The following is a 128493-nucleotide window of genomic DNA, read 5'->3' as shown; positions in this document are numbered from 1 at the left end:
GAGCCAAGTCCCCATTGTTTCAAAATAAAAGGCCCTGGTGTATTTTAGGTTTGTTCATATTTAAAAGTCCAGTGTTGTGCATTCTGTAAATCATTTTAAAGGAAACTATTGGCTGATTAATCGGTAATCGCCTTTTCCACCATTTTAGTTATTGGTATCTGCAAAATCCACTATCGGTTGACCTCTTAATCAAACCCATTCTCCTAAAATGTCCCCTCTCTCTTATATGAAACCCTGAAAAGTCTGATTCATTTTAGTCAATCGATTTGTTTGGAAAGTAAAAGAACCAGTTTAAGAACAATTCACCGATTAATTTGATTTGCACTTTTGCACCAAACTACGTTCATCTCTAGGAGACAGAATGTGTCTCCATCCTGAGCGGTATGATGGCTGCATGGTCCCATGGTGTTATACTTGCGTACTATTGTTTGTACAGATGAACGTTGTACCCTCAGGTGTTTGGAAATTGCTCCCAAGGATGAACCAGACTTGTGGAGATCCACAATTTTTTTTCTGAGGTCTTTGCTGATTTCTTTTGATTTTCCCATGATGTCAAGCAAAGATGCACTGAGTTTGAAGATAGGCCTTAAAATACATCCCCAGGTACACCTCCAATTCAGTACACCTCCTATCAGAAGCTAATTGGCTAATTGTCTAATGACTTGACATCAATTTCTGGAATTTTCCAAGCTGCTTAAAGGCACAGGTAACTTAGTGTAGTAAACATCTGACCCACTGGAATTGTGATTTAGACAATTAAAAGTGAAACAATCTGTCTGTAAATAATTGCTGGAAAAATGACTCATGTCATGCACAAAGTAGATGTCCTAAACAACTTGCCAAAATTATAGTTTTATAATATTAAATCTGTGCTCAAGAGAGGTTAAAAAATGAGTTTTAATGACAACCTAAGTGTATGTAAACTTCTGACTTCAACTGTATACTCTGTATATATTATGTATCAGATTATAATGTACGGATAAATCTTTTTTTTTTTCATTACATGATTTTGCTCCCTTACAGCTTCTGTTTTAGTTTACTTCCATTTTATTAGTAACTTATGTTGCCAATAATTTTTATTTTTATTTTTACTAAAATACTTTAAATTAGCATAGCAAGATACAAAGTACAGTTTCAAAGTAGCTTTCTCAACACTGGCACAAAGAGAATTAACATGCGTGTGCGTGTGTACAGATATAACCGGTCATAGTTTAGGCAGTAACAGCAGCAGTGTTTGCCACACTCGGTTCTTCACTATGTGCTGGATGGAGTTGCTATAGTAACATACTTTTGATTTAGAAATCTCAGCATCCTGAGAGAAGGAGAAGAGAAACAGCAGGTAGCTTTAATCAAAAATCCATGCAATAACCATGAGAGGGCAAATTCACAAAAAATTGAACACACTCACTCTTTTCAAAAAGAGTTTAAGAATTGAACAGCAATTACTACTAAGAGCTGAATTTAACAATTGAACACCAACCTTCTTCAGTAGTCGCTGCACGAGCTGCTCCATCACACGCTGGTGAAGCCAGTTGGATGGATTCAAACGGCACAGGAAAGCCAAGTCACACACTCGAGGAAACTGATCATCCCTGTTTCCACTGAAAATGAGATGCATATTTCACATGCTAATAATATGTGGCCAGTGATAGATATAATTTGATTAAAATATTTTTATACCAAAAACAATTAATTTTCTATTCATAAAAAGGTCTACAATTATTAGTTGAAGCAGTTGTTGAAAAACACTCACCTTTGTTACTCCAGTAACAATATATTTTCTTATTTCATCATCATAAATTACATTATCACATAATTATGTTATAATTTAAGTCTAATCTCACTCTTTATAGTGTTTAAATTGTTTTCTCCCCTTTGACCACTTTATTAACAGAAGTATTGTGGCTTACCTGCTGTGTTTGCTGCACAACTATCACCAAGTTGTAGGTTTGAACCTCTTGAATAAGCCTGAAAGCAAGAGAAAAATATTCTCATTAAAGTAAGTGAAATTTAAAAAAAAAAAAAAAAAAAAAAGAAGAAGAGAGAGATGCAAAGCAATATCACATGGGTTAATCCTTTAATACTGTGGTTTGATTTCACACATGGCCTGTAACATGAAGAACAAAACATAATAGAAGCATTTTTACCTCCTTTAAAGAGGCCCTATTATGCTTTTTTTGGATTTTACCTTTCCTTTAGTGTGTAATATAGCTGTTTGTGCATGTAAAAGGTCTGCAAAGTTACAAAACATAAAGACCATGCCAAAGGGTGTTATTCTCTCCCATAGAAAACACTGCTCCTGAACAGCCTGAAATGCCTGGTTTGCAGTCCAGCCATTACTTCCGTGACTTAGCTATGTCACTATGTAACACATTTGCATAATGCCCACCTAAGGGCTACTGTTATGGTAAAGGCTGTTACTTTTCCAACACATGCTCTAAGCGGTTGACCAATCACAACAGACTGGGCCAGCTGACCAATCAGAGCATACTGGGCTTTTCAGAAAGGGGGGCTTTAAAGAGACAGGAGCTAAAACAGAGCGTTTCAGACAGAGGGTGAAAAGAAGGACTGCAATAATGTACAATATGAGAAAAATTATGTGTTTTTTGAACATTAAAACATGTAAACCTATTCTAGTAGACCCCCAAAATAAAATTATGAACCTGTAAATTAGCATAATATGGGCTCTTTAAAAAATTAATACGTTCATTTATTTTGCCATCCTGAATAAAAAATATTAAATGGTCAGTTGCATGTATTTGCATTTAGCATTGGTTTGTGCCCTACTGTGGGTTGCAACCCACTAGCTGAGAATTACTGCTTTAATGTTAAGCATTCCGTAACAAAAAAGGACTATGGTACCAGATGTTAATACCACGGAACTAAATGATTACCATATTGACATACCATGCTATTTAAATGGAGTTCCAATGCCTTACAAAGAATATCATGTAATTACCATGGTACATATCCAAAAAACAAAAAAACATAACAAACATGGCATTACCATGGTACCATGTCCAAAACACACTAGTAGTACTGTGGTACGTTTTTGAAAGTGTTGTGGATACTGGCCTTTGGTCTCTTCTGAACACTGGTCCATAAACGCAAGCTTCTGTGAGGATGTGGAGATGTGAGAGAGCAGTGCTAAACACAGAGTCCGTCTGGACATCCTCTGCTGTCCCACAAGGGAGCCACGTTTCAGAGCAATGCTGGATCAGAACATTAAAGACCACAGACCGAACTTGTGCCAACTCCATCAGCCCATTCACAACAATACAGTGGCATCCAATGGTCTGAGAACCCACTGTATACATACACAAATATACATTTCGCACAAAGCACTACTTTACAGTACGTTAATGCTGCAAAGAAAATTGCAAAATAGTTAAGTAAGTGTTATTTGTATAGTGCTTTTCACAATAAATATTTTTATAAAGCAGCTGTACATAAAACTGTGCCTTAAAGCCCCCAGTGAGCAAGCCAAAGGCAACTGTGGCAAGAAAAAAACAACTTCCTTAAAGGGATAGTTCACCTCCTCATTTACTCGCCCTTATGCATAAGATGTGTGACATTCTTTCTTCTACAGGAAAAAAAAAAAAAGTATTTTTTGGAAGAATTACTCAGCACTGTAGGCCCATACAATGCAAGTGAATGGTGACCAAAACTTTGACGCTACAAAAAAACACAGAAATGCAGCATGAAAGTAATCCATAAGACTCCAGTGGTTTAATCCATGTCTTCTGAAGCTATCCACTTGATTTTGGGTGAGAACAGACCACAATATAACTCCCTTTTCACTGTACATCTTGCCATTGTAGTCTCTAGGCACGATCATGATTTCAAGCTTGATTACATTTTCTAGCACTTGCAAATGTGCAGAGCGCAAGATGGTGCTAGGAAGTGTAATCAAGCTTGAATTCAGAAGAAAGTCCAGCAGAAAGAAAGAAACACATTTGGGATGGCATGAGGGTGATTAAATGATGAGAGAATTTTCACATTTGGGTGAACTATCCCTTTAAGATGTTAAGTAAAGGAGGGAGAAAAACTTTGAAAGGAACCCAAATTGGCTGGGGGAGCCCATCCTCCTCTGGTATTACAGTAAATGTGCGTATTCTGCTGTTTGCACGAGGCAATGTTTAAACAAATGTATAAAAAATTTAATTGAGAGATACTGTATAATCTTGCAGTTGTGTGCATATCTGTTGTATGCAGACCAAGACATAAATAAATGAACGAAAAAGGAACATATGATTGACAGGAAGGTGAATTGTTTGTTTGTACTGTAGATCATTCTCTAATCTGTTGTATGCAGGCCGTGATTCTGGGGTTCTTCCTCTGTCAGCTGCAGAAGCCCCTGGTGAAAAGCTAACTGCACGAACCCCTGCAGCGTGGACCAGAAGTCATGAGGGTTTGTGCTCAACCACCCTCCATGATGCACATATAGCCTCAACACACATGGATTCACCACACTGCACTGCCACCTGGTGAAGGAAACAGACCCACTGAACTAAAGACATCCCACCACCTATCAACACATGTCCAATAGTCTGCTAGTTTCTTTATCATTATTACATCTCTGTGAAAAAAGGCTCCCCAAAAGGTGAAGATCCATTTTCACAATATACAAATAATAGCTGACATTGAAATACTGTTTATGCTTTTTTTTTTTTAAACACACCTGAAACATAACTTTTCCAAGAGGTTTTCATAGAACAAACTGTTTAAAAGCTAAAGCACAGCACTAAAAACAAAGGGCATATAAAAAAAATAATAATCCAAATAAACTAGTCGACCTCGACCAATTGAACCCATCCTTAATCCAATTCATAAAACATCTTGAATGAGAGCAGGTGTGACAGCAGCCCACCTGTGGTAAAACTTAAGTCAAAGTTCAGCACTGGCAGCACCTGTGTCTGTGTGTGTGTGTGTGTGTGTGTGTGTGTGTGTGTGTGTATATATATATATATATATATATATATATATATATATATATATATATATATATATATATATATATATATTTTGTCTTATTGTGTATTTCTATATATACTTATATTTTCTATTCAATTTTTATTTTTATTCAATTTTTTTATTATTACCTCTGTCTTGTTGCTGTATTGTTTGTGCACAGGAAGCTTCTGTCACCAAGACACATTCCTTGTATGTGTAAGCATACTTGGCAATAAAGCTGATTCTGATTCTGATATTACGTGACCGCCTGACGCATGCGCTGTGTGATCAATTTCCTGCCTCCAGAGGGCGCATGGAGGCTAAGAAAGGTAAATTTCTCACTGTGGCGTATACAAATCTCAAAAAGCTTTTTGTCTTATTAGAGACATTGCAGACTAAAAAGTATAATGTTTAAAGTGGTTAACTTTAAAGGATTAGTAAATGAAATTCAAATAGAAATGTGGCCCAGTAATGTCTATAAAATTATTTAAAATAATGTCTTATGAAGTAGCAGAGATTATTTAGCAGAGACGGGACACTTCTATTTAAATGAATGGGAGAAATTCGAATGCCCAACCAAGAAGCTCTAGCGCCCAACGGTCAACGGATGTAGAAAGAAAGTCCCGCCTTACAGGTAAAAGAGCCAATCACATTTTAGAAACAGATATCGCCTGTCAATCAACTCGCTAACACGCATGCGCATTAGCTAAACAAGCAGAAACATTGCGTGTTTTAGCGTAATATGAGGTAAAGAAGCACAATTTATTATTCAGATATTATAAAATTGTATCGCTGATTTGAAATATGTTCTTTTATCGTAATCTTGACCAACGTTTTTGAGATTTCGGCGTTCCCCCATTCAAGTAGATAGGAGCTGCGCTGTCATGACTGGAAATAGCCTCCCGAGAGCGTTCCAAAGATGGCCGACAGTGAACTGAGTTGCTTGAAAGTTTTGGAAGTAGTCACAAACGATGACGTTTAGCCCAAATTTACCAGCACTGAGAAAAGTCACAGGTAGCGCATGACCTAGTTGCCACCCTCCACGTATTTTTCAGCTGCTTGACAATTTCTAGACGCATAAATATTCAATCAAAGAAGTGGGTCAAAAATAATGTACAGTGTGAATTGAATGTGTAATGAGTTCCTAAAGCAGCTTAAACATTGTTATTATCAATCCTGTTGCAATATATATGGAAGCCTGTTTCCACCACATGGCAAAACACTGCTTTGGTAAGTCATCATTATGAGATATACAATGTCATCATTTTGAGATTAAAAAGTCTTAATTTAAATTAAATGTCATAATTATGAGACACCAAGTCATAATTATGAGATAAAATCATTAATATGAGATAAAAAGTCAAAATGATGGGATAAAAAGACATGAGATAAATCAGAATTATGAAATAGTACATCATAAATATGAGATTAAAAAGTTAAATTTGTGAGATAGTAAGTCTTAATTATTATATTTAATCATAATTATGAGATAAAAAATTTAAATTATTAGACTTTTTGTCTCATAACTATGCTTTAGTATCATCAGAGATTATTTAGCAGAGACGGGCCACTTCTATTAAAATTTATGGGAGAAATTGGAAGGCCCAGCGGTCAACGGATGAAAAAAGGAAATCCCGCTTTACAGGTAAAAGCCAATCACCTTTTATACATAGGCATAATCTGTAAATCAATTTTAGAACGGGCATGCGCATTAGCTATACAAAATGGGAATATACCGTTTTTTAGCATAATCTGAGGTAAATAATCATAATTTCTGAAATCATTGTTGTCGGATTTTACCGCTGATTTGAAATATGTTCTTTGATCGTAATCTTGACCAACCATTTTGGAGATTTCGTTTTTTCCCCATTCAGGTACATAGGAGCTGCACTTGTATGCCGTTTGTTTATTTAGAAGGGGGAAAAAAGCTGCACGGAGCGTTACAAAGATGGCTACCGAGTAAACTGACTTGCTAAAATGGCTTTGGTATCTCATAATTTTGACTATCTCATAATATTCACTCTATGTCATAATTATGTATTTTTTACTTTTTGAGTATAATAATTACGACTTTTAATCTCGTGATTATGGCTTAGAATCTCGTAATTATATGACTTTATCTCAAAACAATGACTTAATCTTTAATAGTTATGACTTTTTATCTCACAAAGCTGACTTACTTTTTTTTTTTTTTTTATGTGGAAAAAATGGGCTTCTATAAATTATGTGTAATATGGACACTCAGTTATAAAATGCTACCAACTGAATCCAAACATCCATTTGATTGATGTAGATTTTACTCAAAATTTTGTATGCAATCCTCATAACAGTAACATTATATTGTGATATGCACAACATGCTGCCATATGTCAAATAAACTGAAAAATGTGTCCAGTATATTGGATGGTTAGAATGTTCTAGAACTTTAAATATTGTACTGTTCAATAAAAAATAAAAACATCAGAGTGTGACAGATTTCACCTATGTTTATTAATACTTTTATTTTCTGTTGGCTTTTTTATTTTATTTTATTATTATTATTATATCTGTCTTGTTGCTGTATTGTTTGTGCACTTGAAGCTTCTGTCACCAAGAAAAATTCCTTGTATGTGTAAGCATACTTGGCAATAAAATTCATTCTGATTCTGATTTTTCATTCTGTGTGCTTTCCTTTCACTGAAAGGAATGTGTATAAGGGCATGTTTTTAATATGTGCATTTACAATACAGTGCATCCGGAAAGTATTCACGGCGCTTCACTTTTTCCACATTTTGTTATGTTACAGCCTTATTCCAAAATGGATTAAATTAATTATTTTCCTCAAAATTCTACAAACAATACCCCATAATGACAACGTTAAAGAAGTTTGTTTGAAATCTTTGCAAATTTATTAAAAATAAAAAATGAGAAAAATCACATGTACATTAGTATTCACAGCCTTTGCCATGATACTCAAAATTGAGCTCAGGTGCATCCTGTTTCCACTGATCATCCTTGAGATGTTTCTACAACTTGATTAGAGTCCACCTGTGGTAAATTCAGTTGATTGGACAAGATTTGGAAAGGCACACACCTGTCTATATAAGGTCCCACAGTTAACAGTGCATGTCAGAGCACAAACCAAGCCATGAAGTCCAAGGCATTGTCTGTAGACCTCCGAGACAGGATTGTATCGAGGCACAGATCTGGGGAAGGGTACAGAAAAATTTCTTCAGCATTGAAGGTCCCAATGAGCATGGTGACCTCCATCATCTGTAAATGGAAGAAGTTTGGAACCACCAGGACTCTTCCTAGAGCTGGCCGCCTGGCCAAACTGAGCGATCGGGGGAGAAGGTCCTTAGTCAGGGAGGTGACCAAGAACCCGATGGTCACTCTGACAGAGCTCCAGCATTTCTCTGTGGAGAGAGGAGAACCTTCCAGAAGAAAAACCATCTATGCAGCACTCCACCAATCAGGCCTGTATGGTAGAGTGGCCAGACGGAAGCCACTCCTCAGTAAAAGGCATATGACAGCCCGCCTGTGGTTTGCCAAAAGGCACCTGAAGAACTCTCAGACCATGAGAAACAAAGATTGAACTCTGAATGGCAAGCATCATGTCTGGAGCAAACCAGGCACCGCTCATCACCTGGCCAATACCATCCCTACAGTGAAGCATGGTGGTGACAGCATCATGCTGTGGGGATGTTTTTCAGCGGCAGGAACTGGGAGACTAGTCAGGATTGAGGGAAAGATGAATGCAGCAATGTACAGAGACATCCTTGATGAAAACCTGCTCCAGAGCACTCTGGACCTCAGACTGGGGCGACGGTTCATCTTCCAACAGGACAACGACCCTAAGCACACAGCCAAGATAACAAAGAGTGGCTACGGGACAACTCTGTGAATGTCCTTGAGTGGCCCAGCCAGAGACCAGACTTGAACCCGACTGAACATCTCTGGAGAGATCTGAAAATGGCTGTGCACCGACGCATATATATTCCATAAACCTGGTTGATCTTGTAGAAAACGTGTGAAAGTATCCTTTTGGCACTCTATTCATGATTGCTGATTTTTGCTTCACGCTGCAACAACCCCCCCATCATAAATGAAGATGCATGTCCAATGTCAACAAGATTATCATGTACAAAATTCAAAAGACTCTGAAAAGGTGGAATCTTATAGTATCACATTATAGATTAACAACTGAGCTACAGTAGCTCCAAAAAGTATTTGGAAAGTTAAAAACATGTGAAAATAGAAACCAAGTGTGCAACAAAATGTTCTGTCACTCACTGTGGCTAGTTAGAACAGCTGTATATAGATGTATTTACATGGAAGAGCTTTTATCGCTTGTCGATAAATGTCTTTGTCCTTGTAAGATTATCCACACAAAGTTCTGCAGGGAAGTTTGTTCACAAAATTCACAATCTAGATATTTTGAATATCTGTAAAACAACCCACAAATGTTCATGTTGTCCTGCAGTCAATAAGCATACAAACACAAAGCTGAAGTGTTATTTCTGTGCTACTAGCGCTACCAAACTGAATGGCAAAATTGATGACTGTTTTTCAGTAGGTTTCCCGAACACACCTCCAGTCTTCCATTGGTCAGAAAAAACAGATAGTCCCACCCAAACTCACACCATTGGTTGAGTCAATGTAACCGTGTTGGGCTGATTGGAATGCTCAAACAAACAGAGCAATGTTTTAAGAGTGCCAGAGTGTTTATTTTTTTTTTTTTTTTAGCAAAATCAACAAATGGCTTACTTACGGTTGTCTCTACGTATTAAGTTGGCATAGGAGAAAGTATTTAAAAAAACAAAAACAAAATTACCCTACTACAGCTTTAACTGTATGGTTCAGTCTTAATGAAATTCCTGGTGAAAATGCCCTGATAACACCTGGGTTTTGTCTTCTTTCTGCTGTCCATTTAAATTGCTTGAATACAACAGGAGGCTGCAGTCTTTTTGTTTCTTAAAGGAGAAGCTCCAGTGGCTGGTTATTCTCCAACATGTCCAGAGACAAACAGTTTGTGGAGCGCCGGCCATAGAATGAAGGTTTTTCTGAACAGGGGTTGGTCGGAGAACAACCTGGGGAGTGTGGCAGCCCGAATGTGTAGCTGTGGGAGGTGTCTGGAACTAATGCTATTCCCAATGGGAGAAGAGGGGAGAACCGCCGCACGTCATCCAGACTGAAGCTCTGGCGGTCAGCGGGGTTAAAAGCCTTCCAAATCGAAACCTGGAATGAGTGATGAGAGAAACTTGTGAGAGGATGAAGGAATGAAAGGGGGAAAGATTTGACAAAACAGAGTAGATGGCTAACCTCTTTCATGTCCTTTTGGTCATTGCCCATCTGAACTGAACTAATTTGAAGACCTGTAAAACAGATGTTACAGTAAACACACTCAGAATGAAACCTTCATCAAAGTCTTTGCTGGTAAAATTTTTACAATACATTCACAAACCTGTAGCACAAAAAGTGTAGGTGTAAGTCAGATTTTGAGAAATCTTTAACCCCAATTATGAGCAACAGTAATAGCTTAATGAGCACCATTAATTATCATTTGCTTTTGATTAATCACCTTTAGATTCAACATCTGTTTGGATGGCAGGACAGTCGATGGACACAACCTCCAGTAGTTCAGCCAATCGCAAGATATCCTCAGGGTCGTCCACAGAGACCTCCCCAGGCTCCTTCACTATTTCCTGCAAATCTAGAATTAGAATAAATCACAATGATCAAGCTGTCCACTTTGGGTTAATCTCTGCATAATCAGATCTAGTTTGTCATGACAAAATATTTGGAAATTGTCTTTCACTGTCAGATATTTGAACGTGATGCTTTTTAAGAGATTGAGGACAAGGATTTGCAAGTCAAGCGAGTCTAGCAAATAGACTAAAAAAAAAAAAACAACACTCTTCAGCTATTCCACTGCAAGACTACATATGTGAGGAATTCCAGCAATGCCCAGCTATCAGTAGATAGAGTGATTATGTGACGAGTGAAATTTTATATTGTTGGCAGTTTTTTTTTCTTTTTTTTTTTTATATGTCTGAAATGAAGCTTGGCTGATGGAATGTGGTTCTAAAATAAAAAAAAAAAAAACTGTTGTGACGCTTTTAATACCTTCATTAAAACGTCACAGTGGTGCCTAAACAAGACAAAACCCTCTCTATGTTGCCTTCTACTGTATGTAGAGCATTTAAAATCGCTCACTTATGTTTGGGTGCTGCCTTAAAAGGTAGCTGCCTATGTGGACCGTAGACAGCAAAGGAGTTCACTCGGTTTTGAAAAAAATGTACACACAATGGTGACAATGCTCTACACGTTGAAGTCAGAAGTTTACATACACCTGTATGCTCGCACATGCTTTTTCAGTTCTGCCCACAAATCAGATTGAGGTCAATGCTTTGTGATGGCCACTCCCAATACCTTGATTTTGTTGTCCTATGGTAAGGTATGCTTGGGGTCACTGTCCATTTGGAAGACCCATTTGCGACCGAGCTTTAACTTCCTGGCTGATGTCTTGAAATGTTGCTTCAATATATACACATAATTTTCCTTCCTCATGATGCCATCTATTTTGTGAAGTGCACCAGTCCCTCCTGCAGCAAAGCACCCCCACAACATGATGCTGCCACCCCCATGCTTCACGGTTGGGATGGTGTTCTGCGGCTTGCAAGCCTCACCCTTTTTCCTCCAAACATAACGATGGTCATTATGGCGAAACAGTTCAATTTTTGTTTCATTAGGCCAGAGGACATTTCTCCAAAAAGTAAAATCATTGTCCCCATGTGCACTTGCAAACTGTAGTCTGGCTTTTTTATGGCGGTTTTGGAGCAGTGGCTTCTTTGTTGCGAAGCAGCCTTTCAGGTTATGTCGATATAGGACTAATTTTTCTGTGGATATAGATACTTATCTACCCGTTTCCTCCAACATCTTCATAAGATCCTTTGCTGTTGTTCTGGGATTGATTTGCACTTTTCGCACCAAACTAGGTTCATCTCAAGGAGACAGAGTGCGTCTCCTTCCTGAGCGGTATGATGGCTGCGTGGTCCTATGGTGTTTATACTTGTGTACTATTGTTTGTACAGATGAACGTGGTACGTTAAGGCATTTGAAAATTGCTCCCAAGGATGAATCAGACTTTTGGAGGTCTGATTTCTTTTGATTTTCCCATGATGTCAAGCAAAGAGGCACTGAGTTTGAAGGTAGGCCTTAAAATACATCCACAGGTACAATTCCAATTGACTCCAATTAGCCAATTAGCCTACCATTTTCTGGAATTTTCCAAGCTGCTTAAAGGCACAGTTAACTTAGTGTATGTAAACTTCTGACCCACTGGAATTGTGATATAGTCAATTAAAAGTGAAACAATCTGTCTGTAAACAATTGTTGGAAAAATAACTTGTGTCATGCACAAAGTAGATGTCCTAAACGACGAAAATATGAAATCTGTGGAGTGGTTAAAAAATGAGTTTTAATAATTTCAACCTAAGTGTATGCTAACTTCTGACTTCAACTGTAGGTTTAGGTGGCACTGATGTTCATCCATCCTCACCTTCATCCTGCCACTCAACTTCAACATCTGTTCGGGATTTGCTGCTTGTGTCTATGCCAGAGGTGTGTGAGGAGTCATGACTGACAGCAGAGATAAAGGACTTCTCCTTCTCCTCCATGGACACCAACTCTACAGAGACGCTGCGTTGCCTAGTGTCCGCCTCGATGCCGGAGCTGCTGGTGGAGTGTCGGGACAGACGGGGACTGCCCTCACTGCAGGGCTGATCTAGATCCAGCTCATCACTGATGTATGATTCACGGTACCTCTTCTTCTCTGGATACAGACAGGGAGAAATGGAGAGATAAGAGAGGAGAAAAGAGAGGGAAAGTGTCCAGTTAGTCAAAAACTGCCTGACACGGTAATATACAGTAATTCTTTGTTGTTGATCAGGTTGAATCTCACACAACCTGTGAGATTCATTCTGGTCATATATCACCCCAACATAAAAAGAAAGAAATTGTATTTTGGCATAAATACTTCACAGATTATAGATGAAACTCAAAAGAAATATATCTAAAATATAGGTACCAGTAAATCAATCAAAAATATGTCCAGGTCACATTTCACCCCATAGTCAAATGGAAAAAATTGTACTTTGCTTAAAGAAAGTGAAGTCTATTTTTAGGACCATTAAATTTTTTTGCATTGTGACATTATTTTCATGAAAATTAAAATTAATTACCCCCACCCCCGATTCTCATTACCGAAATACAAAAAGATCTCATTCATATTACTGTAATGCAAAAAATATTGATATATTATTTAAATTGTAAAGTACTAATTTGTTATGGTAGTATTGATTTTACTAGCTTTAAAGGAATATTCCGGGTTCAATACAAGTTTAGCTCAGTCAGCAGCATTTGTGGCATAATAGTGATTACCACAAAAATTCATTTTGACTCGTCCCTCCTTTTCTTTAAAAAAACAAAAAAAACAAATGTCTGGTTTCCAGTGTGTAACAGGGCTCAGGAAAGGAGGAGGCGGGAATGGGATCAACACTCAACAAGACTTTAATTATAACATAACATCAAACTGGAACATAATAACAGACATCGACCACGAACACACACACAGCTCTCTCTCTGGCATCCCCGGCTCCTCCTCTTATCTCTCTCCCACTGACTGGGCTACTCAGCGCACCCTCACAGCCCGGCCACGCCCTCCTCCTCGTCACATACACCCACTGCCCAATTCAGGACGGGGAAAGCTCCGGACTGACTTACTTCCCCCCCGGAGGGGAGGAGTTGCCCCTTCGGCCATGTCCTTGCCGGCTGGTTTTCTCTGCCTCCTGGGTACCTGGGTAGGACTAGGTGAGGGGAGATGCCACCATTCGGTCCTCGGCCAGCTGGGCAGTGGTCCTCCATGACGCCGGGCGATGGCACTGGACCAAGCTTCCTGGCGGACAGCAGCGAGCTGCCATGCCTCCTGGCAGACGTCAGCGGCTGCTCCACCTCCCGGTGGATGGTGGCGAGCTCCCCTGCCCCCTGGTGGACGGTAGAGGCTCCTCCGCCCTCTAGCGACCGGCAGCAGGCAATTCCGCTCCCTGGTGGATGGCAGCAGGCTCCTCCGCCTTCGAGCGAACCGCTCCAGTACCACCATATCATCCTAAGTCAGCGGTGAGGGCTCTCTGCCGGCACGTCTTTCTCCATTCCCAGGGTTCGGAAAGGAGGAGGCAGGAACTGGATCAACACTCAACAAGACTTTAATTATAACATAACATCAAACTGGAACATATGAACCACGAACACACACACACAGCTTCGTGTGTGTCTCTCTCTCTCTCTGGCATCCCCGGCTCCTCCTCTTATCTCTCTCCTGCTGATTGGGCTACTCAGCGCCAGGCGTGCACCCTCACGGCCCGGCCACTCCCTCCTCCTCGTCACACAGTGAGGCATTTGCAATGGAAGTGAATGGGGCTAATCCGTAAACGTTAAAATACTCACTATTTCAAATTATAGCCACAAGACACAAACAATATGTGTGCTAACATGATTTTAGTGTGATAAAATCACTTACTAACTTTTTCCGTGTAAAGTTATAGCCAGTTTTACAACTTCGTTGTCATGACGACGTAACCCTAAAACCCTAGAGCGACTGTAAAAATTACGATTTAAGCAACTTTACAGTTCAAATAATACATGAGTTTTAACAGAATTAATGTAAGTGCTTTTATAAAATTATAAGCTTCTATAAATTTCTGCCTTTAAGCCCTCCAAAAATTGGCCACATTCACTTCCATTTTAAGTGCCTCACTGTAACCTCCATTTTTGCTTTTTACTTTTTTTTTTTTTTAAGAAAAGGTGGGACGAGTTGAATATTTTATTTTTTTGTGGTTGTCAAAATGATGCCACAAATGCTGTCGATTGAGCTTAACTTGAACCTGGAATTAGTTTAAAACAATAAATGTATATATATTTTTACTCTGTTACAGTAATGAGAATGCAATTACATTAGGGAATAATAAGGGTAATGAGAATTTGTCAAGTAAATAATGTCTATAAATAAAAGGTCTTAAAATTTCCTTTTCTTCTTTTTAAGGTGAAAAACCTGACCTGTTTTTATGACCTCCACTAAAGAGAAAAAAATACAAAATAATAGCACAAAACAGAATATGAAGGGCTTGAAGATGATGAAAACCATGTGAACACACCCTCTGATTCTTCAAGCTGGTGCAGATGTTTGAGTGCAGGTTGCAGGCTGAGGAACAGCCGGTGACAGGAACTCAGGTGCAGCAGAAGATGGCGAGAACGAAAAGCTGAACCTGTGTAATACACCAACTTCCTTGCTGAGGGCAAACCATCGGGCTGTATCTCAAACTTCTTCCCCTGAGCAGAGAGTGGATATGGTAACTTTGATTTGGTTAGGCAAAACCACTGTAACATTTCAAAGTTCAGATAAACCAACTCAAAACCTCTTCATTGAAGGACAAACAGTGAGGAAGGTTGTGATGTAGTAAAATGAGCAAGTAGTAACATGAAATATACCAGAAAGGTGAGTCGACCCACATGAAACCAAGGGAAGTCGTAGAGCAGATCACGCACATTGTTCACCTCCTGCAAATAACAGAAATATAAAAACAAGCAAAACCAATCAGTCATATGAAACTGCTTTACACTGTTCACAAACCTCACTTCAAACACACTACTTTAAAACAAAGTTGTATATATTGGATAATTTGTAATAAGCTTATTTGTCAGTATAAGAAAGGAGTAAAATATAAATACTGTTTTTTTATTTTTTTTTATTTTATCAAAGTAGAAAGGGAGCCTATTAAAGGTTGGGGTCGGGGCCACAACACACTGGCTCTTTGATCTCTTAGACACAGGGCGCTTAGTTTAATCCGGCCCCAGACGCTTTAACAGACTGATCAGAGGACTCGGTGGAAAGGCATGCACTCTAAATCCCTGTTTATGGCCTGAAGCATCTAATATATGCATTCCAGTCAGGCTTGTCTTTTGAGCTCCATCATGGTGATTGGCACAGGCTCAAAGAGAAAGCACAGGACTGCTGTGAATCACTGAATAATACATAAAAAAGGCACAATACATAGAAACACCTCATGTGTTCACCTGATACACTTGCATTCCTCTGAGAGTGAGTCCAAGAAGCGCTGATCCTTTCTCTTCTCTCTTGTCCTGCAGGAAAGACCCATGAGATAATTTAAGATGCTTTTATTGATGGTATATTTATTGCAGAAACAGTTTCTATGGAAAAAGTTGAGATCAGCTCAAAGAAAATTAATAATACTGTATCTTCTCAGTCTGAGCTTTAAAGGAACAGTTCACTCAAAAATGAAAATTAATTTACTCACCCTCATATCATTCCAAACCCATATGACTTTCTTTATGTGGAACACAAAAGGAGATGTTTTAATGGATATAACCAATACAATGGCAGTTGATAGCGACTCACTCTAAAGCTTAAAAAAACACCCAAAAGTATAATAAAAGTAGTCCATTTGGCTCGTGTTTCATATTCCAAGTCTTCTGAAGGTATACGAACATGCAAGCCACCTTGAATGAGCTTCTCTCTTAGCATAAATGAACATGCAGCGGACATCAAGATATTCACAGGAAAATTACTTAAATTTCAGGCTGTTTCTGACCAAAACCTATTGTATGCCTTAAGAAGACTTCATTTATGTTATAATATTACGCATGAGCCATATGGACTTCTTGTATGATACTTTTGGATTCTTTTTTAAACTTTAAAGTTAGTCACTATCAACTGCTATTGTATTAAAAAGACAGACCATTATATTAATTAAAAAAGAAAGTCAATGGGTTTGGAACGACATGAGGGTGAGCAAATTATGACAGAATTTTTATTTTTTGTTGAACTATCCCCTTAAAGGTGAAGTGTGACATTTCCGTTCCACTAGCAGCACCAAACAGAATTGCAAAAATAATGAGTGTCCCCTCCCGTCTTCATTGTTTGGACAAACAGGTCATCCCACCCCAAACTCACACCGTTGGTTGAACCAGTCAGGGCTGCGTTTCCCAAAAGCATCGCAAGCTTAAGTTGATCGTAGAGACCATTGGCACCAGTGGTTTCTACAATCTACTTAGGCTTACGATGCTTTTGGGAAACGCATCCATGGTCACTCAAACAAACTGTTTGCAATTCTATCTGGTGCCCAGTTGGGCAGAAATTACACAATTCACCTTTAACTTCCACTTTGATGGACATGTTTTTCCAAGTACTCCCAACATTCCACAGCTTAGAATGTCTTGACCCTCTGATAACAGTATGTGTGACCTCTGACCTTCTGTAAGCGATAAAAAGTGACTGGTACATCCTCCAGACGGCAGGATTCTCTGATGAAGAGCAGTATAGCGTCGCGAGAGGACATCCCCCACAGCTCTTTATGAACCTTGGGCCCGTGACACAGCAGGTAATCAAGGCCTCGCTTCGCAATTATCTATAAGAGAGCAGACACGGGTCAGGCATTATTGTGAAATGGGTGTGTGCACTTAAAATGCATTATTTGACTTTTAATAACTCCTACTGAAAAGACCAGCATGAATTTCCATGCTGGTCAAGGCTCGTTTGGTGATTATTCCTTAAAACCAAATAGGTTTTTGTATTCTGGGGTATACAAACATTTAAGGGAATGGAGCAATGAGTGAGCCAGTTGTAAAGGGGGTCGTTGTAAATGCTGAGAGCATTTGACTTTGTATATATATTCTGGCATCAACTCACAATCTGTATCTAAAAGTAACATGGCAGCATTTTTTGAGAAGGCAGCTGACCGAGGCAAACGTTCTTATCATTTCCATGTTATTTTCATGATTTCTACAAGTTGTAAAATTGAAAATGAAAGCAATATTGAAGGGAAAACAAACACGGAAATGAATTATGTGGGCCCTAATGTGTTGGAAAATAGCATTTAATTAATTTTCAGAGGAACCAACATATTATTGTCCTTTTTAGTGTTAAAATGTCACCTTTTGTGTTCCATGGAGCAAAGAAAGTCATACATGTTTGGAAGACATGATAGTAAGTAAACGATGACAAATTTATAATTTTGTCAACTATTTTGACATTGTCAACTATTGCTTTAGGAAAACTGGTAGGGAGATCCTTGCTGGGGACCAGCATCCAAAATATATGTTGGTGACCAGTAATACTGGTCAACTTGAACCAAAACTTCTGATTAAAAACAATGTAAGCAATGCCTGTTTAGATGCAAATGCATGTGACTATACTTTGTTCACTCTAATGAAGCTTTACCCAAGGAGGGAAGTATTCTTTGGCTTGAAAATAAACAGCGTGTCCCTGACTGTGGCCCTCTGGAGGGTAGTCAGCGTGATCGGCCTGTAGGGCGTATCCTGCCAGCTGGAAATACACTTCCTCCTTCTGTCTGCATTCGGAGCGCAGGACACGTTCTCGCAGATCATAGTAGTACAGTTTTCTTGCTTTGCGCTCACTGTACCACATCATAGAGAAAGAGGGAGAGACAAAGTGTGATATTATAACAATAACAAACAAGATTTTTACATTTTCTAAAGAAAAAAGTTAGTGTTTTTTTCCAGGTGAAAATTGTAAATGATGGCAGAATATTCGTTTTTGTCTGATATATTCATTTTGAATGATTCATTTAATATACACATCCAAGACCCAGATTAAATATGAAAAAGAAAAGTTGTGCAAGACAAGGCTAATTCTATGTCATCAATATCCTTCACCTTGTCTTTTTATTGTCCGCATGAATGAAAATCAGAAATTAAGTTTCACTATGAGCAGTTTTCAATTACACAAAACCCAGATGAGAGGGGTAAAGTTCCTCAACCTAATTAAAAAAAAGCTTTCAGAGACAGACCGGATAAAAACCAAGATCACAGGCCCACTTAAACCGGGCTCATCCACCCGGTGGATTAAAACTAATGAAGGAAAGAGGCAGAGGAGAAGGTTCCTCCCTTCAAACGTTCAGGAATCTCTGGCCTGTGTCTTACCAGATGAGCCGGCCGTTCTCCACGTAGTACTGAACCTTGAGACAGAGCAGGGGGGGGATTGACCTCTTATGCGGCCCCTGCTGAGAGAAAGAACAGGCTTGACCAGGTTACTGTGGCAACCACTTCATTATGAAGCCACTCCCAAATCCTGACCAGCCTACTAGTGTTTATCTGTCATACTGTAACCTCCTTGCTTACCACAGTGTAATGGAGCTAAGGAGCTTAAATGAATGGATCAGCGAATACTGGTTTTGTGAAATATGGGTAAATACAAGACAGTGTATCACTATATAACATTATACAGCTGTCTAACTATGTTTTACATTCTTGGTTTTAAAATCCAAATCTCAACAGCACATCTCCTATAAAAAAATTAACTGTGGTGGAACATGGTGCAGTGATGGTATCAGGTGGTAATATCATGGTACTTTGATATTTTATACAGTATATATAGTATACTAGTATATAGTATTCTATGGTACAGAATGAATATCATATTTATGCACCAAAGTATTTACACACAGTACTTCCATAGTAATTCCATGCCATGATAAAAACAAAGAACCATGGATCCCACTTTATAATAGGTGTCTTTAACTACAGTGCAATATCATTAAAATACATACAATACAATGTATTTATCGTGTAACTACATGTTGTTTTGCAAAATTCTCACAAGATTCACACTTACTGCTGCTGAGGTTGAGGTACAGGTAGGTTTTGGAAGTAGAGGTAGGGGTTAGGGTTTAGGTTAAGGGTTGGGGTAGGATTATGGTAAGGGGTAAGATTAACAGTGTATCTATAGATGTAATTAACTGCAGGTACTTGAAATGTAAGAGCACTGCAACAACATTTATGTACATAATAAGTACATTATATCAAATGCATAAGTACATAGTAGTTAAAGACACCTAATATTAAGTGGGTCTGAACCATGGTATTACCAAGCTACCATAATTCAAAGAATACCATGGTACCAACACAGTAAAAACTGTGGTATTGCCATGATATTCTTTGGTCCTTTTTTGTTAGTGATATACAGTATGGGTATAAACCCTAGAGCTTAGACAAGCATTATTACTTAAATTATTGTGAAACAAGAGACTGAATTCCAGAGAACATGGAATTCCAGAGTAAAAAAATGTCGTTTAGGAGCTGATGATGAAAGACTGTGGTGGGCTCACCTTCCCTGAGTCCTGTTTCCATTCCTTGGGGAAGTACTTGGCAAGTTTCTCTTCCAAGTCCAGAAAGATGTGCTCATTGTCTAATCAACCCCAAAAGGACACACAGGAAGCAAGCGTAAATGCTCTACATCTAGTAAATGCTCACACACAGCAAACAATGGCATCATGAAATCATGCATGAAATCTACCCAACAATGACCTCAATTAGAGAGATGGGCTGGAATGAAAAGACTCGTTCAGCCATTGGTGAACGCAGGGAGCGGTATGCAAGAGCCCCAAAGAGCAGACAAAACTTACCCCAGTAAAAACTAACGGTCTCATGCCAGAGCATTCACAATTGCAAAAGAATTCTGGCACTTTTAGTAAAGCACGTAAACACTTTCAACAATAAAAGGGAGGTTGTGCAAGAACAGAATCAAGATGGTTCAAATAAATGCCACAATGGAAAAATAAAAGGAGATTTAGCTAAGACCAATCAATCAATGTGTTATTTCCCAGAGTTTTTGGAAACAACATTACTAGCACACTCTTTTTTTGTCAAAGTGGTTTCTATCTTTTACAAATTGTATTTATACATAAAGTGTAGTTCTAGTACACATTCATTTCCACAAGTTTGGTTACACACAGAAACATACAAAATCAACATTACTGACAGCATCTAAAGTGTAAACCTTTATACATAAAATAACACGAGACGTAAAATGTTTACGAATATATGAAGGATACAGAAATATGAATTTGTGGAATTCATAATTATGTTTATTTTATTGCATCAAATTTCATGCAGTTAATGCATTTAACTAATTACACATTATAACAGTTTCATACTGTTCTTTGTGATTTTAAAAGACTGGTTGTAACAATTATGACAGCACAAACACACACGTACATAAATAAGTGAATGAATGAAACACGTTAATGTTATGGCGTAAAATTGTTGATGAGATTGATGAGAATTCAATTCTGCCATGCAAAGAGCATTACTATTATTAGTACCATATGGATTTCATAAATAAGTTTACCATTAAAAATAATTTTCATTTACTAAAAAGTTGTCTTTTACTGATAAACAAAGAGACTGGCTATAGGATTGAGTACTGAACTTGTCGTCCAGTTGTGCTCAAAAGTTTGCTTGGAGAATTGGTAATATATGTACCATTTTTAAAGAAAACATGAGTGAGCAGGCAAAACACATTTCTTTTATTTCTTATTGGATTCATATTCAACTGTAGGTTATAACAGAATGGCACAATCATAAAACAAAACATGGCATCAAAGAAAAAAATTAAATGACCCCTGTTCAAAAGTCTTCATACCCTTAGTTCTTAATACTGTGTACTGCCCCCTTTAGCATCAATGACAGCGTGCAGTCTTTTGTAATAGTTGTCTATGAGGCCCCAAATTCTTGCAGGTGGAATAGCTGCCCATTCGTCTTAGCAAAATGCCTCCAGGTCATGCAAAGTCTTTGGTCGTCTTGCATGAACCGCACGTTTGAGATCTCCCCAGAGTGACTCGATGATATTAAGGTCAGGAGACTGTGATGGCCACTCCAGAACCTTCACCTTTTTCTGCTGGAACCACTGGAGGGTCAACTTGACCTTGTGCTTAGGGTCATTGTCATGCTGGAAAGTCCAAGCGCGTCCCATGCGCAGCTTTCATGCAGAAGAATGCAAATTGTCTACCAGTGTTTTCTGATAACATGCTGCATTCACCTTGCCATCAATTTTCACAAGATTCCCCGTGCCTTTAGAGCTCACACACCCCCAAAACATCAGTGAGCCACCACCATGCTTCACAGTGGGGATGGTATTCTTTTCACTATAGGCCTTGCTGACCCCTCTCCAAACACAGCGCTTATGGTTGTGACCATAAAGCTCTATTTTGGTCTTGTCACTCCAAATTACAGTGTGCCAGAAGCTGTGAGGCGTGTCAAGGTGTTGTCAGGCATATTGTAACCGGGCTTTTTTGTGGCATTGGTGCACTAAAGGCTTCTTTCTGGCAACTCGACCATGCAACTCATTTTTGTTCAAGTATCGTCATATTGTGCTCCTTGAAACAACCACACCGTCTTTTTCCAGAGCAGCCTGTATTTCTCCTGAGGTTACCTGTGGGTTTTTCTTTGTATCCCGAACAATTCTTCTGGCAGTTGTGGCTGAAATCTTTCTAGGTCTACCTGACCTTGGCTTGGTATCAAGAGATCCCCGAATTTTCCACTTCTTAATAAGTGATTGAACAGTACTGACTGGCATTTTCAAGGCTTTGGATATCTTTTTATATCCTTTTCCATCAATATAAAGTTCCATTACCCTGTTACGCAGGTTTTTTGACAGTTCTTTTCTGCTCCCCATGGCTCAGTATCTAGCCTGCTCAGTGCATCCACGTGAGAGCTAACAAACTCATTGACTATTATACACAGGCACTAATTGCAATTTAAGAAGCCACAGGTGTGGGAAATTAACGTTTAATTGCCATTTAAACCTGTGTGTGTCACCTTGTGTGTCTGTAACAAGACCAAACATTCATGGGTATGTAAACTTTTGATCAGGGCCATTTGGGTGATTTCTGTTATCATTATGATTTAAAAAGGAGCCAAACAACTATGTGATGGTAAATGGCTTCATATAGTCACTATCCTTAAATAAAAGAAATTTTTTTGCATGATCAGTCATATTTTCAAAATCAATGCCAAAATGTCACAATTTCTGCCAGGGTGTGCAAACTTTTGAGCACATCGTATATAGGGGTTTGCATTTTAGAAGCTGTCAATATGCTGATATTGTACGTTTCACTGTCTATTCAAACATACAAGTACTTTTCTTGTACAAATACCTACAAATATAAATGAGATCACCAGTGTCAGAAATTAACTTTTTTTATTAAGGGGCAATAATTGCCCATTAAACATACACCGATCAGCCACAACATTAAAACCACCTGCCTAATATTGTGTAGGTCCCCCTTGTGCTGCCAAAACAGCACCAACCTGTATCTCAGAATATCATTCTGAGATGCTATTTTTCTCACCACAGTTGTACAGAGCGGTTATCAGAGTTACAGTAGACTCTGTTGACCACTCTCAACAACAAGGCTTTTCCGTCCACAAAACTGCTGCTCACTGGATGTTTTTTGTTTTTGGCTCCATTCTGAGTAAATTCTAGAGACTGTTGTGTGTGAAAATCCCAGGATATCAGCAGTTACAGAAATACTGAAACCAGTCCACCTGGGACCAACAAACATCCATGCAATTATCTAATCAGCCAATCATGTGGCAGCAGTGCAGTGCATAAAATCACACAGATACGGGGCAGGAGCTTCAGTTAATGTTCACATCAACCATCAGAATGGGGAAAAAATGTGATCTCAGTGATTTTGACAGTGGCATGATAGTTGGTACCAGATGAGCTGGTATGAGTATTTCTGTAACTGCTGATCTCCTGGGATTTTCACGCACAACAGTCTCTAGAATTTACTCCGAATGGTGCCAGAAACAAAAAACATCCAGTGAGCGGCAGTTCTGTGAATGAAAATGCCATGTTTATGAGAGAGGTTAACCGAGAATGGCCAGACTGGTTCGAACTGTCAAAGTCTACGGTAACTCAGATAACCCAATGTACAATTGTGGTGAGAAGAATAGCATCTCAGAATGCTATTCTGAGATGCGGGCTGGTGTTGTTTTGGCGGCACGTGTGGGACCTACACAATATTAGGCAGGTGGTTTTAATGTTGTGGCTGATCAGTGTATTAAAACGTATTGCATGTCGCCTGTTTACATAAACTACTTCAAATTAATTAATTTAAATAAATTCTAAATCTGAACAATTATGGCTGTTACTTATAAAATCAAATTAACATTGAATATAAAAAGTAGTGGTAAATAATTCACAAGATCAGGCCTAGAATAAATTATCATTAAATCCAGATTACAAATATCTGGGGCATTTTGTTGGTTTTGATGGCAATTATGCCCAGAGCCCTGGTTAATTTAAGCCCTGGAGATCACCCTGTTTTAATAAAAGCAAGTTCACACTAAGTCCATTTCTGTTGTTCAATTTATCCATTCTTTATCACAGCTGACTTCACATCACTAACTCCCTCACTAAATTACTCATACTCTCTCTCGCTCAGGTTAATCACAAGAAGGTTGTGACCCTGCTAGAGACTCAGCCAATATCCACTGCTCTCTCCCTTTGCTTCTCTACCCTGAAGTGGTGAATCATGGTAAATTCCAGGCTTAAAGATAATATAATTAAATTCCAGGCCTCAGGGGTCACTGGCCCCCAAATACACAAAAACAAAGAAGCTCTTGTCCAAGAGGCAAGTGACACAAAAAGGTAAAAGTTATTCAAGAGAAAAAATTGGAATGAGGCTGAGAGGCGTTGAAAAGCAGAGCAAAATGGACCAAATGAACACTTCTCATCTGAATGGAGTGTGGCTGATCAGAATTGCAAAAGAACTGGGCAACGTCAGTTTTAAATAATTTAATTTCTATTTCCCTGGGAATTAAAAGAAATCGAATGCTTTGAATGCTGTTGGGCCTTTGCCCTCTCTGGCCATTAACCCTTTCCTTCAGGTGTGTTATATAAACATGGCAGGAATGGGGTATGAAAGCCTTCAGTGAAAGAAAAGTAAAATGCCCCAACATGTCATTCAGCTGTGATTACAAAATCCAAGTTTTTGAGATGAACATAAATAGGAAGAATCAATCCTTACTTTTGACTAAAGTCAATCCAAAGTAGTGCAGTTCTTTAACTCCAAGAAGCTCACAAACACGTTGAAACACTTCTTGACCTGTTGCTTTCAACTTGGAAGAAAAGAAAAACAGAATAACTTGAAAATTGATCAGGTTCTAAAGGATCGTTTTAACTCTAAAATCCAACTGGATGAGCCATGTTTAAAGCTATTGTAAAATGCAGCTAATAGGACATCTGTGACCACACATTCTCTAATAAAAAACCCATAAAATCAAAACAGGAAAATTCGAAATTGCCTTTTAGTCTATGTATGCATGTCCCAACCATCTTCCTGTTTCAGTAGGAAATGTCAGCACAGGAATGAAAACTGCACTTGTTAAGGGATTTCACTGGGTCTGTTTAATGCACCAAGTTGCAACCGTAAACCGGCTAAATTTAGGCTTATGACCCACGTTACACATTACTGTTAATATTAATAAAGTAATTGTTTATTATTAATATTGATGATATTGTTGTTACAGCCAATTTATAACAGCAATAAGCCACTCAAGCCTGTGCATTACAGTGATTTTACCATGGTAAAGGGGTTTTAGGCAAAATGTCCTCACCTGTTTTACCCCAAAGGGGCCAGTCAGACTGCAGATGTTCTTGCACTAAAAAGCTAGATAGCACAACGAATAGAAAAGACCGCCGGTGTCTCGAAATGCGTTTTTAAAAGTTGACATTCTAATCTGACATGGTGTCTAAAAATGTGGCACTCCTGTGCAAGATACTGAAAGAACATCCGTCAAGCTCATGTTTACATCGAAAATTAATTGAAAAACAGCGCAGACAGACGTAACAATTCTTTCAGTGTGAACGGCCCCTTACTAGTGGGAAATCACTGTCTCACATAGCCTCCTCTGGCTTATTTCTTTACAAACATTTACAGCTCATCTTTCAATGACAGAAAGCATATTCACATTGGAATAAAAGCTTTGACATTAGCAAGATTTCAGAAGAGACAGTGCAAATCAAAATAAGACATTTTACAGGCGCTGAATATTTACCCCCACTGTGATATCCAGCATCTCCTTGGTGGGAAGGAGGACACACACTGTCCTCTCTTGTTTGGCAGGACCAGACATGGCCTATGGAATTTCATCCACACACACATGCACACATAAACACTCACACTGGCCTCTCCTCACTCCCACCTTTTCCTCAAGAAGCTTTGTTCACAGTTTTTGGCCTCTTCATTTTTAATTTTCTGCAAAAGAATACAAACAAACTAGATTTTTATATTTTTAGTGGAGCTTGCTAGACAAAATAATAATGAATTGATTCAGAAATGTAATTATTTTACTTCTATGAAGAAATATCTTTTAATGTTCTGAATCTGATCTCATATTTCAGGCAGAGAACAAGCAATCAAAAAGAAACACAGCAACAATTAAAATGTGCATAATTCAGAAATGCTGATTACGTTTGTGCTGGAATACGAGGTTTTGTCCAGCACTCATATTTCATGCATTCAGACATGCAATAAAAGCTGATTAAATTGCACAATCCTCCAAGCCCTGCCAGATTATACAAATATGCAATTATGCAATTATGTAATTAACACTAAACTTGATCATGTGGTTTAGAACATGTTTGTGGAACTTCAAGTTTCCTAGTAGTGTAGTGAGCTTCACAATGTAGAGAACCTCACCTGTGAAAACATTACGGCAGCATTCCTCACATTATTTGGCAAATTCCGCCTGCTCTGAGTTCATACTGAACAGAAACACCAGGAAAATGTTGTCCTGTTTATACAAAACTAACTCCGGCAAAAACATTTAGTTTGTATATTTTTTTCACCCATTTTCCAATGGATGTTCGTGCTATACAGTGGTAAATTACAGTGGACATTTAGGCCACACTTAAAAATGTATAAATGTCATTGCATTAGATAACAAAATATCAAACCAAGTGTCATTTGCAAACAAATTATGCTTGTGTTTTACTCAGAACTAACCTCACTTTTGCGATTCATTTGAACCAACTTTTCCCAAGGTCGTTTGTAGTGGATGTATGAAGCCAGTTCCTCTCAAGTTCGTACTGTGTTTGGTGCCCCAGCAGAGTACATTTAAAACATTATTATAAATGCCACTTAGTTCAATACATGGCCTATAACGCAATGACATTTTTAAGTATCATAATTTGGACATTTTAGGGCCACTGTATGTATCTCATTCTCAGGATCAATACAAAAACAAAAATGAAATATATGAATCCAGCAAGTGTGATTTCTTTGACCAGAACCAAGCGAGATCAATCTGACAACTTTGACTTTAACATATTGATTATCTGTTAGCTGTAATTATGCCATTTTTTGGTTTACAGTGGTGATTACATATTTCTGGGCGTGTAGACACCTCCAGGCAATTCCGAACGTGACATTCCGCACCTGTGCATGATTTCACATGATAAAGACACCTAAACTAGACTACTGTTAACTGCTGCAGCCTCAGGGAAATCCAGCTTTTTGTCCTAACTGTATAATTTAAAACTTTTATAGTTCTAATGTCATCATGATTGCTTGTTTCTTTGGTTTGGTACACATGGCACATAGAAAAAAACCTACTAAAGTTTTCCTAGCAGTAAAAGACAATGGAAGCACAGTTAAAAGACTGAACATGTTTCCTGTTGCTCAACTTATGGAATATGGTGCGAGCAACACAAAAGTTTCTGGGTTTGAACCCAGGGAAAGCATGTGCTGTGAGACAAAACATATAGAATTAATGCACTGTAAGTCAAGTCGGATAAAAGCGTCTGCAAAATGCATAAATCTACATGTAAAGGCATGAGATATTATGTTAGCTGCGTTTTGCATCACATTTGACATACCGGAAGCATCTCCAAGAACAAACAAACATTGTGGGAACTCCATACCTCTACTAAGATACAATGCAATGTAAGAGGTGTCTTGAAATTAACTGTAAATAATAAACAATAAAATAAGCTGTAGTGATAGACCATCATCGACCGATAACCTCGTCCACTTAGGAACTGAACTATTCAGCAGCAACTCAACATTAATAACTCAGTAACAATACAAACTCAGAACCCCCAGCTCTGTTATGTTCAACCTGAAATATAGGCATCGGCACATGCCATTTATTTCAAGACTGCTCAATTGCACTGGTACATCTCCTACATATCTCTATGAACCTCAAATGTCCATACTGCTAAATATTTCTTTCAGGTTTCCGCCGGGGCCCCAGTTGGTGCAACGCTCTGCTGGGTGGGATTTATGGGGGTTAATCTATAAATCGATTAATCAGATTACACCTGGCCTGTCTCGAGACCCTTGCTCTGGGCCTTGGAGTACCATGATAGTATCATGAAATATGAACGTGATCAATCATTCAGTTCCATGGCATTACCCTGGTAACGTGGTGCATGGTGCGAAGGTGCGATGAGAAAGTGCGAGCGCGAGGCAATCTGTGTTCCGCGAATGCTACAGGGACCTTGAATAACGTATAACATGCGAGTAAGGGCAGCCGCTGGAGTTTTTGGTGCCCCCCTAGGGAGTTGGTGCCCAACACAGACTGCGTAATATGCGTATAGGGAGCTGTGGTACTGTGGTAGCCTAATGGTATTTTTCTGAAAGTGATTAGTCTTAATGGCTTATTCTAAAACCATTCTGGCTTTAGCTGAACCTGACAGCTCCTTCAGTTTATGTCAATATTCTATAAAAGATTAATTTAATTTATATCACTGAAAGCGATGCGACCACAATTTTAAATGGAAAACAAGACAAAAACACTTGATAACAAAAGGATTTTTTGCAGTGAATTTCTCTAGTGAATTAAACTTAATAAAATATATTTTTTCCCCCCTTTAATTCAGTGAATGTCATTTAGAGGTATTTTTAAAAGATGATTTTGTCCTCTTTATTGTTAGTAAGCACGTTTAATACAACCTTTTAAAGAGGCCCTAATATGCTTTTTTTGGATTTTACCTTTCCTTTAGTGTGTAATATAGCTGTTTGTGCATGTAAAAGGTCTGCAAAGTTACAAAGCATAAAGTCCATGCCAAAGGGAGTTACTCTCTCCCACAGAAAACACTGCTCATGAACTGCCTGAAACGCCTGGTTTGCAGTCCAGCCATTACTTCCGTGACTTAGCTATGTCACTATGTAACACATTTGCATAATGACAGCCTCAGGAATGGGCTGCTCAGGAAGCCTCAGGAGCTGAAACTCGGTTATGGTAAGGGGCGTTACATTTCCGAGACAGTTGACTAAGCAGTTGACCAATCCCAACAGACTGGGTTAGCTGACCAATCAGAGCAGACTGGGCTTTTCAGAATGGGGGGCTTTATAGAGACAGGAGCTAAAACAGAGCGTTTCAGACAGAGGGTGAAAAGAGGTACTGCAGTAATGTACAGTATGAGAAAAATAATGTGTTTTTTGAACATTAAACAATGTAAACCTATTCTAGTAGACCCCCAAAATAAAATTATGAACCTGTAAATGAGCATAATATGGGCACTTTAAGTCAGGGCACAAGCTGAATAATCGGTTAAGAGCTAATGATTAATCGTCGCAATAATCACCGAATAGTCGAATAGTTGTTCTAATAATTGTTAGATTAATCGATTATCAAAATAATCGTTAGTTGCAGCCCTTGTGTAAACGGGGTCTTAGAGGACATTGGGTCAGATGCAAGACATCTTAACACACACAAACTTATAGGAAAAGTGTGTTTTTTGATTTTAAATACTTTCTCCTATCTCAGATTAAAATGCAGAAACAGCTATGAATAATCCATTTGTACGTTTAATCTCCGAAAAGTGTAAACACTGTAGCTTTGCGGCACAAAAATACAAAGCTCAAAATTCTTAAACCTGTGTTTGTTTGAGCATTCCGATTCCCGACCAGCCCAACACAGCAACATTGGCTCAACCAATGGCGTGACTCTGGGGTGGGACAATACAAAAAATGCAAATCGCCAAAAAAAAAATGACAAATAATGTGAAAGTGAAAGTGGAGATTGAAAAAAGGACTTAAATATTGATCCATTTCTCACCAACACTTACTTATGGATTACTTTTATGTTGCCTTTATGTGCTCTTTTAGCTTCAAAATGTTGGTACCCCTTCACTTGGATTGTAAGGAACTACAGAGCTGAGATGGTCTTTTAAAAATCTTTGTTCATGTTCACCAGAAGACAGAAAGTCATACACATCTGGGATAGCATGAGGGTGAGTCAATGAAGAGAGAATTTACATTTTTGGGTGAATAATTCCTTTAATATTAAGAGACAACTATAAGTAAGCCATTCGCAGGTTGTTTTTCCTTAAAAGTTCTTTCAAAACAAGGCTCTGTTTGTTTGAGGATGTCTACCAGCCAGACACAGCAACACTGGCTGGTGTGAATTTTGGGGCAGGACCATCTGTTTGTTCGACCAATGACAAGTTGGGGGAGTTTAGGGGAGTTTGAAAAAAGTTGTGCGATTCCTTGTGGCACAGATATCACAAACTTCACCTTTAAGAACATCCAGCAAACTGTTCAAAACTGACTGCGGCTGTGTGTTTAAGGAGTGTTCCATTCCCTTCACATTCAAACACCTCTGAAAACATTACATGCACATTGTGTCTATTCCACAACACAATTCCAGTGAAAAAATATTGATCAATTTTCATAAGCCCCAGGGTAACCGGTTAAACTGCATGATGTGCTTGTTTGCTAAATGCATAGTTGATAATTCTGTCATTTACTCACCCTCATGTTGTTCCAAACCAATGTAACTTTCTTACATGTGAGTGAGTAGCCTAAATAATTACATCATTTTCACTTTTGGTTGAACTATCCCTTTAAGACATTGAAGGATTTGGAAAATAAATGGAAACCAAGGGTGAAAGTGTATTAAAATACATTTTCAAACAATACTTGTGGCAGACGCTTCAAGAGAAATAAAGTGCTTATGGTTGTTGATAGTGGAAATGCACTTGTGGTCACTCTGTGTTAATCACATGGCTTTACCAACTACTAGAATCAGGGTACAAGTCAAAAGCAGTTTTTCCACCCAACTGTGGCTGTGAAAAGATCACTCATCATCTTGTCACGAATTGTCATACCTCGAACGTGCATTCATGTTTAGGCTTGTTAGAGGGTGAGTCTCTGTTATATCCGCAATTAAATTCAACCGCTTCCCTGCCTGTAACATTCACACAGCTAACAAATCCCTGTTGAACTCACCTCTTCAATTAAATTTTGTTTAATATCATGATATTGTCATGATGAGCTTGTACATCAAGTCCTTCTTTTAGATGAGTACATACTGTATTTAGGACAACTGGGAAGAACAATTCACACAATTATGTCAATAATTGACTTAAACATCATATTAGGACTAGACTTAGTTTAAATAAACTAATTTTTCCACCATTTGTGTCTCAAGTGTACTACTGTCTATTTATCAGCATTCTTGCACACTGCCTATAATATGAAGAAACATGAAGAGCGACTTCAAAGGTGGGAGAGCAATCGTAGACAGCAAGTTTGAGTAACAATGATGGACACAAACAAACATTAAGCTAATTTAATTTGACTTTACGGACCAGAGAATAACAATACAGAATAAACAAAAATCAATGAAAAGCTAACCAAATACAACACAAGCTGATATTCAGGATTAGTGTCACGATACTGTATAAACACAACAGTGAGGTGGACCATAGAGCTTAATTGAAAATGAGTTAAAAATAAGATTAAAAAAAAAATGCATTTACATAACTATAAAAAGGGGGGAAATTGTTATTCTGTGTGACGATGATCAGAAAATAATGATTAGTGCAGGAATATTTGACAATTTAACAATTAATGCAAACTGTGGGAAAACGTTTTCTCAAACTAATTACAGTACCATATAAAAGAGGGTCCAAAACTAATAAATAACATGCAGTTTTAAAAGAGAAAACCCCAGAGTTGTCATTAATGTTCAAATGATAGTAAATCACTCTGTCCACCTGTTGAATACAACTACTACTCCAATCCAGAACATAAAAAATAGCATTCTTACCAATGCTTTACTCTTGCGAATGAAATTAAATGCAATAAAACGAGGAAGATAAACAACACTTACCGCTTATTGAAAATCCAGAGTGACTGCTTGTTTGGTGTTAAGGTAATTTACTACAGTAGACGCCCCAGTACAGATGCGCGCTCGCTGACTGTGAGAATCGGAGCAGCAGAGTGGACTGAACCAACATGTCACTGCGAGGGAGGGGGAACGTTTTGACTATAAAACACTACCACTAACACGACAGCAGTAGGCTACTGATTTAACTACGAGGCAGTTTTCCTCAACAACCATCAATCCAAAGTAAAGCTGTAATACTAAGGAAAGCTGTAACACTCTGGTTGTACGTCGTGATAAATATAAACACGACCCCCCTCTATAAATGAAAACGTATAAACCTTCCTTTAAAATGCTCCACAACAAAGACAGGTAGCGACAAGAGTTTACAGCGCTTCGATGAATGTGTGAAACTGTACACATAAAATACGTACATTAAAGTAATCTTCAATTAAAACAACAGTGATTAATATACTAGCAAGAAATCTCCATAGTGCCTTAATTGGGACATTAAGCAGTTTAAGCTTTTTGTGTTTGTGTGCGGGATGGTTAAGGCTCTGTTAGGGGTCGTGGCAGGTCGTCAAGGATTATTCTCTCCTTCCATTGTGTGAAAGATGTCTGCTGTCCAATGGCGATTTTAACTGTTCAAAAGATTCCAGTAAAACGGGTGTGCTGTTTACAACTGCTGACCCCCTGTAGTGATCATATTCACATCCACGTGACCTTCGATCTCTCACTTATAGGACACTTCTCTGGCCAGGTCATCTCCCACCGTCCCGTTTCCAAAGAACATGACATCATCCTACTGCACCGTACAGCAATTTAGAGAAGTAGTCTGGAGAACTAGGGGTGGTGCTGCTCAACAGGCTACTTTTCATTCAGGTCTTTAGGTTTCCTTAGTGACCCGCATTCCAAAGATCAGCTGGTTTCAAGAGGCAACATGCAGATAAACACTAGGTGCGTGGTCATTACAGAAGATTATTCCATCTAAGGTTGACAAGATGATGCATCTTTCTTCTATAGTGTAGCATAGACTAAAATTCTTAAATAACAATTATTTAGAAAGCCTCTGGAACATTTTCCTGGTGCTATTTGGTACACTTTGGTTTTACATTAGAATTAAAACTACGTTTTAAACAAACAGAAGTTAAATATGATACAAAAGTATTGTGTGGTAAAGTATGGTAAACACTGCCATCTAGTGAACAACATACAGTAATTCAGTTAAGCTTATAGGAACAGTTCTCTAAAAACTGTCATTATTTACTCACTCTCACACTGTTCAAAACCCATATGCTGTTATTTATTCTGTGAAACATGAATGGAGAAATTCTGAAGAATCTTTATGCAGCTCTTTTCCAAACAACAACAGCCATTTCTGACTGTAAGCTAAAAGTAGTCCATATGACTTGTGCAATATTTACATTTACATTTAAGCATTTGGCTGACACTTTTATCCAAAGTGACTTACAGTGCCCTGATTACAGGCACAATCCCCCTGGAGCAACCTGGAGTTAAGTGCCTTGCTCAAGGACACAACGGTGGTGGCTGTGGGGATTGAACCAACAACCTTCCACTTACCAGTTCAGTGCTTTAGTCCACTACACCATAAGGTAATATATACTTCTGAAGTAATACGATAGATTTGTGTTAGGAACAGAAAGAAAACTTAATTGTTATTTACTGATAATCTTAACAGCTGTGGACAATATGAACAGTCATTGTATGGAAAAGAGCTGCGTAAAGATTCTTAAATTCTGTTTGTGTTCAAATAAAACAACAGAAACATACTGGTTCGGAACTGAAAGTAAATAATAACGGAATGTTCATTTTTTGGAGAAAAATTCATTGAAACTAAATGATAGCCTTTATGCATAAAAACGTTTTTTTTTTTTAAACAGGACACAAATGTGATTATTGCAAATACATTTAATGAAATGTGGAGTCCATGATACAAAACCATTTTAACAAAAACAAGGTTTCATTTAAAGTGTTTTCGCACACAAGCATTACCTAACTCCTCCATAGGAAACCGAACATAAATACTTTCCCAGAACCACATGATCCAATTACTAGTTTTGTGCTGTTTAAACTGACTAACCATCTAGCCCACACCCATCCCCAGTAAATTAGTTACCTGTATCCCCTTAATAAAATAAAAATGCTAACATGCCAAGCTGTGTTCGCTACCCAACACCAGGCTGGGTTAAGATTGTGCATGATAATGCAATGGGCACCTAGAAACATCATATAAAACCAACAAACAGTCCAAGGCTGCTTCGTTTCAGTTACAATCAAATGTTCGTCCATGTTCAGGAAGCCTTTGACATTGTAATAATAAAAAAAAAAGGATTGTTGTAAAAAATGTGTAGTCAAATGGCAATTTCTTGATAGAAAAATGTATGCAAGCCATCTGTAGATGCCAGAATGTTCAAGTGAACGTGCTTTTACCATGAAGAAGACCTGGATCTTCACCCCAAATAAATATGTAATTCTTTTTATAGCAGCTACATTTCCAGTTCAGCATAAGGTAGTTTACTAGAATGAATTGTTAAACAAAAATGGTAAAAATGAACATAAATAACACTGAAAAAATACCACAAGGAGGCTTGATTTTCTTAATAATGAATAAAACAGTAAAAGTAGCCTTTAAAAAAACAATGGCAGTAGAAAAATAAAAATGAGCAATTCCACATTCAAAACAGACTAAATAGAAACAATATCATCAACGAAAATAACACTGATGTATTTTTCTTCACCTCTGAGAGCATACTTAAAACCGTGAAAAAATAAATCAGAAAAACGCTCGGCATGGTCCATTTGCAGTGAGGTATTCGCTCCGGATTCGTCTGATCAAGCAGGCTACTGAAAAAACTTGAGTCCTGCCACCAGGAAGAACTTTTCCAGGAAAATCTCAGAGTCCAGGACGGCGATGTGGGCTGCCCGGCCAATCAGAGAGTTGGCGGTGTTGGGCAGCGCATGGATGACGTCATAACGCACCAAGTTACAGTCTTTGTTCTGAAGCACAGGGAGTAGAAGGTTCTCAATCATCTCGGCATACACTGGACCTGACACCACATGAGTAGATGGTGAGAGACAAACCAGCAAAAGAAGAGGAATATTAAGTTAAAAGCATCATTAAAGGTGATGTGTGTAGTTTTTTTTTTTTTTCAATGTTAAAAAGCTTCTATCGCAGCTTAATATGCAGAGACAACTAAAATTTAGCAATTTAGCTGAAAAGTGCAAACACTGAGGTTTTCTCCCAACCAGTCCGACAAAGCAACATCGGCTCAACCAATGGGTTGAGATTGGGGTGGGATTATCAGTTCTATTGCCAACCAATGGAAGAAAGAGGGGAAAATCTTATATTAAGCCAACTTAAATGGTCTAAACACAACAAGTTTGGTCTATTCCTCATACAAAGCTATTGGATGGCATCAGAAGACTTGGTAAATAGCACACAGGCCCTATGGACTATTTTAATTGAGCTTTTGAGCTATTCCTTTAAAAAATAAAAAAGCAGCCTCACCAGTCTGTTTGTCCTTTAAGGCTGTTTTGCACATCTCAATACGAGCAGAGTGATAGGGAACATATCGATCCTGCAGAGATCCGACCAGCACCACATTCTTAAAGAACTGAAGACCTGAAACAGTATGAGCATCAGAGTACAAAGTAACCCAACCAAACCTCAACTTCAGCTGAATCCGAATGACATTACACTTACCTGCTTTCTTGCTCAGCTTATAGAGGAAAGTCTGGCGTGGGTCTGAGTGGTCCCGACTGGTCAGCTGCAGCAGAGAGCCAGATTTCTTCCACTTCTGCATAAACCACAACCCTGAGACAGGAAAAATGAGTGAGTGACTGTTCATGAGTTACTGTCGTCAGAAATGTGCTGAGGTCATGAGCGGGTGTTACCAGTATTGACGAGGGCTGAGCTGTTGTACAGTGTGCCAAGATGAGGTCCAGACAGAGACAGAAACGTGTGCAGTCTGCTAAGATAACACTTAAACCTGGGTCTCGACAGCACCGAGCGCACAATCAGATTTCCCAGAGAGTGACCCACAAAACTGACAGAGACAAAACAGTGATTCTGTCATGCTAAGTGTACATCACAGATGCTTTTAAAGGAACAATTCACCCCAAAATTAAAATTCTCTCATCATTTACACACCCTCATGCCATCCAAGATGTGTACGACTTTCTTCTGCAGAACACCAATAAAGATTTGTAGAAGAATATCTCAGCTCTGTAGGTCCATACAATGCAAGTGAATGGTGACCAAAACTTTGAAGCATGAAAGTAATCCATATGACTCCAGTGATTTATTCCTTGTCTTCAGGAGTGATCTAATTGGTTTTAGGTGAGAACAAACAAAAATATAACTCCTTTTTTCACTGTAAATTCTGATATCAGCAGTCTCTTTGGCGATCATGGTTTCAAGCTTGATTACACTTCATAGTGGCATCTAGCGCTCCGCGTATTCGTCAAGCACTAGGAAGTACAGTAAGTATAATCGAGCCTGAAATCATGATCGTGCCTAGAGACTGCAATGACGAGATGTACAGTGAAAAGGGAGTTACATTTTGATCTGTTCTCACCCAAAACCAATTGGATCACTTCAGAAGACACTGATTTAACCACTGGAGTCGTATGGATTACTTTTATATTGCCTTAATGTGCTTCAATGTTTTGGTCACCATTCACTTGCATTGTATGGACCTACTGAGTTGAGATATTCTTCTCAATATCTTCTTCTTTGTGCTCTGCAAAAGACAGAAAGTCATACACATCCGAAATGGCATGAGGGTGAATAAATGAGAGAATAACATTTTTGGGTGAACTATTCCTTTAAAATATTACTTTAAAAACATAATGAGCTTGCCTAAGCTATCAATGACGTCATAATGCATTCTTTCATATGGCAAAGAATCTTGTGGCATTCGCTTGTGCATTCAAAAACCCAATAGTACATTCTTTTTGTCACTGTCTGGTGCAAAATACTGCCAAGTGCGCCCTCCATGTGGCAATAAAGTATAGTTTTGTGAAGCACGCACTGGTGTAGACCTCATTTATCTGAGCTTGAGGGAAATGTCTTGCCTTACCTTATCTTGGAAACTGTTAGATTGTAGATTTGTATGTACTGCACTATTTCATCCAAAAGTCTGTCAGTCATCGACTCAAAATCTGCAAATGTGTCATTCTTGAATAATAACAAAATACAATTTCAGGTTAATTTACTTTTTTCAATTGTTCAATTTATTTTTCAAGCTATTTCATTTGTCCCTTATTAATTGCAGTCTGCAGTGTCTTTATATACACATCTATTATTATTTTTAAAAAAATTATATTTACTCTATAAACTACCCATGTGATGGATTTACAAGGTTACCTGGTTGCGCTCTGACATTAGGAAGTCTATGCGTGCCCCAGGTAAACCGAGCTCCAGGTAAGTCTTCACCAGCCGCAGATCTGCACTGTTACCTACAGTCAGAAAGAGAGTTTTTATTAATAAAAAAAAACATGAATCTGAACATATGTTGAAATGAACCTTTTGAACAAGGTTAAATAGGAATTATAGAAACAATACAGACGTGTTTGTGTTTCTGCTCACCATCCAAGCCGTGTACACATACAATGAGGTGTATGCCCTCATCACAGCTTTCATCCTCATCCATGCTGAAATAAGGTGCAGTGGATGCCAAATCGGTCACTTCACTGTACAGGAAGCCTGGCAACTTCAGTTGCTTCAACTCCTCTTTTGCTTGCATAAACCTAAATGTTAAAACACACGAACAATGGAACAGCGATATACAAGATTGATCTGATTGATCAAGATTAACATGAAATGGCATTTGCAACCCATTCTACTACTGTATGTGTAAGGCAGGACATGATTTTATCCATGAGGAAGAGATTGGATCGAAACAAGTGGGCGTTCTATATCAGAAGGAAGCCAGACCTGAACGTGAGCTTGCAGTCGATTGTGGTGGCATGCTCCCCTACTGAAACACTACCAGTAAGGATGTGGGGGTTGAAGGTCAAGTTTGCTCTTAAGATCATCTCAACTTACTCCAATAGTAACATTTAAGAAATAGTAATACATCTTTTTTTTTTTTTTCTCAAATCAATCATTAATCATCCAAGGGGATTTTTTGCAACAAAAGGTGTAGCGCATCAAAAAGTTTCCTGATATAGCTGATTGAAACGCAAATTATCGCAAAAATTTCAAGTGTTGACATATTTTTCCGTTTAACTCTAGCGCATGAACTATGTCGATACTTCAAATGTCGCGAAAAACTGGTTTGGAAACTTTGTCGAGAAAATTGCCATTAACGCAAAAATTTAGTGTCATGACAGAATCTACCCCAATCGTTAGCCTGTGTTAATCATGATTACAAGGTATACATCCTTGAAAGCCAATTTACTGTACATGAAGCATTACTCGCACTGTTTTAGATTGGTCTTAACGGCATACCTGCACATATCCGATGCTGCAAACACATCTGTGTCATGACACTTCTAGGAGTGCCAACACAAATATCTAGTATGTATCATGCACCTGTCATCGACAAGTTCACAGAGACCAAATGAATGGCCACTCTTTCCAATTAATTTAATTGCGGTAGCCATCCGTTTATTTATTAAAGTTGCTTTTGCACACCATTCAAAATAATAGACAGCAGTCATGGAATTAGCCCACAATACAAAAAATATATGATTTCTGTGCACAAACAATGTTTTAATTAAAACATAAATACACAATACTAGGAAAAAGCATCAGTGTGCTTTTTTAGAACACTAACATATAAACCAATTCTATAAAATTATTGTTTAGCTTACTTTTGAAAAAAATGCCGGCAAAAATTCCCTGTATTAAATTAAATAAATTACCAAATGAATAAAGCATTAAATTAAAAAAATTAATTACCAAACTAAAAAAATACTATTGTTAGGCCTATATACTTGCCTTTTCTTTACACAAACTTAAATTAGCCTTACCCTGTTCTGTAAACGAAATAAGTCGGCTGAATGACAATCTCAGAATGTTCTACAATTTTTTATAGTCAAGACTATAAACTATCAGAACTATTTGTCCAATGAGTTCACTTTCAGAAAACTGGCTTTTGAACATTTTAAAACTTTAAAATATTTTAAATCTAACCCTCTTTACCTCGGATCGCATTTGCTGAGCTTCTTCAGAAAATGTCAATTGCATTATGACGCTAAAATTAATTTTAGATTACAATCAAGTACAGTTGGTCGTTAAAAGTTGCTGGACAAATATGCGGGACATAATGCAGTTGTGATGGCAATGCGTTAGATTAGATGATTGTTCAAAATAGCCTATTGAATATGAGAAATGTATCATATGTAAACCCTGATATTGCACCGCAAAAATTTTTCTTTAATAGCTGTGCACACAGCATACATACATCGATGGATGGTCCTTATAGTAAGACCTAAAATTTCCCCCACCACTTGGCGCAGGTTGCCAGCTTGAACAGGGCCATGACGATTCGCTTTCAGGTTGGAACGGGTGGCAACCTGCAATAGGCGCAACATCAGGACCAATATTACAGTCCTATCAGATAAGCTGGCTAATTTCAATGAATTGTCTCAATACTCTCCCCATTTTACCAAAACTTGGGGGGAAAAAAATTAGGGGCATCTGGGAGGCGAAAGGTACACAATTAACGATATACACATTTCTGTATGGAAATGGCTTAAGGCAGATTTATTTTTGCGATAAACCAAAACTTATACGACAAAGTGTTTTTTTAAGCATGACGTCATGCACACCATTTTTATCGTTAAAAGGCCATTTGAATGGAAACAGGCAGAAGACGGCAAATTTTGCAAACATTTTTTTACGCAATTTCACTTTGTCGATAACAGCACAAAAAGTGGATGGAAACTAGGTTATTATTTGCTATTATTGTAATAACATTTAATAATGTTAGGCAGCATTAAATTAAATACTGTGTATTGTCAATTAAATATTTAATACTCGGGCAGGGTATTGATATAGATTTCCCGATTCGATTCTGATTTTATAAACTCTCTATTTTGATTCATATGGGCATATTTCAGTTATAATGTCCATTATGCTTACATATGAAAGAACTTCTCTCCCAGCTAATGCTGTTAATTATACAGGGGACCTTCTAACTAGGTACATTATGAAAATATTCAATTTACAAGATTTTTAATTTTTATTTTCATTATTTGTCACATTTGAGCTTTTAGAAAATGAACAAATCCATGCATTCCATCAATAAATATGATACAATATTGCATATATTTTGCTACATTTTTATTGATTAATTGCATAATTTGTACTATTTACAAGTATTTACATTGATTTATTAAATACATGCTAAAAAACAGTACTGTCTCTTTAAGAAAACAGTCATCTCTGTAAAGAAGGTCTGTAAATGAGCGCATATTAACGAGAGAGGACTTGAATGGCTTCACCTCGTCCGTGCTATGCGTGAATAGAATTAAATGTTTCTTTTTTTCTTTCTTTCTTTTTTATCAACTGACTGTAAAAAACAGTAAGGGTATTAAAAGAGACATCATTCAATAACAAATGAGTGGCGTAGATCTCGTCTTTGGACACACAGAACAAGTCCAACCAGCTGCTGAATACTTCACCACTATACAACACTATCCCTGATGAGTGAAATCTGAACATCTATCACCCAGTGGCCAATCACAGACATTTTTATTCGTACGGCGAGAAATTTGGTTGCAAATGCGAGCAATTTTCTCTCATTGTAGTAGAAGGTAGCGCATAATAGTAAAAGATCATTCTTGGGATTTAAGAATCGATATTGAGATTGTTCAAATGAAGCTCGCGATGCATTTGAAAATTTATATTTTTACCCAGTCCTATTTAATACTGTGTTAAATACTGGCAAGATTTTAGAAAGGCTTGAATACCTAAAACAGTAACCTAAAGTCTGTTAACACAATGCCTAACAGCTATTTGACTGCTGGTTAACATTAACCTAGGTGGCATCTGCAAAAAGGAGTTATTTTATAGTCAGAATAAGGCATTACATTTTTCTGAAAGATTACAAAGACCACATTTTTTTCTTTTGAATAACATGTGCAATAAGTTCAGGAACGTGTATTAAGGAAGCAAATAGGGTCCATTTTGATTCCATGTTGTCCTTAAGTTATTTAGCTTTTAAAATCTTTGTTCTGTCCCTTAGGCATGACATATTTGGATGAGAGAAGAAGAGGAGGGGGAAGAAGAAGGATGAGAAAAAGAAAAAGAAGAAATAGGCCTAGAAGAAGAAGAAAAACATGATGACGAAAAAGAAGAAGAACTCACGCTTTCATCTGAAAAGTTGGGGCACACTTGTACCAGCGCACATCGTTGCTGGTCAGTGCTGGTCCAGGAGGCCGTGTCTGCAGGCCAGCAGAGGTAGCATATGTTTCCTGTAGCTGTTCCAATCCCAAGTGCTCATAAAAGAGGTTTCTCCCCTCTGCTCCCCCATCCCCACACTTCCCTTCCTCCCCTGGCAGACCATTAACATAAACAGGCCCATCTGTCTCCTCGTAGTAACCATTCTCGATCATCTCGTGTTCCTGCTCCTCCTCCTCTTCTTCTTCATCATCATTAGCATTGGGGCAAGTCTGGATCCCCAGCGTTATGGCAGCAGTCTCTAGTGGGCTGATCTCGGATATGTCAGTGCTGGAGTGCGAGTCAAAGTAGTTCTCCACAAAGCCTTTTTTCACCAGATCTGTGCTACTGGTGGCTGATGTACTGGACTGGGCAGCAGTCTGAGGCTCACTACATGGACCACCTCCGCCTGTAAGATTGCTCTCAGCAGATCTCGCCTGCTTGTCTGGAGCAAAGGTTTCATAGTGGGACTGGAGAGCAGAGTCCTCATTGTGAGACACTAGCCCGTCTCCTTGACCGAAGGAGGGTCTTTGCTGAGCCAAAACTCTAGAGCCGGATATTGGGAGGCTGTGAGATTCTCCAGAAAAGATGAGGCTCTGTTCCTGCACCAGGATGCTGGACTCCCTGCTAACGTCCTCCGTCTCCACCTCATCGTCTGAGGGGAGAGAGTTGATGGAGGTGAGGGAAGACTGGACTCCGCTGACACCACTGGTGCTCTCCAGGTTGAGAGCCTCCAATGCAGTGGTTACTCTCGAGGCAGGGCTGAGCGGAGCGGATCTCTGATGGATGTTTTTTGGAATCTGCTCTACAGGCAGTTCAAGTCCAGTAGAGGAAAAAGGAGATGGGGAAACCGGGGCTAGTTGTGTCACGGAGCTTGGCTCGCTCTCAATTCCTGAGTCTGAAAGATGGGAGGATGCTGGAGCAACAAACCTTAAAGCGGCCGCACAACCTCCAACAGGACCAACGATTGTGGCGCCGTCCCCAACTCGACTCTTGAACTCACGAAAATCAGTCTGTGTGATCTCTGGAACATCCCTCTTGGGGGTCGGATCTGTGTGGTGTGGTAGAAGAATGGTGACCTTATCGCCCTGGTAGGGGTCCTTGTCACTCGGCTTCACATCGATATGTCTAAGCCCAGCAAGCGGATGTGTTGAATCAACTCTGTGCACAGCTGCACTCTGTGTAGCTTCTGCTCCAGGACCTGCCTGGGGTCTAGCCTGAACTTGCAAACTCATAAAATTTGAAAAGCTGTCGCTCTGCATACAGACGTTGCCTTGGCTGTAGCTTATGGTACAGTCACTAGCATTGCAAGCAAAATCGGAGCTTACAGTTTCATTCAGGAGGACGCATTTGTATCCTGGTCTATCACTGAGGTCACCAGATAGGCCTGGATCATCTACCTCATCTTTCTGGTTGCATTGAGTGTCAACCTCTTTGGACTTGGTGGTTGGTTCACTTTGAGGAACCTTCAAGTTCTTGTAGCCTGTGAGAACCACAGAGTCTTTAGAGCTCTGCCTGGTCAGCTTCTTGGGATTTTCAGTCTTGGCATTCTTCTTCAGTTTGATAGATTTGGCTTTGGATTTGAGGGGAGGCTCATTTTGTTCAGGCCAAGCGGTGGCAAGAGAAGCGTGCTGCTTATTTGGGTATGGACCGAGGGCTCCTTCCACACTAGCAATGAAGTCCTTTGAGTTGGACTTATCTATTTTAGTGGAGACAGAGCCACTCCTAATGTTGTGGAGACCAAGCCATGGACCATCACGATCTTAAGGGTGAAAACCAAACAGTAAATAAGTAGTCATTTAGTAGAAATTCTTATACAAAGAAAATTACAATACACTTATGTCAGTCTTCCTGATGCAAGTTGAGACTAAGTGCCTTGCCAAGGATGCAATGGGGAAAGTTAATTGATACCAGACCAGATATTTAACTGTTACACCACATCCAGTGCAGACCAAATGAAATGGTTTGATGGGCACAATTTTCTTACCTTTGTTGACACAGAAGTTTGGGCGGGCCTTATTGAAGGGCTCTTCCCATTTTTTCTATAGCCAATAGCTTTTCGCTTATATTATAGCCAGTTAAAACCACACTTGACAGCAGAACCACACTAAGCATGGACTAAAAGTCACAAAACTCCCATTCTGATTTCACTGAATCTTGAAAAGGTTTTTAACAGGCCAAATTCATTCAAGCCTTTTGTTTTTTTAACCATGGTAAAATATCAAAGCCTTGTTTTTGATCCAACAGTTGCACTACACATACCTTCAGTAATGGACTCTAGATATCGATCCTCAAAGATGATTGGCAGGGAGTTCACATCCCCATCAAGGTCTGCACATTCAACAGGAAGAGGTGGTAAAGACAGGAAATAAGAAGAGTTTTTGATAGCTGTGGTCATCTGTTGGTGACTGTGAGCACTGTTAAACAAAGAAATTAATATGAATTGTCATCAAAGTTTTATTTTCTTCTAAAATGGTGCTATATAACCATAACAGTAATGATATTTTAAGACTTACTGAAGTTCCTGGAAGGCCAGTGCACTCTGTCTGGGGTGTTCAAGACAAAAGAAAGCTTCTGCAAATCTTCGCACCTATTAAAATTGGGAATAGGAGAAAAGTAACATGAAACAAAAATGCAGAAACATTTAAGTGCTGTTAAACAACAAAATATAGCAACCAGGGAGTAGCTATGCAGTTGCTAAGGTGTTCTGAGTGGTTTTAAGCTTTTTGTTGGGATGTTGCTAGGGTGTTCTGGGTGGTTCCTTATTGGCTCAAAAGAGCACACCCCCAAGTCTCTATAGTATATGATATTTTGGTTCTTAGATCTGGCAAAAAAAATTTAAAAAATAAAAATAAACAGTAAAAACGTCCACGCCAAACACTGAAAAGATTATATATCCTTATCGATTTGGTGCGTAGGCTCAAAAAATCAAATACAAGGGAAGAAAAAGGGAGACTGATGATGATGTAAATCAAAACCTTTTTGTTCCTGCCAGGTGAAAAATCATAAGTCAGATTTCTAAAAAAGAAGCAATACACCTCTCCTCAACAAGCAGCATGGTTTGAGGTATCATTCATGCTTATAGCAGAAATGTCATGGGACAAGTTTTGTGCTGAAGTGTAATACTTAGGGTTAGATGTTTGGAAAAGATCTCAGAACTCACCCGCAGTGTGTGGTGCTCCTGGGCCAGCAGTGCAGAGACAAGCTCATTAAGCGACACAACTTCCAGGAAATTTCCCCACAGTGCCATGAGGAGAGAGCACAGCTGTGCCAAGTTCATGTTCACCAGTTCAGCCAGCTCATCTGGGCTCTCTGCCCTCTGCTGCAAAACATCACATACACATCACACATGCACAAGAGTTTATTAGCCACCAGGGGGCACCAGCCAAGCAACAACCACCAAATCAAAACAATTTTATAGATGGAGAGCTACCACCATGACCATATCCAAATTAAACATTTATAACATACCTTGACTTGTTCACAAAGCTCATGAAGTCGTGCTTCCACATCAAGTTCTTCTAAAAAAGGGAAAAGACAGAAAAGTGAGAATGTTGTTCTTAGAGCAGCAGTATGGAGTGTATGAGAAAGAAGGGCCTGTCTCAAGAGCCTGTGATTCACAGCACATCAGAGGGAGTCAGAGGAATAGCACAGGAAGTAGGACAGAGAACCAGCAATGTTGAGTTCAAGCCACCTGACTGATTCCAAGTCAGCCTTAGATCTGAGAGACTACTAGAGGAAAGTAAGACTAAACTGAGATAAGAGTGAGAGAAGAGATCCATCAGTGGATGACATTTGCCACTGACAAACGTCCAGGTTAGGGGAAACGGAAGACAGAAAGCCTAAAGGGACAGCTCACCAAACATGAAAATGCTGTCATCTTTTACTCACCCTCATGTTGTTCCAAACCCATATTTGTTGAACACAAAAGATGCAAGGCAGATTGTTAGCCACAGTCACAATTCACTTTAATTGCATCTTTTTTCCGTATAATGAAAGTGAATGGCGACTGAGTATATCAGACCCTTTCTGCCTAACATCTTCTTTTGTGCTTCATGGAGGAAAGACAGCCATACAGGTTTGGAATGACGTGAGGTTGAGTAAATGTGGACAGAATATGAATTTGTTGGGTGAACTTTTGGAAGACACAAATGAAAGGCAAGAGGCATGTGGAGCAGAGAGTCGGTTTTGGAGGGACGTACCTATGTAGATGTGCCTCTGGCCTGGAGGGTAAGGTCTTCTGAGAACTCGTTCATAAAGGACCTGCATGCTGGGCTTGGCTAGTGGTAGGATTGCACATATAGGCACGTTTAAAACTTTCACTTTCCCTTTCTGCTGTTTGAGTTTAGAGTTTATCCTTAAATACATTATACAAGTTTAGTCACGTGATACATTTGCTCAAAAGGCAGCAAGGAGTGAGTTGTTTAGCTTCAACGAAGTGAGAGTTAACAGTGTAAGTTCTGGAGTGAAAGTTGTGTTAAATGCCAGTTTTAACGAACAAGAGATAAAGGGGCATGCTGATTCAAGGGCATACAATGAATAACTTCGAGGTACAAAGGCTATTTAGAAACATATTTAACTAATAAAAGGGTAAGTCCACCCAAAATGAAAATTCGGGGATCATTTATACACATTCATATTTTTACAAACTTTCTTCCATAGAACACAAAATGAAACAAGCAATATGTTAACACTGTTCTTTTCCATATAATGAAAGTGAATGGCGACTGGTGCCATCAAGGTCCAAAATTACAAATAAGCAATATAAAAGTAGTCCATTTGACAGTTGCACCATTTTCCAGTTCTTCTGAAGTCATACAAAAGCTTTATGAGGAACAGACTGAAATTTAAGTTGTTATTCATATTGTATGGCTTCAGAAGACTTTTTCCAGCCCTTTTCCCATACACTTCCAGAGTGAGGAAAAGGGCTGGAAAAAATCACTCTGGACCCCACTCACCCAGCCCACTACCTTTTTGAACTGTTGCCTTCTGGCCAGCACTACAGAGCACTGATCACCAGAACCTTCAGGCACAAGAACAGTTTTTTCCCTCAGGCTATCCATCTCATGAACAGTTAAAACTACCCCATTGAGCAATAATTATGTGCAATACACGGTCTATTTATATTTATCCAACATATCCTACCTCTAATGCCATTAGATTCCCTTGCACTATCTGTATATAACAGATTTGTATTTGTACATGTGTGTGAATATATATATATATTTCAGTTTGTTTCTCACAAAAGCTCATCGTATGCTTTCATAACAATCATGAGTCTTATGGAATAATTTATTAGACTTCTGAACTATATTTTTGAGTCTTTTTGAAGCTTGAACAGGTGGTCACCATAAACTGCCATTGTATGACATCACTGAACACAAAAGTTTTTCACAATTTCTCCCTTTGTGTTAAGAAAGAAAGTCATATGGGGTTATAACAACATAGGGGTGAGTAAACAATTACTGAATTTTCATTTTTGGGTGAGCTAACACTTTAAGCTTCTTTTTGAGCTCAACAGAACCTGTCCCCATTCAATTTCTTCCTATAGAAAAGAGCAGCATGAACATTCTGCAATAATTTACCATTTGTTTCACAGAAGTCAAGCAGTAGATGATCAAAGCTAGGGATGGCACCGATCCGATACCTGGATCGGTATCGGGTCCGGTACTGATGTTTTTACCCAGATCGGGTATCAGTCCGACGAGCCCGATCCAAATCCGATACCGCATGTTGGTCATTGACATTACTGTCAAGCTCAAAGAATGACATAAATAACCTTCAAATCCCCATTAAAGTAGTACATAAAACTTGTGCATTTTGTTCAGGCTCTTACAGTCATCCAAAAACTTTGTGAATTGCAAAAGGCTGTGTTTAATAATAAATATACAGTCAGCATGCACAGCTAAGGATCTGGCACCACACTTTACTGAACAAGCACTGCTATGCCGACACACACACATAAACACACGCAGAGGCTCGTGATGCAATGCGCTGCTCAGCGCAATATTTGGTCACTCCACACAAACTCCATCTCAGATGTAGATGATCAATAGTTCGGTCCGCCTATAACATGCATTGAGAATGGCACAGGATAAGCATTTTACCAGATGTTGAATGAGAAGCGTATAACACTGCTGTGAATTCACTGGCGTAGAATTGGGTGAGACGGGGGCACACATGCTGTTAAGGGGGTGATTTGATACAGTGTACAAATATTTAAGAGTATGCATTAGGGTTGACGGGATTAATATCATGGTTAATTTAACCATAAGAATTTAGAATCCATGATTAAAAAACAGTGAAATGCTTTATTTACACATAGCAAAAGTATTTTATATAATGTATAAATATATAATATAAAAGTGTTTTTCGTAAAATTTTGTAAGCCTAAATGGGAAAAGTCTGTGTGGGTACTGGAGCTATTGCTATGGTTACGGTCGGTGGACGCGTGGTGCTTTAATTGCCAGGTGTCATGAACTGAACATGAGCTTAAACACACAAATTCCAAAATATAACAGAGGAATTTGATCTACCAGATTCATATCCATCAAAAAAGCGACTTAAATCGGCTGTTTGGCAGCATTGAAATGACTGACGTAAAACAAGCAGACAGAAGTCCTAGAAAGACACACATTCTACAAATGGGACAGGATGCTCCACTAGTCGTCCAACAACAAACTAGTAAGTTTAATATTTTTAGCTGTGTTGATTTTAAAGTGATGAATTAAAGATGCCACTTTTTGTAATGTTTAAGCATGCTGACAGCGCGTGGTGCACTGCGTGTAGTTACTATCAGCGTGTAAACTTGAAGTTGCATCTTAAATTTTTCTCAATATTTAAAGCATTGCTTCTGTACAAATTCACCACATTCAACAATAAATGTACATTTTAGTCATGATCGGACTTTAAATTGCCTGCTGTAAGCAATGTTCCCATTATTATGCATAGTCCAAAGGGTTATTTGTAAGGTGTTGTGGACAGTATTTAGAGTCTGTTGCTGATTCTTTATGTTGGGGTGTCTGACAGACAACAGACTGCTTTAATAAACTGATTCAGAAGAATGCCGTGAACTACATGTTCCGCACCCACAGTAATCTTACATTTACACACTTCTGAAGCACTCTGGTTACACTGAAGTACATCACTGAGCTCAGGATGCGAATAAGCGGTGTCGTGCCCTAGATTGGAGCGTTTCTTATTACCTCCTTTGTGTGTGTGTGTCTGTATTTATCAGTTTTCTTATTATAGGGCTTCCCTTAGCATCCACATATCCCCCAGAAATACATCCACTTTGACATTTAGACAATTGTTATATGATATGCATTTTTTGCATCAGTGTGTTGCATAAGAAAATTTGCATATAATTGTAAAACCGGTTAACCGCGATTTTTTTCTCAGACGGTAATTTAACCGTCAAAATCTCACACCGTGGCATCCCTACACTGAATATACTTTTTTATTTATCTTTGCATTAATTTGAACTGTTATTATGCACTGTGTAATGTGTTGTAATGAAACATTATGACTCCCCTCCCAAACTGCTGCTGCATCCTGCAGACTAGTTAACAATAAAGTTTGCACATGCTCTTATGTAATTGTTTTTGTTTTCCTATTTTATAATGAAATAATGTATTGTTAGAGGTTTTTGTTTCTTTACACAAAGAGTACTCCCAATCAGTTCCACACAGTGAATTATAGATGTTCTAAACTCATTAAGAAAAAAACGGTATCGGATCGGTATCTGATCGTTCCAACCCTAAACAAAGCAAGTAGATGATGGCAGAATTTTCACTTCTGTGCAAACTATTGCTTAAATGTCCAAATAAGAGCAGCTAGTTAAACAATTATTCACAAGTTAGTATTTGCATTACTATAGGCCAAGTAAGTGATTCACAGTCAGTCTTCAATGGGGTTGAGATTAAACATAAATATAAAAAATATTAATATGTGAAACCAAATGACCAAATGATGCACATACCAAATAAAACATGCCACATGCTTATACAAACAGACATATACAGAAACTCTAGCTAAACTGGGTATAGAAATCAAAATCAAATATTTAACTGAGCCAAAATGGAGGCCTTCTGAAATATTAACTTTGCATTCTGTAACAATGTCAAAGTAGATGAAAACTAAACCAAAAACATGACAATTAGCCACCTAAATGCTCTTAACAGGTCAAAAATGAAGGTGCAGTGTAAAAGTAAGCTTGTAAAATAATTCCAGTTTCCCAACTCAGGTTGGAAATTAGATTTTTATTGTTTTCCAGCTCTGATGGGCTGCATACCTAGCTCCATGCGCTGGGAGGAGGGCAAGCTCTTGGTCATGGAGGTTAAGTAGCAGAACAGGCCCTGATATGCCTGCAGGAGGCTGGAACACATGTTCTGGTGCAGGCTGATGGCGTGCTGTAGGCACTGATCCGATACCAGGAAGGTTTTCCTCTGCAAAGCATAAGAAAGTCTTGATGTATCACTAAATGGTGTGTGAAAAGCAGGACCATTTCATTTTTATAGCTATAAATTTTTTTCCTTTTGCACTGTGACAAATTAAGGAAATGTTATTCCCAATTCTCACTAATGTAAAGCTAAATTAAAAAAAAAATTTTTTTGCTTTCATTTATGCTGATTTAACTTTAAAAATAAAATCAATCTATTACAATTTGTATTTAGTGTAATACATTTAAAATTGCTGTATTACAGCACTGAGAATTTCTTTATTTTGTTCTTTTTAAATTTGGGGTGACACAGACATGTTTTCATAAAATTCACCAAAAGAATAAATTATAATAGAAAACACTGATTCAAAACATTAATTATAATTTGCAACATTAGTAATGTTTGATCAATATATTTCAAAAAGTCTCGACTGATTTGCAAAAGTGGTACCGTAATGATACAATATTTTTAAGAAGGGTTTCTGTGCAATGAAAGTATAAAACTGACTTTTTAAATTATTTAAATCAGGGGTCGGCAACCTATGGCACACGTGCCAATCACTGGCACGCCAATAACGACGAGAGAGAGAGGAGTAGACTTTTTTATTTATATAAATTCCGCACCTGCATTCCAATCTACATCTCGATGTAATCCTTCCTCATGATCACACAGCGTGTTTTCATGAGCTGGATGGGAGGCTAAACAAAAAGTAAAAATGTGACGACACTGCAGTATACCAAACAGACTCGTGCAGCACGTGCAAGCCATTCGCGCATCACGAGCCGGTAGCGCTTCACTTTCGGTTAATCGCACGAGTAAACGCGCCCGCTTTGCTTCAGTCAGGCTGCGCGGATGACAGCCTACATTCCGTGTTTCATTTGTTTCTTTTTGCTTTCAGAACAACACGTCATGTAATAAGGAAAACACCACTTATTAATCCTTGAGATTTCCTACCCAGCATACAGGTACACCTTCCTTAAACCAAGGTCACATTAAAAATGTTGTGCTGTCGAAGTTAACGCATTATTAACGCAAAATTCATTTAACGGCACTAATGTTTTTAATGCCGTTAACGCGTAACATGACCCTTTGAATAAACCATGGTTCATGAGAAAAGAGTCAATTCGCGCAAACGCCGCTAATGTCACATGCATTGACCGTCGGGAAAACAGATGGTGGGAGACATTATGCTGAGACCAGCGCCAAGCATTTTATCAATGTAGCACAGCAGTAGAACATGCCCGCAAAGCACAGATAGAGCTCCTAACATTGTAACATCATTGCAGCGGCAAGACAGCTGCCATTTGAACACCAGCCTTGCACTGCAAGGTGCGGTGCGAGTGCGAGGCAAGAGTTGCGAGGCGTGGTGAGAGCGCGAAGTGAAAGTGTAAGCGTGAGGCGATTGTCTGTGTTCCACAACTGCTACCGGGTCCTTGAATAACATATAAGGTGTTAGGGCAGCCGGTGGAGTTTCTGGTGCCCCCCTAGGGAGTTGGTGCCTTACGCAGACTGTGTAATATGCGTATAGGGAGCGGCGGTACTGATTACCGGCTAACAGAAACCCTGCTGCTGTCTCCAAGGTTGTCACAGCATCTCTGTTTGATAGTGCACTGGCCAATGCAGAAGTTGGAGACATTGCTGGAACTACACTGTCATTAACCCATTTAATCCCACCAGTAACAATTGTGACCGGGGTCTAAAAGGAGTTTTTTTTTATGTATTTTGCATTCGGCACAGCCATTGACCAGGAAAATAAAAAATGTCAAAAAGGTTGCCGACCTCTGATTTAAATAATTGAACTGAACAGCTGGGTCGGCGCAGTCTTTGAATTTGACCTTCAGAAACTTTTCAGTAAAGGAAGCGCCATTGCTGTGCAAAAGAATGTCAAAAGAAGGTCCATCTGGCACCTTTAAGGTGACTTAATGTGACTGAACTCTCGTGAGAGGTACTGTAGTGCAAAACAAATCTCAGTAACAGTAATAACTCAAGCTGTTCAGTTACATAATGGTGGTCTATTTTTGGCAAGCCTTAAAGCACTCACTGATATGAGAGAAAATAAGTGGCTGCGTACCTTGCTTTGGAAAATGCAAAGTCACCAAGGTATATTTAACTTTTGGATTAAAACTGAAATAAAAGTGTCTACCCTGAACTTTGATCTCATAAGCATTTTAGAGTTTGATGTGCGTGTGTGTATTCTTACATCTGGGGACAGTTGTTTGACATAGCTGCTGCCGAACACCACAGATTCAAGTGGGGGGATGAGAGTGTCTTTGCTCTGTGCCGGAGCATTACGGTTCAGCCAGGTGCTTTTCACCGGCCGCGGGAAACTGAGGGTACAAACACTAGTGTGAAATAAACCACAAAACACTTCAACTGCTATCAAAAGTCACAGTTTTAAAGAAAATTACTTCTTATTACAAAATAATAATAATAAAAAAAAAAAAGTTGTTAAAACTTCTCCACACCAAGAAACACAAGCAACTAACAAGCTTCTTTCTTCCTTTATAACATACTACAAAATGACAATGACTGGCAGGTGTACTGCTGCTGACCTGATTAGAGGTTGATGCAGGGCCACCAGTGAGGCGTGGAGAGTGGCAGAAACGACAGACAGGTGGAAGTAGTCAAACATGACGTTGACGTGCTGGTGGATGCCTCTGTGGAGGCTAAAGTGCAAACGCAGCGTTCGACTGCTGATGCTTTGGAGAGAACTGGGGTCCTCAGGCCTGATCGTTGACAAAAACAAACACTGAGTTCAATATCAAGTGAATTCTGCAAAATGACAAACAACTACCTTAGCAAGCAACATTAAAAATAGCTATTATTGCCAAAACGCAAATGTTCAGTTATAATTCTACATACGAATAGTCGCCATCAGTGAAGTACAGATCCAAAGTCAGCTGAAAGTCCATTTCATTTAAGGACTCCTCCACCTGAAGGAAGAAAATACATCTAAAACACAAATCACCAGTGCTGCAGGCAGATTTGACTCTCTGATCTTATTCAGTGTTTGTTCTATGAACCATGAGACTTATTCTCTGACCTTCTTTGCGTCTAGCAGCATCATCACTTTAAATATGAGGACATCGTTGACCACAATCTCCTCGTTTTTGTAAAGGATCTGAAAAGTTTTGCTGCAGATCACATCATCTTGAACTGACGCTGGGAAAGCCAGATCCGAACCTGAAAGAACACACATTACTACTCAAGTTTCCATAAACATTTACTTTCAATGTGCCTCATTCATGAAATATGAGTAAATTGGGAGTAGTTTACACGTAAAATGGACTTTCCCGAAAAACTTTCCTCTGGATTCACAAATGCTGCGTACACCCCAGATTTGTTAGTTGACTGTGTGTATGATAATGAATTCAAAATATTCGAGATTTCCAACCTAGCATACAAGTACACCATCCTTAAATGGTCACATTCAAAATTAGATTAAAAGAGAAAACATAAACCCACATCGTGGTGCAATTGGAACGAATTTGCAGGTGCAATTTACAGAAAAAGGCTATAGTTGATCGGCTTGTGATGCGTGAATGTCTTGCAAGCGCAAAGCTAGTCTCATCACACTTTAATAGTGTTTAGCCTCCCATTCAGCTGATGAAAATACACTGCATGATCATGAGGAAGGATTACATCAAGATGTAGATTGGAATGCAGGTCAGGTGCGAAAAACTTAATATAAATAAAACAGACTGCTCCTCTCTCGCTGTTGCTTGCGTGCTAGTGATTACCCCTCTGTGTGAAAAATGTATGACATAATATAAGAAATATTTAAGATTCCACACAATTTCGTGATCAGTAATCAAATAAGCAAATTTGTGACCTTAACTGTGTTAACACATTTTGTACAAAAGGACAGGTTTTCTTCCATTAAAGCACTTTCAAAAGATGCTCTGTGAAAAATCACATGCAAGATTTTTCACATGCAGGTTTTTCACTCAAACTGTTATGCTGATAATAAAATTGGTAATGAAAAACAAATGATTAAAATAGAAAAATACAAAATAGAAACATTTTCAAATGTGCGTCGGCACAGCCATTGACCAGAAAGTAAAAACTGGCATTCCATGTCAAAAAGGTTGCCGACCCCTGCGCTAGTAAATGCTTTGAACATCTATGCGGAACAATAATTAAATTGTTTTTATGAATAAAGTACATTCACATTGTAAAATAGTTAACTTCTTGGGTGAATCATGATGGCAACAGTCATATACTTCCCTTGCAACAGGAAGAATCTTAAGAGAAATTAATATATCACCTTGTCTTAATCAGACACGACAAGATTCCAGCGGCAAGCAATCTGTCTGTCCACACCAGGCGCGACGCGACACCGCAATTTTCATACACTAAAATTAGGATAATTGACAATAAAATGTAGAAAACAGAGCAATCACAGACGGAACAGTATGTTTACTGAACGCAACTCATTTTCTCACATAAGCGCTGTAACGTTTTCTACAGCAAGCCCCGAGGGGATAAATACACAATCACACACATGCTTGCTTGCTGTGTCTCCTATGTGGAGCATAGCGCATCAGTCCAACATCTCCATGCCTCACGGTTGTTCGCCAGCACCTTGACTTGCCGCAATGTTTTGCCATTGCTTTCAGCTTCTTTTACTACCGTTCTGTGCCATGTGTTGCCTGGTCGCCCAGGTCTACGACTACCTAGGGTGTTCCAATCAAGCGCAGTTCTAATGATTTCTTATAAAGGCCGACTGAGGGCATGACCAAATCCATTGCCACCTACGTTTCTTGATTTCATTGGCCATTGCATTTCTACCGGTGAGCTCAAGCAGATCTTGGTTTGAGATGCGGTTGGGATATGTAGGATACGACGAAGGCATTTATTGACAAACACTTACAAACGTTTGATGTTCTGCTGTGTGATACCCCAAGTTTCACAGCCATACAGGAGCACGCTTTCTACACAAGCACCAAAGATGCAAAGCTTCAGGTTCTTGGGTATGGTAGATGACTTCCACATCTTCATCAGCGCGAAATAGGCTTGGCGAGTTCTGTTAATGCGATTGCCAATGTCAACATCAGTTCCATAGTTTTTGGTCACTTTGCAGCCAAGATAACAGAATTCCTCAATGTCTTCGATGACTACCCCATCTAGGAGCAATGGCTGGGTGTCATTTGTGCCTATCCACAACAGTCTGGATCACATACATAGACAGGGAAAAGTTACTTTATGAATCGCATCCTTATTCAGCCTGTTACGATTGTTTGTTGATCTCCACGTGACAGCGAAGCGGTGAGAAAGTCAGAATGAGCCGGTATGTCTCCCCTCTGCCATTCTGAAACTGTGTGTGTGTGTGTCCTGTGTGTGTGACAGAGCTCCGACTGAAGAGAGCGAGACCTCAAGCACAACATTCGCCCAAAATCAAGTTGTTCTGAACCGGCTAGCGTTATGCCGGCATTAATATACTGTAAAAAAAAAAAAAAAAAAAAAGAAAGTTGACTGCCCTACCTGGCGCGATGTCGCAGAAATAGAAACCATTCCAAAAATAGCGACAGGGCTTTCTATCACTCGTCGTGTCTCACGACTGGTTAGGACAAAAACATTAACATGGAAAAGATACCTTTTATCACGTGTCGCGACGTCGCTTCTGGTTAGGACACAGTGTAATGCCTTAAGAAGATCTTTGACCGAAACGTAGTAAACGAATAAGATTTGCAAGCTATGACAGCCTTTTCTATTTTTTTTTTTTTCACATCTGCGATGTGTTTATTTATGGGTTTAACATCATTAGTACTGACCATATGTTATCAAACACAATATATCAATACCTATACTGAATTATGAAACCTAAATTATACAGCTCATATGAAATGAAGAAACTGTCCAACCAGTCACATTAGAGGGCATTCATTCTTCTGAAAAAAAAAAAAACACACACTGCATCTTCCCACAAACTTCAAAAACGACCTATCGTTGGAAATGAATGGATTAGAATACAAAATACAAAAATATTAAGTGTTCAGGAGCATCCCAATCCTTTAGATAAGCACATATGTGGATGTGTGTTTGCACACACAAAGTCCTCGGACATTAGCACAAAGCACTTTTAGTGCGCACCCGGGTTCGAATGACGTCAAAGTTCGATTCGTTTGGACAATGTGAACACTGTTTTCCGAACTCGGGTGCGCACCCGAGTCCACTTGAAAATTTGGTCTGGGGTATGGTTCATGTGAACTCCAGTACGGTTCGCTGCTGTTATAAACGCAATCATACCAAATCATGGAAGTGAACCGCTTATGATGACCTATAATTTGCGTCTTTGCAGGCTCCCGATCGCAATTATTATGGTATAATGCATTTCTCATACCTGCTTGTGTCCAAATAAATCACCTTCAAAGAGCAGCTCACATTCTTCACATCTCTTGCAACTCATCCGCAGGCTTGAGGCAGACAAAAGCTAATATTCATCTCACCATTGCACACTCAATGCATCCGTGGGAGACACGTGTCGTTCTGTGCATATAAAGTTTTGAAGGTAATTCCAAAGAGATACTTTAATAATACAGTGAAGCTGATGTCTTCTTGAGTTGTTACCTAGTTTCAGTGGTAAACAGCTGACGCTTGTACTCATGTTAATTACACAATCGGACCGCAGTTCAGACCCATATAATTTGATGTGAACAGAGACCAGCGTGGGCAGGGGGAGGAAATGAACTCTGGTTCGGTCCAAGCAATCGAACCAAGTGTGAAAGTACCCTTAGAGACAATGATGCGCTACTAATCTCCGCCCATTTTAGGATTCACGCAATGTGTTCGTATGGATTAAATTTAAAATGAAATGTTTTCAGTTGAACTTTTATCAAACAATGGTGTGGTTTTTTTTTTTGTGGTTTTTTTTTACAAATTTGCAATTACACGTGATTTTGGGGCCATTTTCAGAATAAAAGGCTAAATGTTTGGGCATGGAAATTAGCTTTCAAGCCATGGAAAAGTCATGGAAATTAATTGGTTGAAAAGAGTGGGAACCCTGACAAAATGTGTTGTGCACCCTCGTGCATCGTCTTTCCATGTACACTCTTTGAGGAATATTTCAAGATCTACTTATAATATTATGTTGCGTTTGGGCTCGTTTGAATCGGGATAGTCTGCTGTAAGGTCCGATATGTCATTGTCTATGTTATATAAATGTTTCGGGAAGTAATAAGGAAAAACATGACAAAAAGACACTTCTGTTTATTACAATTATGTCTGTCTGTGGTAATTTCATAAAATAATACTCACTGCAGTTTGGCCTCTGAGTGAAACAAATATGCTCATTGAGACCTTTCCAGCAATATATAACACATAGCTATCTCATCTTTTTTATGGTTTTACCAACTCTGAATATAATGGTTGTGATAACAAAATTGAAAATGATGAGAACGAAACAGTTCTAATTTGTCAGCAAATTAAACAGCATTGTTAGGATCAGCTATATGCATTGTAAAGTCCAGATTCTAGGCTTTAAAATGACCCTTAATTTGTTCAGATTAAGTAAGTGGTTTTATGACACAATTACGATTTATTTATTTATTATTATTATTTTCCGCAGGGAGTTCCTCCCCACTGGCCTGGCATTAGCTCAGTTCAATAAATCATTCTATCAATAAAAATATATATTTATTTTCAATATGTTCAAAAAAGAAGTCAAAACCTGTCATAATTACTGAAAAAGAAGTTGATAAAAAGATGTTGGATAATGCAATAGCTTGTGATAATACACCAATCAGCCACAACATTAAAACCACCTGCCTAATATCAAGTAGGCCCCCCCCCCGCCAAAACAGCTCTGACCCGTCGAGGTATGGACTCCACAAGACCTCTGAAATGTCCTGTGGTATCTGGCACCAAGACGTTAACAGCAGATCCTTTAAATCCTGTAAGTTGCGAGGTGGGGCCTCCATGGATCTGACTTAATGGTCCAGCACATCTCATAGATGCTCAATCGGATTGAAATCAGGGGAGTTAGGGGGCCAAGTCAACACCTTGAACTCTTTGTCATGTTCCTCAAACCATTCCTTAACAATTTTTGCAGTGTGGCAGGGCACACTATTCTGCTGAAAGAGGCCACTGCCATCAGGGAATACCGTTGCCATGAAGGGGTGTACATGGTCTGCAACAATCTTTAGGTAGGTGGTACGTGTCAAAGTAAGATCCACATGAATGCCAGGACCCAAAGTTTCCCAGCAGAACATTGCCCAGAGCATCGCACTGCCTTCGCCAGCCTGCCTTCTTCCCATAGTGCATCCTGCTGCCATCTCTTCCCCAAGTAAATGACGCACTCGGCCATCCACATGATCTAAAAGAAAACGTGATTCATCAGACTAGGTCACCTTCTTCCATTGCTCCATGGTACAGTTCTGACGCTCACGGGCCCATTGTAGGCGCTTTCGATGGTGGACAGGGGTCAGCATGGGCATTCTGACTGGTCTGCGGCTACGCAGCCCCATACGCAGCAAGCTGCGATGCACTGTGTGTTCTGACACCTTTCTATCATGGCCAGCATTTTTTTTTTTCTCCCCCCAATTTGGAATGCCCAATTACCAATGCGCTCTAAGTCCTCGTGGTGGTGTAGTGACTCGCCTCAATCCGGGTGGCGGAAGACAAATTTCAGTTGCCTCCGCGTCTGAGACCATCAACTCACGCATCTTATCACATGGCTTGTTGAGCACATTACCGCGGAGACATAGTACGTGTGTAGGCTTCACGCTATTCTCCGCGGTATCCACGCACAACTCACCATGCGCCCCACCGAGAGTAAACCACATTACAGCGACCATGAGGAGGATACCCTCCCCAGCCACCAGGCCAATTTGGTTGCTTAGAAGACCTGGCTGGAGTCACTCAGCACGCCCTGGATTCGAACTTGCAACTCCAGGGGTGGTAGTCGGCGTCTTTACTCGCTGACCTACCCAGGCCCCATCATGGCCAGCATGAAGTTTTTCAGCAATTTGTGCTATAGCAGCTCTTCTGTGGGATTAGACCAGATGGGCTAACCTTCGCTCCCGAAGCGCATCAATGAGCCTTGGGCGCCTATGACCCTGTCGCTGGTTCACCGGTTGTCCTTCCTTGGACCACTTTTGGTAGGCACTAACCACTGCATACCAGGAACACCCCACAAGACCTGCCGTTTTGGAGATGCTCTGACCCAGACGTCTAGCCATCACAATTTGGCCCTTGTCAAAGTCGCTCAGATCCTTACACTTGCCAATTTTTCCTGCTTCCAACACATGAAATTCAACAACTGACTGTTCACATGCTCCCTAATATATCCCACCCCTTGACAGGTGCCATTGTAACGAGATAATAAATGTTATTTACTTACTATTGTGGCTGATCAGTGTATATGCATTGAGATATTTATAAACAATCGTAGTGGATCGGTCATTTTTGACCAGGAATCCAAAATGTGTTAGCAGAAAACGAACACAACACAAGGGTAAAGAAATCCATGTTCATGTTTCTGTTCCTTTTTAAAGTGGGGATCTCACTAAACCATATTTAGACATCAGAAGGCTTTTAAACTGATCTTGATTATTCCGTAATGTCTTGTAATTCCATCCAACCAAATCGTAACACCGCACACAAAGCAGGCGGGCTGAGAAAGCCTTTACTGCTGAGTTATTTTTGCTCTCCAAAGGGACTACTGCAGTTTTATCAGAACATTCATCTATCAAGGGAAAAACACAGAACTCTAAGATAGCCTTGATGATTCAAGATGAAACACAAGCCACTGGATGCCCAAACAAGACAACTTTGACTGTGTTCAAAACATAGATTTCAAGCAAAAAGCAATAGTTTAAAATCCCCCAAAAAGGCCATACCCTATGAAAAGCAAATCAAATAAGGGTGTTTCTTCAAATTAAGGCAGTTTTATGTGCCAGCGTTTTTTGATCACAAATTTCAAAATTTTTTTTACTACTTTTCAAATGCCTTTGAATTTAAAGACTTTATCGCTTTACATGTGTGTAATAGATGTTTAATAAAAAAATATTAAAATCCACCAATGAAAATTATTGAAAATGATTTACAAGTTTTTTTCCCGCAAATTTGACTGTCCCTCAGTTTCCATCACAATATTCCGTCCAATAATTTAGCCCCTAATAAAGTTTCATGAAAAGTTAGTTTACTGGGTTACCAAGGAGTCAAAGACAAACATCCAGGTAATTATCAGAATATATGTGTCATTTGCAATCAAACTGTTATTTTGTCAAATTATGCAAAAAGTGTGAAAATATTATTTATTTTGTGTATTTTGGAAACATGAAATCCCAGCAATGAAATTAGTCTTAGCAAGACAAAGGAGTCTGCCATTTCATTCCAAAAAATGTGCCCTTAGTTGAAGAAATTCCTGTAAACATCCAAACAGATAGACAGCCCTGCTAGTCCTATGAGGTGAGAGTTAAAGAAATCACTGGCTTGATAATAATGCTTCTCATTACTTTTCACCCCAGGATGCAAGACATGACACACTCCATCACACACACAGAGCCTGTTAGAGTAAAGATTCCCTACTCCCCACTGTGTCGATCACTGCAGGCCCTGAGGAAAACACAGAGATGTTCACGTATACTATTAAGAGCTGAGGGCTATAGTGGTGAAAAGCTTGTGAGAAAGTGGAGGTTTAAACCTTGTAGATGTTACAACAGATGTTTAAACCTCAGAACTGCAGCTCAACTGCATTCCTGTGAAATATACAGCCTGAGGAAACCTTTGGACAGGTAAAACTGATTGTTTACTTGATCCAAAAAAATATTTATTTTTTAAAATACAGCTTCAGTGCATTATTTTATTTGCACAGCGGCACAAGGCATCAGGAACATAAATTCAAACAAACAGTGGTTTTGCCAAATTGGGCAGCCTCTGGGTTAAAAACCATCTTCCACTGCATGGAATGTTCATTTGAAGTTTGTGCATTTTCACCTGTGGGATGCAGCAGACTGGCTTCCACCCTCTGCGGGACCCGTGGCGGCACTTTCATACTGGCTCGGATCTGATAGAACCTGCCAACACAACCAGGAAAACAACCTTTAGAAAAATCCATTACCTAAAAAGCACAACAATTCAATGAGAAAACTACTAAACTCTACAGCAGTCATGGAATTTATGACTAGTGATTGACCGATATGTTTTTTTTTAATGGCCGATGCCGATATTAGTGGTCGACCGATTTTTCTCAGAGGCCGATAAATCCACAGATATTCTGACTTTTTTCACTATCGGCATCGGCCGATAAATTTTCATATTTGGCAGATTTGTTTTTTGAGGGAGCCGAAAATCGGCTGTTTGCATGTGAAGCGACATGTAAACAACCGGTCACAGTTAGTTTTGTTGTTACGTGCCATCATGTTACTACAATAATAGACCGGTGTGCAACACAGTCTAATTTAAACTATTTGCATATCAGAGCCACGGCAGATGCGTTTGAGCTCATAATGTTAATGTGCTCGCATGTTTCATTCTCTCTCTCTCTCTCCTCAACAGTTGAACATTTAACTGTCTCGTCTAATGATAAAAAGGCAAATATTAATAAAACTTATGTCATACACCGTCTGCAAATATGCGCATATCTCTTTAAACAGATGTAATAAACCAACCTCACAAAACTTCAGCAGATCCAGCATCCTGTGGAACGCTCATTTATTTACCTCTAAAGCACGTATTCTAACAGTCTCTCATCAACAGTTCCCTGTCACCTTTAACTTTATTTTCTAATGATAAAAGGCAAATATCAATAAAACTTCAATTATATACCATTTGCAAATATGCAGATTTCTCGTTTAAACAGATGTAATTCACGAACCTTATGAAAATCCAGCATTTTCTTCCTGTTGAGCACTTATCTAATATCTTCCTCTGAAGTGCGTATTCTATCAGCCATAATCAAAATTTTAGGATCAGGATCAAAAGTTCCTCTGATTCACAAATCATGACGATCTCTCTGTGACAATTCAAGCAGGTGATCCAGGCCGTTAGGAGATTGCTGCTCGCACTGGATCTGCACGAGCGCGTGAGTGCAACTTCAAAGTAAAAGAGCATACCTGCCAACACTCCCGATTTTACCGGGTTTCTCCTGTTTTTCCTCCCCTCCTCCCGCTGTACTCCCGATTTACAATTTCTCCCGATAAACTCACGATTTTCCGCATCCACACTTTTCTCATGAGTATGTATTAGACCTCTAGGTAGAGTTACCACCCATCCTATAAAAATATGGGATTGTCCCATATTTAAATATAAAATGATGCATCCCTTATAGAATCAATACGGGACGTGATTTGTTCCATAAGCTGGTCAGATGGCGTCACGGAGAAATCGTTCCAGATCGTTAATTTAACATTGATAGAAGTTAGAACTTTTTCATACGGTGGAGAAGGGGTCATCTGAAAAGTCCACACATTGTGCTAAAACTGTGGATGTTTTCTACTGAAAAACAGAAGGTTCCATAAATTTTCAATAAGATGTACAAAAATTACACAGATCCAACAATGTATGAATACTATCACTGAGTCATAAAAGGCAAGGTAAAAGACAAAAATAAATAATGCAAATAAAAAAAACTTAAATACATATAAACCAACACAGATGTATACACACATAAAATAAAGAAGATAAATAATCGAAGAAATAAAAATAATTATATTTTTTTTATAAGTCATGGGTCACGAAAGTTCTCAGCATATAAGAAAGTATATACATGTACACTTTTAGTATTAATAACTCAAAAAGCATTTATTACTAAAACTGTGAAGGATGTGGTAAGGGACCCTCTGAATACATGATCAATTTCTTAGTATTATTCATCTTCAACATATTACTGACCTGTACTGCCGATGCCTATACTCATATTGCGCAGTCTGTGTTGTGCACCTACTCGCTACGGGGGCACCATCTTACCCTAGGGGGGCACCAGAAACTGCCGTTCCAAATCTTCGCACATAAGAAGTTTTTGATGGAATACACGCTTCAGAGGAAGAAATGTTTAAACAAGATATCTGCATATTTGCAGACGGTATATAATAGAAGTTTTATTGACATTTGCCTTTTATTATTAGAAAAGAAAGTTTAAAGTTACAGGGAACTGTTGAGAGACTGTTAGAATACGTGCTTCAGAGGAAGATTTATGAGCATTCCACAGGATGCTGGATCTGCTGAAAATGTGTGAGGTTGGTTTATTAGATCTGTTTAAACAAGATATGCACATATTTGCAGACGGTATATGATATTAGTTTTATTGATATTTGCCTTTTATCACTAGAAAAGAAAGTTTAAAGTTGCAGGGAACTGCGGAGGAGACGCTGATAGAATACGTGCTTTAGGAGGAAGATACACCAATCAGCCACAACATTAAAACCACCTGCCTAATATTGCGTAGGTCCCACTCGTGCCTCCAAAACAGCGCCAACCCGCATCTCAGAATAGCATGCTGACATGCTATTCTTCTTACCACAATTGTACAGAGCAGTTATCTGAGTTACCGTAGGCTTTGTCAGTTCGGACCAGTCTGGCCATTCTCTGCTGACCTCTCTCATCAACAAGGCATTTCCATCCGCAGAACTGCCACTCACTGGATGTTTTTTGTTTTTGGCACCATTCTGAGTAAATTCTAGAGACTGTTATGTGTGAAAATCCCAGGAGATCAGCAGTTACAGAAATACTCAAACCAGCCCATCTGGCACCAACAATCATCCATGCGATTATCTAATCAGCCAATTGTGTGGCAGCAGTGTAGTGCATAAAATCATGCAGATACAGGTCAGGAGCTTCAGTTAATGTTCACATCTACCATCAGAATGGGGAAAAAATGTTATCTCTGTGATTTGGACCATGGCATGATTGTTGGTGCCAGACGGGCTGGTTTGAGTATTTCTGTAACTGCTGATCTCTTGGGATTTTCACACACAACAGTCTCTAGAATTTACTCCGAATGGTGCCAAAAACAAAAAACATCCAGGGAACGGCAGTTCAGCAGATGGAAATGCCCTGTTGATGAGAGAGGTCAATAGAGAATGGCCAGATTGGTTCGAACTGAAAAAGTCTACGGTAACTCAGATAACCGCTCTGTTTAATTTTGGTGAGAAGAATAACATCTCATAAAGCTATTCTGAAATGCGGGTTGGCGCCGTTTTTTGCGGCACAAGGGGGACCTACACAATATTAGGCAGGTGGTTTTAATGTTGTGGCTGATCGGTGTATATGAGCATTCCACAGGATGCTGGATCTGCTGAAGTTGTGTGAGGTTGGTTTATAACATCTGTTAAAACGAGATGTGTATATTTGCAGACAGAATATGGTATTACTTTATTGATATTTGCCTTTTTATCATTAGACAAGACAGTTAAAAGTTACAGGGAACTGAGAGAGGGAGAATGAAACAGGCGAACACTTTAACATTATGAGCTCAAACGCTTCTGCCGCTGGCTCAGATAGGCGGACCATTTAAATGAGACTGTGTTGCACACCGGTCAATTATTGTAGTAACACGATGGCACGTAACAACAAAATGAACCGTGACTGGTTTCAGTCACTTCACGTGCAAGCAGGCATTTCCCAGCGCCCTCAAGAAACAAATCGGCCAAAGGGGAAAATGTATTGGCCGATGCCAATAGCTTCAGTGATATATTGGTCAACCACTATTTATGACCCTCTCTCTCTCTAACACACACACAATATTGGATCTTTTATTATGAGCTGAGCCGCTATCATAATGACCCTCCTTGAGGCCTTGAATTAAAGTACAGAGAGAACGGCCCATGTAAGGCAGACTTCTACTGAACAGAAAAGAGCAAAAGGAGACATAGAAGTCACGCACAACAAACTGCAGTTCACCTGACACAAAACCATGTAAACCATCACTTAACCACCTGTACATGAGCCATTAACATTATAATCACTACACTTTTGAGCTTGCTTAGTAGCTAGATCTAGCCCACATTCTTTCTTTTTACTGCAGTTCTCAAGAGGAATCCGTTGTGACCGTTGAAATACTCTGAGATGTCTCCTGCCCTTTCAGTTCCTCAATCCTACTCATCTGAGCTTGGCTGAAAAAAACAAGACCCTGATCATATCAGAGAAGGGTTGGCTTTTGGTACGATACTAGCTCATATATAGTACCTCAATACTGATACCTTAATACAAACAGATGGTAGGCAGATTATTGAATATATGTAATAGATTTGCATATTGTGTAACGAGGACATTTACTAAACTAATAACTGTAATGATAATACACACAAAATCTGTCAAGTACAGGCAGATAATGCCCATCTTTAAATCAAACAAGGTCATACAATTAACAACTAACTATCTATTAACAATATACAGTAATACAGAAATTTGCTAAACATTGTTATTGTACCATTTAAAATGTAGGTTCTGTTTTAGAACTTCAGCATGCGGCTATGACACTGCTTATGTTGATATCCTGTGCTCCATCTTCCAAAGCATTTGCAATGGTTGGGGAAGTACATGCAACCAAAATAGAGCTGCAATTATCCTTCTGATGAGAATATCATGACATAAAAAATGCATGGAGGCACTCATGAGGAGGTAAAAACAATGCACTGGCTGGAACATAGATCTGAGAACAGGAACAAGCAAGCAGTCCCTCTGCAGGAGCCGAATGAGCACAGCTGAGCAAACCCAACAGCTCACTGTTTTAGTTAGACCCACAGCGACAAAGTCAGCAAAAGTGGAATGTTAGCAAAGGTTGCAAACTGCCGGGTTGACTCAAAATGACCACACTGAGCACTGTTGACAGCCAAGGGCTTCTTCCTTTCCTTTGGAAGACATTTATATTGTGACATAAAAAGTGGTGTTGCAGAAACTGATGACATCACTTAAAACTAACAATATATTCCACATTATCAGTTCAAATGTTTGGCTATGTCTAGTGACTGGTTTGAGAGGTACTGCGAATGCATCATGAAACAAATTTTCGGGGTTTTTTTAAGTTCATCCAAAAATTCTCTCATCATTTACTCACCCTTACGCCATACCAAATATCAATGACTTTCTTTCTTCTACTGAACACAAACAAAAGATTTATAGAAAAATATCTCAGCTCTGTAGGTCCATAAGTGCAAGTGAATGGTGGACAGAACTTTGAAGATCCAAAAAGCACATAAAGGCAGCATAAAAATAATCCATACGACTCAAGTGGTTAAATCCATGTCTTCAGAAGCAATATAATAGATGAGTCAGAAACAGATCAATATTTAAGTCATTTTTACAATAAATCTCCACTTTCAGGGATGTCAATTTTCAGACATTTTCATAATCGATCATCGTGGAAATTAATCAATTAATTGATTAATCATTAACGTTAATATCTCAAAAGCCACGTGGAGGACTCAAAATAATATGTTCATGTAGCCTACTGTTTAAATATCATTGAAATTATTACACTTAAGGAATGCAAGTATTGGTATTTTCCTCTTCAAATAATCATAGTTCCGTGTATTTTAATACTTTTAGGCAATGTTTAGTATGAATTTGTGAATTGTTTAATTACTGTTAATACTTTACTGTTAAAAATAACTCAATTGATACATATTTGAGTTAATTAAAACTTCACGTAGTGGATCGTGGGATACTTCAGACCTTTGGACCTATTTTTTTTTTAATTAGAAATTAAGTCAAATTATAACAAGCTGCGTAAACATAGTAATTTACATTTCGCTTCTCTTGTGATGGTGAGAAGTTAGCTGAATGTGCCTTCATGCTTTCCCGGCGATCGCTGATGTAATTGTAGGTTGGGATGAAACAAGGAGATCAACAGTGCTTGTTGTCATGTTGTACTTTAACACACTCACAGTGTGTGCAGAAAAAACATTTTAATTATAGAGAAACGCTCCAACACTGTTTACATTGAGCCCGCTTCCTCTCTCAACTGTGTGTCTGAGCGGTTCTTCTGTAAGTTGGCTAAGACATGACTGCAGCACGCAGGCACCCTCTAGCGGCAGATGACTGTATAGACAGCCTTATTATTGTCTGCTGTTATGATTAAAAACACATTTGTTCTTTAATTAATCGACGACCAATAAGCTTAATCGATCAAATTATTAAAGACAATTAATTGATTTTCGATTAATCATTAACATTCCTATCCACAATCATCTTTTTTAGGGGGGTGGGGTTTCGAGTCGCATTCTTCTCATGCATATCGCCACCTACTGGCCGGGGCTGGTGAAAGGTCTGAAAGATCTGTTTCACACCTATCATATCGCTTCTGAAGACAGGCTGAGATAGTCTTCTAAAAATCTTAATCTGTATTCTGCAAAAGAATAGTCTTACACATCTGAGATGGCATGAGGACACTGAATAGGAGCTCAAGTCTTCAGTAAGACACATCATGACTTTGCTACACTTATTTTTGCTGCTGTGCAAGGAATAACCCACATAAAACTATATGCACACTATAAACACTTATGAAGGAAAAGGTACACTTTTCCATTTTTAAAACATTTTATTTTGCAGTTGCTAGTTAAGTTAATGGCAATAAATATTTTACTCCCATTTTCATTTTTAGTGTTAATTTTGGATACTGGTTGAAGCTGACAGAAAACAAACTGATTAAAAATAGGGATGGGTACGAGTACTCGGATACTCGGACGTGGCAGCAATGATCGATCATGAAAACGATGTTCGATGGTGATCATGCATGATGTGACTTCTCACTTAATTCGAAATTCAGTGACAATTACCTGATAACTAAACACAAACGTGTCAAAGAGGGAGCATATTTTTAATTTTGAGATCGATTACGTTGCGATTTTGAGGGGTACACTGATTGTCAGAGACGTCTCATAACAACCAAACTGATATACGACGCTGCAATGCTATCATTACGATAATCAAAAGAAAGTGTAATTAACCGTGTTTTGAACACCTGTCTCTGCAAAACGTTTGCTAAACACGTTTTATTATCATTTAATGTAAGAACTTTGACTTGCATTAAGTGAATGTTTGTCACTGACAGTAAACCTCACTGCCCTGGGCGCCAACATGTTTGCGTTAAGTAACACACACATGCATCTTGACCAAATGGGAGTTGATTTCCGCACGAGTTTCCAAATTAGAAGTCCAATATAAAGTGTCATTCCGTTGCACTTTCCCCAGTTGAAAGGTGGAAATTCCAACACTCCAAATTGATTGGAACGCTTCATGAATCATCACAGCAACAACAATACGGAGCATCATGGCTTTCTCCACAGGAGCAAACACTTGGGGAGACACACCCCAAATGACCAAAATACCCATTCCTAATTAAAACAGTAATGTGTTCTTTTGAGGTTTACCTTCTCTGCAAACCGATTGATGGAGAATAAAACTGTATAACAGTGCATACAACTGTACAAGCAGACACATGTGAAGTGCCTAAACACAAATAGTTTAGGAGAGACTCCCAAATTATGAATTCTAAGAAAAGCTGGTGCACATGTAGCTGGAGAAGCTGGGACTCGTGCCTGCAAGCATCAGCAGGAATGATGTCTACAACAGTGTAAGCGACCATTCTGTGTTATTAATGTCAGTGAAACTCTCGGCTGACTGCTGATCTCTCATATGAGGTGTCTAAATGGAGAACAGAGTTACAGGCTGCAGTTATGTGGTAATGTGCAATGAGCCCTGTCCAACTGCATCTTAAAGTAAAAAAAAACAAAAAACTTTATTTCTTTATTTAAGTCTTTTTTTTTTAAGACTTTATTTCTTTCGGATGCCTAGAAGAAACCAATCTATCTCAATATTGAGGCAAACTTCAACTGAACCCAAAGAAGAAAACCTGAGAACATGTTCTTACCCTCTTTGGAAGAGATCCACATTGTAGAACTTGTAGAGCTCCACAGAGAACTCTACTGTGGCCTGGACCTCTGTCATGCTGGGATTCAGGGCTGGAGGAGGGCCTGTCTCAAACAATCTGCAGCAAAACTGAGGAAGTTACACACATCAATCAGTTGTTTTAGTACAATTTGCCAAAAATCAAATGAAACATTTAAATGCATTATTATGCATTCAGTCTCAGACAATTCTCTCACTGGTCACTTCCACCTGAGAGAGCCCCTCCCTGGTTTTGTACTGAACAGGAAGTTCTTGCCCCTATTTCGCCATTGCAAAGCCTTTCTATCAAACTAATCAGAGAAGTTATGTTACACCCCGTTATCTCACATTTGCACTCGGTATGGACAAAAGTGTCTAGAGTGTTTAATTCGGACATTTATTTAAATGTTGCCTCGAGCATATGGCTGAACCCAAAAGTATGTATTAATAAGTCCCCTTTCTGCTGGAAAGAGTGGATTGTGAGGGAGGTTAATATGCTTGGTGACCTATATGAGAGTGGAGTGTTGAGATCCTTTAAAAATTTGGTTCAACATTTTGGGATTCCCAGATCTCAGTCCTTTAGGTATTTACAGCTGCGCCACCAGCTCTTTACTATTCTTGGGAGTAGCATACATCCCCCTAAAGCGGCAGATACTCTGGGAGTGATGATTACTGCTTTTGGAAAAGGTTATGAGGCATCAGTGTATCACTCCCTGCTAATTCAGAGTCTGGGGGAGGGAGCTTTAACTTCTACCAAGAGATTATGGGAGAAAGATTTAAACTTGGTATTGGAGGAGGGAGTGTGGGCTAGGATTCTAAAAAACGACAAGTGTGCATCTAGAGATGCAAGGGTGCGCCTTATGCAATTCAAGATTTTACATCAATTCTATTGGACCCCCTCTAGATTGTATAGGCTTGGTCTTAAAGACACAACCACCTGCTGGCGATGACAATCAGAAGATGGAGACAACCCATGTTTTTTGGTGGTGTGTTAAGATCCAAGAATTTTGGTTGAAGGTTCAGAGTTTTATGTGTGACGTATTGGGCACTCAAATTTCATTTTGCCCCAGACTCTGTATTTTAGGTGATGGGGCAGTCATCAATATAGGGATAAACACATAAAAAATTGGGTCCTGACTGGTGTTATGATCGACAGACAGACTGATTTAAGGGGATGGAAGTCGGCTGGAGCGCCCTCATTTCAAGAGTAGTGCATGGAGATGGGGATGGTGGCGGCTTTCGAGGAAGTGTCCTCTAGAAGGCTGGGGAACTTGGATACGTTTGCTGGGAAATGGGGCAGCTCGTTGGCGTTCTTGGAGGGCTCTTGGGGAGGGGCAGTGGAGAGAGAAACAGTTTTAAATGTGTGTGATTATTATTTTTTTATGTGTGTGTATACTCATGTGTGACCACAGGGATGTTTGTGAGGGTCAGGGTGGGGGTTAAACGTTGATTCTGTGAATATATGTTTTGCTTTTCTTTGTTAACTGTTTGAATCAATAAAAAATGTTAATCAGAATAGAATAATATCTCAGCTCTGTAGGCCCATAAAATGTAAGTGAATGGGTGCCAGAACTCTGAAGCACCAAATAGCACATAAAGGTATCATAAAAGTAATCCATACGACTCCAGCGGTATAATCCCTGTCTTCTGAAGCAATATCATAGGTGTGGGTGAGAAACAGATCCATATAAAAGTACTTTTACTATAAAATCTCTTCCTTGGCCAGTAGGTGGCTAAATGCATGAAGAATGCGAATCACCAAAATGAAAGAAGAAGAATGTGAAAGTGAAAGATTGAGAGATTGATGGTAAAAAAAAAAAAAAAAAAGGACTTAGATATTTATCTGTTTCTCACCCACGCTTATCATATCGCTTCTGAAGACATGGATTTAACCACTGGAATCATATGTACTATTTTTATGCTGCCTTTATGTGCTTTTGGAGCTTCAACATTTTGGTCCCATTCACTTGCATTGTGAGGACCTACAGAGCTGAGATATTCTTCTAAAAATCTTGTGAGTCACACACATCTGGGATTGCATGAGAGCGTGTAAATGAAAGAATTTCCATTTTTCGGAGAACTATCCCTTTAACAACTTCAAAGTTTCATTAAAATCCAAAACTAGTCTCTGTGTAAAACATAAGTCTTTTTTTTTTTTTTCATTTTGACAAACTGTCATTTCCCAAGGTAAGCCAACCAATAAAAATAAAGATTAAAGAGGACAGAATCTGAAGTGGTTTAAATTACTTAAAAGGATGACAACACTGTAAAGAAAAAAAAAAGTTAAAAGGTTACAAACTATATCTCTTTGTGAATAGGAAGAAAAGAAGTGGTGTGCTTTAATCTTCACTAAATACAATTATATTGCACCAAGCAACTTCATGAGACAAGTCTTTCTACCTCTGTGACATTTAAACCTCCTAAACATAGAAATAGCATTCATGTCTGCAGATATGCTTGAATTAGCATACAAGGCACAAAGCCCACAGTGTACTCTCTGTGCTCTTTAAAATCATATCATTAAGCACTGCCTGTGCTTGTCTTGAATTACCACAGAATGCCTTCACAAACTCCACAGGCTCTTCCAGAATGATTCATCCTTTTTGCAAGTTACAGTACTAAGGTGTGATGCAAGATCCTGACAAGTCCAGCACAAGATCTTCAGATGTTTCAATGTAAATACCTCCATAAATGGTGTCCAGAGAGCACCACAGGGGTCTCCAGAGGATTGCATGTGCTTTGATGCATTATCAGGGGCTTTAAATTTCATTAATACAGATTAACTACCCTAAATGAAAGCCCAGCTGCACATGCAAACCACCAAGTCAAATCAGATCAACCACAGCTAGATTTTCCTTTCAAACATGTTGAGCTGGTGATAAGCGCACGAGCAGTCTGTCCCAATCTGTCACGCATCCTTCCCCTTAACTTTGAGCTGTGCCTGTGAAAATGAGCTCATGATATTTTTGTTGTCCTTCACCTTGGCATTTGTTCATATCCTTGAATGCCCTTCTATTCTCTGCTTTTTTCCTCCCTCTCTCTCCCTTTCAGATTCAAAGAGCTTTAAGAGCAGAACAGTGAATTGTTCAATTGACTCAGCAGCGATCTTCCAAAGCATTGCAAATGACGTCTCTCCACAAAGCAATACACTTCTAATACATTATGTTACACTTACAGACAATGACTTTTAGTCAAAACAATTTTTCCAATATATATTTGTTTCTGAGTCAATTACATAATTTGCATTGCTTCATTAGGTGAGATATTTCATTTCCTCATAAAAGATGAGTGCACAGTCTTTTTCAATTTGCAAACACTTTTTCATTGAATCAAATGTTGTAAGGTTGTGATTCATATCAGAGCTGGTAGATTTAACTAATTACTTTTTACTAAAGGATTTTTTGAAACGCTTTTAAGGAAAATGAGTAGGAAAAAAGTGGGCGGTCAATGTCGAGCTCTATTGGCACACATTTATAAAAAATAATAACCATAATGTTTTGGGTGGCTCTCGCTCTTTCCATGCCTCTTTCCTTCTCATCAGGGTTTTACATTATCCTCATGATTTCAGCTTTGCTATAAATAAGAAACATTAAGTACTGGCACATTTATTCAGTAGTTTAGAGTGATTTGAGTCTGTATTGAATATGCATTATTATCAGTGTGACTTGTGTATATTATGAGTGTAAATGACTCTCACCCGTCCTGACTCGGTTTAGTATCTTCTCTCCTCATGTCAACTGATCAACACAAACCTAAAGAGAGAAAGACAGTCTTAAAAAAGGCATACCTAATAAGTATTTTATTTAGGCTAATGGCGTGTCTATAATAATAATAATGTACACTAAATTAAGCATCTGAATACAATTTAATACGCATACATCACTCACCTTCTTCAACAACAGTTACTAGTAAAATAATAATAATAATAATAATCTCATCAAAAGAGCGATTATCTAGATTTAGTCATGATTATTGTAACAGTTTGTGTTTTTAAATAATGTTTCTGTGTACTGGATCGCGTCCTGCAAGTCTGTTAGCTTTAGCTTTTGCCTGTTTTGCCTGTCAAATGACCATCTTTCACAAACATCACACCATTTGCTTAAGCTAACGGAGACATTTTCACACCTACAGCCATAAACACAACAAACGGCGATATTTCATAAAAACTCCGGCTCTTATTTCATTATAAATGACTTACATGTATCAGCTGCGGGAGTTTGGGCCTCAGACCGCGGGGTCAATTTCAGAGCGATGCCGCCTCGACGCTCCGATCACCCGGCTGTTTATTTCAACTGCATGCCACTGAAAATTCGCAACGTTTTTCTCGTCTTCACGGTAGATTTAAAACTTCACATCGGTCGGACTGAATGAAAAAAGAAATACTAGCTCCATATCTGGTTCTTTAAGAGTTGTGAACCGTAAATATAATCCAAACTTCTGTTTTGTGTGTTGTGAGACTGAGTTTCTGGGAGGCGCTCACAAGCCGGTCACTAGAGGCGTTAATTGATTATTACAGCCCTTATTATTTATTAAAGGCGTTATTCTTCTGTCCCATCCTTATTATAATAATTCACTCCAGTCTTGTGGAGATGTTGGAGATGACAGCTTTGTCCAATGGAGAACAATATACTCTATATTAAATAAACAATGTAATGCTGAAGCAATTTAAACCGAAGATAAAGCTTCCTTCGCTATTCCAAGAGGTGGAAAAACAAACAGGAAAATCCTTTTTGGAAAGGGCTTCAGATCTTCAGTCCTTACTGTTTGTTAGATGTTGATAAAGTTCTGTCCAATAGAACAATATAGGCCTAGTTTATACGGGCTATTATAATAATATAATTCAGTGAACACTCAATAAAGTGAAATAAATCTAAAGTGTTGTGGCATATTTTCCACTATTCCAAAATGTCCCCATATGCAAAAACAGGCAGATGATTTCAATAAATGAGAGAACTCACTCAGAAAATAACATTTTACAGTAATGTCATATAAAAGGGGTTCAGATTTTTATAGATAGTTCCTATACGTCCAAAAGACCAATATAATCTGTATAATAAAGTGAACACTCAACCAACTAAAATAAATCCAAACCCAGATATCACACATACATGTCCGAGATGTCTGTTTTAGATGTTTTCATCTGGAAAGCATCACAATCTAATTAACATCTGCTAAACATCTTAAAAGTTCAGATTTACAAACACTGTAAATCATAAACGTCTCAAAGACATCTTCTGAATGTCTTACTGACATCCGAGAGGAAATGTCTTATAGACGTATTGCAGATGAGCAAACAACCTAAAAAATGTGTCATCCAGATGTAAACACACACATAAAATAGACGTCTGGGTGATGTGCATGTGTTATCAATCAGGGAATAGTTCATAAATATTGTCCACTATTTCAGAATTTTCCCATAGGCAAAAACAAGATACCAGACATGTACGAGGAGAGAACTGACCCAGAAACAAAAGTCTATGGATTTTAAAACTCTTCAAAGGCATTGGCATACAGTCCAGTCCTTATTAAAGGTTAAAAGTCTTTTTGAGTTGCTGCTGGACATTTATGTGGATCGGAGTGTGGTTCACTGTTCATACAAACTCCCACAGTACTGTAGGACACAAACGGAACTACAGTACTCTTATCACAATTGCATCAGTTAGCATATTTAAAATGTCTATCTATTCTTTTAGTTTTATAGTGTAAAGCCATATTAGAATGTATATGAATTTATAAGTATGTAAGACATTGTCAAACATACAGTGGAAGTAAGTTGTCATAATAAAGGACTGTGACCATTGTGTTGCTGATTTACGGATTTTCTCTGCTGTGTTTTTCAAATGACTGATCTACAACTGGTTTGTCTGGCTTTAATCTACCGTTGTTGCACAGCTAATTCTTTTTAATCCACTGGTAAATCTAGTAACATCAAATTTACTGGGATTCCCTGCAAATAAGCAGCTGGTAGAAATTATAAGAAGACCATGCTTAGTGACATTATCAGGAATAAGAAAACTTAATATTGCACATTGTGTTCCAACACTTTGTTCATTTATATTTACAGTTATTCGTTTAGCAAATGCTTTTAACCAATCTATTTTGTGACTTAAAATAAGCAAACAAATGTTTTTTTCGAAGCAAAATAACTTCCTAAAAAAGGAAAGTCATAAGTTCTTGAAGGAGCCTGTGGGTAGACCATATGTGCAGCCATATGTCTCTCTCTCTCTCTCTCTCTCTCTCTCTCTCTCTCTCTCTCTCTCTCTCTCTCTCTCGTTATTAATGCAATATGGACATTTATAAATCAGTTTAAGACTCAAGTTTACTATAATATGAAATCATGGAATAGATGAAATAGAATTGTGATCATACCATGCATAAATGTGTTTGTTCATCGTTAGATATGACTCTTAATGAATACTGTTATAAAGGAATTCAGAGAATAAATCAGCCTTGTGAAATTAGGGAATCGTCATTGCCACTGTAAAGATATTTCTCATTTAACAGAATATTGTTCTTTAAGTGTGGTGTTATAACCAGCAAAAGTGGCCTGTGCAAACTTGCATTCAGTTATGAATTCTGTTATACTATGCCAAGATTTCTCAACTCATTTTAATCAGAAAAAGATGTTATTTGGAAGCCAGAGCAAATCAAAGATCCCAATGCAAAATTATTATTTCATGTTTGAGGTCATAAATTATTGTTCAAATCTCCTATTTTGCACCTCATGAATTATATATTATTTCATGGGTATGTTTATTATTATTATTATTATTATTATTATTATTTTAATTATTATTATTATTATTATTATTATTATTATTGTTTGTTTTTCTCTTAACAGATGAAGACGTAAATCTATACTGGACTATAAAAGATATATAAAGAAAACGGCCAATCATATGTAATTTGGCTGACTGAAGATCTTGCAAGACATTTGCACCAGATGTTACCAGGGGACCTGCTGTGTTTTTAAAGCAATTTGTCATTGATCATTACTAATTATCCAACACACTTGTCTCTAAACTTAATTTTATGACTCACTATTTCACTCTTTTACACTTGTAAAGTTGTTATTGTTTGTGATTTGAGATAAATTATATAAAAACAGAGCATCTTTAAAAAGTTAAAATTAAAAGAGGCACTCTCTAACTTTAGTAATTTTAAGATAATGGCTTATTTGAAAAAAAAAATCAATTAGATAAAAGAAAAACTCTAAAGTCAGTTGCCTTAGTGACATAAAAGAATCATAAGCTTTGTGTTATAATTCTCTCACTCCCTCAGTTCCCACACCTTCCATCTATTTTGGGGTATATATCTTTTATAACAAAACTTTTACCAAAAAACATTTACAATTATTCTTTGACTGCATTCAAACCACTGGTAATTCTATGAAGAAAATACTACTTTTAAGTTTTTAATTAGATTTCAGATTTTTTATGAGGTGGTCTTATAGTTAGATGATGACATACAACCTTGCCCATAAAAACTGCATGAAATTATTTTAAAATGTGCAAAATGTATGATCTCATACACTGGCGGCCATAAGTTTGGAATAATGTACAGATTTTACTGTTTCGGATGGAAATTGGTACTTTTATTCACCAAAGTGGCATTCAGCTGATCACAAAGTATATTCAGGACATTACTGATGTAAAAAATCAGCATCATCACTATTTTAAAAAAAAAGTCATATTTGATCAAATCTAGACAGGCCCCATTTCCAGCAGCCATCACTCCAACACCTTATCCTTGAGTAATCATGCTAAATTGCTAATTTGGTACTAGAAAATCACTTGCCATTATATCAAACACAGTTGAAAGATATTTGGTTCGTTAAATTAATCTTAACATTGTCTTTGTGTTTGTTTTTGAGTTGCCACAGTATGCAATAGACTGGCATGTCTTAAGGTCAATATTAAGTCAAAAATGGCAAAAAAGAAACAGCTTTCTCTAGAAACTTGTCAGTCAATCGTTGTTTTGAGGAATGAAGGCTATACAATGCTTGAAATTGCCAAAAAACTGAAGATTTCATACAAAGCTGTACACTACAGTCTTCAAAGACAAAGGACAACTGGCTCTAACAAGGACAGAAAAAGATGTGGAAGGCCAGATGTACAACTAAACAAGAGGATAAGTACACCAGAGTCTCTAGTTTGAGAGATAGACGCCTCACATGTCCTCAGCTGACAGCTTCATTGAATTCTACCCACTCAACACCAGTTTCATGAACAACAGTAAAGAGAAGACTCAGGGGTGCAGACCTTATAGGAAGAATTGCAAAGAAAAAGCCACTTTTGAAACAGAAAAACAAAAAGAAAAGTTTAGAGTGGGCAAAGAAACACAGACATTGAACAACAGATAATTGGAAAAGAGTGTTATGGATCTTAACCCCATTGAGCTTTTGTGGGATCAGCTAGACTGTAAGGTGCATGAGAAGTGCCCGACAAGACAGCCACATCTATGGCAAGTGCTACAGGAAGCATGGGGTGAAATGTCACAGGAGTATTTGGACAAACTGACAGCCAGAATGCCAAGGATCTGCAAAGCTGTAATTGCTGCACGTGGAGGACTTTTTCATGAGAACTTTTTGAAGTACTGAAAATTTTTTTCAAATTGTAATAGTAATTTTTCACGTTATTAATGTCCTGACTATACATTGTGATCAGTCAAATGCCACTCTGGTGAATAAACGAACCAATTTCTTTCCATAAGAGCAAAATCTGTACATTATTCCAAACTTTTGGCCACCAGTGTATATGCTGAGATACGCCGGTGCATTTTGATAAAAAAAAAAAAGAAAAGAAAAGAAAGCTCAATTGATTAGTCTTTATAAAGACTGATCAACTAGACTTTATAAAGATCAACTACAGTACTCTCATCACATCACACATATAAAATGTAATTATGTATTATTTGTTATATTAATATTTTGTTGTTTTGGTAAAAAAAAAAAAAAAACCCTCAATTCATCAGTCTTTATAAAACAACCACTCTGCTGAGAAGCCTTAATCATTTGACATTTATAAATAATTATAAAATTCTACGAAATTCAAGTCACACATGAGGTCACTATTTGTAAAACATCACTAAAAGAACAGTTCCCTCCTCCAAGACTAAAGAGAATCTGCATCATTGGATGTTGTTAGCTGTTCCTAGCATCACTGGGCAGCAGATTGTGTTCAGTTAGTTGGTTTGGTGAGAACTAGGTGGGTTCTTTAGATCAGACGCCTCCTGCATCGAACATCTATATGAGAATTAGCAAAAATGATCTGGAGTTAATGCATAACTTTCTCTCTAGTTCATCTCACCTTATTTGATTATAGCCAGATATTGGATATTTAAACAAATCCTAAAATCCTAAAATCCATATTAATTAGCATTAATAAGGTTTTTACATCTGAAATGCACAACATAAATTTATCATATACACTTTTGTTGTCCATTCATTTTGCTTTTTCTCTGTGTTATAAAATATGTATGCTCAGTCCAGCAGTAATATCTCGAATGCTTTTATTTCTAGGTAAGTTTGTCTCTGCCTGTTGTGTAATATGAACAGTAAGTACCTTTAATATAGACCCATTCATTAGTGATTTTGGGGTTTTCCTGTTTTGGATAAAGTACGAATTCAGAGAATGGTCACTAAAGCCAGACTTGAAAATCATAAAATGATTAAACTCAGTGGGGACACAGCTATTCAAACACAGAATGATTGTGCTGTTCACACAGCCAACAAAAAGTTCCCACCAGCAAAGTGTGTTCAACAAACACACCAACAAAAGGAGGGAGATGAAGAGTTAGAGATTTCTGTAAAAGGCACAAAAAGAACAGAACTTCACCATTAAATGCAGGGGTGTTTCGCCAAACATTATTATATACCTCGGGTGTTTAGTGACCCGGATTGTAAATCCTTTACAAATGGATACAAAAGACCCAGGTAATGTCAAATTTTCAAAAACTTTTCAAGACAATTAGAAAACAATAGAATAGAATATATTCTGAAATATTGGATGTTTTATTTTCACATATCAGAGAGATGATGCAACAAATATAGAGTGACACTATTAAATATCTACAGTATATACACTTTTTGTAAGCAAAAAAAAATATATTTTGCAATTTTGCTTTTACACTATTTCAGGAGAGAAAGGATGAGGAATTCTAAAGAGGTGTGGGCATAACTAAAAAAAAAAGGGTGAGGTAGAGTTGTTGGAATGAGGTCGCAGGTCAATAAATACTGGAGGTGTGCATTAAAGGGTTAAAGGTGAATGCAATTTTTTTTAATGCTAATTCATATACTTTCTCATTTTCCAGCTCAGTATGCAGAGCCAGCTTTAATTAGGTCATTCATAGGTCGATTCACTTGAAAATGGAAAACATTGTGGGACTGTGGCAGTGGCACTATCAAAAACGGCTCTGTTTTTTTGAGCAACCCAACCAGCCCAACATTACAACATTGGCTCAACCAATGGTGTCAGTATGGGGCGGGACTATCTTTTCCGACCAATGGCAGACAGAGGAAGAGTTGGGGAAGCCTGTTTGAAAACAGTATTTTTGCAGTTTTGTTTGTTGATACTAGAAGTGCAGAAATTACACACTGCAGCTTTAACATACAAATCTTTACATACAAGGTTTCATTTTTTATTGAACAACATTTATTTGTTATTTTTTAAGTGCTGCCACTTTCCAGTGTTAGTAATGTACAGACTGATCAAACCATGTGTCCTCAGACCAAGGATGGGAATGGCTTATTTCCAGGTAAAACTTTATAAAGCAGTAGGCCTTTACACCTTGAATATATGTGTTATTGCTTAACTTAACTTCAAGTCTCACTTATATTCCATGTGATTTTATATAATGACTCAGTTTAACATTGCTGTGCTGGAGAGGAATGGTGAAGAGGGTGCCTGGAACGACGTCTCAGCATGTTGCATAAGATCGGCTCAGAGTTTAACTTCAGGATAAACACCAGGTAACTCAGGCTGTTCTTTTTGAATTATAGTCAATTGTAGGCAAACACTGAATTTGAACATGTCTTGATGCCTCCAAGTACCTCCATATATTGTATAATATGCAGTTTTCATTAGGTGGACCAAGTTGACCACACCTTTTACAATACAGACCCAGAGGTCACAATTTCCACCTTACAAGAAAATCTTTGTCTCACCTAACATGGAAAAGTTTAAAAACGATCCGAACTGTTGGCATGTGGTGACATTTCCTGGCCACTGATTGAACTTCCTCTGTCCATGGTGCTGAATTAGAAAAGCAAGACCACAGATTTACACAAACCACATTAATTTACTTGATATCATTGACTAAAATTACCAGGAATGTTACCATGTTATTCTGGACATTTACAATGGTTTACGTTGAAGCACCTAGAAGTATCATTTAACCTTTAATTTGTTGCAGTATCTCTTGAATTTATGAAAAACAAAACATCAAAATATATTTTGTTTTATTGTTTTCTAATTGTTTTGAAAATATGTTTTAAATTTTACACTATCTGGGCATTTTGTACATTCACTTTTGATAGATTTAAGTGCCGGGTCTCTACAGACCCGAATACTGTATGTAAGAGTGTTTGGGGAAATTACCATGCATTTAAGGGTTAAATACCATGGTGCATTAACATGGTAATCATTTAGTAGTCTACCATGGTATATGTCAAAAGGACCATGGTATTAACATTTAATATCATCACTGTGCCATGATACTCTTCATGTAAGAGACAGTTACCATACCTATGATTTTCATTTTTGCATTTGTTTTCATTTAACTTGTTTTATGGAATTGTTTAAAATCACTTGTCAAATGTAATTTCCATATTTTCAATTTTCTATTTCCATTTCATTGCCTTATAACATATATCATATGCAGTGATGGTATCAGAAAATACCATGGTACTTTGATATACTGTACATCCCATGGTTCTGAATGATTACCATCATATTTACATAGTATATGACCAAATAAATATGGTATTACCATTGTATATATATATATATATATATATATATATATATATATATATATATATATATATATATATATATATATAAATACATTTAATCATAGAAAACATTCCCTGTCTTAGGTCAGTTAGGATCACTACTTTATTAAGAATGTGAAACGTCAGAATAATAGTAGAGATAATTATTTATTTCAGCTTTTATTTTTTTATCACATTCCCAGTGGGTCAGAAGTTTCTTTTTATACACTTTTTAATATTTGGTGGCATTGCATTTAAATTGTTTAACTTGGGTCAAACGTTTTGAGTAGCCTTCCACAAGCTTCTCACAATAAGTTGCTGGAATTTTGGCCCATTCCTCCAGACAGAACTGGTGTAACTGAGTTTGGTTTGTAGGCCTCCTTGCTCGCACACGCTTTTTCAGTTTTGCACAAAATTTTCTATCGGACTGAGGTCAGAGCTTTGTGATGGCCACTCCAATACCTTGACTTTGTTGTCCTTAAGCCATTTTGCCATGACTTTAGAGGTAAGCTTGGGGTCATTGTCCATTTGGAAGACCCATTTGCAACCGAGCATTAACTTACTGGCTGATGTCTTGAGATGTTGCTTCAATATATACACGTAATTTTCCTTCCTCATGATGCCATCTATTTCGTAAAGTGCACCAGTCCCTTTTGCAGCAAAGCACCCCCACAACATGATGCTGCCACCCCCATGCTTCACGGTTGGGATGGTGTTCTTCGGCTTGCAAGCCTCACCCTTTTTCCTCCAAAAATAACAATGGTCATTATGACCAAACAGTTCAATTTTTGTTTCATTAGACCAGAGGACATTTCTCCAAATAGTAAGATCATTGCCCCCATGTGCACTTGCAAAGTGTAGTCTGGATTTTATATGGTGGTTTTGGAGCAGTAGCTTCTTCCTTGCTGAGCAGCCTTTTAGGTTATGTCGATATAGGAATCGTTTTAATGTGGATTCCAGCAACTTATTGTGAGAAGCTTGTGGAAGGCTACCCAAAACGTTTGACCCAAGTTAAACAATTTAAAGGCAATGCTACCAAATACTAACAAAGTGTATGTAAACTTCTGACCCACTGGAAATGTAATGAAAGAAATAAAAGCTGAAATAAATAATTCTCTACTTGTCTACCTGTTTCCTCCAGCATATTCACAAGGTCCTTTGCTGTTGCTCTGGAATTGATTTGCACTTTTTGCACCAAACTACATTCATCTCTAAGAGACAGAATGCTTTTCCTTCCTGAACAGTATGATGGCTGCGTGGTCCCATGGTGTATATACTTGCGTACTATTGTTGGTAGAGATGAACGTGGTACCTTCATGCAGTTGGAAATTGCTCCCAAGGATGAACCAGACTTGTGGAAGTCCACAATGTTTTGTCTGAGGTCTTGGCTGATTTCTTTTGATTTCCCCATGATGTCAAGCAGAGGCACTGAGTTTGAAGGTAGGCCTTAAAATACATCCACTGGTACTGGTATATATATAAAAGTGGTAACCTTTAATTGTGACCCGAAGGAGCTGTTTCTACTTGATCTAACTCTTAACTGATTTATTTTTTGGGTGTAATCTAATGTATTCAGGTTTATTCAGCAATATTAATGGGATAGTTCACCCAAAAATGACATTTCTGTCATTATTTATTCTCCCTCATGTTGCTCCAAACCTTTATGAATTTATTTCTTCTGCAGAACGCAAAAGAAGATATTTTGAAGAATGTTTCAACTATTTTGGTCCATAAAATGAAAGTCAGTGGGGTCCAAAACAACACTGGACCCCACACTGACAGCCCAAAAACAAAACAAAACATTGAGACATTTTTCTAAATATCTTCTTTTGTGTACCAAAGAATAAAGAAATGCATACAGGTTTGGAAATATCTATGTGTCTGTCCCTTTAAATAATATTTTTGAGTTGAATAAAACAAAAGTAATTTAGGTGTTACCACATGAAGCACATTTTTTTATTTTCTTTTTTTCTTTTTTTTTTTTTTTTTGTGTACACAGTTTGTACACAGTTGTATACAGTTGAGGTAACCTTTAAAGCGTGCTTCATGTGGTAACATCTAAATTAACAGTTTTTTTTTCAATCTGACTAAATCAAACTGTCAAATTAGGTTACTGTCACGTTTATGTGTTTTGTTCATGTTTTGTGTTCATGTCTTTTATTTTGAAAGTTTAATTCCTGGTTCATAGCCATGTCATGTGATCTATTCCCTCATGTGATCCAAATTTGTTCCATGTGTTTTGTTCTCATTGGTTTGTGTTCATGAGTCTTTTTATTTTGTTATCAGTTCTGTTATGTCATTGGTTCATGTTTCATTGTCTTATTATTAGTTCAGTCTTGTGATTGGTTGTCTTGTTTACTTGTTACCCATGTCTGTGTATTTAAACCCTCATGTTTGCTTTGGTCCTTTGTTGGGTATTGTTAATGTAATGGTCTGGTCTGGTCTGGTCTGGTCTGGTCTGGTCTGGTCTGGTCTGGTCTGGTCTGGTCTGGTCTGGTCTGGTCTGGTCTGGGTTTCTGTTTTTGGGTTTCATGTTAATGAATAAACTGCACTTGGGTTCTTCACATTGTCTTCGTCTGCCTGTCATTGCCTGCCAGACTATGTTACAGTTATACCAGTGAAAGTCATTTTTATGGGTTAGATCAAGTAGAAATAGGTCCTTAAAGATTACTTTTTTCCATGTATTGTTCTTGAGGTCAAAATATCTGTGTCATTATGATACAAGAGTTTGATGGCTGCTCTCTGAAGCAGACTGCCTCTTTAAATGGAATGAGCTTTGCCGAAGGGATTTCAGCAGATATGTGGAAGTTCTTGCAGTAAGGTTTTAGTCCAACAGCTGACCTACATAAAAAGTCTGAATTTCTCCTCACAATAACTACCAATAATCTCTGCCAGTTCCAGTATTAAAACAAGCATCCATTTGTTGGACACAAACCAAGAATATTCCTTTATCTTAATTTTGGTCAGCCATTGTTCAGACTGAGTTGGACAATGAAGACTTTAACTTGTTGACTGGTTGCCAGAAATCAATGCGTTACAGTTTCACCTACTTTGTTCTTACTCTAAATGTTTACCAAATGTCATTCTCGATCACAAATAAGCCTAATGATAATATTATTGTAAAGTGCCCAATTCTTAAATCAGATTTGCACATTTTTGCACATTTCTGAAATCTGTCAGATGAATTATTTGTGGCTATTCACTTTGAATTGCCTGATATCTATTTTTTTTTTTTTTTTTTTAAGGAATTAAAGGTTTATGTTAATTGGCCATGGTAAACATTCAATTACATGTAGTTTTAAGGTGGCTCCTTTTAATCTAAAGGGATTTATAAAACAATGTATAGGGACAGGGCTTTCTAGAGCAATCTGAGCAAATCCTCGAAGGAGCAATCTTTTGAATAACTTTCAAATTATTGTGTTACCAAATGATCAGATCAGGAAACTGCCCAGTCCACAATAATAAAAAAAAGTTAAAAAAAAAATGTAAATGTCCAGCAAAAAAACTATAAAACTGACTGAAATATTAAACAGCTCAAGTCATAAACTAATCAATTTTTGCTCTTTGAACATAAAGAACATTTTTAAACATAATTATCCAACAGTAAACTATTCAATACCCCACAGGGTCACATTATCAGGATGCTTTTGATTGTTGTTCGTCTGTTGTTTCAGTTTTAGCTGCAGTCAATGGTGATCCACTGCGACTTGACCTTACCACAGAAAGACAGATGTGGTGACCTCCCCGCCAGGAGACAGGTGAGTTTACAGGGTCCATAAGTCTGAGACCACTAGGAATAATTGCATTTTTGCAACACAAACTATAATCAGCATTACAAATTAAGCGAAAAGTTGAATTGAAAAATGTACACAATTTTTTGTTATTTTATTTGGCATGTCCCCCTTTTGCTCCACAGTTTTGTGCAAAACCTGATGATATATTTTGAGAATATTTCAAAAAGCATCTGAAAATCGTATTTATTTTTTTATTTTACAAAGGACCTAACATGGCCAATGTCACAAATGTACTTACATTTGATTAGTGACCTAGAAATAGTAACACTTCTTATTAGAAATCTTAACAATCTTAATATCTTAATTTTATTTAATAACTTTTCTTTGTATTCAATTTTTCAATATCATATTTGTTATCAAAAAGATTCCAGCTTTTTAATGTGGCCTCAGACTTTTGAATCTCACAGACTTTTGAACATCTAACTTCTAATCTTACAAACTAGAAAAAAATAAAAAATAAATAAATAATAATAATAATAATAATAATAATAATAATAAATAAATAAATAAATTATCCAGAATGTTATACCATAGCTCAGATTACTTTGTTTCCAGCATTTCTCTCTGTCACTCAAAGATCAGTAAGTATTTGTCCACATAGGTCAAATGTCACAGACTAGTAAAATTTCCCGCCATCTATTCGGATGTGAGTGGAACTCCTCCTCTCATTCTGCTATTCTCCTCCAATCACAGACCCAGAACAAGCATCTAATGTATATGAATATTTATATTTACATATATATTTATATGTATATTTTGTTGTGTTTTTGGGGAAATCATGGCTCGTGCTGCAGGTGTGCATGGGCTGTTTTTATTGATTTTGTTGGAGATAACCTTCATCTGCACGGCGCAGGTAAATGCAACCGTTCTTTGTTCTTTTACTTTCAGATATCTGAAACAGAATTTGAGGTGAACTCAAGTAATTCAGCGTATTAAATGGAAAAGAGTGAAGAGAGAGCAAACAGCATAACATAAAGTAACAAAATTCTTAATGTAATCACAAATGCAATAAGGAGAATTGTCTTTCATGCATGTTTTCTTGTCTGTAGAAATATGATCTGTACAGTATACACTACCACTGACAAGTTTGGACACATTTGACTGAATGTGTGTTTCTCATAATCTTAAAATCCTTTTGATCTAAAGGTTTGTGCTTAATTGCTTAAAATTAGCTTTGTGTACAAAAATAAATTGTGCTTATGTATGAATTTCTTGACTAAACATTTGATTGAAAATGTTATTCTGTTGATATTTTTTATTTATTTTTTTAGTTAGTTGGACCGGATAGTAAAAAAAAAAAAAAAAAAAAAAAAAGAAAACAGCCAACAAGTGTCCAGCATACATGGGAACTCCTTCAATACTGTTTAAAAAGCATCTTAGTTGGCACCTCATGAATTTGGTTAAGAGCTGTAATCTAGACAAAGGGTGGCTACTTTGAAGAAGTTAAAATATGGGTGTCTAAAATGTGGGAAGTAGTAAGAATAAAAATGAGTAGGTGTCTCCAAAGTTTTGATTGGCAGTCTATATATACACAGCTGGTGTTTGGACTAATTGCTTAAACATAGTAATCTAACTGAAACTTTGTATAGGTTATTATTTGTGGTGTACTTTTTACTTGCTGGATTATTTAGTCTTTAGTCTAAACACACAGTAGGAATATGACAGCATTGTTCACTTGTCTTTTTGTATAGAGGGTTGGAGGCGGCTCTCCCGGCCCTCCAGGTGTGCCTGGAATAGACGGCATTGCTGTGAGTTGTGTTTTTAAAATATGAACATAATTTGAAATATTAACTGTAATTTCATCACCAACACAGCTATCCATTATGCATAAATGTATAGATCAAAGTTTGTTGTTGTTTCCTGCAGGGGGAGAGAGGGGATCCTGGTGAAGAAGGCTCTGCTGTAAATATCAACATTCTGTGTTGTATATTGAGGTTTTAAAAGGATAGTATACCCCAAAATTTAAATTCTATCATCATTTACTTACGCTCATGTTGTTCCATATTTTTATGACTTTCTTTTTTCTGCGGAACACAAAAGGCGAAATTTTTAAGAACGTACTTGAGTTTGGAGTTTGCAAGCTTCAAAAACAACATCAAAGTATAATAAAAGTAGTCCATAAGACTCACACATTATATATATAAGTCTCCTGAAGCCATACGATACTTTATGTGATGAACAGACAGAAATTTAAGCCATTATTCACTGATAATCTTGGCATCTTCCCTAGCTTTCCTTGATGCGTTCATGAGAGTTCATGGGAAAAGTAATGATGTCTGATTCCTGAAAAAACTTTTATTATATTATTATAGTGGTTTTGCATCCTTTATGAAGCTTGAAAGCTCAAGTTCCCGCTATTCGTAGTTGTACAGTATTGAAAGAAATTACCAACATATATTTCCTTTTGGGTTCCACGGAAGAAAGAAGGAAATATGGGGTTGGAACGGTCGAGTAAATTATGACAGAATTTTCATTTTTGGGTGAACTACCCAAACGTCTGTTGTCTCTTACACACTGTGGTTTGTATCTAAAGGGTCCTGATGGAGATCCTGGGAAACCCGGTTCTGCTGGACTTCCTGGATCACCTGGAGCTGATGTAAGGAATTGCATATAACACATTTTTGGACTTTCTTTATAATATGTTAAAACATAAATAGTCTTATAGGCTGTTGGAAAAGGGACCCTGACCCAGAGCTCTGTTAATGGCGGAAGGAGGAGCTCTTAGATGGGTCAAAAATGCAGGGAATTTATCATGCAGGATTGAAGGAAAGAACCCAGAAAAGAGGTTTACTCAACAGACAAAAGGGTTTTTGTTTAAACCTGGACATCCAAAGCCTGGACTTAATTAAATTCAGTTCTCTGTGAAAATGGAAGTAGGGATCAAAACAATTTCCACTCTGGTCTGAGACTGAAGATCTACAAACTAAGGCGTTGAATGACTAGGCCTGACAGGTGTTTTTGTTTAGGTATCAAGTGTGGTGGAATATCTAATTGTGTGGTCTTGATTTTGGTTAAAGTGTAAAATCTATGGTTTTCTTACAAAAGGACTACAAGGTCCCCACACTTTTTGACTACAATTACTGGAGAAAGATTTTTAAAAATAATTTTAAATAGATTGCACTCATTAAAAACTTTAATTAAAAAATTTAGAACACAGTGTAACTAGAAACATTTATATTCACTGTTGAAAATTCCATAACTTAAAAAGATTGCATTAATTTCCATGACTTTTCCAGTTCTGGAAATTACAATTTCAAAATTCCCTAATATTTCATGGTTTCCCATGACCATTATTACTGAACAAAACAGTTTAAACCAGCCTAAGCTGCTTTGCTGGACTTAGCTGGTCTCCCAGCCTGTCTGGCTGGTCTGCTGACTGGTTTTAGAGGTGGTCTTCTAGCTAAACTAGCTGAAAAACAGTTATCAGCTAGTTTAGCTAGTTGACCACCTCTAAAACCAGTCAGCAGACCAGCCAGACCAGGCTGGGAGACCATCTTAATCTAGTTAAGAATAGCAAAACCAGTTTTGTCTGGTCTAATATGTTTTTCTTAATTTTTTCAGAAGGGTGTGTGAACCATGTAACTAATTTTGTTGCATTTAGAAAAGTTTCATTTTTAAAATGTTTTCAAACTCACAGCAAATCTAACTTGCCCCTAAAACATCCTTTTAAATTAATGGCAGTTGAGAAGTTAAGTTTATTGTCATGTAACATTGTAAGGTGTTATAATTTAACATTTCCCCACTTCTCTGTTCCTCAGGGATTGCCTGGCCCCTTAGGAGAACCGGGCCCCGACGGTCCCCCAAGACAGAAGGTGACTGACTAATGAGCTTCTCAGTTTTCTTGGCTAAAAGTCAAAGCACCAACTGGCCTTGCAGAAGGAATTATGATGTACAAGGTATTTTCAAATGACCAATAGTTCCTAATCCTATGTGATATGCTCACTCATCTGGACAAGTCAAATTCGCCATCGGTTCCTGTAAAACTCACCAGTTTTCAGACATTGCATGCTGCCTATAAAGATTTTCTGGCTTAATGTGATTTTCATGTTATACTTTCAAACGTAGCATTTGTGTTGATTATTCCTCTCTTTTCTGTATGTTTGAACATCTTTCGTTCATTGTTTTAAGTGGTTTTAAGCCTAAAAAGAGAATTTATGTAATTGTTGTTTTGAAACAGGGTGAACCTGGAAAACCTGGACCCAGAGGAGAGGCCGTAAGTCTGATCTTGACATCTTTTAACATCTCAGAGGCCCTGCATTCAATGAAACACAAATAAGTGTTGGGCAAAAAGCTGATCTGTGCACACTGCATTGTTATACGGTGGGGTCCCAATGTCAGAGATTTCGGTTACACTTTACAATAAGGTTCCATTCATTAACATTATTTAATGCAGTAGGTATCATGAACAAACAATTAACAATATATTTTTTACAGAATGTATTAATCTTTTTTAATGTTAGTTAATAAAAATACAATTGTTCATTGTTACTGTAGTTCATGTTAGTTCATAGTGCATTAACTAATGTTAACAAATACATCTTTTGATTAAAAAAAAAAGGTGCCCAAATGTGCCCAAATCAGCATATGTTGAAATTAACATGATCTAAGATTAATAAATGCTGTAAAAGTATTGTTCATTGTTAGTTCAGTTAACTAATTTTGTTAACTAATGTTAACAAATGGAACCTTATTGTAAAGTATACTGGGGAAAAAAATATAACAAAGTAAGGTTATAATGTAAAATAAAGAAGAAATATTGTGGACTCTTTACAAGTCACTAATCAAATTTTTGCATATTTGCATATATGCATTCGTTGAAGCATAAAGGACTAGAAGCTTTTTCTCTAGTTGTCTCAGACTTTTGAACCCCACTGTGTAATCGTGCTTCATTGTAGACAGCTGCAAAGTGAATACAATAAATAAAAATCAATGTGATTTTTGTACAGTGTGCTCCATATTCAATAAATATAACACTAAGTGCAAATAGCCAATCTTGTTGGCAAAGGCTATTTACACTAACTCTGCCCACCATTGCTGAGACCAAGCTCAAGACAGCCATGACAAATTTCTTAGGGGTAAACTGCTGGCATAATGAAGGCTGGCATATTTGAATTTTTGCAGAGACATTGAACAGGTTAGACGTTAGTGGGTTAAGAGAATGGAGAACGGAGTGACTATTTGCACTCATAGTCTGTTTGAAACAGATGAGTTTATGACAAATTGCATCCTCACATGTTGCTGTAGCACCTCAGAGTGTTATGATGGTGTAAGGATGCATTGTCATGTTGGCTATCTGGGTTCGAATCCCACCTTTTGTCATACTTTTTCCCACGTCTCCACTCTTAATATTTCCTATACCATTAACCATGATTTTACTGTAGTAATATTGTATTAACCAGGTTTTTTGGTGGAAACTATAGTTTTGATGCAGTTATAACACAGTTTATATAGTATTAACACATGGTGTTACTACAGTAATATGATGTTAATGTAGTAACCATGTTTAATTTTGAGGTTACTATGATTCTACTACAAAATAAAATGGTGATCCTATGGTTAATGTAGTAAAACCATGATTAATTTTTGTAAGGTATATTTAGGGGTAGGGGTTGGTGTAGGGTGTCTGTGGGATTCTAAATAAACACAATGAAAACCCTGCAGTGATGCTACTACTATACTGTATGTTAGTATTTAAACAGGGGTGTAACAGTATCTGCTTAGTGCAAATAGCATCTAAAGCTTTTTGCACTTAGTGCAAAGAAGATGCTTTTTGTTGCTTTTTACACTTAGTATAAATAGCACCTGTTGCTATTTGTACTTAGTGTAAATAGCATCTATCGCTATTTGCACTTAATAGCAGCTATCGCTATTTGCACTTAGTCTCTGCCTAAATATAAATATGAATGTTTCACACCTAAATGTATCTCTGAAATAGTAAATATGTTAAAGTACAAAATAATTTAATGCAAAAAGTACTTTCTGCCTTTATAGGGTGTTGGACCTGATGGACCTTTAGTAAGTGTCTTTTCTTTTATTTGATACCTAACTAAAGCAAACGTGTTTGTTTGGATGTTAGGCACAAAAGTTTAAATTTGGTACATGTTTGCACAGGGACCACCAGGACCAGGAGGACTTCTGGGTGAGCTGGGAAAAGTGGGACCCCCTGTGAGTGACACTTCAACTCCTGTATTGAATTGTCACAAAATAGTTGTTTTTGTTTATGAAGAATATTCTCAGCTGGTTAGCAATTGCATTTCATACCATGCAGATAAGTTTAAGGGCATGTGTGTTAAATATTAAAAAGTTGAGGGATGTTAGAAAAAAATGCAATGGTGTCTATGCAACAAATGAGTGCGATTTGTCTCTCTGTATATCAGGGAGCCATGGGTGTGAGAGGGCCACAGGGAGCCTGTGGACCAGCAGGGCCCCGTGTGAATATCAGCATCATATTTTGAGAATTACACTGTAGGAAATGTGAATGAGCTTTAAACTCTAAACTGTGACCTCTAAATGTGTCAAATTAACCTAAATCTTTTGGATTTGCTGCAATAGTTTGCCTCTACACTGTAGAGTGTTTTCAGATCATCTAAAAACTTACAGTAACCTAAAAAATGTGCTTCATGTGGTAACATCTAAATTAACTGGCTTTATTCAAGTAAAAAAACATTATTTAACCCTTAAATGCATGAGTGTTTCACCAAACATTATTACATACTTAGGTCTTTAGCAACCCAGCTTATATATACACTTTTAAAAAAAAAAAATGTCAATTTCATAACAAAATTCCATCAAATTGAATGGAGTAATGTTTAACAAAGTTAAATGAATAAAACGTGTGTGTGTGTGTATATATATATATATGTATGTATGTATGTAATAAAAAATAGCTCCTGCAAATAACAACATATTCCTTTATGCTTGTACACATTTATAAACAGGCTAATTAGGAACATCATGAAGAGCAACTATTGATGATTATGAAACAATAGGATGATAAGACTACTTCCATAATCAACTTATTACTCTTTATTTTCTTCAAATTTAGTGTGAATTGATCTAAAAGTGAATCCTGTGTGTTTACAGGGTGCTGCAGGAATGCTGGGTGGAACTATGGAACTGGTGAGAGGTCTTTAGAGAGAGATGGTTTGCCAAACATTGTTGCACACCATATGAAAAACATATTGTTTTCTACATCTATGCTTTCATACCCAAAAAGTTTGTGTAAAGTATCCTGAGATGACCGTATTAGAAATGGTTTGATCGACTACATACTGTAATCTGACTCTAAATTGTCTTTTCTGATTTTAAGTGCCCTAATGCATGCCCACCTGGTGCACCTGGCTATCCTGGCTTGCCTGGCATGAAGGTGAGTTTACTTTTAGAAAGCAATAAAATATGTTAATATCTATGGAATATGCTGAATAAGACAAAACTTAAAGAAAAACAATATGCATGGGCAGCAGATGCATAAACCTTTGTCCTTATATCAGCATAAAGATTTTAGGTAAAAACATCAATGAATGAAAAGGGGAAGTGAGTAGGCATCATTTGTGGGTGGGACAGGTGGGACATGTCCCTGCCACATTTTGCTTTAGCCAGTTTTGTCCCCACCACTTTTTGATATAGCTTTTCATCAGGTTTCATTATAATAAGTGGCGATATGGCGCTGGAATATGTTGTTTTGAATGTTATGATGAGTGCTCGTTGCAGCTTTTATAAGTGACATTGAGGGACAGGTGACAGCGGCAATGTTCTCTAGTGTACACAGACACCCTCTCATTATGCAACCCAATCTCATGAAAATTCGTACATATTTTAAGAGTTGGCTATTTCGTATGTTTTCGTACGTGTTCGTTCGTATAAATTTGTACGATTTCATCACGTGCAAATGCCTGGATGTCTAATGCGGAAGTAAGCGCGAGTTTTGCGCATGAGGCGTTAAGGACATGCTTATTAATATTATGCCCAGACCCCTTATCGAAACCTAACCAATCAGTAGAGTGTGTAAAAATGATAGGAAGCTGTTGTGTATGACAGAATCAGGTAATTGTTATGTATTAGATGGAAACGATGTCCAGCGACGTCATTGGCTGTAGTGAAATTCGTATGAATTCATACGAGTGCAGTCGTACGATATCATATGAATTAGCCAAATTTAGAAAAGTCGTATGAATCCTTATGATTTCTCTGTAAGAGTGTGTAGCATTATGCCGTTCCGCAGCTTGCACACTATTTCAGTTAAATTGCAAAGCAAAATACAAAGAAATGTGTCCCGACTCATGATATGCATCCACTGATGTAAAGATGCAGTCTTGGTTTATTAAAATAAAAAGTTGTATTAGGTCAGATTAGAATCTGGAACTCCTTGTATTAGTGGCGAAAGTTTTAACGACAAGACCAATCAGTCATCGTGTATAAAAGTTTGCTGATCCATGTATTTATCCACTTACTAACAAAATCCCAGGACTAACAGTGGCAGGTACAGGGATAAAGTTATCAAATAAAATATGTGAAATATTTGTTAGAGTGCTTGAATTGGTCATTAAGAATGACTATTTTTCAAAACATTAAAAGATAATTTAAAATGATCTGTGCATAACCTAATTAATATTCATTAGTTTCATGACATCACAACTAGCACCCCCCAAACTGTTCCCACCACTTTTTAAAATAAAGTGACGGCCATAGGGAAGTGTATATTTTAGGTGCTGTGACTGGTCAACATTTTTTATTTATTTTTTTCAGCATTTTTTGCTTTCACTATTTCTTTATTTTATTTTATTTATTTATTTATTTTTTTTTACCAATTTTCCATGTAGTCACAATTCATTTGAGATCTTAAAAGCTGCATGCTCCACTGTCAGGGTCACAAAGGAGTGAAAGGAGAAGCCGGAGTGCCTGGTAAACAAGGACATAAGGTAAGAACATGATATTGTTTACACATAATCTGATACTATACAATCTCACTGACAGAGGTGGAATCAGAACCCTCAGAGTTTGTGTACGTGTGTGTGTGTGTGTGTGTGCAGGTTTGGATGGTTTACGAGGACTTTTTTTAGGTTACAAACTAGTAATTACAAGGGTATTATGCTATAAATGTGGTTTATGAGGACATTTCTAGTGTCCTCATAATTTAAATCGCTTAAAAAACATACTAAACAATGTATTTTTATTTATTTATTTTTTTTTTAATGTAAAAATGCAGAAAGTTTTTTTTGTGAGGGTTAAGTTTAGAGTTAGGGGATAGAATCTATAGTTCGTACAATACAAAAACCATTATGTCTATGGATAAGGATAGCCGCACCAGCATGTGTGTGTGTGTGTATATGTATGTGGGTGGGTGGGTGGGTGTGTGTGTGTTTGAGGTCAGCATGTGTCATGAACTTCTACAGAGTGAATATAAAAATAAATTGAGCAATATAGTCTGTTTTAATGAGAAAATGTCATATTTGAGACATTTTTCTCAGACTCTGACCTTTCAGAGACAATTACAGAGCCTCATTTACAATAAGACACTCTGACTGAATTAATATGGAGGAAGTTTTAAAACACTGTCTGTTAAAGCTCAGTATAAGAATTACACTCCACTGGTGCATGACAAATGATGAGGGATTTGAGTTCAGCCAGAATAAAACCATCTTCTCCAAATGGTGACATGGGCTCTGTTCCAAAACCTAGTGAGCTACCTCACAGTCTACTGCATACATAGGCCTTCTAAAACAGCATCCTACTGAAACAATCTACAAAGCCAGAACTGCCTCATCCAAATAGAGCCAAAATCCCTATACAAAGACCAAAGTTATTAAAAGTTACTCCCCCTAGGGCTTTCAAGCAAGATCAACCAAACTCGGCACAGACCTTCAGACTGTTCTGACTTAGTGTACTATGTCTTTCCTAACTGATCAGACTTTTCTGAACTGAATTTATTTTATTTATAATGAACATTTCTCTTGCATCATCTGCTATAGCAACTCATCAGTTCTGAGCATTTGTAAGATCTCAGGCAGAGACTGACAGACAGTGTTTGTTGATGTGTAGATGTTTTACATTAAATAACAGTTTCTTCTTTTTTTAGGGTGTGGAGGGAGATCAGGGGGGCCCTGGAGATGCTGGATCTCAAGGTCCATCTGTACGTCCATTCACTGATAATTTCATCTGCCTAATCTAAATTTCTTCAATATAATCTACATTTCCTTAATCAAGTGGCTATATACAGGTGCATCTCAATAAATTAGAATGTCGTGGAAAAGTTCATTTATTTCAGTAATTCAACTCAAATTGTGAAACTCGTGTATTAAATAAATTCAATGCACACAGACTGAAGTAGTTTAAGTCTTTGGTTCTTTTAATTGTGATGATTTTGGCTCACATTTAACAAAAACCCACCAATTCACTATCTCAAAAAATTAGAATACATCATAAGACCAATAAAAAAAACATTTTTAGTGAATTGTTGGCCTTCAGGAAAGTATGTTCATTTACTGTGTATGTACTCAATACTTGGTAGGGGCTCCTTTTGCTTTAATTACTGCCTCAATTCGGCGTGGCATGGCGGTGATCAGTTTGTGGCACTGCTGAGGTGGTATGGAAGCCCAGGTTTCTTTGACAGTGGCCTTCAGCTCATCTGCATTTTTTGGTCTCTTGTTTCTCATTTTCCTCTTGACAATACCCCATAGATTCTCTATGGGGTTCAGGTCTGGTGAGTTTGCTGGCCAGTCAAGCACACCAACACCATGGTCATTTAACCAACTTTTGGTGCTTTTGGCAGTGTGGGCAGGTGCCAAATCCTGCTGGAAAATGGAATCAGCATCTTTAAAAAGCTGATCAGCAGAAGGAAGCATGAAGTGCTCCAAAATTTCTTGGTAAACGGGTGCAGTGACTTTGGTTTTCAAAAAACACAATGGATCAACACCAGCAGATGACATTGAACCTCAAATCATCACAGACTGTGGAAACGTAACACTGGACTTCAAGCAACTTGGGCTATGAGCTTCTCCACCCTTCCTCCAGACTCTAGGACCTTGGTTTCCAAATGAAATACAAAACTTGCTCTCATCTGAAAAGAGGACTTTGGACCACTGGGCAACAGTCCAGTTCTTCTTCTCCTTAGCCCAGGTAAGATGCCTCTAATGTTGTCTGTGGTTCAGGAGTGGCTTAACAAGAGGAATACAACAACTATAGCCAAATTCCTTGACACGTCTGTGTGTGGTGGCTCTTGATGCCTTGACCCCAGCCTCAGTCCATTCCTTGTGAAGTTCACCCAAATTCTTGAATCGATTTTGCTTGACAATCCTCATAAGGCTGCGGTTCTCTCGGTTGGTTGTGCATCTTTTTCTTCCACACTTTTTCCTTCCACTCAACTTTCTGTTAACATGCTTGGATACAGCACTCTGTGAACAGCCAGCTTCTTTGGCAATGAATGTTTGTGGCTTACCCTCCTTGTGAAGGGTGTCAGTGATTGTCTTCTGGACAACTGTCAGATCAGCAGTCTTCCCCAAGATTGTGTAGCCTAGTGAACCAAACTGAGAGACCATTTTGAAGGCTCAGGAAACCTTTGCAGGTGTTTTGAGTTGATTAGCTGATTGGCATGTCACCATATTCTAATTTTTTGAGATAGTGAATTGGTGGGTTTTTGTTAAATGTGAGCCAAAATCATCACAATTAAAAGAACCAAAGACTTAAACTACTTCAGTCTGTGTGCACTGAATTTATTTAATACACAAGTTTCACAATTTGAGTTGAATTACTAAAATAAATGAACTTTTCCACGACATTCTAATTTATTGAGATGCACCTGTATTTATCTTCTGTCTGAAAGCCTTGTTTCTATGCTGTGCTCTCAGGGTCCACAGGGAATTCGAGGTGCCACTGGAATGATGGGCTCTAAAGGAGAAATGGTAAGATGATAATTGATTAAAGACCCCATCAAACTGTTTGATGAACACATTTTCTTCCTGTGTTGACATATTTACTATTTAAATAGGAGGTGGGGATTCCTAACATAGGGTTCCTAATGATTTAGGAACAGAAATGAAAAGCTAATCATTAAAAAATAACTTAAATACAGTTTTACAGAATTTTTTTTTTTTTTTGGCATTATATGAAAAGTATTATTTTATTATTATTATTTATAGGGGCCTCGAGGTGTTGATGGGGACCCGGGACCTCAGGGTGTAGCAGGGGCCATGTTAAGTTCACTAAAAACTGCCTGTGCAGTTTCTTCAAAAGAAAACTAAGTAATCTTAAACTGTTAACAGTCAAGAAGCAGAAAAATGACCTAATATTTACAGTTTAAAATTCTGTTTAGGTGTCTGCTGGCATTGGTGCAGTTACTGGCATAACTTACAAGACTTGTTGAGCCCTGGGTGTAATAAACCAGAAATAGATGTTAATAATATTAATAATAATTCCTTACATTTATAAAGCCACTCAAAATGCTTTACATCGTAGCGGGGGAATCTCCTCAACCACTACCAGTGTGCAGCATTCACCTGGATGATGCGACAGCTCACCACACACCCGCTGTTGGTGGAGGGTAGAGTACAGTGATGTAGCCAATTTATATGTATAGGGTATTATTAGGAAGCCATGATAGATGGAGGCAAATTGGCCAGGACAATGGGGTTACTCCCTTACTCTTTTGAAGAAATGCCCTGGGATTTTAAATTACCACAGAGAGTCAGGACCTCGGTTTAATGTTTTATCCAAAAGATACTGTATTGCTTTTTTGCAGTATAGCATCCCCATCACTATACTGGAGCATTAGGACTAACACGGGCCAAAGGGTGAGCCTCACTAGTGCAGATCTGAGTTGTGTGTCTCCTTTTTTCAGGGGGATCGTGGCCAGAGGGGCGTGATGGGAGAAACTGGCCCTAAAGGTGAACAGGTATGTGTAAAATCATCATCAACTGCATCATCGTAAAAGTACAAAAATAAATGAAAAATTAAATATGTGTTAATTAAAGGTGCACTCAGTATTTTTTTCCTCATTAAAAATGTTTTACTCCCAAAGAAATGAATAGTAATTTTGAAAAAATATATGTAAAATCATGAGCACTCACATGAGTTGAAGACACCAGCTGTATCAGTAACCTTATAAAAACTGTTTAAATCCCCTCATGGGGGCTGCCATGTTAGGATCACATGACCAGCCAAATACTACTCACTTAATCTCAGTAATCGCTCTGTTATTGGACACATTCACTCATGGATTCAGTTAATCATGGCTGACTGTGAATAATAAATTTCAACAATGGCATCGGTTACTGAAAACGATTGCGTTTGAATGATGCTGCATCCACACCACTAGGTGTCAGTGCAAGTCCAAGACGATATATTAAAAAAATTACCGAGTGTACCTTTAAATTAGCCTTTGAGACATGGGTATGACAAGCTATTCCTCACAGTCTTGTTTTCATTCACATCAAAAATCAAAGATGGCGCTACTGTGAAAAAGGTCTATTGGTCCTGGAGCAACATTTTTATCAACAAATCTGATTTTAGGGTTTGGGTTAGGGCTGGGGATCTACAACTTTTCCATCTGACCATAAAGGTATGTTTAGTTAGGGTTATGGATAAGATTAGGACTATGATTGTTTGACTGTTTCTGTTTTTAATGAAAATAATCTCTTTCTGCAGGGACCTCAAGGGCAGAGAGGTATCACTGGTCTTCCTGGCCCAAAAGGAGATAGTGTGCGTCCCCATATATATAAATACTGTATATATTGGTACCTTTTGTTATGGATACAAGCATTTGTTACTAGACCAAACTTCTGTATATGTCCAAACAGCACTGTTGATTTGTGTCTCTTTCCAGGGTTTGCCAGGTGTGTATGGACGTGAGGGAATCCCTGGCATTCCAGGCGCTAAGGTAGGAACTGCAGAAACTGACTGTGATCTCTTAACCATAGCCATGTAAAAAGTGTGGTGTAATAGTAGTAATAACTGAAATTTGGATCTTTTACAGGGAAGCACTGGAAAGGCTGGAGCCCCAGGGGAGATTGGCCTTCAAGGACTTCCTGTTAGTTTTTATGTGGAAAAATTAAAAAGCAAAAATCATTCAATCTATTAATCGTTATGATGACTGTGAACTGTGAAGAAGGTCAAAACAAACAATTCAACATAAGATTCATTCTACATTGGTGGAACCACTCTGGTGCAGCAGGTTGGGCAATCACATGGGGCCCTCTCATAACATCTTTGCATCTGCAAGCGACACTGATAAATGATTTAGGAAACCTACGAAAAAGTCTAACTTTACTACTCTACACTCATACTTTTATATTCCTAACTACTCAGTATGTATAGCTGTCTCATGCACTATGCATCTCATCCACATTGGCCTCTTCGAAAAAATCTTACAATTTGACCTTTTGTTGTAATTTCTTGTTCATTTTGTCTTCTTTAAAGCTATAAAGCTCAAAGCTCACTATAGCAGGAGTTGAAAATTCAATTTTGTTTCGATTTGAAAGCATTGCATCTGACTCATAACATGGCAGGGCAAGATTACATACAACTTTTAAAAGTATCAAACACTGGTATGATGTGAGCACTTCATGATTTATTAACATCATCATTAATTTTGTTACGGTTGAAATCTCCCTCTAGGATTTTACTTTGAACTTACAGAGCAAAGAGAGGGTATTTCAGTTTCTTCTTGTTTTCATATTTATCGAACCTCTCATGTCTGTAGGGTTTGCCAGGAAGCCCAGGGGCAAAAGGTGCATCTGGAGAAAAGGTGAGAGATGTTGCTGAATTTATCGTTGCTAGTTGCAAAGTCATCAGATTTTTAATACGTTGAACTGACAAGGACTTTTATCAGCTCAATGAGGCAAAAAATGCAGATATGCAGATGATTAAATTTTTTTAATATACGCTCACGTTGTTCCACACCCATATGCTGTTATCCCCCCCCCCCCCAATGGAACTCATAAGGGGGATTTTTGAAGAATCTTCAGTTCTTTCCTGTACAGTGACAGTTCATAGTGCCAAATCTGCTCCAAAAAGTATATAAGAATGAAAGTTGTTCGTATGACTGATAATTCATGTAAAAGGTTCCGCTCTGCTGGAATTCTCAAATCTCATGCTTCTTTCCACATAAACTGTCATGTTGCATTCAGTTACAACACATGCAAGAACCAATGATGTTTTGACGTCAGTGACGTCAAACATGGTGTGCTGCCTCAATGCACCTTTTTGCATTTGAATGCAATTGCGAATTAGATTTCAGATATGAACCGGAAATATATGAACCAGAAATCTGTTTGAAAACAGTTATTGCCATAGTGGCACCATAATTACACACTGCAGCTTTAAAAAACTACATCACAATGCCATGCACAGTTCTAAATCTCCCTTTGTGTCATTATGATCAACTTATGATATACACACTCTGATTACAGGGTAATGCTGGACAACAAGGCCTCATTGGCACTATGGGATCTACAGGCAGACAGGTAGGTTGATGGTGAACTGACCAATAACCTTTCATTAAAGTGCACAGGAGCATGTTATCTGACTGTAAATGTCTTTGTTCAGGGTGAGCGAGGAGAACAAGGAGAGCTTGGACCCACTGGGCCTATTGGACAACCGGTGAGTTCCTAATGCAGTATGTATTGCAGCTAATAGTCAGGTTGGATGTTTCAAAATGTACTCAAAAATGTATGTCTTTCACATGTTGATTCTATCTTTGTGCTTAGGGAGACAGAGGAGAGCAGGGGCCACCTGGACCAATGGGAAAACCAGGAGCTAGAGTAAGTGATTAATGTATGTAACGATAAGATTGGCCCATAAGAGAAAGCATCTGCCATACATAATGTAAAATTACAAGTTTAAAACCTTTACCTGTAAAGAGTTGTTTTGAGCAAGCAAGGGTGCCCCCAAAGGAAGATTTGATTGCTTAAAAAGGTTGCTGTTTCATTCAGAAGACTTAAAAGGAGTTCTCAGTTATGGATCATGTTTTTCTCAGATGTTTTTTTTTTTTTTTTTTTAATTCCTTAGAAGAAATAAAAATATGCTGTAAACTGCTTTGTTAGGTACCCTAAATGTACTTCATGTGTTAATATAAAAATTAACTTATTTTCAAAATTGTTATTTAAAATGAATATATTAACCTTACTACATTAAGTTACAGAAAAGAAAGTAATTTTAAAGGGTCAGATCAAACAGAAATAGCTTCTTATGGTAACAATTGCACATGTTTACTTTTTACAGTTTAGAAACAAATACGACAATTGTTGACATACAGTAATATTAATGTGGATAGCATAGCTCAGATGATTTGGTCTTGAAAGAATCTGATCAGAAATGGTTAAGTTCATTTTGATCTCAGCCTTTGGCATCTCGGTCAGCCTTGTCGAAATCTCTTCTGTAATTCTGAAAATCTCTTCTGAAAATCTTAGAAGCAGGAGGCTTCAGCAAAAGTCTCCATTTGCTCTCAATTTAATCTCATTGCTGTCTAGGTGAAACAATTGAGATGTTACAGAGATCTTATTTATGACTTTTCATTCATACGGGCTGGCAACAAACCCAAAGTTCAAAACAAGTCAAAGGGATATTCCATTATCCCAATGTTCAAAGAGAAACCAAGTCATTTTGACATGCACTAAAACTCAACTGCTTTAACTTACTGTATTTAGAGAGTTTGGTGCACTGTGAATTCTATAACTTTCCACTAATAGACTTTTCTGGAAATTCGTGAATCTTCTCAAAGAGCCCTCTGTTTCCTTGGCATTCCCATGAGCACACACACACAATCACACGCACTCATCATCACCCTCATATGCTAATACACACAAGCGTGCAAGCATATTGTCTTACTGCATGCATGTATTCACAGATCCACATAGACACAAATGGGCTTTTATCACACTATAGATTTTTAAGGGTCATACTTAATCCTGTGTAACAGTAAAAAAATAAAAAATAAAAATATTTAACCCTGTTCACACTTTACCCTGGGTTTGTAATTATTACCATTGGGAAGTCCAATTCATTTGAGCAAATCAGTTTGTTTCATTAAACCGGTTCAAAGAATGAATAAAAATATATAAAAAATAAAAACGAAATAATAAACTTTTTTATAATGACTAAAAAAGAATACACTTTAAAGTTCTCTGAAGTTTCTGCATATCATTTTACGTTTATTTTTTGTAACATAATTGCTCTTCAAGGTTTTTCACTATTAGATTATATAATGTGGACTGAGTCAAATGTTGTTTATTGTCCCAACATTATTGTTTACATCATTGTTAAGAACATCTATCAATAGAGTTGCCAATATTAACATGAATGTTTATTACAAACAATATTAATTATTTCCTTTATAGATTTCTTTTTTATGTTGTCTTATGAATGTTTTTATTTTGAGTAGACTTTAGTTTTTCCTTTTTGTGTATAATTGTTTGATAAAATAACCAAAGCTACGATTAAGTATTAGAATTCATGTTCTACTCATTGTATGTTTAAGTATGTTATTTGACTTGGCTTTTCTGAACAATAATAACAAAAATTAAGTGAAAAAAAAAAAAAAAAAAACATTTCTTTAACATATTTGTTCCAATTTCACAGTATTACTCCTAAAAAAGGTTATCCCTTACAGTTGAATGATAAACAAAAGCTTTGCGAACAGGTTGGATCTCTAGTAATTAATCCTGCGTATCCTTTCGAGATTCTATGCTGTACATTTTTACAAACCCTAGGGTAAGGTTCGTATTTGCATATTTATGAGATTTCTTTGGATTTGCTTTGATTGCATGCAGTAAGCATGCAACCTGTTTTAAAAACTGTTTATAATAATATAAGCATACTTTATATAGTAAAACTTCTACATCTTTGTAAATATTGCCATGTTAATATGCTCTAGTTGTCTTAAGTCTTCTGAAACATACAGCAAAAAATTACACTCCAGTTAATAATGCATTTGCTGTTGATGTTCGACATTTTAAACCACTTCCCTCAGAAGCGGAAACTAGACTGTGCATGAAAGTTTCTGAAGCTGCACAAAGTGCTTGAATATTTAATGAGGTAAGCACTGAAGCAGATGGATTGGTTGTTTAATGGTTTTTGAGTTTGACTTAAGAATTCTGCAGTCTTTCCTCTTGAATGACTTATGAATTTCTTAGCCTTTTCCCTGTTTGGAGATCTTGCACAGAGGAAGGAAGAGAAAATGGGGATTTTTGTCACAGTCAATGCCTAACTGATAGCAAGTCACCTGATATTGTCTACACAGGGTCCTAAAGGAGACTTGGGTTTGCCTGGGCTTCTTGGACCACCAGGCCTGCCAGGTGAAAAAGGAGAGAGGGTGAGAATGTCTATCAAGCTTCTCTGAAAATGTTGAAGAGCTTGTTGTTACAATCCCTTAAAATATCTCTAAATTATCTTTTCAAATAGCTCCCCACACTGTTACAGAACAAAAGCAGACAAATCATGTTTTATAGTTCTTTGATGATCCATTCTAAAACTTCTATATTTTTTAGACTAAAGCTGTGTCCCAAATGACACACTATACACTATGCACTTACAAAATATACTATGCACTCAGCCATGTAGTGTATTCATTTTCAAAGTGTAGTATCAACCCAAATGGAACACTTTGTTTTTATTTTTTGGGGGGATTTTTCCCCTTTTTCACCCAATTTGGAATGCCCAATTCCCAGTGTGCTTTTTAAGTCCTCGTGGTCGCGTAGTGATTCGCATCAATCCGAATGGCAGAGGATGAATCCCAGTTGCCTCCGCATCTGAGACCATCAACCCACGTATCTTATCACGTGGCTTGTTGAGCGCGTTGCCACGGAGACATAGCGTGTGTGGAGGCTTCACGCCATCCACCACGGCATCCGCACTCAACTCACTACGCGCCCCACCGAAAATGAACCACATTATAGCGACCACAAGGAGGTTACCCCATGTGACTCTACCCTCCCTAGCAACCGGGCCAATTTGGTTGCTTAGGAGACCTGGCTGGAGTCACTCAGCATGCCCTGGGATTCGAACTAGCGAACTCCAGGGGTGGTAGCCAGCGTCTTTTACCACTGAGCTACCCAGGCCCCTCCAAATGGAACACTTAACGTTTTTTTACTACACGGAAGCGTTCACCGTTTAACAGCTGACGGAAGTGATGTTTCAAACCCAAGCGTTGTGTTGCCGCTAGATTTAGCACACTATCCACCCTCAGTTCAACACATATCTCAATAATATACATATTCACACAGCATGGTATGATGGTAGAGCATTTAACTCACTTTTATAAGGTGCTGTCTTCACAGAAGTTTTGCTTGTTGTCAGTTGTTTTGCCAGATCACCATCGCTGCCGGTAACTCCGCCCCTTCCGCTATGTAGAGTGCACGAAGTGTCCAACATTCCACACTCCGTTTTGATGGTTGAAAAAGTGCATCATCCGGGTACTCGTAGTACACTTCTTTTTGTTGCATTTTCAGTGTCAACATACTACTCGCACTACTTACACTTCAAAATGACGTAAAATAGTGCAGAAGTGTGCGGCTTGGGACGCACCTAACATTTACATGAATAGTTATGCCTACAAGAATATCACTATTATAAAAGTGATTGACACCAGGGGCTCTTCAAAAACAGATAAACTCTTTATATTTAGTGTAGTTTTCTTTTTGCTAAATAATATCCTATATTGAGGGACCCACTTTCTCTTTATCTATTTCGATTCTATTTTCTATTTCTATTTGCCCCCACTTAAGTTTTAAAGCTTAAAAAGCTTTGAAAGCACAAAGAGGCTTTTGAAATTAAAATTTGCCCTTTTAGACTACTAGATGATTTCTTTAATACAATTTACAAATTCAACATCTGTGTGTTGATTTGCTTTAAAAGAATCAAATGGTGTATGTACATTAATAACTAATGTTATTAATAACTATTTGCTGTAATGAACTCTTCAAGCCCATGTTATCCTTTAATATAAATATTCATTGGAATTAATATTTGAATGTATTATTGCACAGGGTGAAGCAGGTGAACTGGGACCAAAGGGAGAACAGGTGAGAGACTGCTTCATATTATCATCAAAAACTGCACTGGAGAACAGTGCTGAATTCACAAATACACGAGATACATTTAAAACGATAGCAGGCAAAATATGAGAGGCTCTTTATGTAAGTGATAACACTGTTTATGAGAGTATACTGTACAGGATACAGTAACAGTATATATCGAAGACAGCTTAATAAACTAATAAACCACAAGTAATTTTATCAAGTAATTTTATATTACAATAATTTTAACACAGTGCCTGAACCGGCTGCCTAAAACACCCCTTAAATGTGGAAAATCACTGTAAAGCACAGCCTTGAGAAGCTTATTGTTTATTTATCAAATTATGGTAACTGCTATATGTTGACAACAATATTCAATTAATAATTATTTTCATTCATTTTAAAGCTGAAGCGTGTAATTTCTGCGCCACCGAACGTAATTGCAAAAATAACAGCTTTCCGAATATTGCTGTTGTTTAGACAACAGATAGTCCCGCCCACAGCTCACACTTTTGGTTGAGTCAATGCTTTTTATAGTGCCACAGAGACACAGCGTTTACATGCATATATAGCTGGGATATTACAAAGTATTTTAACATTGGAAAAGTTCTGAAAATTGATAGTTCTGACATCAGTTTCTGATTGAATGGGTTCTGAATCATAGTCATTGTAAAATTCAGTAAAACTAAATATGAATTGAACTATTAATTGAACCTTATTATATTGCTGTTGCTGCCATTACAGTGATTTTATCAAGAGTAAGGGGCATTCTTCGTCACTATGCAAAACGGTTTGCTTAAAACCCTCTTAATTGTGGTAAAATCACTGTAACACAAGACTGGCTTATTTCTTTATTTTACAACTGCTTTGAACGTGGCTCATCCAATCAAGACTGCAGTGCCGGAACGGTCCATTTATAATGGAAGTTTTACAATAATAGAACTTGTAAAATTCTATGAAATGATCTCCTTCGTGGTCATTGTGTTATTGTAGGGAGATCAAGGCACAGAGGGAACACCAGGAGACAAGGGAGATGTTGTAAGTAGCATTGTAATATCAAGGTGAAATTTACAAGTATGCATGTAGTATGTTAATGTACAATGCACATCAGTATTATCATGTTCTTATTATGTTTTTAAAATATTTTAGTGTTTCTCTTACTGTTTCCGTATTGCTTAGGGTGACCCTGGCCAAGCTGGAGCTAAAGGCGAAGTAAGTTTTTGATCAACTTTTGTTCTGTATTCTTACTTTTATATTTATTAATTTTTGACTGTGGAATATTCATTCATCAGCTCTGATTTTAGAGAGCTTTGAAGAGTTTTGCTTGGCTCTCACTCTCTGCTTTTCACAGTTCAGCTTGTGCTTTCTTCTTTAGCCATCAAATATGACTTTGAAATGCAAAATCATTGTAATGATTTACTGTAAGAAAGATGCCAGCATTATACCTATTCATGTATTCATGTTCTCTGGTGTAAATTCAGGTTGGTAACCAGGGGGAGCCGGGTAAGATAGGCCCTGAAGGTACCCGTGGGCAGCCTGGCATCGAGGGACCTCCTGGTAGTCCTGGACCACGTGGCATGCAAGGGGACAGAGGGGCACCGGGACCTCGTGGCACCCAAGGGCCAGCTGTATGTTTCAGACCTTTCTAAGAGTAGTTGTTTGTGATTATGCTTAATAAAGCGTCAACATGTAAGGTCATGTAAATGCCCTACACTGAGGTTTAAAACTGGTTAAAGCAAAACTCAACTGACACCTACATTTTTGCCCATTACCACGATTAGATTTGCACGTAATTGCCTTTCTCTGCGTTCTGTCATTTCTATTTTTATTTTTATTTTGCAATAATCTGAAACACGTGTCTGTTTAAGTTTTGACATCAAGACAAAGAATCTTTGAAAAGGAACACTACTAGTCAAAAGTTTGGACACACCCACTTATATGAAACATATATTTATGTTAGATTCTTCAAAATAGTGCAGTCCAACTCAGTTAACTAAAGTTTGCTTGTAAAGATATTTATTACTTATATTTTTAATACTATTTATTATAATATTTACAGTATTATTATATAATATCATTTATATTAATATATTTTTATTATGCTATTTATTGTTATATAAAATATAATTTATATCATTATACTAATTATTATTATATAATACATTTATTATTTATTCTACTATTTTGTCTACAAAACTAATTTAAAACATTTAGACAAAATCCTTCAGATCAACAGACCATGAGAAACATTTCAGTCAATTGTGTCTAAACTTTTGACTGGTAGTGCATATTGAAAAAAAAATAAGCAAATCATAATAATGAGAAAAACAGTCCTGTGATATCCAAAACATTCTGCAGCTGCTGGTTTTTAATAAAACTCTATTTCAATAAATAATAATTAATAACCATAAAACGAAACTTTTTATTTTCTGAGGTACATCCAATTAGTGGTCTAGTAAAAAAAAAAGAAAAAAAAGTAACCATTATGAAGTGTCATTAAGATGGTTGTGATTTACTTCAAAACTTCTTCTGTGTTCCCAGGGTAAAGAACCAAGCGATCAAAACATCAGACAAGTCTGCATGCGCGTGATGCAAGGTGAGTATGCAAGCCAAGATTTCTGAAATAAACCCCTTTTCAATTATTTTCTTTTAAAAGGATAGTTCACCCCAAAATGAAAATTCTCTCATCATTTACTCACCCTCATGCCATCCCAGTTGTTTTGACTTTCTTCTGCTGAACACAAACAAAGATTTATAGAAGAATATTTCAGCTCTGTGGGTCCATACATTGCAAGTGAATGGTGACCAAAACTTTCAATCTCCAGTGGTTAAACCCATGTCTTCAGAAACGATATGATAGTTGTGGGTGAGAAACAGACCAACAATTAATTTTTTTTTTTTTTTACTATAAATTCTCCACCCTGCCCAGTAGATGGCGATATGCATGAAGAATGCAAATAGACAAAAACACAAGAAGAAGAATGTGAAAGTGGAGACTTATAGTAAACAAGGACTTAAATATCGATCTTCTCACTATTGAAGATATGGATTTAGAGTCGTATGGATCACTTTTATGCTAACGTTATGTAATTTTTAGAGCTTAAAATTTCTTGTACTCAATAATTTGCATTATATGGATTTACAGAGCTGAGATATTCTTCTAATAAAATATTTGATTGTGTTCAGCAGAAGACAGAAAGCCACATACATCTGGGATGGCATGAGGATAAGTAAATGATGAGAGAATATTTTCATTTTTGGGTGAACTATACCTTTAATGCATGCAGAGCCTCACTTGAATATTGACTTCAGAACCTCAGAATTTTTCAGGCAAGAGAACAGATAACCACTGACCACAGAAGGAAAATCATAGTTAGATAAAGGAAGGCAAAAATGGAGTTTTGTTTGAAAGATTCTATTTGATTCCACTCTGATCCACAGAAACACTTTACTGAAGTTTGCAATCAGTTCTGACTCACTCTCTTCCTCTCTTCCTCCTTTTGCCTGCACGCCACTGATTCCCTTATAACTTTTTCATTTGCATTTTACTGAAAAATTCATTTTCATTTCGGCTGATCTGCACTTTATCCGCTCATAGTGATGAGTTTTTTGCTTCCCCCTGACCAAACCCCAGCCAAGCATCCTGCTGCATACATTTTAAGGAAGTTTTCTGACTGGCACTTTAAAATTCACTGTACCACAGACCCTGCTCAATGGCTCAGGGCCTGGGTTTTGATTCTGCACGTCATGAATAATCAGTCTTCCCTTTTATCCTTCTCCCAATTGAAAAGGAAGTTGTAAAAAAAAAAGGCCGAAATGCTCTCCTTTTATGCTCAATTTCCCATCGCAAATTGGAAATGGAGAGGAGAGAGCACTATTCAAAGGGTGAATGAGGACAAATGAAAGCAGTGAGCTTTTACAATGTTCTGCAACACAGATTTGATTGAATACTGAAAAGGAATAAGCAAATTGTTGCTGATTCACAAAAAATATCAGAGTTATAACAAAGTAAAGTTAGTCTAGTGTCACACGCTTTGGAATCCCACTGCAAAAAAAAAAAAAAAAAAAGGCTTAATCTATTGTATTTTTTATTGTAATTTTTTTTAAATATAAAGCAATTTACAGTACAGAAATTGGAAACGTGACCTACACGTACAGTCTCAGAAACTTTAGCACCCTGTGTTTAGTTTCAGCATCTGAGGGAAACATATATAAAAAAATTAATAAATAATAAATAAAACAGTGATGGCAAACGTGTTATCTGGAGTGATAAAGATATATATATTTTTTTATTCTTTTATATATGTTGTTTTTTGTTTTGTTTCAGAAGACTTTAAGGCACAGTTCAACCCAAAATAAAAATTCTATCATCATTTACTCACCCTGTTGTTTCATACCTGTATGAATTTCTGTCTTCTGTTGAACACAAAAGGAGATGTTAGCCAGAATGATAGCCTCAGTCACCATTCTCTTTCATTGCACCTTTTTCCCCCCCAGTGAATGGTGACTGAGGTTGTCAATATGCCTAATATTTCCTTTTGTTTTCAACATAAGAAAGTAAGTCATATGGGTTTGGAACAACATGAATAACAACAGAATTTTAATTTACCCTTTAAGACAACCAGAGTTAATTTATTTGGTGACATTTTCACAATCATCTTTTTAAACTTAAATACACAAATAGAATGTTAACGCAGGGTTTACACAGATGGAAATCTCAAAACATGACTACCCAGGATTAATTGCCAACCCCGGATAAAATAGGAACAGTGTGAAACATGGAACAAGACAGCCCAGGATTACAGTACACCTACCCAGGGTTAACAATGACTCTGGGCTAAACATTGAATGTGTGAAAAGCCTAATAAAAATTTAATATCCTTTATAAAATGCTAAACGTTTTATTATTTATTTATTTATTTATTTATTTATTATATGCTTTTTTTAAGTGAAGGAATTATGGAAAGACAGAGAGTGGGAAAATGTATCAACCACAAGGAAGTGCACTAACATTATCACAGAGACACAACCCACAAATCGCACCGCAGTCAGACTGCAGTGTTAGGCGACTCCAGTTAGTGAGTGCAACTGAAAAATCAATGGACGAAATGAAATAAAAATGAGCTGTACTAATGGCAGGGGACCATTCACACTCATTATTTAGTACATTCGCTCTTTGCTATTTCAGAGCAGCTTGCCCAGTTGGCTGCCAGTCTGAGGAGACCAGAGTCTGGTGCGCCCGGACTGCCTGGCAGGCCTGGTCCCCCTGGTCCTCCAGGACCCCCAGGTGACAACGGCTTCCCTGGGCAAGCTGGTGCAAGAGGACTCCCTGGACTCAAAGGGCCTCCAGGACTCCTGGGTCTCAAAGGGCCAAAAGGTGAGTCTTTATGGGAGTGCCACTTTGGAGAGCATACTGAGGATTTGCCAAGTAGGATATCCTTGTTGGTCCTGGAACAACTTTTGTATCAACCAATTGGATTTTAGGGTTAGGGCTAAGGTTAGGGCAATAACAACATTCTTGTGAACCAATCATTTTACTTTGGTTTTAGGGGTATGTTATGGGTTAGGACTACCGGTATGTTTGTTGGACAGAAATGTTATTCCAGGCCCAACAAAAAATTTTAAACAATGGGCATGTCTTATCTGACAAAATCATGGTCACCATTTGATGTTACAAGTTTAAAGGAATATTCTGGGTTTCATATAAGTTAAACTCAATCAACAGTATTTATGGCATAATGCTGATTATCACAAAAATTAATTTCGACTCGTCCCTCCTTTTAAAAAAATAAAAAAATAAAAAAAAAAATAAAAAGGAAAAATCTAGGTTACAGTGAGGCATTTACAATAGAAAAGTGAACTGGGCCAATTTTTGAACATTAAAATACTCACGTTTTCAAAAGTATAGCGACAAGACATAAACAATCATGCAAACATGATTTTAGTGTGAAAAAAATCGCTTACCAACCTTTTGTAAAGTTAAAGCCAATTTTACAACTTCGTTGCCATGACGATGTAGTCAACAAACCCTAAAACCCTGTAAATATGACGATTTAAACAACTTTACAGCTCAAATAATACATGAGTTTTAACAGAACAATTAATGTAATGGCTTTTATAAAATTATAAGCTTCACATTTCTGTGTTTAAACCCTCTAAAAATTGGCTCCATTCACTTTCAATGTAGTGCCTTACAGTAACCTTGATTTTTGCTTTTTTTTAACGAAAAGGAGAGACGAGTCCAAATGAAATTTTGTAGTAATCAGCATTTTGCCACAAATGCTTTCGACTGAGCTAAACTTGTATTGAACCCAGAATATTCCTTTAAAGACTGACAGTGTGTGTGTATATATACTGTATAATATATACATATACTGCATATACTGTACATGTAGATATACATAGACTTATAACTCACTGTACCCTTTAAAATCGACTCAGAGGTTGTCATTTAAAACCCATGAGGTAAGATAATAAATTAATAGAGTAGTGTATGTAAAGGTACTGTCATGACAGTTTTTCTAGTATTGCATTTTTTGTGTGTGTACTCATTACAGGTGAGATGGGAGACAGAGGGGATAGGGGACCTACAGTTCGAGGACCCAAAGGCATGCCAGGACCTCCTGGCTTACCAGGTCAGTTCTGACTGTGTGTCATGTTTTGCTTTGTCTTGTTAATGAAAATCACTGTTCTTTACTTCATGACCGCACTTTTTTCCACAATTCAGCCTTGTTGTCCGAATGCATAAATGAAAGGGCTGTTAATGAATGTTGTCTGTAAACCAATTCAATCTGAAACAACTCAATTTATTTTGAAAATGATGCTGGAGTTATATTCAGCTCCATTCTGGCAATTTACTTTTGAAAACAACATTAAATTGGTAATAAATGAAGGTGTCAGTCGTCCGATGAATTGGAAGTATATGAAGCCTTCTGTTTTCTTACTATGTATGTCACTGACAGTTACTGTCAATTAAATTAACCTGTCTGTTTAAACAGGATTTTGTATTCAGTTGCTTTCTCAGCGGACAGATGAGTGTCAGCATGCTGTTTGAAGGTGTCATAAGTTTCAGGGTCACCCAGAACAACAATATCTCTCCAGGCATTTAATTCAGTAGTTCAAGTAGTTTGTGGGTTATCATCAATGGCTTAGAGATCTTTAAAAAAATATATCATAGAAATTCTACTTGAGATAGCAGTAGATGTTAAAGGAGCAGTTCACCCCAAAAAAACAAAAAAAACAAAAAACAAAATCTGTAATCAATTACTCACCCTCATGTTGTTGTAATCCCATATAACTTTCTTACTTCTGTGGAATACAAAAAGAGATAGCATAATTTCCCTGGTGCCCTTTTCCATACAATGATAGTGGAAGAATGAATTATAAAAGCACCACAAAAACAGTTTTGACTCAATTCCTACATTCCACCTAAATTTAAGTTGTTTTTTGATGAAAATCATCCCCTTAACTGTAGCTTTCTTAATATTTATACAGTATATATATATATATATATATATATATATATATATATATATATATATATATATATGTCTAAATATGTCTAAATCCCCGGATGTGCGTTTGTTACAGAGCAATATCTGACCACTGGATGGCGCCATTGACCAATCAGAATCGAGGATTCCAGAGAGCCGTGTAATATATATACTGTATATACAGTATATATATTCTCAATATATTTAAATATTGTATGTCACATGCTGACCTCTTGGCTTAATTCAAAGAATTCATATTTTAAAGCTTCGTGTTTTATTGTTAAAGGAAAGTGAGTAGACAATATATTTAAAAAATTGTAATATAATATTATTTGTTTTTTTATGATGTATTATTTACTTACACCAGAAGCCCTTCCATATGACATCATATCCTGGTCTGTTGCATTGCCCAAAAGAAAATTTGCATGCTCAAAGCCTAGTGTGACCGCCCCTTTACTCTTCTGTGAAAATGGAACAAAAATATTGATGACTCATTATGCACTGCACAGATTTTTGTCTAATCAAATGCTCTCTAGAATGAGTACATCCCTCCCCCTAATACCAGCTTCTACAGACTAGCAAGCTGCAAGCCATGGTTCATGGCTGTGATGTAGCCAAAGCTTATTGGCTATTTAAAAAAAAAAAGAAAGAAAAAAGGTAAAAAAAGGGATGCTATGGCCTGCCCAAACTTTTGCTTTGAATAGGGAAATATTTTTGACATTTTTACACTTAATTCCAAATTGGAGGTTTTGATGGGAATTAAGTGAGAGTGAAAATGACTGACCTGTTTTTGTCTTGCAGGTGAACCAGGAAAACCGGGATACGGTTATGATGGACGTGATGGGGAGCGGGGTCCACCTGGTGTCCCGGGACAGCCTGGCGTCCCTGGCTCTCCTGGTCCAGCCGGCCCTCCTGGCTACTGCGATCCATCAGCCTGTAATCTCAGTGCAGGTGCCGCCCATCAGTCTCTTAAAGACTCTAGCATGAAGGGACCAGGCGGTAACTAAAACTGCAATGTTGGGACATCAGGATCATGTGGATTCCAAGAGACTAAGTAATAATAATAATGAACTTTATTTATATAGCATCTTTCATAACATAAAATGCAGCTCAAAGTGCTTTACAAGAAAAGGGTATTAAAACCAAAAAGACAGATAAAAACAGAGAGATTAAAAGAGAATTAAAGGTAATAAAAAACATCTGGAGATAGTAATGCCAAGTGTGAAATTTAAAAACCAACAAAAACAACAAAATATCAGAGGGTGAATTAATTAAAAGCAAGGCCATAAAAATGAGTTTTTAGCTGCTTCTTGAAATTATCAACAGAAGTTTCTTGTCTAATATGTGGTGGGAGTATGCTCCAAATCCTCTGTGCATAGCTACAAAAAGCTGCTTCGCTATACTTTTGGCAATTTATGTGTGCAAGCCAGCGTTAAGCGACCTAAGTGACTCTGCGAGGAGCAATTCTCATTGCCTTTGCCTATACATTTACAGTCGTACCACCGCACCATAATGGGTTGAGAATGTTTTGTGCCAACTTGTTCTATATAAGCAACATCTGTAATGCCTAAAACACTTTTCCAACTTCTCGTGCAACAGCATTGTTTGTTTCAAGCATAAGACCTGTTCTGGAGACTATCTGTCGGTGAAAAGTAGGATTATTTTTTCACATAATGTTTTTGCAGTTTTTTGTAAAATTCACAGTGTGCTTGTTTCTGAAAGTATTTTCCTATAGGCTCTACTTGTGTATATATATATAAATAAATAAAAACTCCATAAATATATATTTTTAAATCTCCCCTATGAAGGCAAAGAACATCTAGATGGCTATCAGACCAGGTGCCTTTTCTAATTTCTAGGTAGCTATTACTGTGTGCCAAAGATAAACTTACCAAAAATATTGATGTTGTTTTGCAGTTTATTCGTAAATGAGCGTGAGGGACCTACTGTCAGAAAAATGGAGAGAGGGTATATATATATATATATATATATATATATATATATATATATATATATATATATATATATATATATAAAGGTTCTGTACATGTATGTAAATGATTTGATTGTGGTTTTGTAAGAAATGTATTTCCCCTGCAGTTAGCTAATTCATATTGTGCCAGGATTGTGTGGGGATTCGGGGAAAAGCAATACACCACTCTTTTGTTACAAACACACTAGAGAAAATGCAGATATGTAATTTCATGGTATTTGTATTTATTAAACACACAGGTAAGTGTTCAATGAAGATTACATCGAAGTTTGTACAGAGATCCAAGTGAAACACGTTTGAATACATTTGAATGTGTTTGTATGAACTCAAAATAAACATAGATCTTAAAAATTCTTACAATTTTTTTTTAAGAAATATTGCCTTGTTGAACAGCTCAACTGCTTTACACTTTTTCCACACTTACTTTTCAATTGAAATAACTCATTACACACCAGTACTAATGTTTGGCAAAAACTGTGTCAGATTGCTCTTTCAGTGTAGATGCTGGCAAACTGAAGTCTATTGAATTGCTCTTTAACAGAATCGAGACAAACAGAACTTGTAAGAATTACACAAATCTTAAAATGTTATTAAACTTTAACTTCAATTAAAACGAAAAAATGTATTAAATACAGACTAGAAAATGGTTATGCATAAAGAAGTGAATATATGTTTACTAAATAAATAAATTAAATGTTAATTAAAATGAAATTTCAGCTTATAAAAATACAGTGGCTACAAAAAGCATATTGACACATGAAAATATATGAATGTTATTGCATTGGATAACAAAATATCAAACCAAGTGGCATATTTTTTTTTAAAGAAAGGTCACACAAGCATCCTTTTCAAGCAAAATTTTTCAAAGAAAGAAGTTAGGTGGAGCATGTCTAAACACTCAAAATAATAATAATAATAATAATAATAATAATAATAATATATTTTAGCTTAAAGATTTACACAGTTCAATTTCAGAAAAATCTGAATTGCATAATGTTCAACTAAATTAAATTAATAAAACTTAAACATTTTTATTTTATTAAAGATTACTATTACTTAAGGAATTTTGTTATAAAATTGAAATGTATATTTATTTATTTGATTTCTTTGAGTTTAGTTAATGCAATGAACTATATCTGTGATTACTCTGTTAGGGCACCTTTGTGACTTCTTATTTCCACTAAAAATGACCAGTTGGGACTAGAGGGTTATCTCTAGTTATTGCACATTTGTGAAGTTAGTTCTTAGAAAATGATTACAATCATATATTTGTAGATGCCACTTGGTTTGATATTTTGTTATCTAATGAAGTATCATATATATATTTCAGTGCGGCTTAAGCATCCAAATACTTTTGGGGTCAATGTATACACTCATATATGTCATGCACTCTGGGTAAAAAACAAACAAACAAAAAAACAACAATAAAAAGACAAAAAAATTCAATAGAATACAGGACAAGAGTATTCTGAAAATAAAAAGCATAATATGTATCAACAACATTGTGAATCCTTGTATAGGACATACCTTACTGTAAAAATTAAAGATAACTAAACATGGCATTATGCTCCGCTTACACCTCTATGAGAAACATGCAATAAAGTAAAAACATAAAAAATAAAAAAGTGGCACAGATCCGATCAAACTACTTGGGGGTTTATACAGTGACAGCATTAACAAATATATACATGATGACACTAACAAATTAGTATGTCAAACTCAAACAGCAGCATTACATTTATATACACCAAACACATTAGTACATTCTTAGTATAAAACAGTCTGTAACTGCAATAGCTCTTATATGCATTATGGATAAATTACAATGTAATAACTTTATAAGCACAAGGATCATGTGCTACTTGATTAGTGTATTTGTGTCAGTAAGTTTTAAATGAGAAGATTCTTCTAACTGCTCCATAACATATGATTTTCATAAAAAATGAACTGAATTCCAGGTTCCTTTTGCCCCTTGTATGTTCTATTGTTTTTTGTTTGTTTTTGTTTTTGTAAGGGCCCACAATGAGTGTTGAGGTATGAGTAACCTATTACAGACAACCTTCGTTTTAACCACATTTCACATCCGCTAGTTATTATATTCAATTGCATGTGAATCCAAAAATATGTACCATTGTACAAATGTGTCATTGAGGAAAAATAAAGGTGCATACTGAGATGCATATTAGGCACACAACACAACTTTAACACGTCAAATTAAGTACATTTATTAAAACAATGTACAATTACGTACTTATAAATACCAAATGCAACTACAAGACCGAGCCAAAGAAAAAAAAATAAAAAAAAATAAAAAATAAATTACATTAAAAAGACGCTACTGTATCTGACAAAACTGATCTATTGTGAACCGAACCAAGATAGAGAGTTAGAATCATCTTGCACATATTCCATTAGTTTTTGGTGCAATGCATATCAGGTAGATGTGGTCTTTTGTTTTAAGACTACCCTTCAAGTTAGTCCACAGTTTTAGCCCTTAAGAAGAATATACTTGGAGTTTCATTTAATTCTTTATAACCCATATCTCTAAATACCGAACATCTGAAAAAACAATGTAAATGACAACACAAAGTCTGAAAATGTAACTATGCCAAATTTGAGATCTTGTCTAAAGAGCTTACTTGGAAGGATTCTCTTATATACTGTAGAAATGCAGTTAGCTGATCTCTCACAAAATTGTCTAATAACTTGTACGCTGAACAACTCAACTCTGAGGAGAGGTAATCTGGTACATGACATATAAAAATAAACAAAACCAGGTTAAAATAGAAAACGGGCCAAATCAAATGGGACGTTCACACAGAACATATTCATGCGTCCGTCTGCACTATTTTTAATCGTTTTTGTAGGTAAACATGCGCTAGATGGACGTCTTTGACCATTGCACCATGTCTCGCTATTTTTTCTGCATTTTTAAACCGTTAAAGACTCCATGTCTCAAGTTAAAAAGAACTTCAATTTTCAAAAACACTTCACGAGATACCTACATCCTGTTCTACCCGTTGCACTGCTTCAAGCTTTTTTTAATGCAAGAATGTGTTCTGTCTGAATGCCCCCTAAGAGTTTACTTTGAAAAAAGTGATGACTATGACTAAGGTTTTACAGGAAAGACATCTTAGATTAAAAACAGAAATGAGCACAAACATGCACCAAAAGGAGAATGCCACAAAAATCTCATACACCCACATAAGAAACCTTAATCTTTCCATAACAGGCAGATGGGTGAAGACAAAAGGTTCAGATTCACCTTCTGAGTGAGATTAGCCTGCAGTAAATCTCACTGAATCTTAATATTCATAAAATGGGTGTTTTAACTGAAAAATAAATAAACTTAAATTAAACCAAAAAAAAAAAAAAAAAAAAATCCCTGTAAAATTGTACACAAATAAATAAATTACAAAGATGTATGGTCTTAAGACACGCTGCTGACACTGATACACTGCCTGTGAAAAGTAAAATATACAACCTTTAATGTTAAATGGTTTACCTTTTTTTTTTCTTTTAAACTGTCACTATGATATAGATAAATATGCATTATTATTTAAAAAATATTCAAGTAACATGGAAGGATGTTTTCCATACAAAGCTAAATCAATCAGAGATAAATATATTGAAATGCAAAATAAAAGGCTTTTCAGCACTCCACAATGCTTCTTTGGAAAAACAACAAAATATACATACAACACCAATATGAAGGTGTTTAAACAGTCAGAAAGGAAGAACATTTATTTTCCTGTAAACAATTAAAGCTTAATTAAAACTGAGCTTTCACCACACCAACACAGCCAGATCATCAATTATTGTTTGTATCATTTCTTGCTGTGTTTGGTAAACCATTACAATTCATTTATGTACAGTGGGGTCCAAAAGTCTGAGACCACTAGTGAAAATGCTTCTATTTGACCTTTTTCAGTGGTTTATTATTATTATTATTATTATGAAAAATAAAAAAAAAATTAATCATCAGCATAGACATTATTTTCAGAATTTTTAATTTCTTATTGCTATCAAAGCATGATTTGACGATGTTCCAAAGAGCATCTTTTGTGGAAAATCTGACCTATTGAACAGAGGTCAATGTCACAAATGTACTTACAATGGATTAGTGAACTAGTGACTTTTGGATCCCACTGTACATGTATGTATATATACAGTACATGCTGTATATACAGTATACAGTGTGACGAGGAGGAGGGCGTGGCCGGGCCGTGAGGGTTCGGGAGAGAGAGAGAGACGGAGAGAGACACACAGCGGCCGTGTGCGTCTCTCTCTCCCGCTGATTAGCTGACTCAGCGCCAGCCCAGCCACACCCTCCTCCTTGTCAAATACTGTATATATGTAGAATTTATTACATAACATGCTGTGTCTAGGGTCCCAGAAAGCAGCTGGGCTTCCACTTTATCTAAAAATGTCCTTAAACCTGAATGGATCAGTCAATTACAATGAGCGATCCAATATACATGTACTGACAGTGCATGTGAGGTGATAAACACAATAATAATTTACTCCCTTCATGAGCAAAGTTACTACTTTAAACACTTCTTTAAACATTTGTCAAAATTAAATGTTTGACATTTAGCATCTGAAGAAATGTCCATAATGTTATTTACATAATATTTGTTAACATTTTCATTTTCTACTTCTAGATTGCACAACGACATCACAATTCAATTAAAAATAAACTTCACGTCAGCTTAAGAAAAATATGCAAGTGTACAGTAAATAAAATTATAATTTTGTCTTGATTACATCTCACCAGATAAAACTATCCATTCTGATTAATGTAACGATGTGATTTTAACTTTCATATGTCAACCACGCAACATATGGGAAATGAGTAAATGCAGAATGCATTTGGTCACAAATATGAGTAACAGAGATAAAAGACATACCTGAATGACGTCACAAATTTTAGCTGTATTGCCGCCTGCATTGCAGAAGATAAACATACTGTGTCATGTTTGCAATTTGCATATCAGGAGGGACTGAAAATTTCCACACACATAACGGATGAAGTTTAAAAAATAAAAAAAAAATCACAGCTGGATGTATCTCTTCTATCAGGATGACCACACTTGCTTTTAATAGTATTTTAGTAGAGTCCAAAGTTTGCGTATGTGACTTTGATTAGTTTCCAGGATCTTGTCAGGTTAAATCAGAAAGTGTCAGAGATCCTACCCATCCCGTCTGCCGTGAGGGTAAGGGTGGAGGCAGTCACTGGGGTTACATCTGCCCTGTGGACCTTGAGGCCCTGGGGGACCTGAGGGCCCTTGGATGCCTATTCCGGGTAATCCTGTAGAGAAATTAAGTAAAGGTAGTCAAACTACATTATTGCATTTTCTGAATTTTTTTTAAACTGAGGTTTGTTACCGCTACAGTAAGGCAAGAATGCACAATGGCAATGCATTGGCCAAGTTCTCGCATATGCATTTGCGTACTTGCGTAAAGTATGTTTCTAGCCTTAGGGTTAGGGGTTTGTTAAAATTTCTTACCTGTATGAGAAACAGCAATAAGCAAAGCATCACTATTTAGAGACGCTTCTAAAAAGTGTATACATTAAACATGCATTAATTATAGTAATGTGTTTACAATGAATGACTATGGGGGCAAGATATTCCAGAGAGTTTAAAAGCAGAATTTCTGATTTTTTGTTAAAGCAGTTATTCAGTACAATTTGTATTATTTGAGCTATTAAGTTGTCTAAATCCTTTTGAATTGGGACTACTTTTCTAGGTGGATGAACTTCTGGTTATGCATTATCAATGCAATTTCTGTGGGTGGAGTTTGCTCCATGTAAACAGCACTTTGTGGAAAAAACACATAATGTCCCTTTTTGGTATTCTTGTGCATATCATGTGAGAGCCACAGGGTTTAGTGGGTTTGAATGGTCATGACAGGAGTTGAAGGATTGGATACAAATTTAAACAGACAAAGTTAGCAAGTAACTCACATTAGTCTCATGCTAAAACTTACTGTATTATAGTTAATTGTTATGGCTACAATTTTAAAACAGAGTCATGTATTTTTCTAATGCGGTGAGATCACCAAAGACTTCCAATATAATGGCAATACTATACACACATTTTGTTTGTTTTATCAAACTGAGGGATGAGTCAAAATTATTTAGTGTGGTAATCCAAAGCATGGCACAGATGCGGTCTAAAAGAACATATAGTTCACCCAAAAATGAAAATTCTCTCATCATTTACTCACCCTGATGCTATCCAAGATGTCTATGACTTTCTTTCTTCTGCAGAACACAAATGAAGATTTTTGAGAAATATCTCAGCTCTGTAGGTCCTCACAAGCAAGTGAATGGTGGCCAGAAATGTTAAGGTCCAAAAAGCACATAAAGGCAGCATAAAAGTAATCCATACGACTCCAGAGGTTAAATCCATGTCTTCAGAAGCGATACGTTGGTGTGGGTGAGAAACAGATCAATATTTAAGTCCTTTTTACTTTAAATCTCCACTTTCAATTCCAAATTCTTCTTTTGTTTTTTACTATAAATTCTCCTCCCTTACCCAGTAGGTGGCGATATGCACGAAGAATGCAAATCGCCACTTACTGGGTAAAGGAGGAGAATTTATAGTAAAAAAAGGACTTAAATATCGATCTTTTTCTCACACACACCCATCATATCGCTTCTGAAGATAAAGATTTAACCACTGGAATCGTATGGTTTACTTTTATGCTGTCTTTATGTGCTTTTTGGAGATTTAAAATTCTGATCACCATACACTTGTATTGTGAGGATCTACAGAGCTGAGATATTCTTCTAAAAATCTTCATTTGTGTTCTGCAGAAGAAAGAAGTTCATACACATCTGGGATGGCATGAATATGAGTAAATGATGAGAGAATTTTTGGGTGAACTGTTTCTTTAAGTTGTTTTTAACCTGGAATACTCCTTTAAGTGCCTTCTCAGTGCTGGAGAGTTTTGTACCTGGTGGGCCAGTGGGGCCTAGTGCTCCTGGTATGCCCAGTCCCATTTGACCCCGTTCCCCTTTCTGCCCTCGATACCCTGCAAGGGGAAAATAAAAAACACCAAATGTCATATTTGTTGTATATTCTCATCCAAAGCAGGGGGCAGTATGTGTAGAGAGAAGTGGAGTGGGGTGGGGTGACAGATATTCTGTCATAACAGTTGACTGTGATCTATTTAACCAAATGATTCAGGTCTAGAAATTTAGATGCTGCTTTTCCAGAAAGCGTAGCCTTCAAAAAAAGTCCAAAAACTGGTCTCAGATCATTCTTAATTTAGAGTGTTTTCAGAGCCCTTCAAAAGTAATGACAAATCCATCGATCAGAAACATTAAAAAGTTAGTGTTTAAGAAGCACCACAGATTCTGACAGAGCTGGATCACATGTCACAAATTGCAGGCAGGCACACTAACAAACAAAAACTCAGCTGATGCTGATCTTTTAGTATGGTTATCACACACTCAGTAAGACCACTTCACAAGATCATTTTCCCAATGGCATGCTGAACACTGCCTTTAGACAAAATATACAAGCATTAGTAACATGTTCCCAGTAGAAGAAAAAAGAAAAAAATCAGCCTAAACCAGTTTGCTGGTCTTTGCTGGTTTAAGTTGGTCTCCCAGCCTGACCAAATGACAAGTGCCGGAAATCCCTCTAAAACCAGCAAACAGACCAGTCTGGCCAGACTGGGAGATAATATAAGACCAGCAAACCATCTTAGGCTGTTTATTATTATTATTATTATTATTATTATTATTATTTTTAAAGCAGTATTTTCTTTAAGGCAGACCACTTCTGGCCTGAAAGAGAAACCGTGTATACAGTACATTAAAAGAGAAAATACCCCAGATTTTGACTAGAGAGGCAAGATAATGCAAAACGTCGCTGTAAAAATGGCTCTAATCAAAGTGCTAATTTAACATGAGCAACTCACACAAGCACACACTAACTTAACTACACAATAACTAACATGTACGGTATCCAACACCTTCAGACGCATTCATTCAATGCAACGGCATTCCATGGAAGAACAGCACTCTACCTGCGGGTTCATTTCATGGCTTCCTGTGGCTGCTCACGTTCACTGCATTACGACCCCTTGCTAGAGGGGTTGTTCTTACTGTACAGTTCAAAAGAACTGCGACAGGGGGCGCTGCAATACAATATTTGCGAAGTGCATCCTACAGCAACATAAATACATCTAATGTTCCTCTTCCTAAGATTTTACATTTAAAATATTTTTTTCATACTAGGAAAAAAACTCAACCTTGTGGAGAAAGAAATACGAGCACAGATAAATATATACACACATATTTACATATAATTTATCTTCAAATGGCTTCACATGTCCACATGATTTACAGATTTGCTCGAATCCACCAAAAGTCAATTTAATTATTTAAAAATGTCCCATTGAGGCTCTGGAACATTACTCTTCGTGAAATTAAATTATTTTTTATAATAAAATAATAAAAGCTCAGTAATCATAAGTATAATCTGGTATCTTCTTGGCATGCAGGGACAGCATAGGAAAAATAAATAAAGAATTAGTTACAGTTTAATAATGAATTAGATACATTTTAATAAAACCATGTTAGAGGATTTTGTCTCCTGAGGACACAACTTTCAATGAAAAATCATGTTACAAAGGGATTAAAAAATAAAATGTTACCCCAATAAATTGTGTTATACAAAAGCATGACAGATTACACTTGAGCTTTATAAAACAGTTGCATAAGCAGTTTTAGATATTATTATGCAGAATGACTCTTAAATTGCATAAACCATGTTCAGTATATATGGTTCATGTACACAAGTCATTTTAAGAAAGTATGAAAAAAAAAAAACATAATAAAGTAAATCACTTAACCACCTTAAGAACATACAGAATGTGAAATACAAATAAATAAATAAATAATTAAATAAGTAAAACTAAATGGCATCCAAGAGATAAGGCACATGAAGATTATTTGACATAAAAAAAGAGAAAAAGCTATTTAAATTAAACTCCAGCATTTAGAGTGGAAGTGTTGTGAACATTCTCGAGCATACCTTTCTCTTTCGGGTCACAAGAAAAAAAAAACACACCAACATGATTGTTAACATTGCTGATTCGCATTTCTTTTAACTCGCAAAAAAACTGACCCCGAGAAGAATTAATGTGACTCAGATGTGTACAAAAATGGCAGATATATTTTTCTTCATAAAGTATTAATTTTAGCATGTAACACGGAAAAATGGAGACCAAACTGAGGATTCCAAAGGAGGACAGACTCCAGCGAAGGGTGACGAGGACATAATGAGGAAATATTATCCACAAACTTCCTTCTATCCACATAGAGGCATAAGCCAACATTTGATTAGGTAAAACTGCTGAATTTCTGATTTACCAGGAGACTAGAGTTCCTTCTTCCTTTTCATTTTCTACAGATACCTGACATTGGATTTGTGTCAGCTGAGAAATATACCTCCCCAGCAATCTCCAAGCCAATCCACAAAAAGTGCCACACAACACACAATGCACAGTCCAGTGACATACAGTAAACAGTGTTGGTGAGTAACTAAATGAAAGTTGCATAATTTTTCAGTAGTGTGACTGTCCTTAACAAGGACAGTAGCTGTCTTCTCCATTAACAAGCTACTGTACTTAAGACGAACTATATCAAAGGACAGTTATTAATATACTATATATATATATATATATATATAAACTGCATATATATATATATATATATGCAGTTTAACTACTTAAAAACTATGAGTAGCTTGCCAAACAATTCAGAAAGCTTCCCCAACTCTGGATACAGAGTGGCATTTCAAAGCTTTCATACCTTTGGATGTAATTGCTAGGTACAATCAACAAAATCTGGGTATCAACCATATTTTTTCACAAGTGGAGATCCGTATATGCACAGCCCAAAATATGTGTTAGATTTCAAAGAAAGCACACATTATTAATGTACAAATGTACACTAAATAGTCTTGTATTATGAAAAGCATTACTGTATATTCCAACAACAGTTTAAGGTCCTCAGGAACTCAAAACTTGCAAATCATTATTGACAAGAAAGGCTGGAGTAGACACTTGCCAGCCTTCGATGCACAATGCAGATCTCCTCATTTTCTCACTCTCATTTGTTTTTAGGAGAACTTAATTCAGAAATGATATATTGCAAGGCTTTTCCCCCATCTGCTCACTTCTATTTTTCTGTCTTGCTCTAACAAGTCTGTCCAGGGTGATATTACATTCTGCTTGTGTGGGTCAGTTCTCGATCCGTCTTCATATGTCCCACCTGGCTCTCGGCACCATATGCCACTTTGTCATGCAGCTATATCTGCCTTCTTACTCCTCTTACATAACTAGAAAGAATCCTGTGAATTCCTCCCATCCAAATTCCAATAAATGGCCATTGTAGTAAGGCACTTGATGGAAAGACCTTACCTTCTTGCTCAATTCTCTTGCAACATTCGATTGGATCAATCTCTAGAGACTGAGATCTCTACCAACACTATTTGAACTCATTACATCACAATGGCATTCTGGTGAAATTTGGGGTTCAAAGCTTGAATTTCCCAAAAAAAGCAATGGGATCTCAACCTGCTCAGTTCAGTGCAACAGTGAGAAACAATCTGAGGAGCAGCTGATGCAGCAAATCCAAATAAATATACATAATCATAAAAATACTTTACTTTTTCTGAAAAAACTGGAATTCTTGTGATGCATAAACATAGCTTAATACTGGGAACACATGTCTTGCACAAGCTTTTGTTTTAGCTGAGACCACTGTAGGAGCACCGTAGGAGCATAGTAAAGAGGTCCATACATTTTTAGTCTGTCTTGTTTTGGCTCCTACCTTGGGTGCCAGGAGGACCTGGCACTCCAGGGGGTCCTGGGGAGCCAACATTGCCTGGTGGCCCCGGAGGGCCTTGTCGACCCTGTGCTGCTAATATAGCTGCTGGCGTTTTCTGCATCAAAGTGTAACTCTCTGAAAACCTCTCTGGAAAAAAACAAAACAAAAAAACATAATTCCGGATCAATATAGCACTGAATACAATAGGTATTACCACTATGTCATAAATACAATATTATAATATTGTCATAATAATATGTTTGGGTCCTAAATGGGCATGATTACATGCATTAAAAGAAAGTTCCAGTTCATAACAAGTTACGATCACAGACGATGTCAGTTACCACAGAAAATATTTAGACTCGTCCCTCAGTTTAAAAAAAACCAAACACATTTATCCACTTTTTTCCTGAATGCGGAAATGTTCCACGATTCATCACGGAAGACTGTTTTCATTTTCCAGTCTACAGTGTTTTCACTTGCATTTTTTTTTAGCGGATAATGTGATGTTTAGGGTATTACATTTGTACAAAATGGCCAAATTAAATAACATGAAGCTCCATAGTGCCAATACTTTAGAGAGATTCAATGACTGTTTTGACAGTGCCTCACCTAATTGGGAAGATGACTTGATGGCCCGCAGATAGTTATGTTGACATCATTAACTACTTTGAGACTTGACAGCCAACAACTGCACAAACTGAGCCTGAGCTAATTTACTCCAACTATCACTTAAAATGGTTGTTGTTCTCCATCTAGATCGCTCGTTTCTGTAGTTTTAACATTGCTTCTTATAATTCCATACATTTATGTAGCACTTTCCAAGTGCTCAAAGCACTTTACATATCATTGGGGGAATCTCCTCAATCTCCTGGAGAGGAGAGTACAGTGATGTAGCCAATTCTTATGTATAGAGAATTATTAGGAAGCCATAATGGATAAGGGCCAATGGGCAAATCTGGCCAGGACACCGGGGTTACACCCCTACTCTTTACGAGAAGTTTTATGGGATTTTTAATGACCACAGAGAGTCAGGACCTTGGTTTAACGTCTCATCTGAAAGACGTGCGTTTTCACAGAAAAGCGTTCCCGTCACTATACTGGAGCGGTAGGACCGACACAGACTGCAGGGTGAGCACCCCCTGCTGGCCTTCCTAATACCTCTTCAAGTAGCAACCATATTTTTACCCAGGAGGTCTCCCATCCAGGTACTAGCCAGGCTCAACCCTGCTTACTTCAGCGGGTAACTAGGCGAGAGCTGCAGGGTGATATGCTGCTGGCAATATGGGGATTTATGGAGACTGCACCAAATGAAAAAAAAACAAAAAAAACAATCCAACGGCAATCAATGTTGGTCACGAAAACTGTCAATAGCAATGCACTTAGAAGGATGGTCTATGGGGCAAGGTAGTCCACAGGGTTTAAAAGCAGAAATGTGCAGCTTGTTTTTTTGTTGTTGTTTTTTTTTTAAAGCACTATTAATACCAAGTTACAAAATTGGTATTTTTTAGCTGTAATATCTTTGTTCTTTGTCTCACTTTTTTGGCAGTGGGACTACTTTTAGTCCCTTTCTGGTATCCTTTCACATATCATGCAAAAGTTACTGGGATAACTGGCTTTACATGGTCATGACAGGAGGTGAACGATTGAATTTAACTTTGCACAGACAGGTTAATTATTATTATTATTTTTATCAAACACTTTAAAAACATTTCCTCATGTAACCTAAAAAAATTCTCCATTTGGTAACATCTAAATTAACTAGTTTTATTCAAGTCAAAAAAATTATTTAAAGGGATAGTTCGCCCAAAATGAAAATTCTCTAATCATTTACTCACACTCATTCCATCTCAGATGCGTCTGAATTTTTATTTCCTCCGCAGAACACAAATGAAGATTTTTAGAAGAATATTTCAGCTCTGTAGGTCCTCACAATGCAAGTGAAATGTGGCCAGAAATCTGAGGGTTCAATATCACATAAAGGCATCATAAAAGTAATCCATAGGACTCCAGTGGATTAATCAATGTCTTCTGAAGCGATCCAATCGATTTTGGGTGAGAACCGACCAAAATGTATCTCCTTTTTGACTGTACATCTTGCCATTGCAGTCTCTAGGTACGATCATGATTTCAAGCTCGATTACACTTCCTAGTGCTTGACGCATGCCCAGAGCACTTATGATGCCTTTATGTGGTATTTGGACCCTCAAAGTTCTGGCCACCATTCACTTGCATTACATGGACCTACATAGCTGATATATTCTTCTAAAAATCTTCATTTGTGTTCTGCAGAAGAAATAAAGTCATACACATCTGGGATGGCATGAAGGTGAGTAAATTATGAGAAAATTTCCATTTTTGGGTGAACTATTCTACGTCAACCTGACTACATTGCGTTAAAAGTAAATGGTAAGATCAGGAAGAAATAGAACCTCAAGGTAAAAAGGTTTCATTTTCACAGTGTAGTTTCATGTTGTATATTGTTTAAGTCTTGTGGCTACACTTTAAAAACTGTTTATCCTTGTGTTAAGTCTTTCCCCATGTACTTCCATTATACAGTAAGTGCACTACAACACACATGTTGGTTTTAACAAACAGAAGGATGAATCGAAATGATTTTCTGTGGTAATCCCTCACAAGCCACAGCACTTGAAAGACACTGTTCTTGTCCTTTTGAGCCCTCAGGTATAGACTGCTTTTACAACACTGTTAGTGTTGACAAATGTCTTTAAAATGTCTTATAAAGTGGCTTTCACACACATACACACAGAGCTGAAAGCTAAAAACACAAAGCTACCGGTGGAGACCACAAAAAAGACGCCTCAGTGGCGGCAGATGTACCTTCAAACACACGCAATACTTCATTTCGAATAAATGTTTTAATTTCCTCCAAGGCAGCTGTATCACTCTGCAGAAAAAGAACAAAGGCAGAAAAGAGAGAAAATAAACATCAGCACAACATGATTTGCAGATTAAAAAAGTGCCGCAACAAAATAACAGTGCTTCATGTTTTATTCATGGTGAGAAACGCTGGAGTTCTTCGAGATAAAGGGATGGATGATACGTTATTGCATAATCACCATCTCTCCTGAAAACATCGTGCCGTTCACGATCACTGCTCTGCACAGGAGGCCTGAATTTTGAAGACCATCTCCAAAAAAATAAACCTTTCACAGTTCAAGGCCGCTCTGTCAAGAGCTCAGAGGCCTCTGCGATGCTGTGCCTCAGGGTGAACTCTAAGGGGTAGCTTGAACAGGAAGTGTTCCTGCATTCCATCTGTGCTGTTTTTTAATCACATTAGACTATGTACACATGCGTCAGACGGATGTCTTTGCCCACTGCACCACGTCTCTTGTTCTTTCAGCATCTCGCACCATGAGCGCTATGTTTTAAAATAATTCAGCTTTCTAAGCACCCTAAGCACCACTGTTAAAAACAGCGATTTGCTCCATTCCATTGAGCTCCGTCTAGCTGTTTTCAACACAAGAATGCATATTGTGTGAACAGCCTCTACCTACGCAACATTATGCTTTGCTCTATAGATGTGCTGGGCATCTTTGATCCGAGTAATGTGAAAGCACCCTATAGGGTTGTTGAGACGAATGTGTTCTTGTGTTTAAAAAACCTAGACGCAGTGCAATGAATGCAACAGAATACAGGTGTCATTTCTTAAAATTTTGGTGGTCATGTGCATTGTTCCTCTACATATATGAACAATTATAAAACAGCACAGACAGAAACAAACATATGTTC

General features: G+C 37.4%; 4 protein-coding genes across 9 annotated transcripts in view; 1 reads left to right on the top strand and 3 right to left on the bottom strand.

Annotated features, from left to right (window-relative positions):
• Nucleotides 1-7508: 7508 nt before the first annotated feature.
• On the bottom strand, nt 7509-32039 carry LOC127414064 (FERM domain-containing protein 6-like). 2 transcript variants are annotated; one of them, XM_051651771.1, is made up of 14 exons: nt 31939-32039; nt 25873-26072; nt 24843-24933; nt 20133-20212; nt 18949-19028; nt 18227-18422; nt 17259-17414; nt 16063-16128; nt 15478-15546; nt 15144-15318; nt 12494-12766; nt 10514-10645; nt 10255-10307; nt 7509-10170 (listed from the first exon to the last, which is right to left on the bottom strand). In XM_051651771.1, exons 2-14 carry the CDS (start codon nt 25948-25950, stop codon nt 9907-9909), a joined length of 1713 nt encoding a protein of 570 aa, XP_051507731.1. In that variant the 5' UTR covers nt 25951-26072; nt 31939-32039; the 3' UTR covers nt 7509-9906. The 2 variants fall into 2 exon arrangements, with proteins under 2 accessions (XP_051507731.1, XP_051507732.1); XM_051651772.1 differs by having other exon boundaries at nt 7510-10170; nt 18949-19025.
• A 1791-nt stretch (nt 32040-33830) lies between these two features.
• On the bottom strand, nt 33831-73094 carry LOC127414061 (protein FAM135A-like). 5 transcript variants are annotated; one of them, XM_051651763.1, is made up of 22 exons: nt 72812-73094; nt 72311-72365; nt 68597-68724; nt 60724-60803; nt 52829-52968; nt 52648-52718; nt 52338-52511; nt 51986-52112; nt 49638-49791; nt 45547-45624; nt 44816-44865; nt 44508-44666; nt 43861-43934; nt 43607-43761; nt 41273-43106; nt 37544-37704; nt 37322-37413; nt 37035-37132; nt 35848-35999; nt 35657-35767; nt 35462-35575; nt 33831-35000 (listed from the first exon to the last, which is right to left on the bottom strand). In XM_051651763.1, exons 3-22 carry the CDS (start codon nt 68671-68673, stop codon nt 34795-34797), a joined length of 4107 nt encoding a protein of 1368 aa, XP_051507723.1. In that variant the 5' UTR covers nt 68674-68724; nt 72311-72365; nt 72812-73094; the 3' UTR covers nt 33831-34794. The 5 variants fall into 5 exon arrangements, 4 of the variants coding, with proteins under 4 accessions (XP_051507723.1, XP_051507724.1, XP_051507725.1 ...); XM_051651764.1 differs by having other exon boundaries at nt 44508-44663; XM_051651765.1 differs by lacking the exon at nt 45547-45624.
• Nucleotides 73095-85177: 12083 nt separating this feature from the next.
• On the top strand, nt 85178-112902 carry LOC127413805 (collagen alpha-1(IX) chain-like). Its single transcript, XM_051651219.1, has 32 exons — nt 85178-85252; nt 86091-86147; nt 86266-86301; nt 86933-86995; nt 88158-88211; nt 88577-88612; nt 90391-90414; nt 90511-90564; nt 90777-90830; nt 91483-91518; nt 91709-91765; nt 93264-93317; nt 94475-94528; nt 96243-96296; nt 96534-96605; nt 97232-97285; nt 98038-98091; nt 98216-98269; nt 98366-98419; nt 99092-99136; nt 99801-99854; nt 99937-99990; nt 100098-100151; nt 102629-102700; nt 104373-104408; nt 105396-105440; nt 105582-105614; nt 105884-106030; nt 106944-106998; nt 109591-109779; nt 110960-111037; nt 112697-112902. Exons 1-32 carry the CDS (start codon nt 85178-85180, stop codon nt 112900-112902), a joined length of 2064 nt encoding a protein of 687 aa, XP_051507179.1.
• Nucleotides 112903-118120: 5218 nt separating this feature from the next.
• The window catches only part of LOC127413804 (collagen alpha-1(XIX) chain-like), a 154188-nt gene continuing 143815 nt past the window's right edge, over nt 118121-128493 (bottom strand). Inside the window, exons 36-39 of the mRNA XM_051651218.1 lie at nt 127582-127648; nt 124744-124887; nt 120852-120929; nt 118121-119199 (exon numbers count right to left, since the gene is read on the bottom strand). Coding sequence (XP_051507178.1) covers nt 119081-119199; nt 120852-120929; nt 124744-124887; nt 127582-127648 — 408 coding nt within the window. The 3' untranslated portion in view covers nt 118121-119080. The remainder of the gene's footprint in view (nt 119200-120851; nt 120930-124743; nt 124888-127581; nt 127649-128493) is intronic.

This window comes from Myxocyprinus asiaticus, chromosome 23 (assembly GCF_019703515.2).
Source record: "Myxocyprinus asiaticus isolate MX2 ecotype Aquarium Trade chromosome 23, UBuf_Myxa_2, whole genome shotgun sequence".
NCBI classification, from domain to species: Eukaryota; Metazoa; Chordata; class Actinopteri; order Cypriniformes; family Catostomidae; genus Myxocyprinus; species Myxocyprinus asiaticus.
This window is presented reverse-complemented; position numbering and strand designations above follow the sequence as displayed.

Bases quoted from the DNA above. Each gene is read 5' to 3' on its own strand.
- LOC127414064 (XM_051651771.1), bottom strand. From the start codon at position 25,950: ATGTCTGGTCCTGCCAAACAAGAGAGGACAGTGTGTGTCCTCCTTCCC. The intron at 18,423-18,948 runs GTAAGACACAGG...GATGTGGTACAG, and splicing joins GAGAACGGCCGGCTCATCTG to TGAGCGCAAAGCAAGAAAAC. The intron at 15,547-16,062 runs GTGAACACATGA...TGTTATTTGCAG, and splicing joins GAGGAATGCAAGTGTATCAG to GAGGTGAACAATGTGCGTGA.
- LOC127414061 (XM_051651763.1), bottom strand. From the start codon at position 68,673: ATGACAGAGGTCCAGGCCACAGTAGAGTTCTCTGTGGAGCTCTACAAG. The intron at 52,969-60,723 runs GTGAAAATGCAC...GTGTTCTTTCAG, and splicing joins CAGTCTGCTGCATCCCACAG to GTTCGGATCTGGCTTTCCCA. The intron at 52,719-52,828 runs GTCAGAGAATAA...TTCTTCCTTCAG, and splicing joins TGCTGCTAGACGCAAAGAAG to GTGGAGGAGTCCTTAAATGA.
- LOC127413805 (XM_051651219.1), top strand. From the start codon at position 85,178: ATGGCTCGTGCTGCAGGTGTGCATGGGCTGTTTTTATTGATTTTGTTG. The intron at 104,409-105,395 runs GTGAGAGACTGC...GTGTTATTGTAG, and splicing joins TGGGACCAAAGGGAGAACAG to GGAGATCAAGGCACAGAGGG. The intron at 106,999-109,590 runs GTGAGTATGCAA...TTGCTATTTCAG, and splicing joins CTGCATGCGCGTGATGCAAG to AGCAGCTTGCCCAGTTGGCT.